The 126,993-nt window shown below is 56.6% G+C and overlaps 3 protein-coding genes across 8 annotated transcripts; all 3 read right to left on the bottom strand.

The window, feature by feature from the left end:
* Positions 1–12,437: 12,437 nt before the first annotated feature.
* EFNA2 (ephrin A2) lies at positions 12,438–82,279 on the bottom strand. The gene is made up of 4 exons (XM_064175274.1): positions 82,136–82,279; positions 25,547–25,836; positions 23,592–23,657; positions 12,438–22,892 (listed from the first exon to the last, which is right to left on the bottom strand). The coding sequence occupies exons 1-4, from the start codon at positions 82,255–82,257 to the stop codon at positions 22,768–22,770; spliced, it is 603 nt and encodes a 200-aa protein (XP_064031344.1). The 5' UTR covers positions 82,258–82,279; the 3' UTR covers positions 12,438–22,767.
* A 28,307-nt stretch (positions 82,280–110,586) lies between these two features.
* FAM174C (family with sequence similarity 174 member C) lies at positions 110,587–113,877 on the bottom strand. 2 transcript variants are annotated; one of them, XM_064174800.1, is made up of 3 exons: positions 113,507–113,877; positions 112,764–112,925; positions 110,587–111,831 (listed from the first exon to the last, which is right to left on the bottom strand). In XM_064174800.1, the coding sequence occupies exons 1-3, from the start codon at positions 113,809–113,811 to the stop codon at positions 111,828–111,830; spliced, it is 471 nt and encodes a 156-aa protein (XP_064030870.1). In that variant the 5' UTR covers positions 113,812–113,877; the 3' UTR covers positions 110,587–111,827. The 2 variants fall into 2 exon arrangements, with proteins under 2 accessions (XP_064030870.1, XP_064030871.1); XM_064174801.1 differs by having other exon boundaries at positions 112,764–112,880; positions 113,507–113,876.
* Positions 113,878–117,153: 3,276 nt separating this feature from the next.
* On the bottom strand, positions 117,154–125,062 carry CIRBP (cold inducible RNA binding protein). 5 transcript variants are annotated; one of them, XR_010308967.1, is made up of 8 exons: positions 124,958–125,062; positions 123,988–124,096; positions 123,791–123,897; positions 123,082–123,226; positions 122,904–122,988; positions 122,704–122,771; positions 119,124–119,223; positions 117,154–117,317 (listed from the first exon to the last, which is right to left on the bottom strand). XR_010308967.1 is itself a non-coding variant. In XM_064175398.1 (7 exons), exons 2-7 carry the CDS (start codon positions 124,088–124,090, stop codon positions 122,237–122,239), a joined length of 525 nt encoding a protein of 174 aa, XP_064031468.1. In that variant the 5' UTR covers positions 124,091–124,096; positions 124,958–125,062; the 3' UTR covers positions 121,303–122,236. The 5 variants fall into 5 exon arrangements, 2 of the variants coding, with proteins under 2 accessions (XP_064031468.1, XP_064031469.1); XR_010308968.1 differs by having other exon boundaries at positions 122,704–122,768; XM_064175398.1 differs by lacking the exons at positions 117,154–117,317; positions 119,124–119,223 and adding an exon at positions 121,303–122,253.
* Between the last annotated feature and the right edge of the window lie 1,931 nt (positions 125,063–126,993).

Genomic DNA, 126,993 nt, shown 5'->3' with positions numbered 1-126,993 from the left:
GAGGTTCTTCTTCCCCTCTGCCCTGCCCTGTTGAGATCACATCTGGAATGCTGTGCCCAGCTTGGGGCTGCCCAGTTCAAAAGGGACAGGGAACTGCTGGAAGGAGTCCAACAGAGGCTCTGAGGATGATGAAGGGACTGGAACATCTCTGCTGTGAGGACAGGCTGAGAGCCCTGGGGCTGGTTAGTGTGGAGAGGAGAAGGCTGAGAGGGGACCTGAGCAATGCCTGTAGATATCTGAGGGGTGGGTGCCAAGAAGGTGCCAGGCTCTGACTGGTGATGCCCAGTGATAGGAGAAGGAACAACAGGCAGAAGCTGGAACCCAGGAGGTGCCACCTCAACATGAACTGCTGGAGAGAGCCCACTGGAGGCTGGGAAGGTGCTGAGGAGCAAAGGCTGAGAGCTCTGGGGGTGAGAGCCTGCAGGAGAGCAGCCCCAGAGGGGATCTGAGCAATGCTCAGCCAGAGCTGAAGGAACTGTGGGGGGCAAGAGGCTGGGGCCAGACTCTGCTGAGTGGTGCCCAGTGCCAGGCCAAGGGGCAATGGGCACAAACTATAAGCCAGGAGGAGAAAGTTGTTTGGTGTGAGGGTGTTGAGGCCTGGAGCAGGCTGCCCAGAGAGGCTGTGGAGCCTCTTTCTGTGCAGAGCTTCTAACCTCCCTGGGCATTAGAAAGATAGAATCAACCTGGGCACTGCTGCCTCCTCTGCAGCTCCTCTCTGCCAGCACCCCCAGGGCCCTCTCTGCCTGCCTACTCTCAGCCACTCTGGCCCCAGCCTGGAGCTGCTTGGGGTTGTTGTGGCCAAAGTGCAGAACCTGCCCTTGGCCTTGTTCAGTCTCATCCCCTTGGCCTCTGCCCACCCATGCAGCCTGCCCAGGTCCCTCTGCAGGGCTCTGCTCCCCTCCAGCAGCTCCACACTGCCCCTAGCTTGGTGCCAGCTGCACACTCACTGCTGCTGGACTCAGTCCCCTGCTCCAGATCATCAGTAAAGAGATGAAGCAGGACTGTGCCCAGCGCTGACCCCTGGGGCATGGTGCTGCTGGGCAAGCTGCTGTGGGTACCCAGCGGGGTTGGGCTGGCGATGCCCAGAGGTCCCTCCCTGCAATTCCATGGGTTTAATTGTTTGGGGTTTTTGGGGGGTGGGAGTTTACCAACCCTGTGGGGGTTCAAAACTCTACCATTCCCTTGCCCGTTTGAGGCCACCCAGAGTTTGGATTTAGCCGGCAAAGCCCTTTACAGGCAGCTGCCAGGTTGGCACCTCCTGTGCCACCCTGCCGCGGCTGCGCCTCCGCCGCGCCGAGCTCGTTGTGGATTCAGGGCACTCCGCGGCACAAATGGGTTTAAACTACCTTAAGTGTTTCAGCAGGGAACTGGCGCTGGCGGTGTAACACTGTATTACCACAGCATTAGGAGTGAAGTATTGATCCTAATCCCCTGGTTCAAAAATAGGATTATCAGAAGGGGAGGGGAGGGAGGGGGTGAGGGAGGATCCCCAGCCCCAGCCCCAGCCCAGTCCCTCTGGCGGGTGAGGAGTTTGGGGCGGAGGTGCGGGAGGGGGAGCGGTGATGGGAGATGGATGCTCCCCGCTCGGCGTTGGTTGTGTCCTGCCAGGGCCAGCCCCGTGGGGCTTTGGCTGCCCCAGGGGAAGGGGCTGGAAGTGGTGGTTGCGTGGGGGGGGGGTGGGTGTGAGCTGTCACCGGGAGGGTTGGTGCGGCGCGGCTCAGGTCGGTGTCTGCTCGCAGCAGTGACCGTGGCATTAGCTGTTCCATTTGACTGTCTCCAGATGCTTATTTCCATTACCTGGCCCCTGCAAAGCCTTCTCCCCGATCGATGCCCACGCCTCGATTCCTGATTGATTGATTGACCGATAGAGCAGAGCGCCACCAGCTCAGCCTCCCCCCTTGGGCGGCGGGGGGGGGAGCGGGGGAAGCTTTGCTGGATTTCTGCTGCGGCTTTCTCCTTGCTCTTGCTTTGACCCTTTGCTGCCCGCTGAGGTGGGCAGCAGACCCTGCTGCGCTGTGCCAGCTCCTGAGCGGCTCGGCTGCCCTGTGCCACACGGAGATGGGGAGGGGTGGGGTGGAAAGCCTGGGAGAAACGGGGGTTGCACCAAGGGGCTGCTTACACCAAGGAGCAGGCTGCACCAGGAGTGGGTTACACCAAGGAGCAGGCTGCACCAGGAACTGATTACACCAAGGAGCAGGTTACACCAAGGAGCAGGCTGTACCAGGAACTGATTACACCAAGGAGCAGGCTGCACCAGGAGTGGGTTACACCAAGGAGCAGGCTATACCAGGAGCTGATTACACCAAGGAGCAGGCTATACCAGGAGCTGATTACACCAAGGAGCAGGCTGTACCAGGAGTGGGTTACACCAAGGAGCAGGCTGCACCAGGAGTGGGTTACATCAACAAGCAGGTTATAGCAAGGAAGAGGTTGTACCAGGAGAAGATTACACCAAGGAGCAGGTTGTGTGGAGTGGGTTGCACTGAGGAGCAGGTTGTACCAGCAGGTGGGTGGCACCAGGGAGCATGTTGCAATGGGAGTGGGTTACACTAGGAGTGGGTTGCACCAAGGAGCAGATGAAACTGAGGAGTGAGTTGCAGCAGCAGTGAGTTGCACTGAGGAGTGGGTTACACCAAGGAGCAGGTTGCACCAGGAGTGGGTTACACCAAGGAGCAGGTTGCATGAAGTAGGCTACACCAAGGAGGAGGTTTCATGGAGTGGGCTGAACCAAGGAGGAGGCTACATCAAATTGCTGGTTGTAGCAAGGAGCAGGTTGCATGAAGTAGGTTACACCAAGGAGGAGGCTGCATGGAATGGGCTGAACCAAGAAGGAGGTTGCACAAAGTTTCTGGTCGTACCAAGGAGCAAGTTGCACTGAGGAATGAGTTACACCAAAGAGGAGGTTGCATGGAATGGGTTGCACCAAGGAGCAGATTACACCAAGGAGCAGGTTGCACCAGGAATGGGTTTCACCAGGGAACTGTCACTGTGCCCTGGCTCTACTCACCATGACCCCAGGAGCCCCCTTAGGAGCCCCCAGACCCATGACAATGGTTGGTCCATCAGAGAGGGGCAATAGATTCACTCTGGGGGGGGGTCTGACTGCGGGAGCCACCCACTGGGCTCGTTGCTGGGGGCTGAGGCTGGGGGTGGGTTCGGGGTTGGTCTCTTCTCCCTGGCAGCAGGAGAGGAAATGGCCTGAAAATGTGCCAGGGGAGGGTTAGGTTGGAGAGGAGGAACAATTTCTTTGCTGCCAGAGTGATCAGGGATTGGCAGAGGCTGCCCTGGGAGGTGGTGGAGTGCCCATGGCTGGAAGTGTCCCAGAACCCTGTGCCCATGGCACTCGGGGAGAGGCTTTGGTGCCCGTGGTGGGGTTGAGTTGCTGCTTGCACTGGATGAGCTTGAAGAGCTTTTCCACCCTAAACAACTCTCTGATTCCACGAAGAGAAGAGGTGGGTGGGGAGGGGAAGGGGGTGTGGGTGCGTCTCCAAATCCCTCCCCACCCCCTCCCCCACCTCCTCCATCCCAACCCTGAAAGCCTTCTCCTGCCACCTTGCCCCACGACGGCGGTGCCAATCCCCCAGCGGCCCCAACCCATCCCCTCCCTGGCTATTTGCTTCTCCCTGCCTGGCTGCCTCTGAATACAGCTCGCATTTCACTCCTAATCTCCTCTCCTTAGTTTTTAATCCCCTCTCTCCTCCCCGGGCTGCTCTTCCTCTCCATCCTTCTCTCCCTTTCTCCCTCTCCCCCCCCCCCCCCCCCCCCCCCCCCCGCCCCTTTCTCTCCTCTCCCAAAGTCCCCCACCAGACAAATTACCCTTAATGATATGCTGAAGGCCATGACACCCATGTTGGCTCTTTGTCATCCTCGGCGGTGCGGCGTGAAAAGATAATACAAGCGGCGGCACTTATCTGCCATTGAGCGCCAGGACGAGTCGCTAATCCCTTAATAACGGCGCTGCCAGGGCCCCAGCGCCTGCCGCCTGCCGCCGCATGCCAAACCGCCGCCGCCGCTGCCAACGCGCCCGGCCGTGCCCGCCGCTACCACCCTGCCGCCCGCAGCGCCGCTGCCCGCGGGACAGAGCTGAGGGAGAGTGGGGTTGGGGCTGGGGAAGAGCTTTGAGGTTATCACTGGGTGGTGTCACAGAAGGGTCTCTGCTCCACTCCCGATGACTTCTTCTCCCCATGGCTAACAGTAGGAGAAGAGGAAATGGCCTCAAGTTGTGCCAGGTTGGATGTTGGGAGGAAGTTCTTTCCTGAACGGGAGGTCAGGCACTGGCACAGGCTGCCCAGGGAGGTGGTGGAGTTGCCATCCCTGGAGGTGTTAAAAAGCAGAGTGGATGTGGTGCTTGAGGCCATGGTCTGGTGATGAAGGATGCTGGGATGAAGGCTGGACGGGATGACCCTGGTGGTCCCTTCCAACCGCAGCGATTCAGAGTGATGAGATGTTGTGCTGAGGGGTTTGGGGTAGTCAAGGACTTGTCAGTGTGAGGCTAATGATTGGACTCAATGCTCTTGAAAGGCTTTCCCAGTCTAAGGAATTCTGTGTGATTCTGTGGTTTAGTTTGGAAGGGACCACAAAGACCTCTGTGACCTTGGAGGTCTTACCCAATCCAACCCAACCCAACCCATACCACCTTTAGGATGCATTCTAATCCAACTCTTAGAGCCACCAGGATAATGAAGGGAATGGAACATCTCTCTTACAAGGAGAGCCTGAAGGAGCTGGGGCTGGGAGATTGGAGAAGAGGAGGCTGAGAGGTGACTTCATCAGTGGTTATCAACATGTGCAGGGTGAGTGGCAGGAGGCTGGAGAAGGCTCTGCTGGGTGATGCCCATGCCAGGACAAGGGGCAATAGGTGGAAGCTGAGGCATAGGAAGTTTCATTTAAACAAGAGGAGGATTTTCTTCACCATGAGGGTGACAGAACCCTGGAACAGGCTGCCCAGGGAGGTTGTGGAGTCTCCACCTTTGGGGATGCTCAAACCCTGCCTGGATGTGTTCCTGTGTGATCTGCTCTGCGTGATCCTGCTCTGGCAGAGGGGTTGGACTGGCTGAGCTTTGGAGCTCCCTTCCAGCCCCTGACTTTCTGTGATTCATTCCACTATCATAGAATGGTTTAGGTTGGAAAGGACCTCAAAGACCTCTGTGATCTTGGAGGTCTTTCCCTTCCCAACCAGTTCCACCTTTAAGATGCATTCTAACCCACTCCACCAGGCAACCTCTGCCAATCCCTGCTGCCTCTTGCAGCAAAGACATTTTTCCTCATCTCCAACCTGGACCAATCCTGGCACAATTTCAGGCCATGTCCTGTTGTCCTGTTGCTTGTTCCCAGGCAGAAGAGGCCAATCCCCACCTCCCTCCAACCTCTTTTCGGGGAGCTGCAGAGAGCAATGAGGTCTCCCTCAGCCTCCTCTGCTCCACACTAAACACCCCCAGCTCCCTCAGCTGCTTCTCCCCAGCCCTCTTCTCCAGACCCTTCCCCAGCTTTGTTGCCCTTCTCTGGACCTTCTCCCGTCCCTCAATGTCCTCCTCGGAGTGAGGGATCCGAAGCTAAGCCCAGGATTTGAAGTGCAGCCTCGCCAGTTTGTTTGTTTATGGATCTGAACACTTTGACATTCAATAGATGGATCCGAAATGAGGAATGGCTTTGAGCTGGGAGAAGGGAGATTGAGAGTGGAGATGAGGAAGAAATTCTCTAGATGGAGGGTGGGGAGGCGCCGGCACAGGTTGCCCGGGGGGGTTATGGATGCCTCATTGCTGGCAGTGTTCAAGACCAGGCTGCATGAGGCTGTGAGCAACCTGTGCTGGTGGGAGGTGCCCCTGGTGATGACAGAGGTGGTGGTGGGGAGGGGGGGGGGGGGGGTTTGGAACTGGATGATCCTGAAGGTCCCTTCCAACTTCAACCATTCCACCATCCTCTGCTTCTATAATTCCACCTTTTTTTTTTGCCCTGATCCCAGAGGGGCTCCCATCCTAATCCTACCCTTGGGGCAAGGAGGAACAAGCATTATAAAGCATCACTTCACCCACCCCATACCCCCCCCCGGAACGGCAACACGAGGACCTCTCCACCCTCCATCCCCCTGCCCTGCTCCATGGTGACGGCCAGAAATTGCCACTTAATTTCCGGCTTCCTTTCCCCCTTTCCCACCCCCACTGTGATTTACCTCTCCCTGGAGGAGCCCAAAAGCTGTAAACACACTTTTATTTGTCAGTCGTCTCCCTGCAGCCGGCGAGGCTGTTGCAAGGGTAATAAATGATTCCAGTCCTCTTTTGCTTGATGATGTCGGGATTAGGAGCCCTACATATTTTATAGGAACCTCTCCATGATCTTCCTTTATAAATCATTTAAATAGGAGTGTCTTTTCTTGGGGTGTAATATAAAATATTTACCGGGGTGGATGAAGGCTGCTCAGCCGTGTTTATCCTCCTTGCTTCCCCCTCTCCCTCCCCTGCTCAGCTGCATTTACAAACAGCTCAGCCCCGCCGCAGCCCTTTGCGGGCGGCAGCGGCAGAGGCGGCGGCGGCGGCAGCGAGGTTGTGGCACAGAGATGGGGGCAGCTGGGAGGAGTCCCCTGGGGATTGAAGCTCTCCCTTCAAGACAGAGGTGGTTTGGGGCAGGTGGTGGATTTCCTTCCAGAGGTGTTTTTAGGGAGGTGGTGGATTTCTTCCCAGAAGTGGCTTTGGGCAGGTGGTGGATTTCTTCCCAGAGGTGGTTTTGTTCAGGTAATGGATTTCCTTCCAGAGGAGGTTTTGGGCAGGTGATGGATTTCTTCCCGGTTGTGTTTTGGGGCAATAAGAAAGGATTTTGTAGAGTGGTGGAATGATGGAATTAGAGAATTATGGAATCAGGGAATTAGAGAATTATGGAATCAGAGAATTATGGGATTATGGAACCACAGAGTCACACAACAATGGAATGATGGAAGTATAAACTTGTGGGATTGTTTAATCGTGGAGTAATGGAATCATAGGACCATGGAATTATGGACTCATGGAACCATAGAATCATGGAATCAGAACCATTGAGTTCTGGGATAATATAAACCATGGAATTGTGGAACCACAGAACTGTGGAATCACAGAATTACAGAGTAGTAGAGGTTGGAAGGGACCTCTACAGATCACTGAGTCCAACACCACCACCCCACCACCCCCAAGGTCACAGGGAAACACATCCAGGTGGGGTTTGAATGCCTCCAGCAGCATCCCAAAGCATTATCCCTGTGCCTTGTTACTATCCTTCGGGTGGCCAGCTCCAGGCTGCCAAACTGAGCTTAGAATCATAGAATCAGTCAGGGTTGGAAGGGACCACAAGGATCAGTCAGTGCCAACTCCCCTGCCATGCCCAGGGACACTCTACCCTAGAGCAGCCACATCCAGCCTGGCCCCAAACACCTCCAGGGATGGGGCCTCAGCCACCTCCCTGAGCAACCCCTGCCAGGCTCTCACCACTCTCCTGCTCAACATCTTCCTCCTCACCTCCAGGCTGACTCTCCCCATCTCCAGCTTTGCTCCATTCCCCCCAGTCCTGGCACTCCCCGAGAGACTAAAAACTCCCTCCCCATCGCCAGGGCTGCACTGCCAGGGCGGCACTGCCAAGGTTGCATCGCCAGGGCAGCACTGCCAGGGCTGCATCACCAGGACTGCATTCCCCTCTCCCGATCCCCACCCAGCCCCGGTCTCAGCCAGCCCCGGCAGCCTCCGCAGCCTCCCTCTGCCCATCCCATTAGCATTCATTGCAACTCTTTTCATCTGTTACCTGGCAGGGGAACGCAAACACCTTGTTCCCCCCAGCGGGGTGTTTCCTACGGCGAGCCCCAACTTTTCAATCATTTCTTGGCACCGTCGTGGCCACCACCTCCCCCCTCCCCCCTTCCCAACCCCCACCTCCCCCCGGGGTAGGAGCCATTGCTATTAAAAGGCTCACCCAGGGGCATGTATTTTACATAAGACGTCGCCTTCCTGCTGGGCAGCATTCGGCAGGATCATGCTGGAGCAATTGGGCCGGAGATAATTCCCCTTACCTCGGGAGAGAGGAGCCGGCCGAGGGGAATGGATGCTCACTCCCTGCCTCCGGGGAGAAATCACGCCCTGGAAAAGTGCTCAGGGATGGGATGCAGATGCTCGGTGCCTCTCTGGCTCCTTGGAGATGGAGGGATTGGGACGGGGGAAGAAGGGGCCGGGAAGTTGTGCCTGGTTGGGTTTGTCCTATTTGGCTTTTCTTTTTCCTGATGGATACATTGAGCTTGGGATGGGGGAAAGGAGGTTGGGAAGTGGTACCTAGGTTGTATTATTCTTGATGGATACACACAGCTTGGGATGAGGGAAAGGAGGCTGGGAAGTGGTAGCAGGTTGGGTTTGTCCTATTTGGCTTTATTTGGGATGGAGGAAAGGAGGCTTGGAAGTGGCACCTAGTTGGTTTTTTCCTGGTGGATACATTGGGATTGGGATGGGGATAAAGGGGCTGGGAGGTGATGCCTCTGACGGTGGTGGGGGTGCTGCACAAAACCCCCTCCTCCACCACCTTCCTTTTGAAGGCCACCCCCAGCCTCCTCCTCTGCCCAGGGTGGGGGTGGGCAGTCACCATCCCAGCCAAACTCTGTGCCCAGTGGGCTGAGAAGTTCCATTTGCTGGTGCAGGGCCCCGCGGGCAGGAGGCTGCCAGCGCTGAGCACAATTACACAGCTGAATGCCTCGGCACAGGCAGATCGATGGCACCGAAGGGGCAGCATGGGAGGGGCTCCAGCAACACCCCCACACCTTCCCCAGCCCGGCCCAGCCACCTGCCAGCACTGGGCACAGCTCCGCATCCCGAGCAGGTACTGAGCATGCTGGGGGAGGAGCTGGTGGCAGTCACAGGGTGGTGGAGTAATTTGAGTTGGAAAAGTCCTCTAGGGGCATCCAGGCCAACCTTCAAGCCAGCCCCACCACGGGCACCAAAGCATGGCCCCAAGTGCCATGGGCACAGCTTTGTTGGACACCTCCAGGCATGGAGACTCCAGCACCTCCCTGGGCAGCCTCTGCCAGTCCCTGACCGCTCTGGCAGCAAAGAAATCGATCCTGAGCTCCAACCTAGCCCTCCCCTGGCACAGTTTCAGGTCATGTCCTCTTTCAGCCAACTCTGCCCCTAGCCTGGATCACTGCATGGCATTGTTGTGACCCAAGTGCAGGACCAGGTTCATTAAGCCAACATCTCTCCTGCCTTCTCCCAGGCTCAGCAAACCACCTCCACCTCCTCTCTCCTTCTGTTTGCATCACTGCCCCCCACCCAGATTCAACCTTCCCTTGGGTGCCCAGCAGCTGGCAGCTCCCTACAGGAACGTTCCTGCCAGTACCTCTGGTACCTGTCAGAGATACCAGGAGATAAGGCTGGGAGATGTGAGACACCCAATGGGCAATGCCCAAGAGGAGACACCTGGTGGGTGATACACAATGGATGACATCTGATGGGTGATACCAAAAGGGGAATACCCAAGGGGAGATGCCCAAGAGGAGATACATGATGGGTGATACCCAGTGGGCAATATCCAATGGGCAATACACAGTGGGTGGTGCCCAAGAGGAGATATCTGATGTGAGATACCCAATGGGCAATATCCAATGGGCAATACCCAATGAGTGATGCCCCAAAGGAGATACCTGATGGGTGATACCCAATGGGCAATACCCAAAGGGTGACACCCAACAGGCAATACTCAAAGGGTGACACCTGATGGGTGATACCCAATGGGCAACACCCAAAGGGTGACACCTGATGGGTGATACCCAACAGACAATACTCAAAGGGTGACACCTGATGGGTGATACCCAATGGGCAACACCCAAAGGGTGACACCTGATGGGTGATACCCAATGGGCAACACCCAAAGGGTGACACCTGATGGGTGATGCTCCACAGCTGCTACCCAATGGGTGACCCATCTGGTGCCTGCAGCAGAACTGGCAGCAGCAAGGATCCAGTGCCAGGAGCACCCAGGGCTGGCCCAGCTCTCCATCACCACCAGTCACATCAAACCTAAATGATCCCCTTCGGGCCCTGCAGCTCCAGGACTCCATTCATTAATCACTAACAATGAATTTGTCTCAGCCTCACGCCTGCCACTTTGCTATTTTTAACTCCATCTTTCCAACCCCCAGTGTTAAAAAAATCATGAGTCAGGCCTCAAAAAACTCTATGAGGGCCTAAAAAATTCCTTCTCTCTCTCTCTCTCTCTCTCTTCTTTTCCTCTCTGGCAAGCTCCCACCAGGCTCCTTCCCCAGCCCTTTCTGCTGCCCAGAGCTGGCAGTGACTGCCGAGCTCAACCCAGCACCCACCTCCCCAGCTGTGGGTGCTGGGATCTCCCCCTGCTCCTGGCTCTCATTAAAAAGCAAAATGAAGCTTTCAACCTCCTGTGGCAAACTTCAGAGCCTGGGCTGGGCTGAACAAGCCTGAATCAATTAACAGCATGTTGGTTTATTCTGCTAATTAGGGGGGAAATTGGCATCAAAAGCCAGGAAGGGGCACAGGCCACAGGCAGAAGTTGTTTGGTACTTGAGTAGCAAGAAGAGTGTGGGCAGCAGGTTGGGGCAGGGTCTCCTGACCCTCTACTCTGAGCTGGTGAGGCCACAGATGGAGTCCTGGGGCCAGCTCTGGGCTCCCCAGTTCAGGCAGGGCAGGGAGAGGCTGCAGAGGGCAGAGCAAAGGGCTGCAGAGATGCTGAGGGGCACTGGAACAGCTCTGCTGGGGCCAGGCTGAGGGAGTTTGGGCTCTGTAGGCTGGAGGAGAGCAGCCTGAGGGGGTCTGAGCAGTGCTGAGCAGTGCTTCGAGGGTGAGTATCAGCAGGCTGGCACCAGGCTGTGTTCAGTGGTGCCCAGTGCCAGGATAAGGGGCAATGGGCACAACTTTGCCCATCAGCAGCTCCACCTGAGCACGAGGAGGAAGTTCTGTAGCTGAAGGGTGGTGGAGGCCTGGAGCAGGCTGCCCAGAGAGGTGCAGGAGTCTCCATCCCTGGGGGCAGCCAAAGCCCACCTGGAGGTGTTCCTGTGTGACCTTCTGGGGGTGCCCCTCCCTTGGCAGGGCCTTGGGCTGAGTGACCCCCAGAGGTCCCTTCCAATCCCTACTGTTCTGTGACGCTGTGAGGGGGGGGCAAAGGCAGGTCCAGGGTGGGGAGAGCCTGGGTCTGCTCTGTAGGGGACAGGAGTTGCAATAGGATTAGCCAAGGGCTGTGTGCCCCTGGCTTTGGTGGGGGCACCCCAGGATGTCACCTGTTGGTGACCTGAAGCCATCCCAGTGCTGGGGAAACCGAGGCAGAGGAAGGTGAGGAGCAGCAGCAGCACCCCAGGAGACACCAGAAGATGCCAGCCCTGAGCACCCACCTGCCAGGCTGTGTTGGCTCTGATAATTAAGTACTATCAACAACTGCCTATTAATTAATTTAATATCCATTATTATTCATTAAGGTGGTAATTAAATCCTTCCTGTAATTAAGAACACAGCACCCAGCAGAGCAGCCCTGGCTGCACCAGGGCAAAGGGCTGCACAGGGAGCTGAGAGTGGCCAACGTGGTGCCAGGGTGCTGGAGCTCACCCAGTGTTGGCTTTTGCCCTGCCCAGCTCACCCAGAGCCAGGGCTGGACCCTCTGGCTCAGCTGGGGCTGGTGTTAGACCCCTCTGGCTCATCCAGTGCCAGGGCTGGATGCTCCTGGCTCTCCTGCTGCCAGGGCACTGGATACCTTGGCACACTCAGTGCTGGCACTGAACTCTCTGCCTCACACAGTGCCAGTGCTGGACTCTTTGTCTCACCCAGTTCCAGTGTTGGACCCTCTGGCTCACCTGATGCCAGGGAACTGGATCTCTTGGCTTACCCAGGGCCAGTGTTGGACCTCCCCTGGCTTACTCAGTGCTGGTGTTGGACCTTCCCTGGTTCACCTGGTGCCCGGGAACAGATTCACTTAGTGCCAGTATCAGACCTCCCTTGGCTTCCCCACTGCCAGCACTGGACCCTTTGTCTCACCCAGTGCCAGGGAATTGGATCTCCTGACTCAGCTTGTGCTGGACCTCCTCTGGCACACCCAGTGCTGATGCTGGACCCTTTGGCTCACGCAGTGCCAGCGCTGGACCCTCTGGCTCATACAGTGCCAGTGCTGGATCCTCTGGCTCATGTAGTGCCAGGGAATTGGATCTCGTGGCTCACCCAGTGCCAGTGAGGCCGGGAGGCAGAGGTGCCTGGCACAGCTGTGCCCTGGGGCATGGAGGGCACAGTGAGGCCGGGAGGCAGAGGTGCCTGGCACAGCTGTGCCCTGGGGCATGGAGGGCACAGTGAGGCCGGGAGGCAGAGGTGCCTGGCACAGCTGTGCCCTGGGGCGTGGAGGGCACAGTGAGGCCGGGAGGCAGAGGTGCCTGGCACAGCTGTGCCCTGGGGCATGGAGGGCACAGTGAGGCCGGGAGGCAGAGGTGCCTGGCACGACATTTATTTGGATTTTCTTATAAAAAAATACAGAATCCAAAGGGGACAGAACCGGGACCGGACGGGACCGGACGGGACAGAACTGGACCGGACGGGACGAGGGGAGGTGATCCGGGAACCATCAGCACGACGTCGAGGGACGGAAGCGGCGCTGCCTACGGACGAAGCTAAGGCGGAACGGAGACCAACACGCAGAGACCCAGCACCGAGCTGCTCCCCCCGCCGGGGACAGCCCAGTCAACAGCAAAGCCCCCCCGAGCCCCCCCACCCCACGCACCCCTTTCACCCCTACCCCCCCAAAAAACCAACAACCACCAAACCCCAGCCCCTCCCCACCCCCCCCGCCCCCGGCTGCCGCTGTCGCTTGGCCGCTGTCCCACACAACAACGGGGAGGGAAAACAGCCCCCCCAAAACCAGGAGGGGGTGGGGGGGGGGGGGGGTGGCATCATTGTCACCCAGCACCACTGTTCGGGGGGGAAACCCTGGGGGGTGCTCAGCGCCCGGGTGGGTGGCTGGGTGGGGGCCCTCATCCCACAACCCCTAACGAGCAGGGGGATGCTGCTGCTCTGCTCCGGGGAATCATCAGCTGGGCTGGAGGGAGAGGGACGGGGGGGGATGGAGGGGGGGGGTGGAGAGTGGGGGCAGGGGATATGGGATGGAGGTGGTGAGACAGGGGATGGGGAAGGGGAGGCAAGGGATGGGGACAGGGGATGGAGGAGGACAGGAGATGGAGGAGCAGGGCAGGGGATGGAGTGGAGGCAAGTGATGGAGTGGAGATTGAGGGCAGAGAGGGGGAAAGGAGGTGGAGAGGGAGGAAAGGTGAAGGTGGAACAGGGGATGGAGAGAGGGGAAAGGGGATAGAAAAGTGGGAAAGGAGGTGGAGTGGGGAGAAAGGAGGTGGAGAGGAGACAGGGGATGGAGATGGGGGGAAAGAGGATGGAGAGGAGAAAAGGAGATGGAGAGGGGAGAAAGGAGGTGGAGGTGGAGTAAGGGGACGTGGGATGGATGGGAGGGGCAGGGGAGTGAGAGGGGAGAAAGGGAGATGGAGTGGGGGAGCAGGGGGTGGAGAAGGGGGAAAGAGGATGGAGTGGGGGGAAAAGGAGATGGAGAGGGGGAATGGAGATGGAGAGAGGAGAAAGGAGGTGGAGGAGAAACAAAAGGGATGGAGAGGTGAGACAGGATGGAGTGGGGGGGAAGAGGATGGAGAGAGGGAAAGGAGATGGAGAGGGAGAAAGGAGGTGGAGAGGGGAGAGGATATGGAGAGGGGGAACTGGAGATGGAGAGGGGGGAAGTGGACGGAGAGAGGGAAAGGAGATGGAGAGAAGGGACAGGGGACGGAGAAAGGGGAAAGATGATGGAGTGAGAGGAAAGGAGATGGAGAGGGGAGAAAGGAGATGGAGAGAGGGCAGTGGGGATGGAATGGGGAGAGAAGGAGAGGGGCAAAGGGGGCGGGGCCGGGGGGGTTCTTTGTTGCTTTTTGGGGAACTTTTTTGTTTGTTTGTTTGTTTTTTCCTAATTTTTTTTTCCCCTGTTGATTTTTTGGGGTAGGTTTTTGCCATCTCTTTTGTCATGTTTTTTTTTTTGGGGGGGGGGGAGCTGAGGATTTTTTTTTCCTGATTTTTTTTCTTGGGGGGGGGGGGGTTGGAATTTTTCTGGATTGTTGATTTTTGAAGGTGGATTTTGGGGGCAGTTGTGGATTTCTTTTTGTCTTTTCCCCCTGATGATTCTGGGGGAGCTTTGGGGGGGTTCTGAGTTTTGCTCTTGTAGGGTTCCCCCCCCCCACCCCCGTTTTGGGGTGGAGTTTTGGGATGCATTTTGAGGCTTTTTTCCTGATTTTTGGGTGGATTTTGGTGCTTTTTATTTTCCTGATTTTTGGGTGGATTTTGGTGCTTTTTATTTTCCTGATTTTTGGGTGGATTTTGGTGGTTTTTTTTCCTGATTTTGGGGTGGATTTTGGTGCTTTTTTTTTTTTTCCTGATTTTTGGGTGGATTTTGGTGGTTTTTTTTCCTGATTTTGGGGTGGATTTTGGTGCTTTTTTTTTTTTCCTGATTTTGGGGTGGATTTTGGTGCTTTTTTTTTTTTTCCTGATTTTTGGGTGGATTTTGGTGCTTTTTTTTTTCCTGATTTTTGGGTGGATTTTGGTGCTTTTTTTCCCCCCTAATTTTTGGGTGGATTTTGGTGCTTTTTATGCTGATTTTTGGGTGGATTTTGTTGTTTTATTTTCCTGATTTTGGTGCTTTTTTTTTTTTCTTTGCTGATTTTTGGGTGGATTTTGGTGCCTTTTTTCTTGATTTTTGGGTGGATTTTGGTACCTTTTTTCCTGCTTTTGGGATGGATTTTGGTGTGGGTTTTTTTTCCCCCTATATTTTTGACTGCATTTTGATGTTTTTTTCCTTACTTTTTTGAGAGGATTTTATTGCTTTATTTTCCTTATTTTGGGATGGACTTTGGTGCCTTTTTGCTGACTTTTGGGTGGATTTCGATGCTTTTTTCCCTGGTTTTTGGGTGGTTTTGTTGCTTTATGTCCCTGATTTTTGGCTGGATTTTGGTGATTTATTTTCCTGATTTTGGGTGGATTTTGGTGCCTTTTTGCTGGCTTTTGGGTGGATTTTGATGCTTTTTCCCCCTGATTTTTGTGTGGTTTTGTTGCTTTATTTTCCTGATGTTTTGCTGGATTTTGGTGTTTCTTTCCCTGATTTTGGGGAGGATTTGATTACTTTTATTTTTCCTGATTTTTGGCTGGATTTTGATGCTTCTTTCCCTGATTTTTGGCAGGATTTGGATGCTTTTCCCCTGATTTTTGGGTGGAATTTGGTGCTTTATTGTCCTGGTTCTTTGCTGGGTTTATTTTTTGCTTCTCTATTTTACTTAGGAATATTTTTTATGTGGATTTTTGAGGCGAATTTTCTTGTTCGATTTTTTTGGGGGGGCTGTTTGGGGAACATTTTTGTTCATTATTTCAGTGGATTTTTTTTCCTATCTTTTTTTTTGTTGCCTTTTATTTTTTTCCCATTGAGGTTTTTTTTGTCCTCATTTTGCTGCTGCCATTTTTTGTTATTGTTCTTTTGGGTTTCTGTTTCTTTTTGGTTGATTTTTGTCATCTCATTTTATGTGTTGAATTTTTTTGGGGGTTGATTTTCTTCTTTATTATTTTTTGGGGAGGTTAATTTTGATCTTTTGATGTTTTGTCACTGCCTTTTTTGTTTGTTTGGTTGTTTTGAGTTGATTTTTCCCTTAATCTTTTTGTTGATTTTTTTTTCTGTGTTGATTTTTTTTTGGTGTTAATTTTTTTTTCTGTGTTAATTTTTTTTTCTGTATTGATTTTTTTAGGTGATTTTTTTTAGGTGACTTTTTTCTGGTTTGATTTTTACTGTGTTGATTTTTTTCTCTGTTGATTTTTTTCTCTGTTGATTTTTTTCTCTGTTGATTTTTTTTCTCTGTTGATTTTTTTTAGGTGATTTTTTTTAGGTGATTTTTTTCTGTGTTGATTTTTTTCCTGTGTCTATTTTTTTTCTGTGTTGATTTTCTTTTGCTGATTTATTTGCATTGATTTTTCCCCCCCCTTTTTTTTTTTGTTGTTGCTTTTTTGGGAGTTGATTTTTTTTCCTTGATTTTTTTTTCTTGTTGCTTTTTTGGGAGTTGATTTTTTTTTCCTTGATTTTTTTTTGGGGGTATTTTTTTCTGTGCTGATTTTTTTTGTGGTTGTTTTTTTTTTTGCAGTCGATTTTTGTGTTGAATTTTTTTGTGTTCTTTTTTTTTGCATTGATTTTTTTGCAGCTGATTTTTGTGTTGATTTTTTTTTTTCCTGTGTTGAATTTGATTGTGTTGAATTTTTTTTGGTGGTGAATCTGTTTGTGTTGGGCTTTTGGGGTTGATTGGTTTTTAGTTGTTGTTTTTTTCTGTCAATTTTTTGGTGTTAATTTTTTGTGTTAATATTTTTGTGTGAATTTTTTGTGTGAATTTTTTTTGTGTGAATTTTTTTTGTGTGAATTTTTTTTGTGTGATTTTTTTTGTGTGATTTTTTTTGTGTGAATTTTTTGTGTGAATTTTTTTTGTGTGGTTTTTTTTGTGTTGATTTGTTTTGTGTTGGGTTTTCTGAGTTGTTATTTTTAGTTGATTTTTGTGTTAATTTTTTGGGGTTAATTTTTTTTTTTAGTTGATTTTTGTGATTAATTTTTTTGTTTTGAATTTTTTTGTGTTGATTTTTTTAATTGAATTTTTTTTTTGGTTGATTTTTTAGATTTTTTTTTGGTGTTGATTTTTTTTAATTGACTTTTTTTTGTATTGAATTTTTGTGTATAGAATTTTTTTGTGTTCAATTTTTGTGCTGATTTTTTGTGTGGTTTTTTTTTTTTCCTGTGGTTTTATTTTAGTTGATTTTTGTGTTGGATTTTTTTGTGTTGAATTTTTTTGTGTTGAACTTTTTTGTGTTGAACTTTTTGGTGTTTTTTTTGTGTTGGAATTTTTGGAGTTGATTTTTGTGTTGGTTTTTTTTTTGTGTGTGTTGAATTTTGTGTTAAATTTTTTTTGCATTGATTTTTGTGTTGATTTTTTATTTATTGAATTTTTTATGTTGATTTTTTTTTGTGGTTGAATATTTTGGAATTGATTTTTGCATTGAATTTTTTTTGTGTTGATTTTTCTGTATTGAATTTTTTTGCATTGAATTTTTTTGCATTGAATTTTTTTTTGTGGGGGTTTTTTTGTGTTGAATTTTTTTGTGTTGAATTTTTTGGCACTGAATTTTTTTGCATTGAACTTTTTTGTGCTGAATTTTTCTGCATTGATTTTTTTTGCATAGAATTTTTTGTGTTGAGTTTTTTTGTGTTGAATTTTTTTTGTGTTGAGTTTTTTTGTGTTGAGTTTTTTTGTGTTGAATTTTTTTGTGTTGAATTTTTTTGTGTTGAATTTTTTTGTGTTGATTTTTTTTGCATTGAATTTTTTGTGTTGAGGTTTTTTGTGTTGAATTTTTTTGGTGCTAATTTTTTTTTGTTTAATTTTTTGGTGTTGATTTTTTTCATGTTGATTTTTTTTTTTTGGAGTTACTTTTCCTATTGGATTTTTTATGCAGTATTTTTTGGGGGGGTTGATTTTTTTTGCCCTTGATTTTCCTGTTAGATCTTTTATATTGTTTAGGGTTTTTTTGTGTTGATTTTCCTGTTCGATTTTTTCTTTCTTTCTTTTTTTAATGTGTGTTGATTTTTTTTTTTCTTGGTGTTGAATTTTTTCTGTTGGAATTTTTTGTTGGGTTTTTTGGTGTCACTTTTTATATCCATTTTTTTCTTTTCAGTGTTTTTTTGTGTGTTGAATTTTTTGTTGCTTTGTCTTTTTTTTTTATGTGTTCATTTTTCTGCCAAATTTTTGTCCTGTGTTGATTTTTGTGTCCTTTTTTTGGGGGGAATGTGTTGCTTTTTAGGTCATTTTTTGTTGTTTTTCCTGTCCATTTTTTTCTGGCTGTTCATTTTTGTGTCCATTTTTTTGTGTGTCTTCATTTTTATGTCTCTTTTTTTTTTGGTGTATTGATTTTGGTGTTGATTTTTGTGCCAATTTTTATTGGGTGTGTTGATTTTTGTGTCCATTTTTTTGTGTATCTTAATTTTTGTGCCAATTTCTTTTGGTGTGTTCATTTTGGTGCCAATTTTGTGCCTGTGTCTTGATTTCTATGTCCTTTTTTTTTGGTGTGTGCTGCTTTTTGTGTCAATTTTTTGGTGTGTCTTCACTTTTGTGTCAATTCCTTTTGTTATCTTCATTTTTGTGTCAATTCCTTTTGTTATCTTCATTTTTGTGTCAATTTCTTTTGCTGTGCTCATTTTTTGTGTCAGTTTTTTGTGTCCATTTTTTGGGTGTGTGTTCATTTTGGTGCCAATTTCTTTTGCTGTGTTCATTTTGGGGTCAATTTTGTGCCTGTGTCTTGATTTTTGTGTCATTTTTTGGCCTGTGTTCATTTTCTGTGTCATTTTTTTGGTGTGTGTTGAATTTTGTGTCAATTTTTTTCCACGAGTGTTCATTTTTTTTGTGTCAGTTTTTGGTGTGTGTTGATTTTTGTGTCAATTTCTTTAGGTGTATTCATTTCTGTGTCCATTTTTTTTGTGTGTCTTGATTTCTATGTCCATTTTTTTCCCATGTGTGTGGATTTTTGTGCCAATTTCTTTTGTTGTGTTCATTTTTGTGCCAATTTCTTTTGTTGTGTTCATTTTTGTGTCATTTTTTTTTCATGTGTCTCCCTTTTTGTGTCAATTCTTTTGCTGTGTTCATTTTTTGAGTCATTTTTTTGTGTGTCTTGATTTTTATGTCCATTTTTTTTCCCACGTGTGTTGATTTTTATCTCAGTTTCTTTTGCTGTGTTCCTTTTGGTGTCAATTTTGTGCCTGTGTCTTGATTTCTATGTCCATTTTTTTTGGTGTGTGTTGCTTTTTGTGTCAATTTTTTTGTGTGTGTTAATTTTTTGTGTCAATTTCTTTTGCTGTGTTCATTTTTTGTGTCCTTTTTTCGTGTGTGTTCATTTTGGTGCCAATTTCTTTTGCTGTGTTCATTTTTGGGGTCAATTTTGTGCCTGTGCCTTGATTTTTGTGTCAATTTTTTGGTGTGTGTTAATTTTTTGTGTCGATTTTTTGGGGTGTGTTGATTTTTGTGTCAATTTTTTGGTGTGTGTTAATTTTTTGTGTCGATTTTTTGGGGTGTGTTGATTTTTGTGTCAATTTCTTTTGCTGTATTCATTTCTGTGTCAATTTTTTTGTGTGTCTGGATTTCTATGTCCATTTTTTTTCCATCTGGGTTGATTTTTGTGTCAATTTTTTGGGTGTGTTCATGGTTTGTGTCAATTTTTTGTGTCAATTCTTTTGTGTGTCTTCATTTTTATGTCAATTTCTTTTGGTGTGTTGATTTTTGTGTCCATTTTTTCCCCCACATGTGTTGATTTTTGTGTCAATTTCTTCAGCTGTGTTCAATTTTGTGTCAATTCTTTTTCTGTGTCTTGATTTTTGTGTCAGGAATTTTTTTGTGTGTTCAATTTTGTGTCAATTTTTTTTTCTGTGTCTTGATTTTTGTGTCAATTTTTTTTGTTGTTGTGCCTTGATTTTTTTTTAGGTCAATTTTTTTCCCAGGTGTGTTCATTTCTGTGTCATTTTTTTTTTGGTGTATGTCTTGATTTTTTTTGTGTCCATTTCTTTTGTATCTTATTTTTTTTGTGTCCATTTATTTTGTGTCTTATTTTTTTATGTCCATTTATTTTGTGTCTTATTTTTTTGTGTCCATTTCTTTTGTATCTTATTTTTTTTATGTCAATTTCTTTTGTATCTTATTTTTTCTGTGTCCATTTCTTTTGTGTCTTGATTTTTTTGGGTCCATTTCTTTTGTATCTTATTTTTTTTGTGTCCATTTCTTTTGTATCTTATTTTTTTATGTCCATTTCTTTTGTGTCTTATTTTTTTTATGCCCATTTATTTTGTGTCTTATTTTTTTTATGTCCATTTCTTTTGTATCTTATTTTTTTGTGTGTCCATTTCTTTTCTGCTTTGATTTTTTTGTGTCCACTTCTTTTGTGTCTTATTTTTTTGTGTCCATTTCTTTTGTATCTTTTTTTAATGTCCATTTCTTTTGTATCTTATTTTTTATGTCCATTTCTTTTGTATCTTATATTTTTTTGTGTCCATTTATTTTGTATCTTATTTTTTCCTGTGTCCATTTCTTTTGTGTCTTGATTTTTTTGTGTCCATTTCTTTTGTATCTTATATTTTTTTGTGTCCATTTCTTTTGTATCTTATTTTTTTTTATGTCCATTTCTTTTGTATCTTATATTTTTTTGTGTCCATTTATTTTGTATCTTATTTTTTCCTGTGTCCATTTCTTTTGTGTCTTGATTTTTTTGTGTCCATTTCTTTTGTATCTCATTTTTTTTGTGTCCATTTCTTTTGTATCTTATTTTTTTTGTGTCCATTTCTTTTGTATCTCATTTTTTTTGTGTCCATTTCTTTTGTATCTTATATTTTTTTGTGTCCATTTCTTTTGTGCCTTGATTTTTGTGGCCGTTTTTGTTTGGGTTTTTTCCTCTCCTTGCTGCTTTCTGTTGGGTTTTTGTTGCTGGGTTGGGGTTTTTTTTTAACTGTTATTCTTCCTTTGTGATTTATTCTTATTATTGTTATTATTATCACTATTAATCTGAGGGGGGGGGGGAGGGGGGAGGGGAGGGAGGGGGGGAGGGGTGGGGGTGGTGCAGATGAGTTTTATTGCGAGATTTCAGCTTCCTACTCTAGAAAAGAAAAATAAAAATCAGCTTAAACCCTTCCATAAAATTCATTCTCAACAATACATAAAAAAAACTGCTCACAGTTTAGCTCTCTATGTACAGGGACAGACTCCCCCCCCCCCCTCCCCTCCCCCTGGGTGCCCCCCACCTCACCATGGCGGGGGGAGGACGGGAGGGGGGTGGGGTGTTTGGTGGTCCCAAAGGTGCCCACAGGAGAGGCTTTAAGCCAGGTCCAAGCCCATTTGCCATCTCCCCTCCCAGGACCACACCAGCCCCCAACCAGCCTGGGTTGGGCAGTCCCCAGATTTAAGGCGAGGAGGGGGGGTGGGGGGTGTCAGGTCCCAGGGTTGAGGGGTGGGAGTTGGGGGGGGGGGGTGGGGATGATGCCCTCCTTGGGGACCTGCCGCTCACCCTAGGGTCAGGGACACCCTCGGGGAGGGGGGGGCTGGGGGTTTGTTGGGGGTTTTTTGGGGGAGTTTTGTTCTCATTTAATGCAAAGAAGGAAACAAAATCCCAAGCGCAGCCCTGGCAGAGGAGCAGCAGCTGGGGGGGGGGGTGGCCGTGGGGAGCGACGGTGCCACACGGACCCACTGGCCCCGCCGGGGGGGGCTGGCACCCCCAAGGTGCTGGGGACACACACGGTGCTGAGCAGGAAGGCGTGGAGGAGGGAATCTGCCGTCTGGCAACCCGGGGCTGGCATAGCACGGCATGGCACGGCATGGCATGGCATGGCACGGCACGGCATGGCATGGCATGGCACAGCACGCTGCTCCTGCCCAGGGGAGACCAAGCCCACCGTGGGCAAGGCTCCAGCCCTGGCTTTGGCCAAATGCCCTCGGAACAAGCCCTGCTGCTGGGTGAGCCTGGCCTGCCAGCTCCCAGCGCCCGGCGGTGCTCCCCAGGCTGGCATCAGCCATCTCCGGCGCTCTCTGTGCCAACCAGCTGCCCCTGGTGCTCCTGGCACTGGCCATCCACGGTGCCTTCTGTGCCAGTGATCCATCCCTGGTGCTCCTGGCATTGGCTGTCTCCAGTGCCTTCTGTGTCAGTGATCCATCCCCGGTGCTCTCTGTGCCAGTTAACCATCCCTGGTGCTCCTGGCACTGGCCACCCTCGCTGCTCTCCACGCTGGCCATTCCCAGTGCCACACGTCCTGGTTGGCCACCCCTGCTGCTCTGCGTTGCCATCTTGGTGCCCGCTGTGCCAGCCATTCATCCCTGCTGCTCTCCATGCTCACTGCTCCTCCTCAGTGCTCCACATGCCAGCCATGCCCGGTGCCCCCTGTGCCAACCATCCCCAGTGCTCCCCTCGGGTGCATCCAGTTCGCCGCTCGCGGAGCTGTCCCAGGGTCCCAGCGGTGACAATTGTGGCACAAGTGGTGGGCATGAGGTCACCTCACCAGGAGCTCAGCGAGGGCTTGTATCCACCTGGGGTCCCCGTGGCCCCGTGGCAGGGGGGTGGCAGGAGCTGGCACCGTGACGTCCTGCTGCCAGAGCAACGGCCAGGCCTGGAAAGAGTCTGTGCCAACGCAGCCATTGGCACCACCGCTGGCATCCATCTCGCCCAACGTCCCTGGGCAGGGTGAGGACCCCAGCGAGGGGCTGAGCGGGAGGGGGCAGTGCCCGGCCCCGCGCGGGTCCGTCTGGCACGGGGTGGGGGTGGGCAGGAGCCTGGCAGGAGCCTGGGCAGGGCCGAGCCCAGAAGTGGCAATAAAAAATCTTCTCCTCTTTGTCCTTCCCTTAAGAGCAAACAGAGCAGAAGGCAGAGGAACCAACCCGGCCCCGGCGAGGCTCTGCCAAGGTAGAAAGTGGCACCTGCTGGGCAGCTCTCAGTGGGCACAAGCAAGGGACAGCCCTTCACCGGTGCCAGCGCCGTGCCCGTGCCGTGCCGAGGGCCCCCGGGAGGCGGCAGGACGAGGGCGAGCTTCTGGCTGGCAGCACCAAACCTCCCCGCGGGCGATCTCCGCGGGCATCCTCCTGCCGCCGCCGCCGCTCGGGGCGGGCACGACCTGGATTTGTCCCCTCCCGCTCGCTCCTTTGCCGCAGAGCCTCTTCCTGGCACGGCGGTGTGGGTGCTACGATGCCAGGAGCGTCCAGACAACTGGCACCACCACGAGCACGGCGGCGTGGGGGACCCTGAGGCTGCAGCAGGAGTTGTTGCTGGTGAAAATGGGCTCCGGGGACTCGTAGAGGGAATCGTCTGCGGGAAGAGGAGGAAGAGAGGGAGGGGAGAGCTGGGTGGCAGAGCTGAGCTGGGTGGCACAGCTGAGCTGGGTGGCAGAGCTGAGCTGGGTGGCACAGCTGAGCTGGGTGGCAGAGCTCGGTGGGGTGGTAGGGCCGAGCAGAGTGGCAGATCTGTGCGGAGTGGCACAGCTGTGTGGGGTGGTAGAGCTGAGCAGGGTGGCAGAGCTGTGTGCGGTGCTAGAGCTGTGTGGGGTGGCAGAGCTGCGTGGGCTGGCAGAGCCATGCAGGGTGGCAGGGCTGAGCAGGGTGGCAGAGCTGCGTGGGCTGTGGTCCTGCTTTGGCAGGAGGGGGCTTGGCCTTGAAGGGGCAGGGGCAGGGACGGATCCGCGCAGCCCCCCGGGGCAGTGCCGCTGCTGTTTGCTCAGCGCAGAAGCAAACGATCCCCTGGGGGGGTTTGGGGGCTGCTTTGAGGCTTTCCTCGCTGGAGCAGACACCACAAATATTAGCAATCGATCCCCCGCCCAGCCCTCCCCTACCTCCTGCCCACTCCCAATTTGAACTTCACCCCCAAACGTCTCAGCCATCTCCCACCCGTGCCAGGGCTGGGGGCACCCACAAGGGTCCTGTGCCCCTCACTGGCACCTGCCTGGTGCCCACTCACTTAGGGACCACCAAAATAAGCCCCCAGGGTTCCTTCCCCCTCCCAAGCACTTACTTGTTGGTCGAACATAAACCTTCAGCTTCAGGCAGTGCTTGTCCACCAGGTTCGGGGGGGATGCAGCTGTGAAGAGGCACAAAGGGGGAGAAGAAAGGGTTAAGACTGGGGGAGGGCACACACACGGGGGCTGGGTACCCACCATGGCCCGATTTGGGCCCCCCCACAAAGCCTGGGGCCATGAGGTGACCTCTGTGGTGCCAGCAAGAGGGTGGGGAAGAGGCTGGTGGCAGCCAATGGTACAGCTCCAGACTGGGGTTTGGGGGGGGAGGGGTCCAAGCTAGGTGGGTGTGTGGGTTTCAGCCCCACTCTGAGTTTGTCCAGCTCACGGTGGCACCAAACCTTAAAAGCCACCACACATCATGCTGTGCCATGTCATGCCATGCAACACCAGCTTGTGCCATGCCATGCCACGCCAGATCACATTGTGCCACACCATATCATACTGTGTCATGCCGTGGCCATGCCACATCACACTGTGCCATGCCACATCACAGTGTCACCACATGCCATCCCGTGCCACACCACACATACTGTGCCGTGCCACACCGTGCCACGCTGTGCCATGCCACCCTGTGCCCACTCACCCCCCTCAGCACCCCCATTCCCCATCTCCATCCTCAAGCCCTTCTCCCATCTCCATCCTCAGGCCTCTCCAGTGCCCTCGACCCAGCAGTGGGCACCACCCAGCAGCCATGCCAGGGAGGCTGAGGTTGTTCCATGCCTCAGGCTGGCACTGGAGGTGATTTCTGTGCTCAAGAGGGCTCCTCACAGAGGCTAACTTCCAATGTTCCACATGAGAGGAATTCTAAGGGCATCAGCAGCCTCCCCCCCGGACCCCCTCAGTCTGCTGCCAGCTCCTGACGACCACACTAAAACCAAATCCAAACTAAACAAACCAGAGCAGAGCTGGAAGGGAAGGGGGGGGGAGGGGGAGAGGAGAGTTGGAAGGGAGCAAAGTGATGTCTGCAGCCACTCACCAGTGACACTGAAGAGGGGGAGAGGGAGGAGAGGGGAGGGTCGGGATGGTAATTCAATAGAGATAAAAGGAACAAATGGAGTGGGCTACAAACAGCTGCTTGAGGAAAGGGAGGAGGGGAAGAAACAAAGGGAGAGAAGTAAGAAGGGGAAGATAAGCCCAGGGCTGGCTGCAGAGGCTGTTGAGGTGTCAGAGGGACTCAGAACTGCTGGGGTTGGAAAAGCCTTCTAAGAGCATCCAGCCCAAGCAGCAGCCCAGAACCTCCATGGACACCAAACCATGGCCCCAAGTGCCACTTTTGGACCACTTTACTTTGAGGACCAGAGAATTGCTTGGCTTAGAAAAGGTCTCCAAGGTGATCCAGTCCAACCTTCAGCCCAGAACCCCCATGATCACCAAAGCATGGCCTCAAGTGCCACTTTTGGACCACTTTACTTTGAGGATCAGAGATCATTAAGGTTGGAGAAGGTCTCCAAGATGACTCAGTGCAACCAGCACCTCTAAGGTTCTTGCCAGGGAAGGCTGCACTCAATCACCTCTGAAGTTCCCTTCCAGCCCCTAAGGTTCTTGTCAGGGAAGGTTGCACTCAGTCACCTCTGAACTCCCCTTCCACCCTCTAAGCTCCTGCCAGGGAGGGTTGCACTCAGTCACCTCTGAACTCCCCTTCCACCCTCTAAGCTCCTGCCAGGGAAGGTTGCACTCAGTCACCTCTGAACTCCCCTTCCACCTTCTAAGCTCCTGCTAGGGAAGGTTGCACTCAGTCACCTCTGAACTCCCCTTCCACCCTCTAAGCTCCTGCCAGGGAAGGCTGCACTCAGTCACCTCTGAACTCCCCTTCCACCCTCTAAGCTCCTGCCAGGGAAGGCTGCACTCAATCACCTCCGACCTCCCCTTCCACCCTCTAAGCTCCTGCCACCGACTCTGCGCGGAACCTGCCCTGGTGGGGGGAGGGGAGGCCCTGGGGCCGACGACTCACAGATGTAGTAGTACTCGTGGCCGGGTCTGAACTCGAAGCCCAGCGAGAAGGGGGTGAAGAGCTGGAACTTCTCGGAGAACTTGAGGGGGCCGCTGGGCGCGTCGGGGCGGTTGCACTCCCAGCGCTTGAAGCCGCGCTGCCGGTGGTCGCAGGAGGAGTGCCCCTCGAAGTTGACCATGTAGAGGATGTAGCGCTCCATGCGCTCGGGCAGCGGCTCCTCGTAGTGCGGGCAGTAGATGTCCAGGTAGTCGTTGATGCTCACCTCCACCGTGTAGTCCCCGCGGTGAAACCTGCCAGCAGAGGGGGAGGGGTTCAGGAATCAGTCAGGGCTGGGAGGAGGCCACAAGGGTTCGGTGAATGGTTGAGACATTGAGACACTGAGACACTGAGTCATGGAGTTATTGAGACATTGAGTCATGGAGTCATTGAGACATCGAGTCATTGAGACATTGGATCATTGGATCATTGAGTCATTGAGTCATGGAGTCATTGAGACATCGAGTCATGGAGTCATTGAGACATTGAGTCACTGAGTCACTGAGTCATTGAATCATTGGATCATGGAGTCATTGAGACACTGAGTCATGGAGTCATTGAGACATCGAGTCATGGAGTCATTGAGACATTGAGTCATTGAGACATTGGATCATTGGATCATTGAGTCATTGAGTCATGGAGTCATTGAGATATCGAGTCATGGAGTCATTGAGACATTGAGTCACTGAGTCACTGAGTCACTGAGTCATTGAATCATTGGATCATGGAGTCATTGAGACACTGAGTCATGGAGTCATTGAGACATTGAGTCATTGAGTCATTGAGACATTGGATCATTGAGCCATTGAGACATTGAGTCATTGAGTCATTGAGACATTGAATCATTGGATCATTGAGTCATTGAGACATTGAGTCATTGGATCATTGAGTCATGGAGTCATTGAGTCATTGAGTCATTGAGTCATTGAGACATTGGATCATTGAGTCATGGAGTCATTGAGACATTGAGACATTGAGTCATTGAGTCATTGAGACATTGAGTCACTGAGACATTGGATCATTGAGTCATGGAGTCATTGAGACATTGAGTCATTGAGACATTGAATCATTGGATCATTGAGCCATTGAGACATTGAGTCATTGAGACATTGAATCATTGGATCATTGAGTCATTGAGCCATCGAGTCATTGAGACATTGAGTTATTGAGACATTGAATCATTGAGTCATTGAATCACTGAATCATTGGATCATTGAGTCATTGAGACATTGAGTCACTCAGTCACTGAGTCATTGGATCACTGAGTCATTGAGCCACTGAGTCATTGAGCCACTTAGTCATTGAGTCACTGAGTCATTGAATCTTTGAGTCATTGAATGATTGAATGATTGAATTATTGAGTCATTGAGTCATTGAATCATTGAATTATTGAGTCATTGAGTCATTGAATCATAGAATCATTGGATCATTGAATCAGCCAGGGTGGGAAGAATTCATTGAATCATTGAGTCATTGAATTATTGAATCATTGAGTTATTGAATCCTAGAATCAGCCAGGGTGGGAAGGGACCAAAAGGATTCAGTGGATCATAGAACCATTGCATCAGTCAGGGCTGGAAGGGACCAAAAGGATTCAGTGGATCATAGAACCATTGCATCAGTCAGGGCTGGAAGGAGGCCACAAGGATTCATCAAATCATAGAATGGTTTAGGTTCAAAGGGACCTCAAAGCTCAGCCAGTTCCAACCACACACACACCCCCACCCCCATAGGCAGGGACACCTCCTGCTGAAGACATCACACAAGGCCTCATCCAACCTGGTCCTGAGCATCTCCAGGGAGGCTGTGGAGCACAGAAGCTCCCATTCTGTGCTCCACAACCTCCCTGGGCAACCTGTGCCAGTGTCTCACCACCCTCACAGCAAACAACTTCTTCCTAACATCCACTTTCAGTCTCTCCTCTGCCACTTCAAACCCATTCCCCCTCCTCCTCCTCTCATTCCAAGACCTTCTCAATAGTCCCTCCCCAGCCCTCCTGCAGCCCCTTCAAACACTGGAAGGTCACGAGGTTGAAAGGTCCATGTAGGAAAAGTCCTCCCAGGTCATGCAGGCCAAGCAGCAACCCAGCCTAGCCCCTGCCTACGAAAGCTGCCCAAGTGCCAAGTGCCCACCTTGGCTGCCCAAGTGCCAAGGCCACACCTTTCTTGAGCATCTCCACCACCTCCCTGGGCAGCCTCTGCCCATCCCTGACCACCCTTCAAAACCAGCAAGGCTGCAAATCCTCACATGCCATCATGGCAATGCCAACAGCCCTTGGCACACCAAAATCTTGCCTTGATCTGGCCCAGCACAGCCTGGCACCCCAGTTCCCTGCCCAGTTACCCCAGTTCCCTGCCCACCCCACCCCAGCACCTCCAGCAGCCAAGAGGGTGCCAGTGCCTCTCTGATTTACATCCAACAAACAGCACCACTTGGCAGTGAGCCCCACAAAGATCACTGTTGGCATTGGCAGCTCTGGCATTGCCCCAGCCCCTGGCTGCCACCCTGGTGTCACTTCCCTTTCTGGCACTGCTTATCTGAGAGATTAAAGGATTAGTGGCTCTGGAGAACCCTGGCACATGCCAGCAGATCCCACCTGGCAGCCACCCCAAGGCCAGCCCCTCGGGAAGCCCCCTGCAGCCCACCCCCAGCACCAAGGTGCACCCCACTGGGGCACGTTGGCACAACCACAGCCCCCTCACTGGGGCACGCTGCAGACCCCAGCTCTGCTGGTCCTGCCATCACCAGAGCTCACCAGGAAATGCCAGCAGCTGCTCCAGGAGCCAGCCTGGCAGCTTGGCCTCCTCCCCCCACCCCAGCACATTCCTTTTGCTGATGAATTTGAGGCTCCTGTGGCAGGACCCCACCCCCCATGGGCCCCCTGACCTTGGCATGATGTGGGGTGGGCAGTGCCACACAGCTCCTGCACCCCCAGACCCTGAGGAGCAGCTCAAGTGTCCCTGTGGCATGGCTCTGGAGTGGCACTTGGGAGGGGTCTGTGTAGGACTGAGTGAGATGGGCACAGGGACCCAGGACCACCTCAGCCACCCCAAAGCAGCATCTCTGTGGGCTCCCCAGCACCCTCTGTGCCCACCTGAGTCCCCAGCAGTAACACAGACAGGCTGAGACTGGCACAAACTCATCACATGAAGTGCCCCAAGATCCATCCCTACAACAGCTGAGGTCTGAAGCTGAAAGGTGCCCCAGAAGGTGCCCAAACACCCCAAAAAAAGAAGATGGGAGGCAACTGGGGGTGGGCAAAGCTGATCTTGCAGCCTCTCTGGAGCAGCCAAGGGGTGGCAGCCACACCCCCACCCCCCAGCCCCCTCCCCCCCTCCCCCCCGCAGCTCATTACCTGCTTCATAAGCAACTCTGATCACACAGGGACCAGCACTAATTAAGGAGCAGAGTTTGCCTCTCTCTTTCTCTCTCTCTTTCTTTCTCCTTCCCTTGCCTTGTGCCAACCCTGCCCCTGGCAAGGTAACAGCCCAAAAAAATGTACAATTCATGCAAAGGGTTGAGGTTTATTGGGGGGGGGGGGGGGGGGGGGAGGGAAATAACTTTCAAAGGTAGAGAAAACAAGAACAATCGGCAATAAAACCATTCAAAAACCTCTTCCACCCCCCCGAAAGTAAAACGAACACCCAACACCCCCCCCGCCCCCTCCCTCTCCTTCTCTGCCTTTCATCTGGAAATGAAGTATTTATTTTAATGATGGGTTTTAAAGGGGCAGGAAAGGTGAAGGGAGCAGGAGGGCTCCGGGGAGTTAGAACACATCTGTTTGGGGATAATGAAAGTGGTGATAAGGGGGAGAGGGAGAAGGGAGGAGGGAGGAAGGAGGAGGGAAGAGGGAGAGGGAGAGGGAGGAAGGAGGAAGGAGGAGGGAGGAAGAGGGAGGAAGAGGGAGGAAGGAAGAAGGAGGAGGGAGAGGGAGGAGGGAGAGGGAAAAGGGAAGAGGGAGGAAGGAGGGAGGAGGAGGGAGGAGGGAGGAAGAAGGAGAGAGGTGGAGGGAGGAAGGAGGAGGGAGGAGGGAGAGGGTAAAGGGAGGAGGGAGGAAGGAGGAGGGAGGAGGGAGGAAGTAAATGGCAGGAGCTGAGGAATGGGCTGCTGGGAAGGGTTGCCTCGGTCTCGGGAGGGGCTGTAGGGATGGTGCCCAGGTCTGTGGTGGGTTCTGGGCTCACTGGAGAGATGCCAGCAGTGGTGCCAATGGGCTGATGCCTTCACCAAGCATAATGCCATGGGAAAGGGCTGATGCCATCACTGGGACCAATGCCATGGCAATGGGCTGATGCCTTCACCAGAGACGATGCCATGGCATGGGGCTGATGCCACAGGAATGGGCTGATGCCATTACCAAGGCTGATGCCAAGGGATCATAGAACCATAGAATAAGAGAATGGTTTGAGTTGGAAATGCCCTCAAACCCAACCAGCAACCCAACCCCACCCTGGGCACCAAGCCATGGCCCCAAGTGCCATGGCCACACCTTTCTTGACCACCTCCAGGGCTGGGCACTCCACCACCTCCCTGGGCAGCCTCTGCCAAGACCTGAAGCAGCAATGGGCTGATGCCTTCACCAGGCACCATGCCACGGGATGGGGCTGATACCATCGCTGAGGCTGATGCCAGCGCCCACCACGGCCAGCAGCGCCCCGCTGAAGGGGCACGGATCCCGGGCACCACCAAAGGGGGCGAGGTGGGCACAGCGCTTTTTCCCTGACAGAGACGGATGGCAGCGGCGCCAGCCTCGCCCCGCCGGGATGCTCCACTTGACAACTGACTGCCCGCAGCTCGCAGCTCTGTCAGCTACCATTAGCGCCGGGATCCTGCCTAATTGGGTGCTTCATTAGGGGCATTCGTTACCGTTAGCGCTGCCTGACAGCCCCCGCGGCCGCTCCGCTCGGGGCCGGGCACTCCGCAGCCTGCTCGGTGCCTTCGCTCGCCCCCAAGGCTTGTGCAGGGACTGTGCCCCTAACCCTGCCCTGCCGCAGCTCAAATCCTGGGGTCAGATTTGTGCCACTCGCTACAAGAAGGGCATGGAGGGGGTGGAGCAGGTCCAGAGAAGGACAACGAAGCTGGGGAGGGGTCAGGAGCAGAGGGCTGGGGAGGTGCTGCTGGGGAGAGGGTCAGGAGCAGAGGGCTGGGGAGGTGCTGCTGGGGAGAGGGTCAGGAGCAGAGGGCTGGGGAGGTGCTGCTGGGGGAGGGGTCAGGAGCAGAGGGCTGGGGAGGTGCTGCTGGGGAGAGGGTCAGGAGCAGAGGGCTGGGGAGGTGCTGCTGGAGGAGGCTCTGGAGCAGAGGGCTGGGGAGGTGCTGCTGGGGGAGCAGGGGTGAGCAGTGTAGAGAAGTGATTGTGTTAGGCACTGGTGAGGCCACACCTCGAATCCTGGGTTCAGTTTTGGGCTCCTCACTCCAACAAGGGCACTGGGGGGCTGGAGAAGGGCAACAAAGCTGGGTAAGGGTCTGGAGAACAGAGCTGGGGAGGAGCAGCTGAGGGAGCTGGGGTGAGTAGTGTGGAGAAGAGGAGGCTGAGACCTCATTGCTCTCTGCAGGTCTGAGAGGAGGCTGGAGGGAGGTTGGGGTTGGGCTCCTCTGCCTAAGAACAAGCAACAGGACAAGGGGAAGCAACCTCCAGTTACCCCAGGGGAGGTTTAGGTTGGACCTGAGGAACAATTTCTTCTCCTTGAGGGTTCTCAAGACCTGGCTCAGCCTGCCCAGGGCAGTGATGGAGTCCTCATCCCTAGAGGGCTCTCAAGGCAGTCCAGATGTGGTGCTGAGGGCCAGGGGTTGGTAGTGCCCTGGCACTGCTGGGGTTGGACTTGTTGACCTTAATGCTCCCTTCCAACCAAAACAGTTCTGTCATTCTACAGTCCCTCCCCTGCCCCCTCCACGTGGGGGCTCTCATGGTGGAAACCCCCCAGGGACAAACCATGGCCTTGCCAGGATACCCTCCTTGGGTGGGCACCTTCTAGAACCATGCACTTGTTTGGGCTGGAGTCCTCTAAGCTCATCCAGTCTGATCATCAGCCCAACCCCACCGTGGCCACCAAACCATGGCCCCAAGTGCCAGGGCCACACCCTTCTTGCCCACCTCCAGGGATGGACACTCCACCACCCCCCTGGGCAGCCTCTGCCAGTGCCTGTTGGCTTCCAAAGTTCTCACCTCCTGGAGAAAAACCACAGCCCCAGAGCCCATCCTGCAAACCTGGAGCCATCCTCACCTGGGGAACCACATCCCCTGTGGGGCAGAGCCAACCCTGCCATGCCCAAGCCCCAGCCCCTGGGGGTCAGCAGGCCCCAACTCTTATCACAGAATGGGTTGGGGTGGAAGGGAGCTTCAAGATCAGCCAAGCCCCTGCCACGGGCAGGGACACCTCCCACCAGCAACTCCTCCAACCTGGCCTTGAAGACCTCCAGGCAGGGAACATCCACAGCCTCCCTGGGCAACCTGTTCCCTTACTCCCAAGGCTGTGCCTCAGTTTCCCCTTTGTGTCTTGCTCCTCCAGCCCTCCCCACAAAAGAGCATCAACCCAGAACAATGCCTGCTTGTGTCTCTCTCCCCCCTGCAGGACCAGGCAGTGTCCCAAGGGTTAAACAATTCAGCTTTTTTCTTTCCTGAACAGCTTGAAAAGAGATATGATTGCTGAAATAGAGGAGGGGGGGGCTGGGGGGAGAGATATTATGGATGGAAAAGAGCTATTTAAGCTGAAGAACACTGTTGGCACATAAACAAATGGGTCTAAACTGGCCATGAATAAATTGAGACTGGAAATTAGGAGCTTTGGAACCACTGGAAGGGGTTGGAAAAGGCTTTGGGGTGGGGGGGGGGGTGAAGGGGGCAGGGTGGAGGAAGTGAGGTGAGGAGGGAAATGTGGGCCAAGGTGCTGCTTGGAGATGAGGATGTGAGGATGGGGGTGGGGGGTGGGGGGAGGTCACCCAGCTCCAAGGGCACCTGGTCCTTGCAAGGGGCCAGGCGCTGAGATGCTTAAAATCTCCCTGAAGCTTTCATCTCCTCAAATCTCCTTCATTCAAATGGTCACAGCATGATCAGCAGTAATAAGCCTATTACAGAGCAAAATAAAACACAGCAGCCTCCTCCCCACCACAGCCACCACCACACCTCCCCCCCCCCCCACCCCAGCCCCCAACCTCACCCTCTAAAACACAACCTGATGAAAATTCAGCACCCCAGCGGGCAGTGCCAACACCACCTGCCAGCCCCTGCCAGCCCCTGCCAGCCCCTGCCAGCCCCTGTCAGCCCCTGCCAGGGAGGGGGGGGAAAGAGGCATGGAATAGGCACAAAAGCAGCTCCCTGGCGCTTGGGGGGGCTGGGGAGGAGGTGTAGTAGGGAATGGTCTCCCCACTGGAGAAACATCCCCCAGGGCTCCTTCCTGCAGCCTTCCAGGCTCTTTTCTCTGCAGTCCTGGTGCTCAGCTGGGGCCCAGCATGCCCCTAGCTGGTGATGGAGGTCACGCAGGGAATGGCTCAGCTGGGTGGCCCCAACTGCTTCTCAGACTCCTTGGAGAGCTGGCACCACCCTGGCACACAGACCAGAGCCAGCCTGTGGGGTGCCAAAGGCAGGAGTGGTGGGAGCTGGATGGGGGCTGTCAGGGCATGGGGGGCACCTGCTGGTCCCAGTGCCATAGAACCATGGAATCAGGCAGGCTGGGAGAGAGCTCCAAGCTCAAACAGCCCAACCCAGCCCCAGCCCTGCTCAATCACCACCCCATGGCACTCAGTGCCCAGCCAGGCTTGGCTGCAACACCCCCAGCCATGGGCACTCCACCACCTCCCTGGGCAGCCCATTCCAACGCCTATCACTCTCTCTGCCAACAACTTCCTCCCAACATCCAGCCTCACCCTGCCCTGGCACAGCTTGAGGCAGTGTCCCCTTCTTCTGCCCCTGGCTGCTCTCCAGCCAGTTCTTGACCAATATCAGAGTGAATCTGTCCAAGCCAGGAGCTGCCAGCTGTGCCAGGAGCTGCTTGTGGCAGAAGGTGCCAAAGGCTTTGCTGCAGTCCAGGCAGACTCTGTCCAGAGTCTGCCCCACATGCACCAGGCAGGAACCTGACCACAAAAGGAGCTCAGGTTGTTCAGGCAGGACCTGCCCTTCCTAAATCCCTGCTGGCTGGGCCTGAGCCCTTGGCCATCCTGTAGGTGCTGTGTGCTGGCACTGAAGACAACCTGCTCCATGCCCTTGCCTGGCACTGAGGTCAGGCTTGATGGCAGCACCAAAGAGTGGCTGTCAGTGGCTCCATGGCCAAGGGCAGGCCAGTGACAAGCAGAGTCCCTCAGGGATCAGTCCTGGGACCAGTCTTGGTCAACATCTCTGTGGGTGCCATGAGCAGAGGCACTGAGAGCAGCCTCAGCAGGTTTGCTGCCCACACCAAGCTGTGTGGTGCAGCAGCCAGGCTGGAGGGCAGGATCCAGCCAGAGGGAGCTGGGCAGGCTGCAGAGGTGGGCACAAGACGACCTCAGAAGGTTCAACAAGACCAAGGGCAAGGTTCTGCAACTGGCTGGAGGCAATGTCAAGCACCAATCCAGGCTGGGCAGTGCCAGGCTGGAGAGCAGCCCTGAGGAGAGGGACCTGCAGCCCAGAGAGCCAAGCAGAGCCTGGGCTGCAGCAGCAGCAGTGTGGCCAGCAGGGCCAGGGAGGTGATTCTCCTCTGCTCTGCTCTGCTCAGACCCCACCTGGAGTCCTGCATCCAGCTCTGGAGCCCCTGGGCCAAGAGGGCTGTGGAGATGCTGGAGAGTGTCCAGAGCAGGGCCAGGAGGATGCTCAGAGGCTGCAGCAGCTCTGCTGTGAGCACAGCCTGAAAGAGTTGGGGCTGTGCAGGCTGCAGCAGAGGAGGCTCCCAGGGGACCTTCTTGTGGCCTGCCAGGATCTGAAGGGGGCTCCAAAAAAGCTGGGGAGGGACTTTTGAGGCAGTCAGGGAGTGACAGGACTGGGGGGGTTGGAGCAAAGCTGGAGGTGGGGAGAGTGAGGCTGGAGGTGAGGAGGAAGTTGTTGAGCAGGAGAGTGGTGAGAGCCTGGCAGGGGTTGCCCAGGGAGGTGGTTGAGGCCCCATGGCTGGAGGTGTTTGAGGCCAGGCTGGCTGAGGCTGTGGGCAGCCTGCTCTAGGGTAGGGTGTCCCTGGGCATGGCAGGGGTTGGCACTGCCTGCTCCTTGTGCTCCCTTCCAACCCTGCCTGGTTCTACGATTCTATGACTTGTGAGGATCCGAATGGCTCAGCAGATCCCTGACTTCTAGATCCTTGTGGTCCTTCCCAGACCTGCCTGATGCTATGATTCTATTCCGGGATCCCCAGCGCGGCAGCGGCAGCAGCAGCGGCGGCGACAGCGGTCCCGGGGCAGAGCTGGGAGGAGGAAGAGGAGGAGGGCGGTGACGAGGCGGGGGGAAGCAGGGCTGGGGCTGCGGCTGACGGAGAGGCTGTAATGCGGTCCTGAGGGAGCAGCCGTACACACACCACCTAAATTATTTAATTTCTCCAAACTGCTGCACCTTTATAAATCATTAAAAGCTCCTTTTGATCTGTGTTAATGAGGTTTCCTGAGCGCGGCGGCCGCGAAGGCTCCTTCGGTGCCAGAGAGCGAATCAGCTAATTAAAAAAATAAAGAAGGAAGGAGCGGGAGGGGAGGGACTGGCACCGGGGAGGGACTGGCACCGGGGAGGGACTGGCACCACCGAGGGGGCTCCCAGCCGGGCACGGCGCCCGGAGGCGCAGGCTGCTTGCGGACGGTGCGAGAAGGGCTGCAGAAGCTCTGCCGGGAGGACAGGTTGGGGTCTGCAGCCTGGAGGAGAGAGAAGGCTTCGAGGAGACCCTGGAGGAGCTTTTCAGTGTTTGAAGGGAGCTACATGAGGGCTGGGGAGAGACTCAGCCTGGCCGGGAGGAGGAAGTTGTTGAGCAGGAGAGTGGTGAGAGCCTGGCAGGGGTTGCCCAGGGAGGTGGCTGAGGCCCCATGGCTGGAGGTGTTTGAGGCCAGGCTGGCTGAGGCTGTGGGCAGCCTGCTCTAGGGTAGGGTGTCCCTGGGCATGGCAGGGGGCTTGGCACTGGCTGCTCCTTGTGGTCTCTTCCAACCCTGCCTGATTCTGTGATTCTAACTCATCCAACCTGGCCTTGAAGACCTCCAGGCAGGGAACATCCACAGTCTCCCTGGGCAACCTCACTCCCGTGGCCATGCCTCAGTTTCCCCTTTGTATCTTCCTCCTCCAACTCCCCCACCCCAGAGGGCATCAACCCAGAACAATGCCTGCTTGTGTCTCTCTCCCCCTCGCAGGACCAGGCAGTGCCCCAAGGGTTACATAGCTCAGCACAGCTTTCCCCAACACCTCCAGGGCTAAAGACTCCACCACCTCCCCGGGGCAGCGGGTTCCAGTCTGTCTGGGGTCAGGGCAGACTCCCTGGTGCCAGCGGTGCCAGGCAGCGCCGCGTCCAGCCCTGGGAGCCGCTGGGTGACAGCAGCAGGGGAGGTGTCACTGTCACCTGGGCAGCCCTGACAGCTTTAATCTCAATATTTATCTCGACGACAAAGCTGGGAGCACAGCTCCATATTCAGCAGCTCGATTACAGTGATCGCAGTGACGGCGACAGCTCCCTCCGACCGCGGGTCGCGGTGGCCTTAATGCTGCCTGACAGCCCCGGTGCGGCCGGCAGCTGCGCGGCGCGAACGGGGCCGGCGGCGGGGAGGGGATGGGGATACAGAGGGGGAGAGGGAGAGGGACACAGACAGGGATATGGACAGGGATGGGGTCAGGAATGGGGATACAGAAAGGGATAGGTATAGGGATGGGGACAGAGATACAGACAGGGATAGGGACAGGGATGAGGACAGGGATAAAGATGGGGATATGGACAGGGATAGAGGTAGGAATGGGAGAGGGATGGTGACAGGGATATGGACAGAGATGGGGATACAGAAAGAGATAGGGAGTGGGATGGGGATAGGTATAAAGGCAGGGATATGGACAGGGATAGAGGTAGGAATGAGAGAGGGATGGTGACAGGGATATGTACAGAGATGGGGACACAGAAAGAGATAGAGATAGGGAGTGGGATGGGGATAGGTATAAAGGCAGGGATATGGACAGGGATAGAGACAGAGATGGGGATGCAGAAAGGGAGAGGGAGAGGGGAAAGTAATGGGGATAGGGATAAAGACAGGGATGGGGATAGGGATAAGGGCAGGCCTATGGACAGGAATAGGGATAAAGACAGGGATGGGGATAGGGATAAGGGCAGGCCTATGGACAGGAATAGGGATAAAGACAGGGATGGGGATAGGGATAAAGGCAGTGATATGGACAGGAATAGGGACAGGGATGCTAGAGAGGGTCACACAACTGCTTTAGCAAGGGGTGAGCCCTAAGGACCCCCAGCAGCCCACCAAGCCCCCATGGCACCAGCCGTGCCGAGCAGCAGCTGGCACAGAGCAGGCTGCACAAGCTGCCCAGCGCTGGCAGCTCTGACACACACTTGTTTCCTTTGTCCTAGGGCCAGCCTGGCACGCCCCAGCTTGACCTTGGCATCAACATCCCATCAGCCACATCACTGAGCAGCAGCTCCCTGGCACAGGCAGCTCCAGAGTGGGCACCATGCCCATGACACGAGGCCAGCTCTGCCATCAACCCCAAATTTGCTTCCTCTGAAAGCAGTTTTGTTTTCCCAGTGAGCTTTCTGGGGGTGCATCAGAAGCCCCCAGCTCTGCCACGCTGGCACCGTGCGGCTGCCCAGAGACAGGGCACGCGGCAGGAGCACAGGCTGGCACAGGCAGGACTGGGGGGTGCAGGACACTGGGTAATGTATGCAAATTCCCATGCAAAACCAGTTGGGGAGCTCCTCCCCCAGCACCAGCACCTGGCAGCTGGTCCTGCCACTGGTGATACCACTGGTCAGGGACTGGTATTGGCCCAACCAGGACCGGGGAGCAGCCTGGCAGAGGGAGAAAGGCAGCATCAAGGAAAATCCAGCAGGAATAAGCCAAAAGGCAAAGACAGCAGTGGCAGGATTCAGTTCACTCTGGAAATTCCCAGATGCTGGAGTGCTCTGCCCACTGTCCAATAATCTGGTGGGTGAGTTGGGCTCTAGGTGCCACTTCAAGGGCTCTGTCTGTCTCCCTGAGGGCTGCAGGTGCCACCTGAAGGGCTGTGAGTGCCACCCTGAGCACTGCAGGTGCTGTGTCAAGGGCTGCACCCTTGAAGTTGGGGATGGGGACAGGGACAGAGGTGGGGACAGGGATGGAGACAAGAAAAGGGACAGGGATGGAGACAAGGATGAGGAGAGGATTGGGACAGGGATAGGGACAGGAATGAGGACAAGAATAGGGACAGGGACAGGAAACAGGGATAGGGACAGGAATGAGGAGAGAACTGGGACAGGGATGGGGCAGGAATAAGGATAGGGATAGGAATAGGAATACAAATAGGGATAGGGGTGAGGATAAGAAACAAGGATAGGGACGGGGATGGGGACACCGATGGGGACAGGGATAGGGAAAGGGATGAACACCACCACCTGCCCTCATTGCCCCACCCGTGCCAACAGCTGCCATGCCCTCGGTGGGACACAACTGCCCTACTATGGGCTGAACCCTGAGGACCCTCCAGCAACCCACCGAGCCCTTATGCCAGGGACGCTGCAAGCCGCTCTCCCTCCCCCAAAAAAAACCCCAATCCTGGCTCAGTTTCTCCCTCCCCCCAGGGCTTGCTCCTCCATTTGTGACCATTTCCCCTTTAGGAGCACTGACAGCAGAAATCCCTCCGCGGCAGCGCGGAGCCGCGGGAGAGCGGCGCTAACCTGGTCCCTGCGCTGCCTCGGCCGCGCTCCCACCGGAGACAACAGCTCCTGTTACCTGGGGCAACGGCGGGGAAATTACGGCTGGCATCTAAATTGCCATCATTATGCTCCGCAGCTAACACTCCCCCATTTACACTTTATTGGCATCCTTTTTTTTCCCACCCCCACCCCCCCTTTGCTGTAGGGAGATGTGGGGAATATTACAGGCCCGGGTGACAGAGTGGGACGAGATGGGATGCACGACGAGCAGGGGGACGTGGAGATGAATGGGTACACCCCGAGCTATTATTTCAGCCTGTTTGGAGACGTAGATAAAGAGCAGCAGTTGCCACTTCATCTCCCCCCCAGGCCAAAGGAGGCTTTTATAAGGGAGAAGAAAACAAAATTTGGTTAAATGCAAGCTCCAGCCTGCAAAATACCTTTGCCAGTGGCAGCCGAGCTCAGGGAGGGGGCATACACCTTTGCCAGTGGCAGCCGAGCTCAGGGAGGGGGCATACACCTTTGCCAGTGCCTGCTGAGCTCAGGGAGGGGGCATACACCTTTGCCAGTGGCTGCCGAGCTCAGGGAGGGGGCATACACCTTTGCCAGTGGCTGCTGAGCTCAGGGAGGGGGCATACACCTTTGCCAGTGCCTGCTGAGCTCAGGGAGGGGGCATCTTGCCTCCAAATAGATCCATACCCACCCTGAGATGCTACCAAAGAGGAGCAGAGCCCCTGCCCAGAAGCTGCAGAGTGGATGCAGCAGAAGGTGCTGGGAGCCCTTCTGCCAGGCTGCCAGGCTTTGGCTTTGCCACCAAAGAGCAGTAGGTGCCACTTCATCTCCCCCTCCCCAGGCCAAGGGAAGCTTTAGAAGAAGAAAACCAAGTTTGGTTAAATGCAAGCTCCAACCTGCCCAGCCTGGCAGCAGAGCACCAGTGCCAGGGCCCACAGATGCCCCCTGGCATGTCCAAGGAGTTTCCCACCACACTGGTGCCATAAACGGTCCTATGGCACAGCCCATACGATGCCAGGGGTGCCCTTGCTGTTTGGTGGGGCAGACCCAGGCACTCACCCCCCAAAATGCTCTCCAGACCACAAGGTGTGCCCAGCTGATGAACGTGGGGGCAGAACCCATTTGGGGTGCACCAGGGAAGAGACAAAAGCACTTGGATGGAAGAGCTCTTCCCAAAGGCATTCATGGATGAATGGGACACCATGGGCAGCTGGCACCAGGCTGGGGCTGCTACCCCACTGCAGTGCCAGGGGTTCCACTGTGGGGCTGCTATCCCACTATGGGGCTGGCACCCCACTGCAGGGCTGGCTCCCCATTCTGGGGCAGGTACTCCAATGCACACCTGGCACCCCATTGCAGAGCTGGCACCTCATGTGGGGACTAGCACCCCATTTCAGGGCTGACACCCCACTGTAGAGCTGGGGTGCCCCTCTGGGGCCACTATCCCATTGCAGAGCTAGGGTGCCACTTTGGAGCCAGGACCCCATTGCAGGTCTGGCACCCCATTGCTGAGCTGGCATCTCACTGTAGAGCTGGCATCCCTTTCTGATGCCCTTAGCCCATGGCAGGGCTCACACATCTGCAGGGCTCCCCAAGAGGGCACCCATGGGCACCCCAAAGCTTTTGCAGGTTGAAAGCTCAGGCTCCATCTCTCCCCACCTCTAGCTCTGGGAAGCTGCACAAAGCAAAGGGAAAGCCAAACGTAGGCACCGCTCTGGCACCACGGAGTAAAAGGGGGGGGGGTGGGGGGGGGCGGGCGGGGGGAGGAGAGCAAGGGAGAGCTGCTGGGAAGGTGGAGGGGGGAGGGATGGAACCTTTCAAGTGTTTGCAAGGAAAGAAAAAGGGAAGTGGGAAAAAAACAAACCAGAGCCAAGAAGTTGAAAAAAAGCCTAAAAGCCTTTCAGGAAAGGACCAAAGCTGCTGAGCCTCGCAGGGCTCCAGGCTGCCCTCCAGGACCGGGAACATGCCGTGGATGTTGCCTCCTTGCTTTGGGAGATCCCTTCCCAGCCCTGCACCTGGTAGGAGGGAAGCTGCAGCGTGCAGCAGCAGCAGACGTGCCTGGGAGCGGCCCCGAGCAGAGGAGCAGAGCTTTTAACACCAGCGCTGAGGAGCTGGGAGCCGCTGATGACCCAGCGCAGCATGAAGGAGACAGGATCCGGCTGGATGGATCCCACAGGCTGCTCCTGCGGTGCCAGCACGGAGCAGACAGGATTATTCCTTGTGCTCACAAGGTTACTCACTTGTCTGGAAAATAGAATCAGAGGCTCGTTGAATTGGCTGGGTTGGAAAAGAGCTCTGAGAGCATCGAGTTCAACCTCCTACCCAACACCTCCATGGCAACTAAACCCTGCCCACGAGTGCCACAGCCGCGCAGGGTTCTTGAGCACCTCCAGGGGTGAGAACTCCACCACCTCGCTGGGCAGCCTCTGCCAAGCCTTGGCCACTCTCACAGCAAAGAATTTTTCCCTACAGGTGTCAGCTGGATTTGTTCTTGGGGGGGGCACAGGAATAGCCAAAGCTCGAAGTTGCTGTAAATAATAGGAACAATTTCTGGCCCCAAAGAGCTGTCCAGGCCTGGCCCAGGCTGCCCAGGGCAGTGGTGGAGTCCCCATGCCTGAAGGGGTCCCAAAGCCATGGAGATGTGCTGAGGGCAGTGGTTCAGTGGTGAGCAGGCAGTGTTGGGTCACTGCTTGGACTCAATGCCCTGAAAGGGCTCCCAAGGAACAAGTAGTAAGACAAGAGGGAATGACCTCAAATTGCCCCAGGGGAGGTTTAGGTTGTCCGTGAAGAACAACTTCTGCTCTTAAAGGGCTGTCAAGGCCTGGCCCAGGCTGCTCAGGGCAGTGGTGGGGTCCCCATCCCGGGAGGGGTTTCAAAGCCATGGAGGTGTGGTGCTGAGGGCCAGGGTCTGGTGGTGCCCCTGGCAGTGCTGGGCTCGGGGTTGGGGGATCTGAAAGGACTCTTCCAACCCAAACCATTCTGTGACTCTCTGATTTTCCACCTGCCAGAGCCCATCCCAGGCCGGGGGGAGGGGAGATCAACCCCCACTCCCCAGCCCATGCTCACAGCGACAGCCTCTTTTTGGGGTGCTCCTCCTGACCTCCTCCTCCCCAGCCCCAGCTCCTCAGACCGCATTGGCTGCCGCAATCCCCACCACTCACCCTCCCCTCATTAGCATGGATGCTCGTTAGCCCAGCACTGAGACTAATCAATAGTGCCATTAGCAGCCTGAATTAATGCCTCTTCACCTGGCAGGCCTGCCCAGCCCTGCCATTTCTCCACTTAACCTGCCAGGAGCAGCTTTGCCCTTTGCTGGTGTCTGGTGAGCGTGGTCAGAGCTCAGGGTGGGGGCACTTCACCCCCAGCCAGATCCATCTCCCCCCGGGAGGCTGCCAAAGAGGAGCAGGAGCCCTCCCCAGGAGCCTTGTAGTGGATGGAGTCTACCAGGCTGGGAGCCCTTCTGCCAGGCTGCCAGTTTTGGGCTCCACCATGAGCTTTTGGCTTTGCTACTAACCCTTGGCACTGCCACTAACCTTTGCCTTTGCCAATAGCCTCTGGCACTACCAGTAACCTTTGGCACTACCACTACCCTTTGGTTTGCCACTAGCCTTTGTTTTCACCACCAGATGGAGATGGGAATGGAGTGAAAATGGGAATGGGGATGGGTTGTAAATAGGAATGGGGAGGAAATAGGAATAGAGTGGAATGGGAGTGAGTTGCAAATAGGAATGGGGAGGGAATGGGAATGGAATGGAAATGGAATGGAAATGGGAATGGGATGGAAATGAGAATGGAGTGGAAATGTGATGGTATGGAAATGGGAAATGTGTGGGAATGGGAATGCAGTGGAAATGGGAATGGAGTGGAAATGGGAATGGGGTGAAAATGGGAATGGGGTGGGAATGAAAATGTGATGATGAACCCAACACAGAAACACAGAATCAGAGACTGCATCTGGCTGGAGGAGACCCTCAAAGGTCATCTTGTCCAACCTCCCTGCAGCTAGCAGGGACATCCCCAGCTAGATCATCACCACTGCCACAGGTGATGGGGCCCGGGTCCGCGTCCCCTATGCCCTCCCAGAGCCCCAGCAGCAGCAGCAGCAAGCAGGTCATCCTCCCCCTCTTCCCTGGCACCCCAGAGCCACCCTCCCCTGCTGCTCCCGCCCGCCTCGCAGCGCCTCTGGCTAACCAGAGATCAGAAATGTTAGATCTTTCTTAACATCTCCTGCCAGCACTGTCAGTGGCCCTCTCCAGAGTACCAGGGCCCTCTGTTATGTAAACACAGCACATTCTCTGTCAAAGATTAAAAAAAAAAAACCTCATTTGCACATAAAAGCAACTTCTGCACCAGCGCAGGGCACTGTGGCATGTAAGGAAGACTGGAGGTTAAACTCGATAATAAAGAGAGGGGATGCAGAGGTCCTCACTTCCCCCTCCTGCAACTCAGCCCTGCCTGGACTCTGCGGTCACCACCCAGCGGTGCCGGCCGGGAGGGAGCGGGGGACAGAGAATGGCAGAATCGCTTCAGTTGGAGAAGACCTCTGAGGTGCTCGAGTCCAACCTTCAACCCGACGCCACCACCGCGGCCATCAAACCCTGTCCCCCAGGTGCCGTGGCCACACAGTTCATAGAATCAAGCAGGTTGGAAGAGAGCTCCAAGCTCCTCCAGCCCAGCCTAGCACCCAGCCCTGGCCAATCAACCAGACCATGGCACTAAGTGCCCCAGCCAGGCTTGGCTGCAACACCTCCAGGGCACCTCCAGGGGTAGGGACTCCACCACCTCCCTGGGCAGCCTGGTCCGATGCCTGATGTGGCTACCGTGGGTCAGAGATTGGTGAAACACAGAGATGCTGAGGGTTAAGAGGTGAGTGAATGGTCCGAGGGCCACCCTGGGACCCCCAACCTGACCTCCCTGCCCTGATGCCTCCACCGATGCCAAACACTCACCCACAGCATCCCCAGATCCCACTGGATCCACAGCACCACAGCTTCACAGACTGCGTGGGGTTGGAAAGGACCCTCCCAGGTCACCATGGCCAACCCCCTGCTGGCAGCAAGGACACCTCCAGTTGGATCAGGCTGCCCAGTGCCACGTCCAGTCTGACCTCCAATGTCTCCGGGGAGGGACCCTCAGCCACATCCCTGGGCAGCCTGTTCCAGCATTTCACCCCTCACTTGGCATTCCAGCCAGAGCAGGGTACAGTGCCCTGCATCCCTTCTGGGCTGTGGCCACAAGCAAGACTGATCCCTGTTCTCCCACCCTGGCACAGCTCAGCTTGGCATGGGGCACACCACCGGGCGCCACTGGAGGAGCAACACCTGGGAACGAGGAATGCAGCAACATCCTTCAGTGCCAGCCCTCGGCATGGAGGCGAAGTGCTGCCTGCTCAGCTCCTCTCCGGGGGGATGGCACTCGGGCATGGGGGTGGGGGGTTGGGTGGGGGGGTGTCTCCAGCCACAGCTGCCCATCGCCCTCCCCAGGGATCAGGCAGCGCCCGTCGGGCTGCAGGGCTGGCGGCAGGCAGCCAGGTCGGCACAAATTGAATCAGCTCAGAAAATTCATTGCCGGAGAGAGACAGCGGCTGGGAAATGCAGCAGGAATTGCGTTAGCGCCGGCAGCGCCGCCGCAGCCCGGGCAGGGAGCCGCGGGAGGGGACGGACGGGCGCGGGGGGACGGCGCTGGCGGCACGGGAGTGGGGTAGTGGGAATGGTGGGACGGGCAGGGAGGGACGGGCAGGGAGGGACGGGCACGGTGGGATGGCAGTGGTGGGATGGGAATGGGGTAATAGGAATGGTGGGATGGGGAGGAAGGAATGGGCATGGTGGGATGAGAGTGGTAGGATGTAAATGGGGTAATGGGAATGGTGGGATGGGAATGGGGTAATGGGAATGGTGGGATGGCATTGATGGGATGGAAATAGTGGGAATTGTGTGATGGGCATGGTTGAATGGATTGACATGGCAGGACGGGCACAATGGGATGAGAGTGGTAGGATGGTAATGGCAGAATGGAAATGGCAGGACAGGAAAGATGGGATGGAAATGGAGGGATGTGAGTAGTGGGACGAGTGAGGGTGGGATGGGCACGGTGGGATGGGCACGGTGGGACGGGCATGGTGGGAAAGGCAGGGTGGGATGGGCAATGCTAGGGGTCCAGAGATCCCCAAGTGCCAGCAAAGAGAAAAGAGAGAGGACAAAAAGTCCTGGAGGGAGGGGGCAGGGAGAGGGGCAGGGGAGGGCGAGCGGAGCCGTGTGAAAGCAGGCGGCCAGATGGCTCCAGGGAGGGCAGAGCCGCGGTGGCAGAAGGTGTTTACAGTGCTGGCTGACAGCAAAGGTGAGAGGGGCACTGGGCTCCAGCAGGGAGGCAAGCAGAGGACAGGCCACCAGATCATTGCAGCCTGCCATGTTCCAGCGTGTGGGTACCCATCACGCCCGGCCCAGCCTGCAGCATCTATCATCACCACGCACCCACCCCAGGTCCCAGCATGGTAGGAGTTGGAGGTGACCTCTGGAAATCATCCAGTCCAACCCGATCCTGCTCCAGCAGGGCACCCACAGCAGCTTGCCCAGCAGCACAATGGCCAGGGTGGGGTTGAAAGCTCTCCAAGCAAGGAGACTCTCTGGGCAGCCTCCAGCACCCTCCCACCAAACAAATTTCTCCTTCTGGCTTCCAGTCCATGCCCACTGCCCCTTGGCCTGGCACTGGGCACCACAGACAAGAGTCTGGCCCCACTCTCTTGCTGCCCCAGCACCCTGTAGCTGCTACCCAGCGCTGAGAAGATCCCAGCCCCGCGCACACCCACGCCTGTGCCCCGCTCACGTCCCCAGCGCCGCCGGAGCCTGGCACGCCGCTGCCAGCCACGTGCCAGCCCGAGCACGAGGCCACACGTGCCCGCCCGTGCTGCGGCTGCTCCCGCTGGGGCCCTAATTAGCAGCTCCGGCCAGGCGGGCGGGCGCTGATAACGGGCACGGGACGGGAGCTGCTGGGGGTTATCTGCCGGCGGCAGCCAGGCCCCCCACTGCCCGCGCCGGCTCTGCGGCCGCAGCCCGCTGGGACAACCAGATCAAGGCGCCTGTTTGGGGGTCTCCCGCAGGGGAATGGGGGTAAAGAGCCCCCTCCCCCACACGCGGGCTGACCTCGTTAGCGCTGGTGAGCCCCGACACTCGTTAAGGCTGGTCCCGGCGTGCTGCGGGCAGAGCCTCAGGCTGCAGAGTCCCCAGCACCGGCGCTCAGCTCTATGGCACGAGTGGCGGCACCGTGCCAGCCTTTTGTGTCTCTTCAGGCTGGATAAATGATTTCTGTCATTGTCCCATCCGCTGTCACCTCCCCATCATCTCACAGCCCTGTGGCACAGGTGAGGGAAAGCTCTTCCTTGGGGTGCCCACTCTGCCCGCCCCGACATTGCCAGGCTGGAGGGAGGTGCTCAGAACGACCCCATTGGTCACCACCAGGTGACAGCCACCATCTTGCCTGTCCCCAAAGGGCAGCACTGTCCTCACCTGCAAGCATAACCTGACACAGCCCAGCCTGGTTGGTGATGTTTGTGCCATATGGGTCATGGACTGGTGGCTGGCATGAAGCTGGGAGTACCAAAGGCTGGGCATGGGCAGCAGCAGCAGCCTGAGGTGCCCAGCTGCCATGGGGAAACCACCATCACCTTTGGGTCTCTGAGCCAAACCATCACTGCCTCGGTAGGAGGGAGGGGATTCTTTACCTATGTTCTGCTCTCATGAGACACTGCCTGGAGCACTGTGTCCAGTTCTGGCGCCCCCAACAAGAGAAGGAGAGGGAAGTGCTGGAGCAGGTCCAGAGGAGGCCACCGAGGCGATCAGAGGGCTGCAGAACCTCCCCTAGGGGACAGGCTGGCAGAGCCGAGGCTGTTCAGCCTTGTGCAGCCCGTTCCAGTCCCTGCCCATGGCAGGGGTGGGGTTGGAACTGGATGATCCTCACGGTCCCTTCCAACCCACCCTGCGAATCTACGAACCCGCTGGCATCACCCCGGCACCATCACCGAGGCTTGGCGCGGACCTGCCATGACGCCACTGCTCCCATGCCTCAGTTTCCCTGCGCAAGGGCTGCACCGCCAGCAGGACCCTGCAGCACAAGCAACCACCCCAGCAAACCCTGCCCAGTCTGCCTGGCTCCAGAAACACAAATTAACAGGGATAAAACCGCAGCGCTGCAGGATTTCGCTCGTCGGCCACTTGATTTTCCATCAGCGTCTCGGTTGCCGGGGCCGGGGCTGGTAGGGAGGGGGTGGAGGGTTAGGCTTAGGGGGGGAAGGGGGGGAGGGGGTGGGCAGCAGGGGGCACAAGGCGACTCTTTAACCTTGCAACACTTTAATTTGCAGGAAATTTCACGCCGGCGGCGGGAGCCATTTCTCCGAGCGCGGTTTCGGCTGGCGAGCGCGGCCGCGGTAATTTGAGCGGCGGGAGCTGGGCAGAGCTGGCCCCGCAATCACGGCGAAAAATCGCCGACGAGGTGGAAATGGTCCTCTTGGCGCTCCGCTGGCTGCCCAGCGGGACGCCGGGGCCGGGGACAAGGTGGACAGAGGGACGTGGCTTGGAAGGAAGGACACAGCGGGCACCGCCGTGGCACAGGGCAGGGATAGGTTTGCCTTGCTCGTCCCCATCCCCATCCTCCACACACGCACACCCCCAGCCCCTCCGTGCTGCCAAGGGGATGCCAAGGGGGATGCAGCCCCGCGGTGACCCCCAATCAAAAGGACAGGGAGGGCCTTTTCCCCTGCCAGCCCTGCCGCTGAGGGGGCTGCGGAGCCGGCGGAGCCGTAATCTATCACGCCAGCCCCTGACAGCTGCCTTTGACGGGGTCCCCGGGGGGCCGAGCGATGCCTTTTGTCTGCCCAACAATTAATTATTTCCTGGCTAATGATGAACTCCGACTTGCAAAGCAGGTAGTGGCTTGAGTGCAGGAATGAGCTGCTCCCTTCGCTCCCCTCTCCCTCGCTCCAACATGCCCCAGGGGACCCTCAAACATGCTCCACGAGACCCTCACCGTGCCCTGCGGGAAACCCACCGTGTCTCAAGGCAACCTCACCGCACCCCGCACAACTCCCACCGTGCCCTACGGGACCCTCACCATGCCCCGTGGGACCACCATGCCCTATGGAACCCTTACCATGCTCGATGGGACCCTGACCGTGCCCCACAGGACTCTCACTATGCCACATAGGACCCCCACCATGCCCAGTGGGACCCTCACCATTGCCCCGCAGGACCTCCACCATGCCCATGAGACCACCACCATGCTCCACAAGACTCCTGCCATGCTTCCTGGGATCTCCACCGCACTGAGCTGAGGAGGAGGGGTGTTGGGATGCCCAGGGCTAATGCTGGGTTAAAAGGGCACTGAGGTGCCCAGGGCTGAGGCTGGGCTTTACAACCCCTCCCCTCTCATCCCACCATCCTTCCCATGGGGATGCCGTCCCCCAAAAAGGCCATCCCGAAACCTGCTTGCCCCATAAGGAGGAAGGTGCCTGTCCTGAGGCATGCAGGGAGCGGGGATGGCAGGATGGAGCCCACCTCGGCGGTGCCAGCGGGTGGGCGCTGCGCTGCGGCAGCAGCTCTTTGGCCGCGCCGGTGGAGAGCGCTTTAAGTGGCAGCGGCTGCGAGAGCAGCTCCGGAGCTGCTAACTGGTGGCTGCTGGGGCTGCCTTAATGGAGAAAATCCATTTAGGGTCACTCGATCCTCGCCCACGGCCTCCCATTACACACCAGGGGGCTGCAGAGCACCCGGAGCCCGAGCACCGCTCGGCCGTGCAGCTGCCTCGTGGCAGGGGCTCCGGAGGGATGCGGGCAGGGATGTGGGGAATGATGTGGGAACGAGGCATGGAGGAAGGATTCAAGGAGGGATGCAGGAAGGGATGTGGGGAGCGAGAGATGTGGGGAAGGGATTCAGAGAAGGATGCAGAGAGGGATGTAGGGAATGAGGGATATGGAGAAGGGACTCAGAGAAGGATGAGAAGAGGGATATAGGGAATGAGGGATATGGGGAAGGGATTCAGGGAAGGATGCAGGGAGGGATGTGGGGAATGAAGAGTATAGTGAAGGGATCCAGGAAAGGATTCAGGGAGGGATGTGGGGAATGAGGGATATGGAGAAGGGATTCAGGGAGAGATGCAGAGAGGGATGTCTGTAAGAGGGATATGGGAAGGGATGTAAGTATGAAGGATGCAGGGAGGGATGTAAGCATGAGTGATGTAGGGAACGAAATCAGGGAGGGATGCAGGGATGTAGGGAGGGATGCAGGAAAGGATGTTAGCATGAAGGATGCAGGGAAGGATGTGAGCACGAGGGATGCAAGGAGAGATGGGGAGGGATGTGTGCACAAGGAATGTGGGGACAGATGTGGACAGGGATGTGGGGGGGGCCTGCACATGGGTTGTGATGCTGGCACAGGGATATTTGCACAGCTGCTTCGTTCCCAAGCTGCCAGCCGCAGGTAGCAAGAGCATCATCAGCATTCCCCAGCCCAGTGACAGGCAGGGCCAAACTCCAGCCATGCAAAGATGACCCTGCCCTGGAGCAGCTCCTGTGGAGACCAGCCCAGCTCAGCACTGCAGCAGGGGCAGGCCAACGGGCACAGATGGGCACAGACAGGCACAGGGGAGGGATGCAGGGAGGGAGGGAGCACCACTCCTATGAACACAGGCTGAAAGAGTTGGGACTATTCAGCCTGGAGGAGGCTCCAGGGAAACCTTAGAGCTGCAGTTCAACATCAGAAGAGGACCTACAAGCAGGCTGGGGAGGGACTGCTCAGAAAGGCCTGTGAGGATGGGCCAAGGGCAATGGTTTGGAAGTGGAGCAGGGCAGAGTCAGGTTGGACACCAGGAGGGAGTTCTGCACAGTGAGGGTGGGCAGAGACTGGCACAGACTGCCCTGGGATGTGGTTGAGGTCCCATCCAAGTCCAGACTAGATGTGTCCCTGTGCAGCCTGCTCTAGTTGGAGGTGTCCCTGCTGCCTGTAGTGGGGTTGGACAAGATGAGCTTTGAGGGTCCCTTCCAAACCTGGATCTGTGGATGTAGGGAACGAGGGATGGGGAATGGATTCAGTGAAAGATTCAGGGAAGGATGCATTTGAGAGGGACACAGGAAAGGATGTGATAGGGATATGGGATGGAATGTGAGAGGGATACAGGAAGGGATGAGATGGATACATGAAGGGATATGAGAGTGATACAGGAGGGGATACGAGAGGGATACAGGAAGGGATGTGGGAGGGATACAAGGAGAGATGTTAGAGGGATATAGGAATAAGTATGAGAGGGATATGAGAAAGGATGCGAGAGAGAGATGAGATGGAATGTGAGTGGGATACAAGAAGGGATGTGAGAGGGATACAGGAAAGAATGTGAGAGGGATATGGGAAGAGCTGCGAGAAGGATACAAGAAGGGATATTAGAGGGATATGGGAAGGGCTGAGCGACACAGGAAGGGCTGTGAGAGTGATGCAGGAAGAGATGCTAACCTGGGGGCCTCTCAACCCCCCAGCGGCCAATCGCCCGCATCAGGGCGGGACCAAAAAACCCAACCCCACGGCGGAACCGTGAAAAGGAGTAAAATAATTATCAGGAGCTGGCAGCTCAGGCCTCCCTTGCCTGGTGCTTGCTGTTTAAGGCTAGTTAATAGCCAGTGTTCTCTGGTTAGGCCTGAATGACATTTCCAGAGTTATAATAACTGAGCTATTACTCGCCGTATTGATGCATTCCCCCTGCCGGCAGCCTGCTCATCCCGCGCCGCGCCGCCGGCCGCCGAAAGCTCCTTTAGTCAATAGCACTTCTATTTTTCATTACTCCCTGGAAATGTGGCTCTTGGAAGCTCATCCGTCATTCAATTACGCCCTGGTTCAGTCCTATCATACACGTGTCATAAAGTTCCTCAGATCTGAACTGCTGTTAATTTTCTGCGCCATCCCGAGGGAATGCCCAGGACGTGCCTGGAAAAGCAAGGGAGGCGCAGCGAGGGCATGCCGGGTACGGGCGCGCAGCGGCCGGGGAGCGGGGGGCTGCGGCAGCGGCCACGGCGAGGAGGGGCAAAAGGGAAGGGGAGTGAGGGAGAAGGGGTGCTTGGCTGGGGTAGGGGGGTTGTGGGCAGGAGATGGGCTGGTGGCATCCTTCTGCCCGGGCAGGAGTAGCCGCGGAGGTGGAGGTGGCAGCAGAGAGACTGGCAGCGGCACGACCTTGGCAGCGCAGGGAATTTGCTCCCCGGGCTGGGTTGGTTCTTTCTGGTTGGCTGTTGGGGCTGTTTTTTACCAGGTGTTGGTTTAAGGAGGTGAGCTCCAACCCCCCCCTCCCCCCCCCCACACACCTCCAACCACCACCACCTCCCCTCCTTCCTTTCCCCTTTAATCCTATCAGCATCTGTGCTGGGCACGTCCCTACACGGCATAATCACCTGCCTGGCAGATTTGTCACTTCACCAGATGTAATCAGGCAACTTTGCCTTCTTCTCCCCCCCCTCAACCCTCCTCATTTTCTCTTTCTTAGAAGCTGCAGCTCCTGGGCAGAAGCAGCTGTGGCAAAAAGAGACCTGCTCCAGGTCACTCCTCCCTTAACCCAAGGGTTTGCTTTGTTTGGCTTTGCTCTCCGGCTCTGCTTCGGCCAAGGGAAGCAAGGAGGAGTCATAGAATCATGGAATGGGTTGGGTTGGAAGGGACTTCAATGGTCACCCAGTGCCAAGTCCCCTCTGCCAGGGGCAGGGACACCTCATACTAGCCCCAGGGTGCTCAAAGGTTCTCATCCAGCCCGGCCCTGAACACCTCCAGGGAGGTTGTGGAGCACAGAAGCACAGAATGGGATCAAAGATTCCCCCCCACAACCTCCCTGGTCAACCTGTGCCAGCCTCTCCCCACCCTCCCTCTCAACAATTTCTTCCTCCTCTCCACTCTCTCTCTCCTCTCTCCCAGCTCAAAGCCATTGTCCCTCATCCTGGCACTCCCAGCCCTTGGCACAAGTCCCTTCCCAGCTTTCTCTCGGGTACTGGATGATGAGGCAGTGGCACCAGGGGTGGATGCCAAATGTTCTGTCTGCTTCTGCCTCCAGCTCCTGCTGCCTGCGAGCACCAACCTGGGAAAGCAGGGGGAGAAATGGGCATGGGGTAGGGCTGGGAGGTGGCTGGAGGAGAATGAGTCTAAGAGATGATTACTGGGGGGCAATGGGGGTGGAGGGTGATGTGTCTGGGGCATGATGGGGCTGGGGGCTGATGGGTGTGGGGCATGAAGGGAGTGGGGCATGATGGGTGTGGGGGGTGATGGGTGTGGGGCTGATGGGTCTGGGGGGTGATGGGTCTGGGGGTGATGGGATTGGGGCATGAAGGGTGTGGGGGGTGATGGGTGTAGGGGAGATTATGAGTCTGGGGGTTGATGGGTCTGGAGCACGAGGGGTGTGAGGGGTGATGGGTCTGGGGGGTGATGGATGTGGGAGGTGATGGGTCCAGGGGACAATGGGTCTGGGGATGATGGAGCTGGGGGGGGTGATGGGCCTGGGGCATGCTGAGTCTGGGGAGAGCCTGAGTCTAGGGCATGGCTGCTGGGGGGTGATGGTGGAGGCAGATGCTGGCTCACAACCACATGGGTGGCCTCAGCCCTGCTCGTTGCCTCCCTGCAGAGGGACAAGGACTTGGCCTCCCAGGGGCTGTTTGCCCAAAGCCAGGATGGCCTCGTGCCGGGGGCTGTGCAAACACCACACAGCCACTCCCCAGCTCCTGAGCTGGACACACTCCTGGGACCTCCAAAGGAGCCTCCAAAAGGCTCCAGAAACAAACATTCCCCACCAGGAGGATGCTGCAGCTGCACATCTGCTGCCCACGGAGTGCCACAAGGCTGCCATGGCCTCTGGGATCAGAACCAGCCCTTGGGGCCTGTTGGGAGAAGCCTCTGTCCCAGCTGCTAACCTGGGAAGCTGAGGTCTGTGCATGCTCAGGGTAGGATGTGTGTGCTGGGCACCAAAGCACCGAGGTGCCAGCAGACTGCCAGGGCATGGCCAGCAGGGTTGGTCTCCTCCCACTAGGATCAGACGATAGGACGAGAGGACATGGCCTGAAACTGTGCCAGGGGAGGCTTAGGTTGGAGATGAGGAACAATTTCTTTGCTGCAAGAGTGGTCAGGGATTGGCAGAGGCTGCCCAGGGAGCTGGTGGAGTACTCATCCCTGGAGGTGTCCCAGAAAGGTGTGCCCATGGCACTTGGGGCCAGGGTTTGGTGCCCATGGTGGGGTTGGGCTGCTGCTTGAACTGGATGACCTCAGAGAGCTTTTCCAACCCGACCAACTCCATGGTTCTGTGACATCCCTGCTCCTGCAGGGGGGACCCTCCTCGATGTCTTCAGTCCCACTCAGCAGCTCAAGGCAGTGGGTGGGCACCTCCTCCCAGCCTGGCATTCTCCCCTGCTCCGCTTCCAGCACAGCAGCCAGGCTCAGGCTTGGCTCTGGGGCACAGCTAATGAGTGGCCTAATTGATCTGCTCCTCGCGCTGCTCCTCACCAGGGAGATCGATGCTGGAACCTGCTCAAGGCTCTGCCAACAGCCATTTCTCCCCTCGTGCCTGCCCAGCCTGGCAGCGCTGCCCTGTGCCCGCAGGGAAGTGCCCATCGATCCAGGCAAGCATTGATCAGATGGAGAAGAGGCTGCAGGGGAGGGCAGACGCCCCCGGGAGGGGTCCTGAGGGGAGTGAAACCCTCAGGCAGTCTTTGCTGCCACTTAGTCCAACCTCTGAGCACCACAGGTGATGCCAGCGACAGTGCCAGGGACTGCTGTGACCCTCCCAGCCATGCCCACAGAGTCTCTGATCTTCCCAAGCCTCCTCCCAGCAGGATCTGCCACTGCTGATGGCATGGCCAGTGCCAGCTGTGCCAGCCTGTGGCACACACACAGTAACAGCCCATCCTGCAACACACCACACTGCCCTGGCTGTGCCCATCACAGCTCTGCTGTGTCACCCCTCAGAATGCCATCAAGAGCCAACCCTTGGGCACTGCTGGAGCAAAGCCATTGCCACACCACGACCCACCCAGGGCTTCTTCTGGCACTGGCACCACGGGAGGCACAGGGTGCCACATCCTGGCATGGCACAACCTGAGAGCAGAGTCTGGTCCAGCACAGCTCTGCCCAAGCCAGCAGCTGTGCCTAGCCACAGCCTGGCACCTCCACCCCACAGGTGCTGCCCCCATGGCACTGGAATGCCCAGTGAGCACCATGGGCTGTGCCTGGGCACTGCAGTGCCCCAGGAACAGAAGTGATGGATTCATGGTGACAGACACCTGGCAACTCACTGGCAGAACTCAGTTCTACCACCTCAGTGGCACCACAGTGACTGAGCTGCACTCAGTGGGCCAGGGGCTGCCACCAGCACTCTGCCACCCAGAGCTCCCAGCTTGGTGGCACCTGCTAGGTCCTGGGTGGGGGGCACAGGGAAGTCCTTTGTCCCCATCCAAGGAGCTGGGTGACTGTGGCACTCCTCCCTGGCACCTCCAACACCATGGGAGGCTGGAGGGGAGCAGAGAGACCCCAGCGCCCCCAGCAGGGGAGGGGGCAAGCAGCCGTGGCAGGGTGGGGGTCACCTCCACATGCCCAGGGGAGGGGCACAGAGCCAACAGAACCACCTTCACTTCTTCTCCTGCTTCTTCCTCCTCCTTTATCCTTCTCCTCCTCTTCTCTCAGCCAAGTTTGACCTAATTTGGTGAGATGAGCTCAGGTCTCCCCTTCTGGGGGCACAGCCCCTCCCCACTCCACCCCCCGGCCCCTCCTGGCTCCTTTCAGGCAGCTTTAAGCCTTTTCACTTTCTCCATTCACTCCAAAACTAATCAGATTAAAGCCTTGCCCAGGCTGCTCCCTCCCTCCTGCCCTGCTTCACCCCCGCAGCCCTCGACTGCCTGTTGGCACTTAAGGTCTGGGCACCACCATGCCAGGGTGGCAGCTGGCAGCTGAGATGCCCCCATGGGGAAGGTGGAGGGGTTAGGGGGTGAGGAAAAGGAGGCAGTGGGACGAAGGTGAAGGCAGCAGCTTCCTCTTTGGGGAATCCCTTCCCTTGCTCAGCGTTTCAAGGCAGGCTGAAGGAGCATCCACGAGCAGCAGAAATTCACACCAAAGATCCTTGCCTCCCTTTTCCCCTCCCTTTCCCCAGCAGCCAGCAGCTGCCCTTCACTCGTGCCTGAGGAGGGCATCAGCTGCCTGCCCACGGGCAGCAATCGACCAGGCTGGGACCGTGGCTTTGCCCTCAGAGCCCCCAGGACACACAGGAGACCTGGACCCAGCATCCAGGCACTGGGGACAGCCAGCAAGGAGCTCCTGTCCCCTGACACCCCTAACTCCACTATCAGCACCCATCCCTGCCCCCTGGCACCCCTAAACCCACCAGCAGCACCCATCCCTGCCCCCTGTCACCCCTCATTCCACCAGCAGCTGTGTCCTCTGCCATGCCTCACTCCCCAGCAGCATCCACCCCCGACCCCTGTCCCCTCTAACTCCCCTCATTGCCTCCCTGCTCCACCAGCAGCCCCTGCCACCATTCTCCATCTCCCCCCCCCACTCCTCCCCCAGCCTCACCCCACACCAGAGGACCCCCAGCACCACCCAGCTCCTTGGGTGGTTTCCTCTCAGGGAAGGTGGAGCAGCAGTGCAAGGGGAGGGATCCTCCACCAGAAACTTCCAGGTCTTATCCCACTCACTTCCCAAACATGCTCCAGCCTCCTCCCTAACCCCCAAATCACCCAATCCCCCCCCCCCCCCCCGTTCCCCTCCCCTGCCCCTTCACCCCCTGCTTAAAGCTGGAAAATTGATTTTGGCTTCACTTTGGCCCAGCTCTGCAGACAAATGCATTCGACACGGGGGCTCTCCCCCAGCCAGGATTGTATGCAAAGGCAGTTAGGGGTCAATGAATAATTCATCCTGCCCTGTCTTTCAGAATTAGACTGTGGAAAAATAAATCTGAGGCTATCTGGGGGGAAAAAAAGAAAGGGAGGAAGAAAAAGTGGAGGGGGGAAAGAGAGAGAGAAAGGAAAAAATAAGAGAGAGGGAAAAAAAGGGAAAGAAAAAAAAAGAGGGAAAAAAAGAAAAATAAATAAAGAAAAAAGAAAGGAAAAAAGGGAAAAGAAAAAGGAAAAAAGAGAACAAAAAAGAGAGGAAAAAAGGAAAAAGGAAAAATAAGAGAGGGGGGAAAGAAAAAAGGGAAAAAGGTAGAAAAAGAAAAAAGAAGAAGAGAGAAAGAGAACAAGAGGGAGAAAGGGAGAAGGAAAAGAGAATGAAAGAAATAGAGAGAAGGAGAAAGAGAGAAAGAGAAAGAGAGAAGGAGAGGAAGAGAGGAAGAGAGGAAGAGGGGAAGAGGGGAAGAGGGGAAGAGAAGAAGAAAGAAAGAAAGAAAGAAAGAAAGAAAGAAAGAAAGAAAGAAAGAAAGAAAGAAAGAAAGAAAGAAAGAGAAAGAAAGAAGAAAAAATAGAGAACAAAACAGAGAGGAAAGAAGGGGAAAGAAAAAATGAGAGAGGGGAAAAGGAAAAAAGGAAGAAAAAGAAAAAAGAGAAAAAAGAGAGAAAGGGAAAAGGAAAAAAGAGAGATGGGGAATAAAGGGGGGGGGGGGAAAGGCAGAAAATGGAAAAAGAGAGAGGAGAGGAAAGGGGGAAAAGAGAGGAAAAGAAGAAATAAAAAGTGAGGGAAAACCAAGTAAAGTAAAAGGGGAAAGGGAGAAAAAGAAAAGAGGGGGGGAAAAAAGAAAAAAAAAGAGAGGAAAAGGAGAAAAATAAATCAAAAGGAGAAAAATAAAACAGGAGAAATAAGAGGGAAAGTGGAGAGAAAAAAAGAGAGAAAGGAAAACAAAATGAGGAAAAAAGGAAAAAAGATAAAACATTTTAAAAGAGAGAAGAGAGAGAAAAGAAAAAGAGAAGGGGAAAGAGAGAGAAAAGAGAAAGAAGAAAGGAAAAATGAGAGAAATTTAAATTAAAGAAAAATATAGAAGAAAAAATAGAAAAAAGAGGGGGAAGGAAAGAAAGAAAAAAAGAGAGAAAGGAAAAAAGAAACAAAAAAAAAGAGGAAAAGATAAATAAAAGAGAAAAAATGAGGAAGAAAAGAGAAAGAAAAAACAAAATATTGAAAATGAGGGGAAAAGAGAAAGAGAAAAAGGAGGGGGGAGAAAAAAGGAGAGAAAGAAAAGAGGAAGAGAGAAAAAAGAAAAAGAAAGGAACACAAAAAGAGAAGAAAGGAAAAAAGATAAGAAAAGGAAAAGGAGAAGAAAAGAAAAAAAATAGAAGAAAGGGGAAAAAAGAAGAAAAATAAAAGAAAGGAAAAAAGAGAAGAGAAAAGGAAAAAAAGTGAAGAAGAAAGGGAAAAAAGAGAAGAAAGGGGGAAAAAGAAGAAATGAAAAATAATAGAAAGGAAAAAGAGAAAAGGAAAAAAGAGAAGAAGAAAGGGAAAGAAGAGAAGAAAAGGGGAAAAAGAAGAAAGGAGGAAAAAGAAGAAAGGAGAAAAAAGAAGAAAATAGGAAAAAAGAAAGAAAAAAGAGAAGATGAAAGGAAAAGAAGAGAAGAAAGGAAGAGAAGAAGGAAGGAAAAAAAGAAAGGGAAAAGTAGAAAAAATAATCCAAACATTTTAAAAAGTGAGAGCAAAAGAAGGGTGAGAGAGAGCCTGCAGGTGTGGGGGGGCAGAGGAGGGGAAGGGGGAAGAGAGAAAGAGAAAAGAGAAGAGAAAAGCCAAACCCAAGCCCAGGCCGGGGGGGGAGGTTGCAGCTCCGCGGCCCCGGGCCGAGCTCGGGCGCGGGGATGAAAGCGCCGCAGCGGCGCAGGCTCGGCGCTGCCATTGAGCCGCTGCGCATTCAGCGCTGGGAGGAAGCCACCTCCAGCCCTTCCTGCGCTTTGTTCCGCTGCCTTTTCACCCTCCCGGCAGGGAGAGCAGCGGGGAGGGGGCACGGGGGGCTGGGGTCCCTTTGAAGGAAGTCACTCAAGCGATCGGCTGCTCGAGTTCAAGGGGTCGCTGCGCTGAGCAGCAGCTGGCATGGCCCTGCTAGGGAGCAGCCCTGACCCTCCCCACACCCTGCCCCTGCACCCCTCCCTCTGCTCTGCCAGGGAGAGGGAAGGAGGTGCTGCAGGGTTGGAATGGGGTTTGGGGTGTTCACAACACCCCCATGCCCTGTGTGCCCAGGTCAGCTCTTGATGTGGGATCAGCTATGTCCATCATGGGACCAACTCGATCCCTCCTGGGACCACTTGTGTCCATCGTGGACCACTTGTGTCCATCGTGAGCCATGCCCGTTGTGGTATAACTTGTGCCCATCATGGACCAACTGTACCCACTGTGGACCAGCCATGCCCATTGTGGGACCACTTGTGCCCATCATGGACCAGCTGTACCCACCATATGAACCATCTGTGCCTACTGTGGATCAGCCATGCCTACAGTGGTACCAGCTGAGTCCATCATGGACCACTTGTACCCATCACTGGACCAGTCACATGCATCATGGGAGCAGTCATGCCCATCCTGAGACCCACCATACCCCCTGTGAAACCCACTGTGTCCATCCTGAGAGTCACCACACCCACTGCAAGCCTCACCATGCCCATCACAACATCTGCCATGCCCATCACAAGCCTCACCACGCCCATCACAAGCCCCCACCACACCCATCACAAGATCTGCCATGCCCATCATGACCCCCACCACACCCATTTTGAGCCCCACCACGAACCCCCACTGCCCACACCCCCCTGCAGCTGGCACTGGCAGGGCCCACGTGTGCTGGGGGCGGGGGTGAGGGGCACAGAGGACGCAGGAGTCACTTTAATTTGGCTATTTAAAACTAAAGAACTGAGGGAGGCTTTGAAAAGCCTGGAGGGGTCCCAGCGGAGGGACCTTCAGCTCCCCCTTCAAAGGCTGCCTCAGCTTTCCTCCCCCCCCCCCCCGTTAGTGGCACACAAAGGTGCTCCAGCACTTTGGTCTCTCTGGAAGGACCTTTTTAATTGCTTCCAGGCAGAAGGTTACCAAAAACTTATCTCTCCCCTTCCCCCTTACCTCTTCTGAGAGGGGAGCAGGGGGTGGGTGAAAAATAAAAGCCCCCCTCACCAGCAGCAGCAGTGAGGCAGAGGGCAGGAGGCTTTGTGCCAACATAAAGCAGCTTGGCTGGGGGTGGGGGGGTGGGGGAGTTGAGGGTAACCAAGGCTATGACATCCCCCACAGCATGGCCACCATGGGGGGCCAGGATGGCTGAGGGTGATGGAGGTCACTGGGGAGAGCAGAGCTGGCCAAGGGGGCAGCCACGGCTATGAAACCTCCCTGGCACAGTTGCCATGGGGGCCAGGATGGCTGAGGGTGATGGGGGTCAATGGGGAGAGCAGGGGTGGTCAAGGAGGCTGAGCTGGGGGCAATCAGGGCTATAACAACTCCCTCTACCATCACCTTGGGGCTCAGGAAGGCTGAGGATTGATGGGGATCCCTGAGGAGAGCAGAGGTGGCCAAGGAGGATGTGCTGGGGGCACTAAGAGGGTTGTGCCAGGCTCCGGAGCCTGGCACAGGGAGAAAGGAGCACAATAAGGCAGCTCTGCCGGGTGGGGGACAGCTGAGCTGGGGACAACCAGGGCTGTAACATCACCAGCACCGTGGGGGCCAGGATGGCTGAGGGTGATGTGGGTGATGAGTGAGAGCAGGGGCGGCCAAGGAGGCAGTGCTGGGGGCAGCAAGAGGGTTGTGCCAGGCTCCAGAGGAGATGTTCAGAGGGCCAAGGCAGACGTCGGGCACGAGGTGTGCAGATGCCAGGCGGGAGGCTGCTGGGCACCCCCCGAGGGAATGCAGCTCTCAAACCTCTCTGCAGAGCCTCCCTATAAGAGCAAGGCAGAGACTCCACCGCCCAGGGCACTGCTCTGACCTCCGCGGCCCACCCCGAGCCACACAACAGCCTTGGCACACATCCCCCACCCAGCAGCACCGCAGCTGCACCGGCCCCGCTCGGCGCTCCCTCAGCCGCCAGCGCTGCTCCATCCTCAGCCCTAGCTTCATCCTCACCCTACCGAGAGCCACCACCACCCATCCCATCCCTCCACCCTGCCGGCACTTGGGTTTCCTTTCACGGCAGGGGGAGCCGAGAAAAGCACATCAATTATTGAGCCGGGGCCGCCGCCAGCCCGACGCAGCCCCCTTGCTGATGCCGCTCAGGTAGAGGCGCTCCGAGCCGCAGTCAGACACCTCCTAACACGATTAGCTGCAGGGCTCTTCCAGCCAGCTTCAAGGTCAATTTCTTCTGAGGCTGTGACAAAAAAAAAGGCGTGGGGAGAGCCACCAGCTTCAACACCCCCACCCCCAAAAACCCTGCTGTGGAGAGGGGGTGAGGCAGTGGGCACTGGCAGCCCTGAGCGGGACCCAGGTGGCTTGAGAGGATGTCTAAGGGTGGAGAGAGGGTAAGAGGCATGGTGGGGGTTGTGAGGAGGTGGGGGGATCTTGGTGGGATGGGGGCACGGTGGGGCTCACAGTGGGATGGTGATATGGTGGGGATCTTGGTGAGATGGGGGCATGGGGGAGCCAGCAGTGGCATGGGGACACAGTGGAGCAAGCAGTGGGATAGGGACATGGTGGAGCTCTTGGTGGGATGGGGACCTGGTGGAGCCACCAGGGGGATGTGGTCATGGAGAGGCTCCCAGTGGAATGGGGACACAGCAGGAGGCTCACAGAATCACAGACTCAGTCAGGGTTGGAAGGGACCACAAGGATCATCCAGTCCCAACCCCCCTGCCATGCCCAGGGACACCTCACACTAGAGCAGGCTGCTCACAGCCTCATCCAGCCTGCCCTTAAACACCTCCAGGGATGAGGCTTCCACCACCTCCCTGGGCAACCCCTGCCAGGCTCTCACCACACTCATGCTGAAGAACTTCTTCCTAACATCCAGCCTGGACCTCCCCATTTCCAGCTTTGTCCCATGAGGGCACTGTGAGGCTCTCAGTGGCATGAGGACATGGAGGAGACTCCCAGGCACAGGACAGGAACCCAGCAGGTCACTCCAGGGCAAAGCAGCTGCCAGCCTGTGGCACAGGAGCAGGTCCCACATGTGGAGCAGCAGCAAATGGCTCCAGATGTTTCTGTCAGCAGCCAGAAATTGCCTCCCCCCATCCAGAAAGGGCTCAGCAGCTCCTTCCACCACCACCACTCCCCCCCCGTGCCAGCTTTGGTGGGAATGGGCAGCACTGGTGAGCCCTGCTGGTGCCAGAGAAAGGACTGAGCTGGTGTGGAGAAGCCAGGGGAGGGACAGACCAGCTTGGCAGGGCACTGGCACAGCAGCATCAGCTCTGCCATGGTGTTCCTGTGCTCCAGGACTGGGGACATGCAGTAATGGGATCCCCTGCTCTGGCTGCACATCCAGCCAGGCTGGCACAGGGGTGCCCACTGAGCTGCTGCACTTCACCCCATTGCTCATCCCCACCTCCCAGTGCCTTGTGAATGGAGGAGGGGAGAGGTGCTGCAGCAGGCAGAGAGGCCAAGGGAAAACAGGAGATGGGCAGCCAGGGCTCCTGAGGGCTCATGGAACGGGCAGGAGCCCACTGATAGCTGGCACAGGGGCTGGGGTGAAGCTGCATCCCTGCCCCAGAACTTCCTCCTCTGCAGACGTGGTGCTGCTGCAGCAGAAGTAGGGCTGGATGCCCACCAGGCTGCGTGCCCACTGTGCCAGGCAGATGGGAGCAAAGCCAAACCCTCCACGTCTCAGTCTAGGAGGACCCAGCTCCAGCACTCGGGTGCAAGTGGGCTGGGAAAGGGCTGGCAGAGAGCTCCAGGCACTGCTGGCTGCAGGTCACAGCCAAAGCTGTTCCCAAGAGATCTCCTGAAGGACACCGCAGCCCACAGGGTCCCTGTCCCCTCCCTGCCAGGTCACATCCTGCTCTGGGGAGGGTGCCCAGGGCAGCATGCCCCCCACGTGGCACAGGGACGTGGCTTTCTGGCCCTTCTGACCTCCGAGCAGAGTGAGGAGAACCACAGGGAGACCCCAGGGAGGTGTCTGAAGAGCCAGAGCTCAGCTTCGCTCCCTTGCGAGGTACTCAGAGCCCACCACAGCTCCAGCTCCTGCCACGACGCCAGAACCTCAGCTCCCATCAGAGCGTGGTCCTGCTCCCCACCTGGTGGAGACAGCCCCTGGGGGTCCAGCCCCCCCCGGAAAAGAAAGATTGGTTAAAAGAACTAAATCATCACACCCACAGCAGTGCAGAGCTGGCAGGGAGCAAACCAGTCCCTGCAACTGGAGGGAACTGGAGGTGTTCACACCTTGAGGAAGGCAGGGAGACAGCCAGGGTTGGAAGGCAGCATTCCAGCCCCATGGTCATGCAGTGCTCCCCAATCTCCACCCCACTCTGCACCCCACTCTGCAGCCCCCTCTGCCCCTCACTCTGCATTCCACTGCACCTCACTCTTCTCCCTGCTCTGGCCTCTATTCTGCCCCTCACCCTGCCCCTACTCTTCCCCCCAGCTCTGGCCTCCATTCTGCATCCATTCTGCTCCTCACTCTTCTCCCCACTCTGCACCCCACTGCACCCCACTCCTCTCCCTGCTCTGGCCCCCACTTTGCACTTGCTCTGCCCCCACTCTGTGCTCACTCTGCCCTGACTCTGACCCCACTCTACATTCCCTCTGCCCCAACTATGCCCCTGACTCTGCCCCCACTCTGCACTCACTCTGTGCCTGACTCTGCACTCACTCTGACCCCACTCTGCCCCTGACTTTGCCCCCACTCTGCACTCACTCTGCCCTGATTCTGCAGTCCTCCTTTCCATCGACTGGAGGGACCTGAGGTTATTCACACCTTGAGGAAGGCAGGGAGATAGCCAGGGCTGGAAGGCAGCATTCCAGCCCCATGGTCAGGCAAAGCCCAGTGCCCTCTACTCTGCCCTTCACTCTGCACCCCACTCTGCTCCCCACTCTGCCTCCCACTCCAGGATCCAGCTTGAACTGGGTTTGTAACAGCCCTGAGCTGGTGGGACACAGCACTGTGTTATTTTTATCCTTGCATCCGTTCCAGTTTCCTTGCCATGATGTCATTAACCAGGGTCTGGGCAGTGGGGACGCTGCTGTCACTCTGTCCTGCACCAATCTTCCACCCCCCCTCTCCCCCTCCCCCATCTCACTCCCACCATCCTCTCTTGGAAATTGAACTTTCCCAACACCACTTTGTGACTGGCCTCCTCTGGGTCACCAGGAGCACTGCCCTCAACTCTCACCTTGGTTGCAGGAAACCTCCCACCAGTGATCACCTGCAGATGCCCAATACCCTCCCCAGCTGAGCTGAGCTAATTCCAGTTTCATGGAATCACAGGATCACAGAGCTGCTGAGATTGGAAGAAACCTTGGAGATCATCACATCCAAACACTTGCCTGGAGCTCACAGCCCCACCACTGTGAGGTGTTCCCCACCCAGCACCTCACAATGTCCACAGGGAACACTCTGCCTTCACTAGGACCCCTCCAGTGTCTATCACAGGGACCTCTTCAATGTCCCTCTCCACCACCCCTCCAATATCCATCACCAAGATGCCTCCAATGTCCATCACCAGGACCCCTCCAATGTCCATCACCAGGACCCCTCCAGTGTCCATCACCAGAACCCCTCCAATGTTTATCACCAGGACTCCTCCAATTCCCACCACTGGAACCCCTCCAATGTCCATTGTTGAGACCCCTCTAGTGTCCCTCACCAAGACCTCTCCAGTGTCCATCCCTGGGACTTCTCTGATGTCCCTGTCCCCACGGCAGAGCAGGAGGGGGGCAGGAGAACACAGCACAGCAGAGCTGCTGCTGAGAGAACATCTCAGAGGAGCCCAAAGCTGCCAGCCAGGGATCTGATTCATGGCAGACAGGAACTGAGACACCAGCAGATGCCCTCCCACAGCTGCCAGCAGCTTCCCAGCCAGGAGGATGCTCCCAACAACTTCTTTCCACCGGGAAGGTTGGGTCTGTGCCTGTGTGGTGCTGACAACCTGAGCCCAGCACTCTGGCTCCTGCTGCTCCCACTCCAGCCATTCCCCAGCTGCTCTCCTAGTCAGTCCACACAGCCCCTGGAAGCTGGATGGGATCACAGCTGGGATGTGGGATTTGCTGGGAGCAGTTTCCCACAGCACCAGCAGGGACAGGAGCATCCAAGCAGGTCGAGCATGCCGGGGATGAGCGATGGCAGAGGTGCCCCAGCAGGCTGGGCAGGGTAGCAGAGTCACAGAGAGGTGACAGTGGCATAATCACAGCTTCACAGAATGGGTTGGGTTGGAAGGGACCTTAAAGATCAGCCAGTTCCAACCCCCTGCCATGGGCAGGGACACCTCTCACTAGCCCAGGCTGATCCTGGCTTTGAATGGCATCAGGGAGAGGGCATCCACAAGCTCCCTGGGCAACCTGTGCCAGTGTCTCCTCACCCTCACTCTCAACGACTTCTTCCTAATCTCCAGGCTCAATCTGCCCTCCTCAAGCTTCCATCCATTCCCTCTCATCCTACCATCCCAGCTGCTTCCAGCTGGAAAAACCTGGCAAAGGAGAAGGTTCAGGCTCAGGAGGCTGCACTGGGGAGCCAGGAGCAGGGACAGCCCCCACGGAGGACAGCAAGGGGACATCCAGCTCAGCCCCACCCTCCTTCTGCAACCAGTGGCCTCCCAGTTTAGCACTGGGGAGGACTGATGCCTGCTAAGGACGGGGCCACCCAAGCAGCTCCTGCAGAGGCTGCTGACGTCCCCAGGTGGATTTTCTTGGGAGGGTCAGGGAGGAAGGCAGCAGCACAGAGAAGCTTAAGCAGCGTTTTACCATCGGGGGAGAAGGGAAAAAAATTAGAGTCACAATATTAATTAATCCTCAAAGCACTTTAGGAACATTAACTAATTAAGCCTCCCAAGCCCTCTGCGAGGTGGGGAAGGTATCATTGTCCTCCTTTCGCTGCCGCAGAAAAGCCAAGCACGCCAGAGGTGAGCTGTGACTCACCCAAGGTCGCTGCCAGCTGGGTGAAGGTGGGAAGGGGACCCCAAAAATCGCCCTGAGCAGGACAGCAGGCAGCACCCCAGTATGTCCCAGCTCCCTGCTCCCCACCCGAGGCAAACAGAGAGCCTAAGGAGCAGGAGATGGAGTGGGGCACAAGGGATGAGCCAGGATGAGCCGGGATGAGCTGCGCGTCCCAGTAGCCACCACAGCAGGCAGAGCCCTTCCTCCCCAACCCCACCCCGGGGGGAAAACCCATCAGAGCCTGGAGCAGGGAATGGGAAAAGGAAATGGGGAGGGGTGGGGGTGTTGGTTTCTGGAAAGCACAAAGGACCCTGAGTGGTTTGAAGGCGATGAGAGGCCCCGGCTGGGTTTTCAACCGGTGTCTCCATCACGCCGCATCGATCCGGATAATAGCCGGCAATTGTTCAGATACGATATCATAAAGTCACTTTAACCACAGCCATAAAGCTTCCCCCGCCTGCAGCACCGCCGGGCGCCCCCGCGCCGTGCCAGCCACGCACCGGGGCTGGCTGCGAAGGAGGGACACACAGACACGGCAAAGCCTCGCCCCCTCCCCCCCCCCCCCGCCCCCCAGCAGCACGGCAGAAGATGCCAAGGGCCATGGCCAGCTCGCACCAGGGGGGTAAGGGAGAGGCTGTCCCTGGATCATGGACTCAGAGAATGGTTTAGGTTGGAAAAGATCTCCAAGATCATCCAGTCCAGCCAGCAACCCAACCCCCACCATGGGCACCAAACTATGGCCCCGATTGCCACGGCCACACAGGGTTCTCGACACCTCCGGGCATGAGGACTCCAGCACCAGCTTGGGCAGCCTGTGCCAGCCCCTGAGCACTCTTGCAGCAAAGGAATTCTTCCTCATCTCCAACTTAAAACCTCTCCTGGTGCAACTTGAGGCCATTTCCTCTTGTCTTATCTCTTGTTCCCCGGGAGAAGAGACCAACCCCCACCGGGCTCCAACCTCCCTTCAGGCAGCTGTAGAGAGCCAGAAAGTCTCTCCTCAGCCTGAGGCCTTCTGAGAGATGAGGCCATCACCCCACGGTATTGTTCTCCCTGCCCCTGCTGCTCTCCTGGGAGCGCAGGGGACTGGGATGGGACAGGGAGGGGACTGGGATGGGATGCCAAGCCCCTCCAGTACTCTCCCAATCACCACACACACAACCTCCCCACACACACACACCGAGAACCAGCAGCGCCAAGGTTAGGGCAGCTCAAAAGCAGTGGCTGAGATTCGTCATTCCCAAGTTTTAATCCGTGGGATTTAGGATAGTTAGGAAAAAATCCCCCAGTGGCAGCCCCAACCCCCGCCACAAAGCAGCTGTGACCCCCCCCAGCTCTGCTCCTACCCCCAGCAAACACAGGACTGGGACCCAGCTCCTCCGCTGACCGCCGCACGCCGGCTTGTGGGGGGCTTCCCGTTCGCAGCCCCTCGAATCCCAGCCTGTCCCCCTGCCAGCTGGCAAGCACCAGCTCCACTTTCCAGTTGGAAGTCGGCAGGGCTTTGGGTTTGCTTGGCAGCCCCCGGGGGACACCGGCGGCAGCCCCTGCCCGTGCTGGAGAAGGCAGCTCCCTTCTCCCGCCTGCTTCCCACTGCTTAATGAGCACAAAATATTTCCATGTTGCCAATTACTTGGTTCGTTTGTGCTGCTGCGGGCAGCGCTGGCGCAGGGAAAATCCCTTCGGAGCTGCCCTGGCCCTCGGGGAGCTGGGGGGATCCCTCCCCTCCCCCTTTCCTTCCAGCCTTGCCAGACTTGTGTCCCCCATCCTCACCACGCACCCCCAAAACGCTCCCCGCCACCCCCCTGCTCCAGTCCCTGAGCTGCCGTCGTTAGCAGCCGGCTAACAGCTTTCCCACGTCCCCCCTGTGACACCGATGCGGCTGCGGTGGGAAAATGAAACCTTCTCGAGATTTAACTCGGCCTTGGAGGGTCGTGGTGACGCTTCCCACCCCCACCCCCCCCCCTTCAACACCCCCCAAGTTTGCAGCCGCTGTGAGTCCCAGCTTGCGCCCCTCGAGTGTCCCCACGCGGTCACCCGCGTTCTTGGGGACCGGGCTGAGGTGCCAGAGCAAAGTGGGTGGGATGAAACGCACCTAAAATGCTCAGCTTGCGCCTGGGGGGATGGCACAGCTGCTTACCCTGGGGGTGCTGATGCCCCCAAAGCATCACAGCAGGACCTGGCCCCACCAGCCCCTGGAGAGGGTGTGAGAGAGGGTCCCAGCCGGTGGCACCCAGCGGCACCTCGCACGGCTCCATCCCTCTGCTGGGAACAGCTCAACGCCGCCGAGGGACCCACATCCACCCCCAGGCTTCCAAAAACCTCCTTTTTGGCTCACTTCCTAAATTCCTCTCCACCGATACCCACCAGCAGATGACCTTTAAGCAGAAAATCATCTCCAAGGTCCCTTCCAAGCCAAACCCATTCTATAACTCGATGCTTTAGGGACCCAGGCCAGCCCCGTGCCAACCCCTTCCAGCGCAGATTAAAAGTCCCTCAGCAGCACCACGGCCGTGTGCCAGATTTCTCACCATCCTAACTGGGTTCATCCCACCCTGGGGACCAACCAACACCTCCCATCCCGGGCAGGATTTATAGCCAGGGGGGACCTCTCCCCTCGGCGAGATCGCCGCTGCACCGTCATTAGACAAACATTAAAGCAGGTCGGTCCCGGCATCGGCGTTCCCGGCGCCGCGGCTACACCTGCGGCCATAAATCCTCCTCTGGAGGCAGCTCAGCGGTGGTGATTTATAAGGTGAAACAAATATTACAATGTTTAAGAGGGGAAAAGGAGAAGGGGAAAAAAAAAATCCACCCGAACGCATCCATCTGGGCTCCCCTCACGCTAGGAACGGGACTGTCGGCGTGCACCGGGGCGCGCTCGGTGCCGCCGGCGTTGTTTTAGGGGGCACCGTGGGACCTGCCAGCAAAAGGGCCACATAGAACCAGAGAATGGTTTGGCTTGGAAGGGATCTTAAAAGATCATCCAGCTCTCACCTCCCCCCACCATGAGCAGGGACATCCGCAAGAAGCCACTACCAAGCTGGGCTGCGGCGCCGCCGAACGTACCGGGCCGGGCGGGAGGGCAGCTTTGAGCCACCACCACCCTGCTGCAGCCTCATCTCAGCCCGAAAGGAGCCTTGGGATAGGATGGGGGTGGGCTGCAGCCCCTCCTGGTGCTTTACGGCCGTGGAGGAGAAGAGACTTCGCAGGCAGTGATGCTCCAGCTCCCAGCTGGAATTCCCAGCCCCGGCTGCGCGGACACGCTGCGCCGCGCCGGGAGAGCCGCGTCCTTCTCCAGCTCTCCATTGCACTCTACAAATATTAATTGCTTAATTTAGCCCCTGGCAGCAAATCCTCACCTTAACCCAGGCTGGGAGGTGGAGTGGGGGTTGGAGGGGGGCGGGGGGAGAAGCCATTTGTCTCCGTGTAACGAGCTGGAACGCGGCTCCCGAGCTCACACCCAGCTCGCTGCCCTAACGACAGAGTCCCTCCACCTCTGCCAAAAGCCTTCTCTCTCAGCAGACGCCACCGTGATTTATGGGCGCTCATCAGCTTTGAAATGTTTTCTGGAGCTCAAATTCCTGCCGCCCTATACCCAAGCCAGGCCTCGGCATCCTCCCTCTGCTGCTCCGCATCCCAGCGCCGCTGAGAGCTCCGGGAAGGAGCCAAGGTGGAAAACGAACAACTGCGGATCGTGGTGGGGATGAGCCCGGCTGGAGCCGTGGTGGTTGGGTTGGGTTGGCTGCACCTGAGACAGCAACCCCAGGAACTGGCATGGATAAGGACTGCAGGCAGGGAAATTTGGGAGCGGCAGGAAGGGAAATTTGGGATCCACAGGCAGGGAAATTTGGGATCTGAAGGAAAGGAAATGTGAGGTTTGCTGAGAGGTGAAGATAATCCGCGGAGGTGAAAGTTAGGCACAGAGCCGCCTCCAGAGCACAGTCCCACCGCACAGTGATGCTCACTTCCCATCCCCATCCCTCGGTTTAGTCCTTAATTGCCCATCAGGGTGCAGGGCTGGCCCGGAGCGATGCAGGGGCCATGGTGCAGGGGGCTCCTGGGGTTCCACAGACTCGGCACCGTGCCTGGCTCCAGCCAAACCCAGACCTGTGAAGAAGCCAACGGCGATGACGATGGACAGGGACTGGAGCCAAAAGTCATTGTCAAAGCCACGGCCAAAAGTCTGTCCTTGGCTGATCGTTTGGATTCTCTGTTGGAAACCAAACTGGGAGCACCATTTTGCCCAGGAGCTGGTGCCAGGGCTGCCACGCGCTGGTGCCACATCCAACAGCGGTTGTACGGCAGTGACACGGCGCCGGCGGCAGCAGAACATTGCCCTCATAGCCCCAGGGACGTGGCACGGCACAGCTCGGCCGAGCCACAGCTCCGTCCCGGGTGCCACAGTGCTGCTGGAGCTGGGAGGCTGTGGAACAGCAGGTCCTGACCACCCTGTGTGAAAGACCTTGGGATATCCAAGGAAGGATTGGGAGGATCTGCAGGATGGACACCATGGACTGCAGCATGAGGCTGTCCCACAGAGAAGAACCTGGTTGGGTTCAAGACAATCCTCATTTTCCTGAATAAAGGTTTTTGGAGCCTACCCTGTCCTCACTGCTCTCCCAAACACTCTGTCACGAGGAGAGGATGGAGGATGGTGCCCACCTCAAAACGGGGACCTCAAGGTGAGCACCCAGCAGCTGGACAAAGACCCTATGGGGTAGAAGGAAACAGAGATATGAGGTTTGTGCAGCTGCTTGAAATGAAGGACAAAAAAAATCCAGGGAAATAGGGGGGAAAAAAATCCAGGGGGAAAAAAGTTCCAAGGAAAAAGGGGGAAAATTCCAGGGCAAAGGGAAAAAAAAATCCAGGGGAAAAAAAATCCAAGGAAAAAGAGGGAAAATTCCAGCGCAAAGGGGGAAAAAAAATCCAGGAATAAAGGGGGGAAAATCCAGGGGAAAGGGGAAAAAAAAATCCAGGGAAAAGGGGAAAAAAAAATCAGGGCAAAACAAAAAAAAATCCAGAGGTAAAGGAAAAAAAAAAAAAAAAAACAGGACAAAAGAGGAAAAAAAAACAGGGAAAAAGGGAACAAATTCCAGAGCTAAAGGGAAAAAAAAATCAGGGCAAAAGGAAAAAAAAATTCAGAGCAAAAGGAAAAAAATTCCAGAGCTAAAGGAAAAAATTCCAGGGCAAAAGGAAAATGGTGACTCTTTTAACCTCCCACCCATTTCCACACCACTCTGCAATCCAAGCACTGGCATCATGCCAGCACAGAATCCCCAGGGATGCTCCAGGAGGGATGGACAGAGGGACAGAACCCAGCCACTGGCACCCCCAACCCGACGCCGGGCACAGAGCAGCTCCACTGCGGCCTCGCTCCCCTGTCCCAGCATCATGCAGGGCTGGACCAGTATCCATGGGGCACTTCCACCACCACCACCACCTCCCCACACCCGCCCCACTGTCCCGGGGGGGGGCTCTGCCCCACGTTTTTCCACTCAATTTGCTTCCCGAGCCTGCAGGAGATAAATCCCAGAGCCGAGGCAGGCGGCCGGAACGGCAGAGCCAGCGGTGCCAAGTTTAATAAGCAACCCTGATGGAGAAACCAGATAATAATTGGGATTATCGAGCTGGCTGGGAAAGAGCTGCTCCTGCAGCTCCTGCTGGCCCCAGCAGCCACTCCAGCACCTGGCACGGGGGTGCCAATGACACCCACAGGGTCACCAGAGGGACTGGGATGACTCCTGGGCATGGCCAGGCCGGGATGCAGCCAGAGAGAAGAATCATCTCCTCGGTAATTAAAGAGAAGTCTGACATTAAATCCCTTTTGGGATGCATCACTCTCACCCCCCAAATCCCATGGGAACAGTCACTCCCTGCCCAGGTTCCTAAGCCTATCCCTGCATCCAGGCACAGTGTGGGGAGGTTGTCCCCAAGCCAGTGCCCACCAAAAGCTCTGTCACTGCAATAATCCCATCCCAGTTGGACTTGGCATGGGGCATGAAGTTCAGGCACTTCTTTATCTCCTGAGCAGCCACTCCAGCACCTGGCACGGGGGTGCCAATGACACCCACAGGGTCACCAGTGGGACTGGGATGACTTCTGGGCACGGCCAGGCCAGGATGCAGGCAGGGAGCAGAATTAGCTAAGGGAAGGGAAAGGGAGGGGAAAGGGAAAGGGAAAGGGAAAGGGAAAGGGAAAGGGAAAGGGAAAGGGAAAGGGAAAGGGAAAGGGAAAGGGAAAGGGAAAGGGAAAGGGAAAGGGAAAGGGAAAGGGAAAGGAAAGGAAAGGAAAGGAAAGGAAAGGAAAGGAAAGGAAAGGAAAGGAAAGGAAAGGAAAGGAAAGGAAAGGAAAGGAAAGGAAAGGAAAGGAAAGGAAAGGAAAGGAAAGGAGGAAAGGAAGGAAAACTGAGGTAAATAATTTTCTCCTTTTCCACAGGGGTAAAGAAGATAAGAAAGTGAAATAAAAAGAAGTAAAACAAAACAGAACAAACCAAAGTAAAACAAAATAAAGTAAAATAAATTGAAAGAAAATAAAGTAAAATAAATTAAACCAAAATAAAGTAAAATAAAGTAAAACAAAACAAAGTAAAATAAAGCAAAATAAAATAAAGTGAAATGAAACAAAATAAAACAAAGTAAAATAAAGCAAAATAAAACAAAGTGAAATGAAACAAAATAAAACAAGGTAAAATAAACCAAAATAAAACAAAGTAAAATGAAAGAAAATAAAACAAAGTAAAATAAACCAAAGTAAAATAAACCAAAATAAAACAAAGCAAAATGAAACTAAATAAAACAAAAAGTAAAATGAAACAAAGTAAAATAAAGCAAAATAAGATAAACAAAGTAAACCAAAAAGTGAACCAAAATAAACTAAACCAAAATAGAACAAAATAAAGAAAAAAAAACAAAAGGCAAAGCAAAATTGACCAAAATAAAATAAAGCAAAGCAAAAAAGCAGAACAAAAGGATACAAAATTGAACGAAGCGAAACCAAAGAGAAGGAAACAAAATAAAGCAGACATAAAATAAACCAGAACAAATAAAACCGAGCGAAATAAACCCAAACAAAACGAAACGAAGCAAAATGAAATCAAACTAAAACAATCAAATCAAATGAACCCTACAGAACTTAGCTGCGAACACTCCAGGAGTAAAGAGTCCAAACATTGGCCCACAAAACGAGAGCGAAGGCGACGCTGAGGTGGAGATGATCCTGCTGCCTCGGGGGGAGGAATGGGATGGGACAGGATGAGGAAGGGGGGATCCAAATGGCTCTTTCCCTCCTGCTCCCCCCAAGTTATTCCAACCCCTGCCCTGGGCACTTTCTCTAAGCCTTTTTTGGCAAAGCCGCCGGCAGAGGGAATGGTCCTGAGGGAGATTTGGGTCGTGCAAAAGAGCCAAAATACAAAGTCGAATTTGGGGCTTGGAGGGGGCTGTGTGGAGAAGAAGTTTCATCCCCAGCCATCTTCTCCTGGTTGAGAGTGTGGAGCACTGGTTTGAACTGGGCGGATGCCGGTAGAGCACTGGGAACGCCGGCGGTGCCGAAGCGATGCCTGTGGGACCTGCTCCTGCATCACAGGGGATCGGCAGCACAGCAGCACCGAGCTCCAGCATGGTAGGAGTTAGAAAGGGACCTCTGGAGATCATCCAGTCCAACACCCTGCCCCCCCCCCAGCTAAAGCGGGGAGTACCCACAGCAGGGTCCAGCACCAGGCTGGATGTTCGGTGAGGTGGACTCGGCCCCGGCGGCATTGGCGAGGAGCCGCTGGGTGCGCAGGGAGGTGATGGCAGCAGGGAAAACGCCAAAAGCTGGGGATGGAAACCAGGGGGAAACGCCAAAATAAAGCAGCAAGCTGGCAGGTGAGGAAGAGCTCAGGGTGTGGAGCTTCATCCCACCACAGCTGTCCCCGTTGGGAGGCAGTTGGGCATCACCTGCTGCTCCTCCACCACGGTACCAACCACTCGGGAAGCAAAATGTGGGATGAGAGGAAAAATCAGGAGAAAGAAGAAGAACAAACGAAAGAAGAGGGAAGAAAACCAAACCATCCCAGTCCGAGAGGCTGTTCCTCTGCATCGCTGCCCTCCAGTAATGACCCAGAGGAAAAGCTCTGATGGATCCGAGCAGGGCTGGGAAGCAGCAGCGCAGGGGTCCCGCCCGCCCCGCCGCTGCCTGACTTCAGCGGCGTCGATAGCTGCGCCTTGGTGGCATTTAAACCACTGCCAGGGATCGATAGGGCAGAGAGCTGCCAGCCCCCACCAGCAGCACCGGCTTCAGCGGGCAAGCTGTGGGCAAAGTGGGAAGCTGGGGGTTCCTCCAAACAGCATGGGAGGCCCAGCTGAAACCCCTCTGTGCCTTGACTTCCCCAGTCCAGCCCAGTGCAGAGCTCCAGCTGAAACCCCTCTGCATCAGGACCTCCCCATTCCAGCCCCGTCCAGAGTCCCAATTGAACCTCCTCTGTGCTAGGATCCCCTCAGTCCAACCCAATCTGGAGCCACAGTTGAACCTGCTCTGCATCCAGACCTCCCCCAGTCCAGCCCAGTCTGGAGCCCCAGCTGAACCCACTCTGAGCCACGATCCCCACAGTCCAACCCAATCTGGAGCCCCATTTGCACCCTTTCTGCACCAGGGCTCTTCCAGTCCAGTCCAGCCCACTCTAGTCCCCACCAAGGCACTAGCTGGGTAGGACCCATCAATGCCTCCACAAAACCAGTCCCTTCACCCAGCGCCAGCCTCAGCCCCAGCTGGCAGCCCTGTAGGGCCGGCCAGGACGAAGGGGACAATCCCAAAGCTTCCTCCAGGCCAAGCTGGGGCTCGTGTCCAGCATCTCCAGTGCCTCTGAACCACCTTCAGCTCCAACTGGCTCAATCTCCAAGCGCCAGCTGGGTCAGAACCCTCCCTGTCCCGGGCACCGCCAAGGGCACAAGGGAAGGGGGAGGTCATTCCTCATCTTCATTATTATTCCAGGGAGTCAATTTTCCTCCTTTGTTTCATTTTTGCTCCCCGCCGTTGGTGCTTTCACCGCCTCTGAAGTTTGGGATCCTCCCACCCACCCCCGGGCACCGAGGGTGCGGACAAAGCCCAGTCTCCATTAGAGCGGGGTGGCGGAGCAGGGCGGGGGCGGGTGGCTCTCCCAATCCCTTTGGAGAAGGATCCCATATCCCCTTTTCTTCCCACCCACCCCCGCTCCCCTCACGTCCGCGGTGTCGCCATCCGGCACACGGCAGAGCCGCCGCAGCCCACGGTTGCGGGTCCAGCCCCAGCAGCTCCAGGGCCATGCCCCAGGGGCCATGCCCATCGCCCGCAACTGGAGGCCAAGCTCCTGCTCTTTGCCCCGGGGTGGGCGAGGAACCTCCACCCGCATCCCATCGGCGGTGAGGGCTCACACCGGCCGCTCTCTGGGGAGATAAGGCCAGGAGGGGATGAGCGAAGCGGAGCAGAATCCGTCCCAGCAAGGGTGCGGACACGCAGGGGCCGAGCTCAGAGGAGCCCTGATTGAAACTCCTCTCGCCGAAGTGAAAGCCGTGCCCTGAAGGTCGCCCTGGTGCCCGCAGGCAGGGCAGGGGAGGAGGTGTCCCACCGGAGGAGACCTCAGGAGCCTACTCTTGGCCAGAGCCCCCTCAGCAATCCCCAGCAGGTCTCCATTTCTCCAGCTCTGGGGCTCACCAGGAGACCCCCCAGCAACGCCATCTCCCAGCCACCCTTTGGCCCCACCTTGGCGCCTCCATCACCGCAGCTCTCCCCACGGCCAACCAAAGGAACCCAAACTCCAGGGCGCTGGTGCGGCAGAGCCAAGCGCTGGTGCGGCAGAGCCAAGCCCTGGCCCTGGCAGGTGCAGTGACGACCCCCGCCCCCAGTTTTGCCGGTGCCCTATTAGGCAGGCTGCCCTCGCCCCCCGAACAGCAGCCCACCCCACAGCCTTTCTGCTGGGCTTTTGAGCCAGGAGCCTCATTAAGAGGTAATTAGCTGGCGAACAATGGGAAGCTATTTAGCAGCCCAGCCACAGCAGCAGCAACAAGCAAAAGGGGGAGACGAAGGAGGAGAAATAACAGGAAATAAATAAATAAATAAAGAATTAGCAGCACTTTGACCGCCCAGGAGCAAAGCGGCACCGAGCTGGGTGCCAGCGCCCTGCACCATGGCACGGTGACAGCTGAACAGGAAACTGGAGAGCAGGACAGCCAGGAGGAAGCATCTATTCCCAGTTTTCCTACCCAACTGCATCACTCCGTGGGGTGGTGCCATCCCCGACACGGCTCCCACTCAGCCTGGTGGGGATGGATGGAAAGAGGCACCCCACGCCCGGTGGCTGGCAGGAAAGGGCTCATCAGGCTGTTGGCAAAGCGTTGGCACCCACACGAAGGCCTCAGCACAACAGCAGCCCTGGTTTTGGGATGTCCCTGGCTTTGGTGGTGCCTCCTGGATTCCTTTGGCAACGACCAAAGTGTGGCTGCCAGTGGCAGCGGCGTGGGCGCTGCTGGCTGTGCCACCACCCCTGCACGCAGAACCCAAACCGGGGCTGCTCCTGGTGCCACGGTGAGGATGCTCCCAGCGCAGGGAGCTCTGAGGGATCGCATTGTGAGGGGACACACACAAAAGAATTCCAACTCCTCTTCCGGGGGCCGAAGGTATCGACGCCCAAATCCTTTGGCCTTCCATCAATCCCATTAAATCCAACGGAGCGAGGCAGGAGCTCTGCCCTGAGTGAGGGTTGGGAAGGGGGGAGGGGATCGGGGGAGGGGGGGTGTGGGGGGGGAAATAACCACATCTTGGCTGAAAATGAAACCTCTTAAAATCCTGATTAATATCTAACACAAAAGCAGTGAGATTTTCCCCCTTCAGGAAGGAGGAAGCTATTTAAAGAACAATTGCTGCAATTTTCCAGCTGAACCTTGTCAGCCCCAACGCAGGTATGGAGAATGTGTGGCCACAGCACGTGGGATGGACCAGCACAGACAGACAGACAGACAGAGAACACCTGAGTGTTGAGGTCTGTGTTTGGAGCCCAGAGTGGTTTATCTAGCAAAGCAGCAAAGGTTTGTGAAGTGCAGATGACAGAATCACAGAAGGTTAGAGGTTGGAAGGGACCTCCTGAGCTCATCGACTCCAACCCTCCTGCCAAAGCAGCATCACCCAGGGGAGTCCACACAGGAATGCATCCAAAAGGGTTTTGAAAGTCTCCAGGGAAGGAGATGGTCACAGGCATGTGGCTGGTGGGTCTGGGGGCATCTGGAGGGTTTGCTGGGGTGTGTGAAGTGAATTGGTTTCGTAGAACCAGAGACCTGTTTGGGTTGCAGAAGGCCTCTAAGATCATCAAGTCAGCACTGCCATGGCCACTAAACCACATCCTGGGTTTAGGTGTGGAAATTCAATCCCTGGCTGCAGCTCCACATCACACACACAGGACCACTTTAACTCCAAGATCCTCCAGTCCAACCATCAGCTCAGCACCACCACGGCCACCAAACTCTGTGTGTGTCCCCAGCTGCCACATCCACATGAGGTTCTTTAACGAGACCAAGCTGGATGAGACCTTGAGCAACCTATGCCAGTGGGAGGTGTCTCTGCCCACGGCAGGGGGTTGGGACTGGATCACCTTTAAGGTTCCTTCCAACCTGACCCATTCTACGAACGAACACAAAAGTCCAGCAGAGCACTTTTAAAGCTCTCCAGTGGCTACCTGTAGGCCTCTCACTCTCCTTTCACCTCATCCTCACTCCCATCCCCTTTGTGCCTCTCCCCACACCCAGGAGCAAGCCGGGGAGCCACCGGGGTGGCTGCCAAGCCAGCAGCAGTGCCGCTTGCCCCCAGCCCGTCCCCGCATTAGGATGCGACTCATGGCTAACATTTGGATACCAAATGTGTGACCAGCAGGGAATGTAATTGCTGTCCCTGGGAAAGAAAAAAAAGAGAAAGAAAGAAAGGGACAGGCAGAGAGACAGAGACGAGCAGGGAGAGAAAATCTTGTCAGAGACGCTGGACCTGTTTGTATCTGCTCTCCATTAACCGCGCTCGCCGCAGACCTGGGCTGGTGGAGAATAGCTAACGCGGCTTAACGGGCTGGAAAAGCAGGGTGGGAAGGGCTGCAAACGATCTCAGCACAAAGGGAAAAGGGAACAGATCACAACTAAACCAAAACTAATAAAGAAACACATTTCAAAAGAGCAGGAATTGTGCAGGGTGATGCAGGAGGTGGCCAAGCATCGGCATCGCCAAAACCAATCCGGTACCGCAGCCAGTAGCCCCACAGCCTGGTTGTGCCCGGCGAGGGGACTGGACCTGCTGCTCCATCCTGGAACCATCTGAGTGGCTGAGCTCAGTTTTGTGTTAAAATCACCCCAGGGGGGCTGGGGTTTTTTGCAGAGAATGGTGCAGACCCCAGCATGGTACCTGCAGGAGAGCAGCGCCGGGGATGGAGGGCTGGGAATTGGCTCCCCCAAAGGTCTCGACTCCGGATGGAGCTCGGAGATGAAGGTTTGGGGTGGGATATGGAAGGTTTGGGTGGGACACGGAGGTTTTGGGGCCCAGCCCCACAGCAACTGAACTGCCCCAGTAGAGAGGTGTGGATGGACACATCCAGCACCATGCATGCTCCCCCCGAGGTCAAGCTCTCTAACTCAACCACCCACTCCAGCACCAAGATCTCCTGGACAAAAGCCCAAACGTGGGTTGTCTTCACTCTCTCAAAGAAGCCAGCACAGGCAGGATGCCAGCAGCCTGGCACAAGCCCTTGTGACCCGCTGGTGGGCACATTGCTCAGACATGGGCAGTCACCAAGGCACAGCCCCAGCACCCAGGGCTTTGCCATCACTCTCCTAACCCTCGGCTCCCGCACAAAGCACAGGGAACGCGGCTCCAGGAGACGGCAACACAGGGAGAAAGGGGCACAAAAGCCAAAAGCCTGGGAAGCACAATCCAGACCTCCCCCCACTGCATCCCCATCACCCCAACTCCTCCACCCCTGCAGCACAGACTCCTCTCACCCAACTCCCAAAGGACAGGGTGCACAAAGAGACCCCCTGAAAGTCCTGCTCTGCCTTCAGCGGAGCATCGCTCGCCAGCCGTGGTAAATCCTCCTGCTAGAATCCATTTCTCCAGCTTCTCCATCCCGGGATTGGGGAGTGCAGAGGAGCAGAACAGAAATCCCAGCTGTGCTCACAAAACCAGAGAGGGAAGGGGGAGGAAAAGAGAAAAAAAAAACACCACCAAAAAACCCAAGAAATAAAATAAAGAAGGGAAAGAGGGGGAAAAAAAAAAAGACTCAGGGAAATAAGCTTCGCGAGGCGGAGAAATGACCTCACAGTTAAATATAGGCCACGGGTAAAATCTAGACCATTTACAGCATTTTGTAGCTGTACTGTAAACAGGGAGAGGAAAATCCCAAACACTTTGCCTATTCCCTCTCCGTGGATAACAAAACCCTCGGCAGCACGTCCAGGGATCGCGTTTGGCTTGCAGGAACAACATCCCTGGCGTCACCGTAACCTGCCCAGCGCAGAGCTGTGGCTGGAGCAGGAGGTGAGAACGCAGCCGAAACCCTTCAGCCTTCCCTCAGCCTTTCCAGAGCTTTCCATTCACAGCTCCCCCCAGCCAGAGTCGGGGGGTCCCAGGATGGGGGTCCCCTCTGAGGCCGGGCTGCTCCTTCCCGCGGAGCTTTTCCGCGGTGCTTTCCCACAGCTCCCATTTTTGCCGCACCGTAGCGAGCCCAAGACACTCGTTCTGAACCCTGCTGCAGCACGGGGGGTTGTATGAGGGTGGGGGGCTGAAGCTGGAGCCCACTCCCTCCCCAACCCACCCAGGTGATGCCATCCTGCTGGTGGGTATCAGGATGAGTCTCTCATAGGGTCTCGAGGCTGTGAATCCATGTGGGAACCCCACGGGGAGAGCAGCTCCCGGAGACATTGGCTGGACAACGGTGACCCCACAGCCCCCCCGGACCCTATGGAGGGAAGAGCTTTGTCCTGGTTAGACCTCTGCCTACAGTACCAGACCCCTGTGCCAACCAGATCCCTGCCCACCATGCCAGATGCCTGCTCTTGATGCTCTGGTCAGATTCCCTACCCGCAGTGCAAGATCCTTGACCAGGCCAGATCCCTGCTCACAATACCAGACCCCCACCCAGGATGCTGGATCTTTGTCCTGGCCAGATTCCTGCTCACAATACCAGATCCCTGCCCGTGATGCTGGATCCCTGTCCTGGCCAGAGCCCTGCTCACGATGCCAGACCCCCACCCAGGATGCCAGATTCTTGCCCTGGACAGAGCCTTGCCCACAATCCTGCCCATGATGTGGGATCCCTGCCTCAGCCAGACCCCTGCCCAGGATGCCAGACCCACCAAGAGCCCCACTAAGCTCTTGCCCTCCACACTCCCACCCGCAGGCATCTCACCCTGGACAGGGCTAACCCACACCACTCCCTAGCCCTGCTGGGGCACAACCACACACCCGGGAGGATCCCAGCAAGTCAACACATCCAGGGAGCAAACCTACAGGGAACAGTGTCAGGAGAGGAAGACTTCTTCTTCCTCCTTCAGCTCTTCCCAGGCTGACCCAGGAACCAGAACCAATTCCACCCCTGGGTCCTTCTCCACTCACACACTTGAAAACCAAACCCAAACCAAACCCAAACCCAACCCCCCCCCCCAAAGAATCTGCAAATCCACTGCGAGTGGCTCAAGATCTCCCTAGAGCAGGCAGAAAGCAGCATCCCAAGGAGCCACTTCTGGATCGTTTAGCCCCAATTCTGCAATCCAGAATTATTCTAACCTGGGTAAATCAGATGGAGCAGGAGATTTATTACCACCCTTGATAAAAATATGGATCCTACCAGAAACCTGGAAGGAAAAATATTCCTCCACCAGGGCAGGGTCTACCAAGCACCGAGGAGTGGTTTAAACTGGGGATGGGTTAGGGTGGGTTTGGGGCTGGGGTGGGTTTTTTTTTATCCCCCCCCCTTTTTGTTTTTTTTTTTTGGGGGGTGGTTTTAAATGGGGAGGGGGGGAAATAAAAGACCAACCAACGACACCACCACCAAAAAAGCACAAACCAAAGGAAGCAAAAAAAAAAAAAAAAAAGAAAAGCAGAGCTTGGAATTTTAAAGGATGAGATTTGTCTTCGAGTCACTCCGAAAGCAGACAGAACAAACCCATGGCCGGGCTTGGAAAGGGGAAAAAGGAGAGGGGGGGGGGGGGGGAAGGGATGAAGAAGGAGGAGAGAAAAGCAAAAAAAAAAACCAACAACCAACAAGGGAGTCAAAAACTCGTTGGCAATTTCCCTGTTGAAGGAAATCTCCTGGAAGCCAGCCCCGAGCGCACGGAGCCAGCGCAGTGCCCGCTGCGACAGGGGCGCTCCCAGATTGGGCAAATTTGGGTCACAGCCCCGGCGCTGCGGACGTGTCTGCTGAACCCTCCAAGCCATTGTCTGCTCTTCCCCTCCTCTGCCCCCTTTTGCACTTCCTCTGCCCTATTTTATCTTCTTCCACACACCCCCAACAGACCCACGAATTATTTCCCCCACACACACACCTTTGCCAGTGTCAGACGGGAGGAAATCTGTTGGGGTTTCTGTGCCATGCTCAAATGCCACCCTCCTATTGAGGGGCAATTCCACCCAGCCTGGCATCTGCCAGGAGGGATGGAGGGGTTGAGGTTTAGCCACCAGCAAAGCCACCACCAGCAGCAGCCTGTCCCATGCTGGCCCCTGGGACACCTATCACCCAAAGGTCACCGATGGCCATTGGCACAACCTTCGGGTGCCAAGTGGCAGCGTCGGCTCCGCTGGCTGGGCGACGCCGCCCTCGCCTCCCGCCACCGGGATGCCGGAGTTGGACCCGGGGAGGTGGAGGGGTTGCAGAGTGGGGGTGTACGTAATGGGGGAGGGGGGGAAAAAAAAACCTTGCACATGGTTGGTATTTTGGGAGAACAAAAGAAAAAGAGCCCAAAGTGTGGGGAGCCAGGGGGAGGACCAGGAACTGTAACCCAAAACTTTGCAATGGGCAGGGAAGAAAAGAAGGAAAGAGAAGGGGGGGGCGGGGGGGGGAACCAAAAAGGCAAAAAAAAAAGAAGGCAAAAATTCTCTGCCTCTTCCAATCCCCCACAAAAATGTGAGGGAGATAATAAAATCCATATGCACCGCGGGCGGCCCGCGGCGGAGGCACCGCCGCGCACAAAGAGGGCAGGCCAGCCCCCGCTGCTCGGGGTGAGGGTCTGGGAAGATGGCACCAGGCTGCTCACCCCCTGAGGGGGACTGGACGCGGCGAGACGGACGGACTCATGGACGGACGGATGGACGGACGCATGGACGGACGCATGGACGGACGCATGGACGCCGAAGCTCCGAGGTCCTCGGCCCCGCTGGGGCTGCCCGCGGCCAACCCCCGCCGAAGGGCGGCCGGGAAGTTTAATAAGCTGCGTCGGTGTCACCGGGACGCGGCTGAGAGAGGAGCTGATGACACCAAGGGTCCCTCTGCCAACCGGGGGACAAAGAACCACTCGCTTCACCCCCCCCCCCCCAAAACCAGACAGAACGCTCCAACTGCGAGGGCCGCGGGCACAGTGGTGCCCACCGCAGGAGAGGGCATCGCCCTGTGACCCCCGGCTCGGTAGGGGGACACTGTGGGGACAACTTGGATGAAGTGTGTGGGGGAAATGAGGCTTTGGTCTGAGGTTTTTGGGGGGGGGGGGGGGATTACAGGAGGTAGCATAACTGGGCCCATTCAGACCCCTTGGGGGTGTACTGAGGGGTGGAAGGAGGTTGGAGGGAGGTGGTCCTGAGGGGTCACAGATACCTGAAGTGGCTACAGAAGGCAACTTCACCTCCAGCTCCCCAACAGGTTTTTTTTGGGGGGAGGTGGGGGGGGCCCTCAAAATTCTGAACAAAAGAAATGAAAACTCCGACTGGGAAAAGGGGAAGGGGGGGGGGGGGAAAAAAAGTGAGGAAAAAAAAACGGATGCTTGGGGAAAAAAAAAAAAACTAACAAAAAATTAAAAAGAAAAAAAAGGTAAAAAAGAAAAAAAAAAAGAGAAAAAAGGACAAAAAAAAAAAAACAAAGGATAAAAAAAAAAATCAATGAAATTTAAAATGTAAAGGCAAAGAGAGAGCAGAAAACGGAAAACGGAACCAGGCTGCGAGTTCTTTACCAGCAGGGAGAAGAAAACGGGCAGCAAAACGGGGCCCCGAGCTCCCGGGCACCCCCGTACCCCAACTGGGCACCCCACATCCCGCCCCCCCCGAACCGGCTCGTTTCGCCCCTCTCCTCCTCCCCCGATCGTTACTTTAAAGCCTCCCGTGGCCGCCTCCCGCCGCTCCCCCCCCCAGCCCCCGGCGCCTTTTACCGTATGTCGTTGATTTCTTTTTTCCGCGGGATCTTCGCCGACAGCCCCCGGGAGAGGGACCGGGAACGGGGAGTTGGGGGGTGGGGGGGTAAGAACTTGAACTTGCCCGAAGTTGGTTGTAGAGGGACTCGGCGAGGGAGGGAGCCCCCCAGACACACACACCGCCAACCCCGGCGCTGCCTCCCGAGCAACGCGACCCGCCCGCCGGTGATGCTCCCGGGGCTGCCGCAGCCCCCGGGGACGGCTCCCACTGGAGAACTTTGAGGAGGGGGAGGGCAGCCGGGGGTTGCCCAGCTCCGTTTACCGGAATGAGCCGGGGGCTGAAGCGAGACCCGAGCCACAACGGAGGGCAGCAGCCGCCTGTCACCGGCGGAACGGGGGCTGCGGGCGCTCCGGGGAGGGGGATAACGACTGTAGCGACTAAAACTTGGGGGCCCACCGGTCCCGATCCCCGGTCCCGATCCCCGCCGCTTCCCCCCCCCCGGGCCTCACCTGGGATTGCTCCGGTTCCAGTAGACAGCATACCGATCCGAGATAACTTTCCCAGTCTCGTCGGTCCAGACGCAGACACCGACGAGGGCGGCGAGCAACGCGGCCGCCTCCCAGCGCAACATCGTCCCGGCCAGCGGCGGGCGCGGCTCCGGCCGCTTCAGGGGGCGGCGGGGCGGCGGCGGCGGCGGCGACGGCGGCGGCGGGCGGCGGAGCCCTGGGGCCGGCCGGGGGCGGCGGGCGGGCGGCGGGCGGCGGCGGGAGGGCGGCCAGCCCTCACCATCGCCCGCGGCCCCGGGCGCCGTCAGCGGGGAAAGTTGGGGGCGGCCGCGGCGCGGCGGAACCGGGGCAGCCGCATCCCGTTACCCCGGGGGCGGCGGGGACCAAATCGGTTCCCGCTAAATCCTGGGATGGCGGCCCCGGAACCGGGAACCTTCCCCCTTTTCCCAACCAACCGCCACCCCGCACCGAAACTTCAGCCAAGTTCCTCCGAGCCCCGTTCCGCCGCCGCCGCCCGGTACCGAGCTCCCGGTGCTATCTCCGCAGGTGCGGCCTCAGCTTCTTCCTTTCCCCCCCCGCTTCGCCTCTTCCCTGCCCGAGGCTCCTCCGCTCCGGTAGCACCGGAGAGACAAAGGCCGGGCCGGGGAGGCCGCTGCTCCCTCAGTGCCGCCGCGCCATGCTGCGCCCGCCGCCCGCGCCCCCCGCCCCGGGACACGCCCCGGGACACGCCCCGAGCGGGGACCCGCCCCCTGCCGCCGCCGCTGCCGCCGCTGCCGCCGCCGCCTCTGACACGTTGTTGCCGCCACCGGCCGCCGCGCGCGCCCCCGGCGCCGGTCCCAGGGTGGGGCCCCCGCGCGCGCCGCCTCCGTCATATCTCTGCGGAGAGAGGGGAGGGGAGAACCGGGAACCGGGAAGGGAGGGGGGAGAGGGCACCGGGAGAGGGAACGAGCACCGGCAGAGGGGAACCGGAATCGAGAGGGAGAGCGAGCACCGGGAAGGGGATCGGGAATCGGGAACCCGGGATCGAGAAAAGGGCACCGGGGGAGAGGAAACGACCACCGGAGGAGGAACACGGAACGGCAGGGGAAACGGGAACCGGGAGGGAAAAGGGGAATCAGAAGGGGGGAGGGGAATCGGGAGCTCGGGGTGGGGAAGGGGCACCGGGAGAGTGATCGAGAATCGGGAGGGAGAACTGGCACCGGCAGGGAGAAGGGGCACCGGGAGGGTGGAAAGGAAACCCGGCAGGGGAAAAGGGCATCGGGAGAGGGAACACGAATCGGGAGGGGGAACGGGCACCGGAGGGGCAGCAGGCAGCAGTGGGAGAAAGGATGCAGGGAGAGAGAAGCGGGGGGGGGGGGGGGGGGGGGGGGGAACCGGGCACTGGAGATCGGTAACAGGGGACAGCGGTGGGGGAGCCTGGCACCGAGGCGCTGGGGAGCTGGGCACTGGGGGCATGGAAAGGGAAATGAGATCAGGGGACTGGGTACTGGGGGTAGGGAACGGGCACCGAGGAGGAGAAAGGGAAACGGGGGGAAGAAATGGGCACCAGGGGTGGTCCCCCCGGCAGGGCTGGGGGAGGTCAAACCAGCAGCAGTGGCACCTTGGGCAGAGCCAGCCACGGCCTTCTGTCCTTGCCAGCCGTGGGCACCATGTGCCACAGCCCTTGCCCCACCCCGTGGGCACCACGGTCTGCCAGGGCACTGGCACAGCTGCAGGGCTGTGTCTGGCACCTACAAGGGCAGACCTCAACCATATGGGAAAATCCAGTGGGATTGTTTTCAGTGGTGGGTGTGATACCCACCCAGCCTGGCACAGGAAGCCACACTCCCGGGAGAGGAAACCCTGCTTGGGCTTCTCTGGACCCAGGACCTCAAGTCCCCAGGTCACCCCTCAAACCCTCAGAGCATCCCCACCTGGTCCCCAGTTCACCCCCTCAGGACCCCAGGTCATCCTTTCAGATCTCCCTGTCAGGTCCCCACATCCCTCCCCAGGTCCCCTGATCAACCCCATCAGGTCTCCAGTTCAGGTCTCCAGATCCTTCCTTTGGATTCCCAGATCTCCCTATCAGATCCCCAAATCCTGCTCCCAGCTCTCCTCCAAACCCAGGGAACTCCACTTCCAGGTGGCACTTGCTGCAGAGGGACCCCGAACCCTCCCTCCCGGGGACCCTGCTCAGCCCTCCTTGGAGTGGGTTCAGAGCCCATCCCCTGAGCCCCTTGGAGCTCCTCAGGTGCCTCCAGATGCCAAGCCCCACCCGGATGGATTCCCAAAAGCCACAAAGTGCCTGCTGAGACCCCAGGGGAGCAGGCAGCCACAGGTACACAGCACAGCTTTGTGCTTCAGCATCTCAAGGCCCTCTCCCCCTTTTGCCTCCCCACCAAAACCTGCCCTCATCCGAGGGGCTTTAGGTCTGCAGTCAGTTGGCTTCCAGCTGAGGAAGGGGCCGGAGGGAGAAGCCCCTCCCGTGCGGCAGGGGAGAGAGGTGGGACATAAATAAAAGATGGATCTTGGTCATTATTTATTTAGTGGATCTGTTTTGCAAACCTCGGGGCTCTGGCAGCCCTCACAGCCCCCGCCCCCCCTCCACCCCCCCACCCCCACCCCCCACCAAAAAGCAGAACAAATAAAGGTGGGATTATTTTGGGCTAAGGCTGACAGGATGTCCTCCAGAGGAGCTGCTCCTCATCCTCCCCCCACCAAGGTTAGACGTCTCTCAAGCCTGCTTCCAGCAAGGAATTTCTCCACCCTGGAAGCTCCCCTGAAGCCCTTCTGGAGCTCTCTCCTTGTCCATCACCTTTATCTCTTTTCATTTATCAGCCCAAGCCACTCAAAGCCTCTCCCCGGGCACACCGAGGGCTGGCAGTGGTGGCCCCTCCCCAGCGTGGGGGATGGTGAAGGAAGCCCCAGCAGAGCCTGGCCGCAGAGCACAGCCCCCAGTGAGGACCTTTTTTTGGGGGGAATCTCCCAGGGAAACCCTTGGGGGTGACCTCCAGAGGGGACCTGCAGCTTGGCAATATCTGCAGCTGGCACTGCCCACGGAGGAGATGGTCTGGGGGTTGAAGCTCCTGAAGCTGGACCACCAGGAGATGGCTGCAGGCAGTGGAAAAACCTTCCCAGAGAGGCTGGAAAGAGCTTTTTAGGGGTGGAAGAGGTAGACCTTGACCCAGCCTATCTATGATGGGGCTCTGCGAGCTTCAGCTGCCCTCAACCCCAGGTGAGCTCCCTCAGAGCCCTGCTTGAGGTGCTCCTTAGCCCCAGAGCTCTCTGGCCACTTGTGGAGGTCCAGCACTGGGTGCAGTGTAAGAAAGACTGAAATAAACCCAGACCAAAATAAACCCAGCCCAGTGCAGCCCAGTTTAGCCCAGTCCAGTGTAGCCCAGCTCAAACCAGCCCAGTGCAGCCCAGTTTAGCCCAGCCCAGTGTAGCCCAGCTCAACCCAGCCCAGTGCAGCCCAGTTTAGCCCAGCCCAATGCAGCCCAACTCAACCCAGACCAAAATAAACCCAGACCAGTCCAGCCCAGTGCAGCCCAGCCCAGTGTAGCCCAGCTCAACCCAGCCCAGTGCAGCCCAGTTTAGCCCAGCCCAGTGTAGCCCAGTTTAGCCCAGCCCAGTGCAGCCCAGTTTAGCCCAGCCCAATGCAGCCCAACTCAACCCAGACCAAAATAAACCCAGACCAGTCCAGCCCAGTGCAGCCCAACTCAACCCAGCCCAGTGCTGGGCACCAGTGGAGGGATCTCGACAGTGGAGGGACTGTTCTCAGGGTGCTGAGGGGGTGCCCAGTGCCCACCACCACAAGTGCCACCAGGCCCAGCAGCAGAGGCAAAGCAGATGTCCTGCATTGCCAAACCAGTGTGGGAGCTGCTGGGGAACTGGGTCCTGCTCCCCAACACACAGCACCGTGAGGTGGGCTGGTGGCTGCTGGTGGCAGACTCACAGGTGCCAGCCAGGAGCAGAGATCCTCCAGCTCTGAGCATAAGAAAGCCAGAAAGCAGCAGAGAGAGGGCAGCTGCCATGTGTGTGCCAGCAGGAGGCTGAGCCCCAACCAGCCCTGCTTGAGCCCTTGCAAATGAGAACTTCCACTGGAAAAGCCACGGCCAGAGCTGGCAGAACCCAGGAGAGCTCAGGAGGGGGAAAACTGATCTGGATTTCTGTTACCTCCAAGCTCCATAACTCCAAAGTCTGGGCTGGGGTCAGGAGATTCCTTTTCCTGCCCGGGAATGCCCCCAGGAGCTCAGGGCTGGGCGCTCCCAGGCTCCAGATTTTGGCTCCAGCCTTGTTTAGTCTCTGCCGGCAGCAGCAGCTCCTCTGGCCACGAAGCCTGAGGGCCACCTCAGTGCCCTCCCAGCTCCTCTGCCGAGCTCTGGCTTGGTTTGGGCTCGCAGCAGGACCACAGGGCCAGCAGCTGGCGGGGAGGTGGCACCACTCCATGCCAGCCTCTGTCTGCGTCTCCTCTCCAGCTTTTGATGGAAAAGGTCAGTGGAATATTTTAACAGAGTTAACAAAAAATTAAAATGTCTTCTTCTGCAGCCTGGTTCTTGGAAACAGCTAAACAGATTTGGCTGAAATGACCTCAAAAGCCTCCTGGACTCAGCAATGCAGCTCTAGGAGCAGCTCAAGCATCAGCTGCCCGACAGCTGCCTCCACCCCAGCCCTAAACCACCTCAGGCAAGGTTTGCTGGAGAGGCAGAGCCTTCACCAGCCCAGCTGATAGGGCTGGAGGAAGCAGAGCACTGGAGGTGGTCCTCGGGGAATGCTGGAGCTCAGCATTTAGGGGCTCAGGTTGCTGGTGGAGTCCTCACCCCTGGTGGGGTCCAAGAAGTGTGTGGTGCTTGGGAACGTGGTTTAGTGCCCATGGAGGTGTGGGGTTGGTGGTTGGACTGGGTGATCTCAGAGGGCATTTCCACCCCAAACAGTTCTAGGATTCTACAGGCACCTCCCCTGCACTGCAAGGGCCTGTGCTGCCCCATGGCCCCCTGTGCCCCACTGCCCTCAGCCCAGTGCAGCCCAGCTCAACCCAGACCAGCTCAACCCAGACCACTGCAGCCCAGCCCAATTCAGCCCAGCCCAACCCAAACCAACTCAACCCAGCCCAATTCAGCCCAGCCCAACCCAAACCAACTCAACCCAGACCAGTGCAACTCAGCTCAAGCCAGATCAGTTCAGGTCAGCCCTAGCCTGACCAATCCAGCCCAGTTCAGCCCAGCCCAGTGCAGCCCAGCTCAAGCCAGCCCAGTTCAGCCCAGACCACTGCAGCCCAGCTCAATCCAGACCAATTCAGCCCAGTTCAACCCAGCTCAAGCCAGCCCAGTTCAGCCCAGTTCAACCCAGCCCAGTGCAGCCCAGCTCAAGCCAGCCCAGCTCAAGCCAGCCCAGTTCAAGCCAGCCCAACCAATCTCATGCAGCACAGCCCAGCTCAAGCCCAGCTCAATGCAGCACAGCTCATACAGTGCAGCACAGCTCGACTCAATGCAAGCCTGGATGAGCTCAGGGCAAGCCTGGATCAGCTCGGTCCAGCCCAGCTCAGCCCAGCACAATGCAGTGCACCACCTCCTGCTCCAGGGGAGCTGTGCAAGGTCACGGATCAGACTCGCTGGAAAATGAGGGGCAGAGAAGGAAGCATCCCAGTCAATCCCCCCCCACACCCTGCTCCCCAGAGGGTGTTCCCTTCCCAGTCCTCTCCTGGTCTTGCTCCCACACATCCCTACCTGGAGCAGGGCCCAGCCCCAGCTCTGCAGCTAACGACTTTCCCTTCCCTTTGCTTGGAAGGAAAACATTCCCCAGCCTTGGCCAACAGCTTCCCCAGCCACCTGCAGGAAGGCACAGAGTGGACCCTCAGCCAGTTTGCTGAGGGTACCAAACTGGGAGCTGTGGCTGGCATCCCCTCAGGCTGTGCAGCCACTCACTGAGCCCTGGCCAGAGAAGAACCTCCTCAGGTTCAACAGGGACGAGTGTAAGGTCCTGCCCCTGGGGAGGAACAAGGCCCTGGAGGGGTGACCTGCTGGAAAGCAGCTCTGTGGAGCAGGACCTGAGTGTGCTGAGGGACAAGAAGTTCATCATGAGCCAGCAAGGTGCCCTCCTGGCCAGAAGGTTGGTGGTCTCCTGGGATGCATGCAGAAGACTGTGGCCAGCAGGGCAAAGGAGAGTTTCCTCCTGCTCTGTTCTGCCCTGGTGAGGCTACAGCTGGAGGACTGGGGCCAGTTCTGGGCTCCCCAGAGACAGGGAACTGCTGGAGAGAGTCCAGAGCAGGCTGGGGAGATGCTGAGGGGCCTGGAGCAGCTCTGTGAGGAACAAAGGCTGAGAGCCCTGGGGCTGAGAGGCTGCAGAGGAGCAGCCCCAGGGGGCATCTGGTCAAGGGTTACAAATACCTTCAGGGTGGGTGGAAGGTGCCAACCTCTTCTCACTGATGCCCAGCGATGGGACGTGGGGCAAAGGATACAAATGGAGCCCAGGAAGCTTCACTTGAACTTAAGTCTCCTGGAGCAGGCTGCCCAGAGAGGTTGTGGAGTCTCCTTCTCTGCAGAGCTTCCAACCCCACCTGGATATTGTGCTCCTGGGCAAGCTGCTGTGGGTGCCCTGCTTGAGCAGGGTGGGGGCTGGTCTGGATGCTCTCCAGAGGTCCCTCCCAACCCCACCGCGAAGGGATTCAGGGTTTCATGCCTCTTCTTGCCTCCTTTCCAGCAGCACCAGGTTGGTTTTCTTACCCAGCAAAAGAAAAACCCAACCACTATTTGCTTTAATTACTCTAAATCCTCCTCCTCGCAGCCCCCAGCTGCTCCTGGGGGAGGGGTGGGCGAGGCTGGTTGCAGGAGGAATCATTTACAAACACCCCTCCCCCCCCCCCTTCCTTATTTCACAACCTCCCCTCACCCTTCTGTAGTTTTCAGTTGTTTCAGCCTAGAAATTATGGGGGGGGGGGGGGAGAGGAAGTTGCTACTGAAAGGAGAATAAAGAACAAAACCAAACCCCCAAACTTCTGATTTTAAAGGTGAGCAGAAACACCCAGGAAGAGTCAGGGAGGCTGAGCTGCTGCCAAGGCTGAGCTGCTGCCTCCCTTCTGAGGCTTGGCTGCTGCCTCCCTTCCCAGGCTGGTTATAATTTAGCTGAAACAGGCAAAAAATAAAACCAAGTCGGGGGGAGGGAGGGCCCAGGAAGGTCCCTTGAAGCTTTCAGGGGTCTAAACACAACCTCTGGTGCAGCCACAGGGTCAGAGCACAGAGGAGGGAGCCCATCGATGCCCCAGCAGCTCTTGGCATCCACCAGTGTGGACTGGGGAGGGGGAGAGCTGGGCTGGGGGTGAGCTGGGCTGGGGGGGGTGTGGGGCTAGTTTAGTTCTTTTGCTCTTTAAGTAAAGACACATGTCAGAAATTTGGGTCTAGTATACAGCTGGTCCTGGGCAGCCACCAGTGGAGGAGGGGTGGGAGGAAAATGTGGGGAGGGGAAGAGACAAATCCATTAAGGGAGCTCTGAGTGTCAGAAACCCTGAAGTAATGAAGAGTCACCAGCACTTGGCTGCTGCCTCATTAGTGGCTGCTGTCAGCTCAGGTCTCTCTGCTCCCCGGAGCTGTGCCGGTGCTGATGGCAAAGCTGCTGACCGTCGGCAGCCCTGCCTGAGCCGGGGCTGAGGGCTGGCAGCTGCTGCCCGTGGTGCCTCCAGCTCCTGGGGTGGCTGGAGCTAAGCGGGAGAGTGGTCAGGCGCTGGGAAGTGCTGCCCGGGGAGGAGCTGCAGTCCCCATCCTTACAGCCAGGGAGCCGCGGAGGTGGGAAGAGACCCTTTGAGCTCACCGAGCCCAGCTGCTGGCCTGGAGCTCACGATGCCATCGCTGCTGCTAAGCACTGAACCACATCCCCTGGACCTGGAAAAGGCTTCCAGGACCATCAAGTCCAACTGCTGACTCAGCACCAACGTGGCCATTAAACCACGTGCCCACGAGCCAGGGCTGCCTGGGGCTCGAACACCTCCGGGGATCCATGGCAGGGGTCTGGAACCGGCTGAGCTTTGAGCTCCCTTCCAACCTAACCCATTCTATGACCCTGTGCTGCAGCCTGGGTGGGCCCTGCCCCTGCCTCCCATGAGGGCCACCCCCACCTGACCTTGGCAGGCATCCCCTCCCCTGCCTCAGTTTCCCCACGCTGCGCTGGGATGGTTTCTGCTGGGTGGAGTTTTCAGGGTGGCAGCTGCAGTTGGCATCCAGGTGACATCCTGCATCGCTTCCCCCCCCACACACCCCCTCCTCGGTGAAGGGGCTGTGGTTTAATTACTGTTGGCAAATTGCTTCCAGGCCCTTGGCTGCTGTGGGAGGCTGTGTGGAGGCTCTGCCATGCCCACGCCTGCCAGCCGAGCGCTGGCATCTCGCAGGGTGCCTGTGGCAGGTGCCAATTACACAGACTCACAGAATGGGAGGGGTTGGAAGGGGACCTCTGGAGATCGAGTCCAACCCCTCCCAAACCCACCCCACCCCCACCCCCTGCCAAGGCAGGGCCACCTAGAGAAGGTCACAGAGGAACACATCCAGGTGGGTGTTGAATGCCCCCAGAGATGGAGACTTTGTCACCTCTCTGGGTGATTGCCACCGAGCTGGGCTGTGGGGCAGCTCAGCAGCCAGGTGAAAGCTTTGCCTGCAGCTGGGGTTTGGAGCTGGATGTTTTAATAAGCATCAGATGGGGCAGCAGGACATGCCCAGCGCTGCTCTGGCAGCGCCCAGCACAGCCCCGGGCACAGCCTGTTGTGCGTGGAGGGTGCAGGAGGGGTTTGGGTGTTGCCCTCCTCTGGGTTCTCACCCTGAGCTGTGGTCTGGGGCTGTGCCACCCTTCCTGCTGGAGAGGAGGTGGTGCCTGAGCAACCAGGGGAGGTCTGAGCTCTGGTTTGGGTTGGAATTGGAGAGGTTTGATCTAGAGAGGAGTTCCTAAATGAAGCTGGAGCTCAGGCAGCCCAGGACAGGGTCTCCAGGGACCTCTTCTGGCTGCCCAAACCTGGCTGCTGGAGCCACTGGAACAGGTTGCTCAAGGCCTCATCCTGTCTGATCCTGAACACCTCCAGGGAAGATGTAGATCACAGAAGCACAGAATGTGATCAAAGATGGCATGGGCACTGCACCACCTCCCTGGGCAGCCCATTCCAGTGCCAATCACTCTCTCTGCCAGGAACTTCCTAACAACATCCAGTCTGACCCTGCCCTGGCACAGCTTGAGCCTGGGTCCCCTCCTTCTGTCCCTGGCTGCCTGGCAGCAGAGCCCAACCCCACCTGGCCACAGCCTCCCTGCAGGCAGCTGCAGGCAGCAATGAGCTCTGCCCTGAGCCTGCTCTGTGCCAGGCTGCACCCCTCCAGCTCCCTCAGCCTCTCCTCACAGGGCTCTGTGCCCCCTCCCCAGCCTTGCTGCCCTTCTCTGGGCACCTTCCAGCACCTCAACATCTCTCTTGAATGGAGGAGCCCAGGCCCCTGCAGGGCGCCAGGGGACAGACAGACTGCCAGCCATGCCCTCCAGCAGGCAACCAGCAGGCAGACAGACGGACGAGGCGGCAGTGGGCAGCCAAGCGAGGAACAGCTTGTGCCCATCATGGCCACGGGCACCACGGCTGTGCCCTGTTAGCCAGCAACACGCCTGGTCCTCGGGAGCTGCTGCTCTGCCCGTGCCATGGTGGGGAGAGCTCCTGTACCAGCCTGTGCCTGGCACTGCCATGGCACTGCCAGCGCTGGTGACACCGTGGGGCAGCAGCTCCAGCGCAGGGCAGTGCCAAAGCCTCCAGCCTGGCTCCAGCAGAGGTCTGTGGAGGTCTAAGCTTTATTTTCCCTTTGTATCAACAATTTTCTCCCCCCAGCCGGGGTCAGACCCACGCAGGACTCCCGCGGCAGGAGGAAGTCTCTTGGCTGGGAGGGCTTTCGAACCCTGGCGCAGGCTCCGCGGGGAGGGGATTGGATTCTCCCTCCCTGGAGGCGCTTCCCAAGCCGCGGGGATGTTGGTGCCGAGGCTCAGCCCCAGCCTGGGCAGGGTCGGGGGGCGGTTGGAGCGCAGGGGCTGAAAGGGCTTTCCCAACCCAGACCATTCTGCGTTCCTGAGTGGGGAGGCTTCGGGTGCGGTGTCCCCCCCAGAAAACAACCCTGCGGGCAGTGGAGATGCAGCCCACAGCCCACAGCACACCGCAGCCAGCCCCCCGAGGTCCGCAAAGCCAAACGCTGGAGGCTCGCACCCAAAGCTGGGGCAGGCTGAGCCGCAGCAGCGGCAGCGGAGCCGAGCGGGGCCGAGCGGGGCCGAGCGGGGCCGAGCGGGGCCGAGCGGGGCCGAGCGGGGCCGAGCGGGGCCGAGCGGGGCCGAGCGGAGCCGAGCGGAGCCGAGCGGAGCCGAGCGGAGCCGAGCGGAGCCGAGCGGGACCGAGCGGAGCCGAGCGGGACCGAGCGCGGCCGAGCGGTACCTCATGGCTTAGCCAATACCCCCCCCTAGTGCCAGTGCCCCTCCGCCGGCTGCTCGGGCCGGGGGCCGCATCCTGCCCGTGCCCAGGGTCATGGACACACACACACCCCCCCACACCCCCCAGCGCCCCCGGATCCCCCCCAGGGCAGGGGATGCTGCAGCCAGCACCCTGGACTCGGCTCTGCGCCGCCCTGGCCCTTCCCGGGGGGTGGGGGAAGCTTTATCAGCTGGGAAAACAAGCGAAGACCCCCAGACACCAGCCCCACGCTGCTCAGCCCCACAGCCTCCAACTCCACACACCCACAGTCCACCAGCTCCACACCCACAGCCCCACAGCTCCACAGACTCCCAGCCCCACAGGCCCCCAGCATCATAACCCCAAAGTCCCAGAGTCCCCCAGCCCCACAGCTCTGCAGCTCCACAACCCCCAAGCCCCTCCTAGCCCTATAGCCTCACACTCCACAGTCCCAGCCCCCACAGGTTCGCTGCCCCCAGCCCCATAACCTCACACACAGCCCCCCAGCCCTGCACTCAGCTGGCAACAAGCAGCAGCAGTTCAGATAAAGAACCTGGGGTGTGGGGGGGGGCACATCCCTACAGCTCTCTTGGACAGCAGGGACCCTGCACCCCCGCACAGAGCACTCCATGGTGTGGTGCCACTGCAGCCCAGGCTTGTGCTCCCCCTCCCACCACCACCACTAACACCACACCAGATCCAAATCCTCCTGCTCCCCCTCCCACCATCACCACTGACCCCACACCACATCCCAACCCCCTGCTCCCCCTCCCACCATCACCACTGACCCCACACCACATCCCAACCCCCTGCTCCCTCTCCTACCATCATCACTTATCCCACACCATATCCCAACCCTCTGCTCCCTCTCCCACCCCACATTCCAATGCCCTACTCCCTCTCCCACCACCACCACCGACCCCACACCAGATCCCAACCCCCCCTGCTCCCCCTGACCCCACACCTCCTCCCGACCCCCTCCTCTGCTTGGCACCGAGGCGCCCAGAGCTTGGTGCATCCACAGCTGCCATCTCCTCGAGCAGAACCACCCCACGGGCACAGGCTGAGCTCCAGGAGCTTTTGAATATGGAAAGCACAGGGGAAAAAGCATTTTTCTGTTTGGCCTGAACCCACCCAAGTGGAATGGGAAAGGGGAGGAGGGGGAGGGCAAGCCCAAAGAGTTAATCCACTTTGAATTGCAGGGTGGCTTCAGCCAAGGCGCCAACGCATCAGCGCTGACAGCTTGACAGAGAAGGATTGGCAGCTCCCGAGGTGAAACATCCCGGCCCGAGCCACGGAGCCGTGCTGGAGCCCGTCTGGACGCGGGGCAGGTTTCATTAGGTTGTTTTCCACAGAGGGAAACATGAATTAAATAAATAAAGGTGAAGAGGAGAGGAAGAGCAAAGAGCTGGAACGGGAGCCAGCGGGGGGTTGGCTCCTGGGGACTCCCCTCCCCCCTCCCCGCAGGGTGACTCCCCCTCCAAAGCTGCCCTCGGCTTTGGCAGGGCTCACCCCCACCCCCTCCACACAGCACAGACCCTGGGAAAACCACAGCAGCGTCTCTGCCCACAGCAGTGCCCCTCGAAGGTGCCCACAGCAGTGCCCCTCGAAGGTGCCCACAGCAGTGGCCCCAGGGAGGAGCTGTCCCCACTCTGAGTGGGGCAATGGGTTCGGTTGGCAAAGATCTTTCAGTTCATCAGCCCAGCACTGCCAGGGCACCACTCAGCCATGGCACTCAGCACCACCATCTCCACAGCTTTGAAACCCCTCCAGGGATGAGGACTCCATCACCACCCTGTGGAGCCTGAGCCAGGCCTGGACAACTCTTTAGGGGAAGAAATTGTGCCTCACGTCCAACCCAAACCTCCTCTGCTGCAACCTGAGGCTGTTTCCTTTTGTCCCATCAAGATTTGCCCCTGAAGCTGAGCTGCCCCCAAGGGTAGTGTGAAGCCAAACCCTACTCTGCCCCCAGCAGGACTCAGGGCAGGGTCTTTACATCCACAGGACCCTCCCGAGAGGTGCTGGAGTGCAGCTCGATGACAAAGGAAGGCACAAGGGGAGCAGGCACCGCAGAGTGGTGCCTCAGGCAGGCCCACAAGCCTGCTCCTGTGGGTGACACAGGTAGACACAGCCCTGAGCAAGGTGACAAAGCCCTTCCTTTGTCACTGGCTGTCACTGAACATGAGCCAGCAACGGTCACTGGCAGCCCAGAGGCCAACCATGTCCTGGGCTGCATCAGGAGAAGACAAGGGAGGGGATTCTGCCCTTCTGCTCTGCTCTACCCTGCTCTGCCCTGCCCTGCTCAGACCTCACCTGCAGCACTGCCTCCAGCTCTGGACCCTCCCAGCACAAGGAAGACCTGGAAATGCTGGAGAGGATCCAGAGGAGGGCACAAAGATGCTCAGAGGGCTGGAGAAGCTCTGCTGTGGGCACAGGCTGGCAGAGTTGGAGAAAAGAAGGCTCCTGAGAGACCTCAGTGCAACCTTCCAGTGGCTGAAAGGAGAGTTGGGGAGAGCTGGGGTGAGATTTTTGGCAAGGGCTGGGAGTACCAAGCTGAGTGGAATGGGTTGGAGCTGGGAGAGGAGGAAGAAATTGATGAGAGGGAGGGTGAGGAGAGGCTGGCACAGGTTGAGGGTGGTGAGAGACTGGCACAGGTTTGCCCAGGGAGGTCGTGGAGCACAGAAGCACCCAATGTGATCGAAGATCACATTGGGTGCTTCTGTGCTCCACAACCTCCCTGGAGGTGTTCAAGGCCAGGCAGGATGAGAACCTTGAGCACCTTGGTGCTGGTGGGAGCTGTCCCTACCCCCCACGGCAGGAGCAAGGGGTTGGAGCTGACTGATCTCGAAGGATTCTTGCTCCTAGGATTCTTTGGGCAGAAAAGGCATTTTCCAGGAAGGAAAGGAAGAAGCTAAGGGAAAGCAAAGCCAGTTCCACCCCTCCCCAGGGCCTCCTGCCTGTCAGGCATTCAGGGAATCACTGATCTACAACGGACGTCTCCGAGGGATGATAGGGCAGCGACCCTCGCATTTTCTGCGGCAAGCGCTGCTGTAAGCTACCTTTGTGCCAGGATGATGAGAATTCATTACAGACCACCCCCCGCCGAGCTGGGGGGCTCCCAAGGGAGGAATCTGCCAGCTCTTTCCAAGCCTAAATGGGATTAGGTTATCTCCCGGTGCTGAAACCGAGCCCATGCGCAGAGCGGCCGCGGGCGCGCCGCAGCCGGAGCCGCACCGCCGGTAGGGTCCCATTCTGTGCTTCTGTGCTCCACAACCTCCCTGGGCAAACCTGTGCCAGCCTCTCCCCACCCTCACTGTGAAGAACTTCTTCCTAACACCCAGCTTCAACCTCCCCTCTGCCAATTCAAACCCATTCCTCCTCCTCCTCCTCCTCCTCCTCCTCTCATTCCAAGTCCCTCCCCAGCCTTCCTTTAAGCCCCCTTCAGATACCGGAAGGCTCTGATGGCTCCCTTGGAGCTCTCCCAGCACCTTCCCAACCCTCAGCACAGCTCCAGCTGCCTGCTTTTGGGTCGAAGCACCTCTGCATTTGCAAACCCTCCTCCCTGCAGCTCTCCATCATGTCAAACAAACCCAGAGTGGAAAAAAAAACACAACCCATGTTTGACTGCATCAAAGTTCAAACCTCCACCTGCCTGTGTCCCCAAGCAGAGGCCCTTTAATGCTGCAGAGATGTAAACTCCCCCAGGTCTTCATTATGTCTTACAGGCCCCCATATTATATCAGATTATGGAATCCTTAAACAACAAGGTGGGGAGAGAAGTGTGGGGGGAGGGGGGTGTGGGGAAACCATCCTCCTCCTCCTCCTCCTCGCTGTCCGGAGGGGCCTCCAGTTACCTTGTCTAAATATAACAGCATCATTTTCAACCAAGGAAGCTGCTGCAGTCCCTTGAGCCTTCATTATATTTCATGGGCCTGGCTTTGGAGCAGCATCCCTCACTCACTGCCGGGCACGGAGGAACTCATCCTGCACTCGTGCTGAGGCCAGGACCACCCCAAGCACGGGCAGAGCGCAGCCGCCGGTCAGGGGTCGCCGCCTCGGAATGGAGAAGAGGAGCCAGGGCAGGGAGGTGTGTGATGGGCTGCCGAGGTGGAACAAAGGGAGATGAAGAGAGGAAGGCAGTGGGGGTGGGGGGGCTGGAATCAGAGCAAGGTATGCACCCAATTATTTTAATTGCCTTGTAGTTGCCGTTTAGGGCTCGCTGATGCATCTCACATCATTGTTTACTGCTCCAGAGCAGAACCAATTATGTTTGAACATCGAGGGGCTGAGAGATGGCAAATAAACAAGCAGGCGTGGGGTGGGATCTGCTGGAGGTAGCTTTGCGCCCATCCATCAGCGAGCAGCCAGGCGTGGATTGGAGAGAACAAGGAGTGGGGAGGTGTGCGTGGCCGGGGGGGGGGGGGTGTTAGTGAGGGGCAGCTCTCCCCCTCCCAGCACGGAGGCGTGGGGCTGGGGGAGCCCCGCGGCGTGGCACGGCTGGGAAGCAGCAGCCAGAGGGGGAGAGCAAATAGATCTGTTTGGGAGGGAAAGGGGAAAGGAATGAAGACGTAAAGATGGAGTTTGCGGTGGGGTTTTGACACCAGCTGTCGGAGCCGGCGGTGCCTCTGCTGCTGTCCTCACAGTAAATAACTGTCAGCAATTAGGAAGTGGAGGTGCGCGGGGAGGGGGCAGGCAGGCAGCTCCCGAGCATCAATCACCCAGCGCAGGGAGGGGTGACAGGGAGGAGCTGGGGCCACCAGCAGCAGCCCTGGGGCCACGTCTGCGGGATCGGAGATGCCTTTGGACCGTGGCTCGCCCAGGGCGCAGCTGCCGTCCAGGCTCGGCGTCCCCCAAGGCTGCTGGAATCACTGAGTCATTAAGGCTGGAAAAGACATCTAAGGTCATCAGGCCCAACCAACATCTGGCCGCTAAAGCGTGTCCCCAGGAGCCATGCCTTACACATGTCTTGAGCACTTCCAGGGGTGGTGACTCCCTGGGCAGCCTCTCCCAGCCCTTCAGCGAAGAAATTTTGCCCTCATCTCCAGCCTGGTCCTCCCCTGGGGCAACCTGAGGCCGCCGAATGCCCAGAGGGACCCACTGCTGCCGACAGCTGCAGCTGGAGCTGCCACCGAGCAGTGCCTGAGAGCTACCTGCTGGGAAGCAGCACCCAGAGGTTGCCTGTTTTGGGGAGGGAGGGCAAGGTCCCTGTCCCCCACTGCTCAGCCAGCAGCAGCGCAGGGCGGCCGGAGCTGGGACACAGGTAGGAAGTCCCTCGAGCAGCAGCTCTCAGGCCATTTCCACTCCTGACCCTAGGGAGCAGAGCCCAACCCCCACCCTCCCTGCAACCTCCCATCGAGGAGCTGCAGAGAGCAAAGAGGTCTCCCCTCAGCCCCCTCTTCTCCAGACTAAAGCACCCCAGCGCCCTCAGCCTGCTCTGCACTCACCGGCTCCCAGCCTGCCCCTTCCTGCCTCCCTTCCACAGCTCTCCCCATCCCTCCTCCTGCTTTTCAACTCCCCTCTGCTAACAGCACTGTAATAGCAGTTTAGCCTCCCCATCTGCAAGTTCTTTGACACCAATAACCTCTGCCTTTGTGCTGCCTGCCTCAGACAAAAACTCTCCCTTTCAGGTTAGCAGCAGCCTGCCGGCCTTGGGGGCCGTGTAGCCCAGCCTTGATAAACCCAACTTCAGAGGCTCATTAGAGCTCAGCCCCAGGAGCTGAGCCCCGGGGGAGGGGGGCGCAGGGGAGCCCCCATCTCCCGTTCCTATGGCGACGGAGGATGCCGATGTTGCAGCCCGAGGCGCTACTTTTGGTACTTAGAGATCAAACGGGCAGGGCAAGCGGTGCCGGGGAGGAATACACAGAGAGCAGGAGACTTAACGGCTTGCATTAGCAACAGCATCAGCCGCGGCTCCCCTCGCTGCTGCTCGGGAGGAGACCCAAACTTTGCCACCTTGGCTTGGAAAGTTTGCATCTCTCTCTCTCTGCTTCCTCGTCCCTGCCCTTCTCATAGCTTCCTCGAATGGGTTGGGTTGGGAACTTCAAGATCAGCCAGTTCCAAGATCAGCCAGTTCCAAGATCAGCCAGTTCCAACCCCCTGCTACAGGCAAGGACACCTCCCACCCACCCAGGCTGCTGAAGGCTCCATAGAATCAGTCAGGGTTGGAAAGGGACCACAAGGATCATCCAGTCCCAACCTCACTGCCACGGGCAGGGACACCTCCCACCCCCCCAGGCTGCCCAAGGCTCAAGTCACTCAGCACAAGGCAGGCAAGGGCTGTGCTGCAGAGCTAGGGCTGGATCCCAGAGCAGAGCCAGAAGGGGAGGGTGTAGGAGCCTCTGGCTGGGGCATCAGCAGACCCTTGGGTCTAGCCATGGGCTGCTATGAAGCTGTGCTCTTGGCCAGTCAAAGCTGTTGGTGCTCTCTTCAAGTTGCATGTCCCACAGACACTGAACATCTCTCTTCAAGAAGGAACCTTCCTGTGGCCTGCCAGGATCTGAAGTGGGCTACAAAAAAGATGAGGAAGGACTTTTGAGGCTATCAGGTAGTGACAGGACTGGGAGGAATGGAGCAAAGCTGGAGGTGAGGAGAGTGAGGCTGGAGGTGAGGAGAAAGTTGTTGAGCAGGAGAGTGGTGAGAGCCTGGCAGGGGCTGCCCAGGGAGGTGTTTGAGGCCAGGCTGGCTGAGGCTGTGTGCAGCCTGCTCTAGGGTAGGGTGTCCCTGGACATGGCAGGGGTTGGCACTGCCTGCTCCTTGTGGTCCCTTCCAACCTGACTGATTCTATGATTCTATGATCCTAAGGCATCATCCAAGCTGGCTTTGAGCACCTCCAGGGAGGGGGCAGCCAAGCCCTTGTTCCAGTGCCTCCCCAGCACTGTCAAGAGTTTCATCCTAATCTCCAGCCTCACTCTTCCAGCTTCAATCCATTCCCTCTCATCCCATCACAAGCCCTTGTCCTTTCCCAGCTCTCACAGCACCACAGAATGGTTAGGTTGAAAGGGAGCTCAGAGATGATCTCGTTCCAACCCCCTGCCAGAAGCTTTTTGCAGCCCCACTTTGTCCTCTCCCTTGGTTTAGCTTCCCTTTGGGAAGCACAAAGCCAAGCCAAGACCAGCAAGCTGGGACCCACCTCAGTGCCCACCCAGAGGATGTTTGCCCCATGGTGCACACCAGGGACAGTGATGGAGGGCAGGGAAAGGGCTGAAAAAGCTCAGATACCACAGAATGCTTTGTGTTGGGAGGGATCTTAAGGATCATCCAGCTCCAGTCCCCCTGCCACTGGCAGGGACACCTCCCACTGGCCCAGGGACACCTCCCACTAGCCCAGGCTGCTCAAGGCCCCTCAGCATCCCCTCCCAGGGGCCAAAGCAGAGCCATGGCTCACACCTTGCTGCAGCAGCCCTGGGATCATCTTCTCCCCTTCCAACATGCCCCTCAAACTGTGGGACAGAGCCTGGGGAGAGTGGGGAGACAGTGAAGGGAGCTGAGAGTCCTCTCCCCTTCCAACATGCCCCTCAAACTGCGGGACAGAGCTTGGGAAGGGCTGGGGAATGGTGAGGGAAGCTGAGGATCCACTTGGGAAGGGCTGGGGGATGGTGAGGGAAGCCAAGAGGGGACCCTCAGCAGCCAGCTGCCTTCACAGCAGCAAGGACTTGGTAAGTGCAGAGAGACAAAAAGGAGGAGGGGGGGAAATGACTTCTCTTTGGTTTTGTGTCTCCTCACAGCCTCTTTTCTTCTCCTTTCCCATCTCCCTCGCATGCTCTTTCCGCTCTGGAGCATTCTGTGCTTTGCTGGGGCATTAAGAGGCAGCATCTCAGACTGTTTAGTGAAGCATTAAAGGGGCATGAAAATACTCACATTGCATCTGAGCACTGAAAGCCCTGAAGCATCCTCAGGAAAAAAAAAAAAAAGAAAGAAAGAGAGAGAGAGAGAGGGGAGAAAACAACCTCCCAATTGTGTGAAATAAGACATAAAACCTGCACACAGCAAACCTGCTGCAGTCCCAGCAGCAGCCACATCGCAGCCAGCGCCCAGCTCCCCAGCCCCGCTCCCAGCCCGGACACTGGGCACGGCACAGCTCCTGAGGCTGATTCCTGTCCCCTCCCGGCTGGGTCACTCAGGAAGGTGTCACAGAGTCGTTAAGGTTAAGGAAAAGGCTTTGAGGATCATCGAGTTCAACCATCAAGGCAATGTCGAAGCCATCAAGGCAATATCAAGGCCATCGAGGCAGCATCAAGGCCATCGAACTGTGGCTCCAGGACCGTTGAGTTCAACCCTCAAGGCAACACCACCACAGCCGTCAAACTGTGGCTCCCAGTGCCGTGGCCACACAGGGATCTTGATGGGGACTCCACCACCTCCCCGGGCAGCCTGTGCCAATCCCTGATCGTTCTTGCAGCAAAGGAGTCTTTCCTCCTCTCCAACCTAACCCTCTCCTGGCACAGTTTCAGTCCCTTTCCTCTCCTCCCATCACCTGATCCCAGGGAGAGTAAGTTGGGAAAGCCCTCTGAGGTCATCCAATCCAACCCAGGATTTTGGGGTTGTAGGACTCTGAGATTTGGGGATTCTGGGTTCTGGGATTTGGGGATTGTAGGATTCTGAGAGTCTAGGATTTGGGGGTTCTGGGATTTGGGGGTTCTGGGATTCCATGAGAGACAGGAGGCAGGACTGGGGCCATTCTCAGACCCTTTTCCCCCCATCCGCCTCCAACCTCACTCCCTTCTTCCCCCGGATTTGCCTCTCTCTCTCTCTCTCCGGGCAGCTCCCATTCCCAGCACAGAGAGAGCTCTGTTCAGGTCTTTCCCTCACCCCTCCTTTCCCAGCAATTGTTATGTTAAAATCCCCAGGACCTGTTCCTGCGAAGAATGAAAAGAGGGCGAGGAAGAGAATTGTTTGCGTCGGTGTCTCACTAAGTCTCTGACCTTGAGCGTGAATGGAAAACAAGAAGGGGGGTGGGGGGTGGGGGGGGAAAGGGACTTTATGCTAATATCACTCACTGAGCACAAGGGGAGGGGGAAATAATAACGGCAAATGAAGATTATGAATGCAAATCAACTCCGTAAAGAGGCAGAGGCTGCGCAGGAGTCTTGTTGTCGCTCTCGGAGAGGCGACCTGCATTGTCTGCTGGAGCTGCACCCCAGGTCTAATCGTTACAAATTACATCAAGGGGGGGGGAGAAGAATGGAGCAGGAAAGGTTTAATTCTCTAATTATGACATTGTTGGTTCCTTATCTTCCTCCTCCCCTCCCTCCCCTCCTCTTTAAGAGGTCCTCTCACACCAGCCCCTCTCACACCAGTCCCTCTCACACCAGCCCCTCTCACACCATCCCCTCTCACACCATCCCCTCTCACACCAGCCCCTCTCACACCAGCCCCTCTCACACCAGTCCCTCTCACACCAGCCCCTCTCACACCAGCCCCTCTCACACCAGCCCCTCTCACACCATCCCCTCTCACATCAGCCCCTCTCACACCAGCCCCTCTCACACCAGCCCCCTCCTAAAGCAGCTCCAAACTTGCCTCCCAGAGATGGATCCTTGGCCATGTAGGTCCTGCAGAGCCAAGAGCAGCATCTCAGGCTTCAAGATCCCAGAGTCTCATCAGCCCAAGCTGAGGAATTCTTCAGGTTGAGAGCTGGGGAAGGACTTTTGGTAAGGGCTGGGAGTGCCTGGAGGAGGGATGGTGGCTTTGAGGTGAGAGAGGGGAGAGGGAGAGTGGAGAGGAGGGAGAAATTTGTGAGAGGGAGAGTGGAGAGGAGGGAGAAATTTGTGAGAGGGAGAGTGGTGAGAGGCTGGCACAGATTGAGGGTGGTGAGACACTGGCACAGGTTTGCTCAGGGAGGTTGTGGAGCACAGAAGCACCCAATGTGATCAAAGATCACATTGGGTGCTTCTGTGCTCCACAACCTCCCTGGAGGTGATTCAAGGCCAGGTTGGATGAGGTCTTGAGGCAACCCGGTGAGAGCTGTCCCTGCCCCCATACCAGGGAGGTTGGCACTGACCCATCTCGAAGCTCCCTTCCAACCCAACCCCATTCTGTGCTCCCAGCTCCAACAACTCCAGCAGGGACCAAGACCACATAACAACCACATCCAAACCGGATCCAAAACCCACCCCAAGACCACCCTGCTCTCCTACCCACCCCCTTCCAGCAAGCAGCCTCTTTGCCTCCTCACGCTTCTCTTTGACTTCCTCCCCTCTCCCCATTCTCTCAAGCAGCCTTTTCAGGCGAAGCTGCCAGGGTTGGGCGTGGGGAACCCAAGCTCTCAGCATCCCTGAGCCGAGCATCCAGCGTAACAAAGCCCTGCTGCTGGCAGGGATCTCAGGCACTATCACAACAGCATCAGAATAGCTGGAGAGCAGCGACAGCCCTCACAAAGAACACAGCCACGCCAGGCTCGGCCGCATTCAGATCAAGAGCGGCAGCAGGGCGCCCGCTGGGCTGCTTTGGAGTGGGGATTTTGTTTACATGCAGGGAAAGTTGCAATGGAAATGGTTGGGGCTGGTCCTCAGCGTGGCGTTTCCAAGGCTGGCCGGGTCCAGCTGCCTCTTTTCCGCTCTCTTAAATGCACCTCCGCGGCGGGCAGGAGGCTCCGAGACAATGCTCTGCTTTGCCAGAAGTGGAGGAGGTTGGGGGGGAGAAAAACAACAGCGAAACAAAACCAAAGCCCAAGCTCAGCCCCAGGTGCGTTAAGAAAGGTCAGTGGCTTGCGGGGAGAGGCTGAACGAGGCTGGTCCGCGGGAGAAGGTGATGCCAGCGCTGCTGTTGTGCCCTTCCCAGACCTGTTCAATCTGTGCCCGCCGGGGCAAGGAGGCTGCTGCCCGGCTGGAGGCTGGGAATGGTTTTCCTCTCTTCCACAGTACAAAACTCAAGGTCAGGTCTGTTCAAATGAGCCTTGCACTGGCCTGGGAGATCAAATCAGGGCTCGGTTTGATTTAGAACTGATCCCCTGCTCCCTACAGATCTCACTGGGCTCGTGGAAACCCAGGCAGAATGAATTCCTGAGCTGCATCCCAGCCCAGGTCCTCTCCAGGGACCCAGCTCTAGCTCAGACCAGAACCAGACCAGGATCATTCCCCCCACTCCTCTCCAGGGACTCCAGCTTAGACCAGACCAAGAGAGTTCCCTCAAGCCCTGCTCCTCTCCACCAGCTCATACCAGGGGGGTTCATTTCCCCATCCTCACTCTCCTCCAGAGGCACCAACTCAGACCAGTCCAGGATGATTCCCACATCCTCACTCTCCTCCAGAGACACCAACTCAGACTGGTTCAGGATGGTTTCCCCAGCCCTGTTCCCCTGCAGGGTCTCCACCTCAGCCCAGCCCAGGATAGTTCCCCCATCCTCACTCCTTGCCAGAGCCTCCACCTCAGCCCAGCCCAGGATGGCTTCCCCCAGCCCTGCACTGCCATTCCAGCCTACCAGCAGCCCCCCTCCAGGTTGCTGCTTCCCTCAGGGTTCACCTTTCAACTCAGCCTAAAAGCTCTCGAGGGTCTCTGAAGCGTTTAAAGCAAGAGCAAACCCTCCCAAAGTGCCCCAAGCCAGGGAGCTGACCCAGCTCTGATCAGCATCCCTGCAGCTCTGGGGGTCACAGGCTCAGAGCATGTCAGGGGTTGGGAGGGACCCAGAGAGCTCATCCAGTCCAACCCCTGCCAGAGCAGGACCACACAATCCAGCTCAGGGCACACAGAACACATCCAGACAGGCCTGCAAAGGCTCCACACAAGGAGACTCCACAACCTCTCTGGGCAGCCTGTGCCAGGCTCTGGGACCCTTCCAGGCAAGAAGTTGCTCCTTGTGCTGAGCTGCAACCTCCTGTGCTGCAGCTTCCGTCCACTGCTGCTTGTCCTATCCCAGGGAGCAGTGAGCAGAGCCTGTGCCCCCCTCCTGACCCCCAGAGCCTGTCCCCCACTCCTGACCCCCAGAGCCTGTCCCCCAGCCCTCAGCTATTGATAAGCTTTGATCCAGTCCCCTCTCAGTCTTCTCCTCTCCAGACTCTCAGCCCCAGGGCCCTCAGCCTCTCCTCACCAGGCACTGCTCCAGTGCCCTCCTCATCCTCACAGGCCTCCCCTGGACTCTCCCCAGCAGCTCCTGCCCCTCTGCAGCTGGGGAGCCCCAAAGCTGAAGGCTCTCACACTGCTCCATCGCTGGCAGGGCAGCAGCGAGGCGCTGCCGGTGCTATCCACAAACACACCCCACACCCACAGCCTCCCCCACTCCCTCCCCTTCCAAACAACATCCACAAGAGAGTTTAGGCTGGGAACGCAGCTCTTTAATCTCCGGCAAGCCTTTGACAACCTGTCTCGTCCTGGCTTTTAGCTGCGCCGGAGCTGTTCGTTAATGGAGCATTAACCTTGGAGAGCTTCGGCAATTACTGCGACACTAATTCTGACAGGGTTTGGTGTATCTGTTTGTTCTTCTGACAGGCGAAAGGAATTTCTTTTTAAAAGCTGTTTGATACATTTGAGACCTTCTGTCCACATCTTTTTTTCTCCCCCCACCCCCTTCCTTTCCCTCCCTCCCCTCCCTTCTCCTTCTGCTGGAGATGGGAAGGTGGAGGGCAGCGACGTTCGCCTCCCTTGCAGACACCTCGGCGCAGGCACCAGGCAGGGTATTTTCCCCTCCCCACACACACACTTCCAAGGCTTTCCCACCCCTTGCTTTAAGTCACAGAAGCGTTTGGTCTCTCCTGACCTCATTAGGGTAATTAGTAAACCTTTTGAAGCTGGGAGAATGGCTCTAAGCTGTGGGAAAGTGAGGAGAGCAAAGAGCCTCTGAAGGGATGGAGAAGAGGGGGAGGGAAAAGAAAAAGCCCTCTCCAGCCAAGGAGAGAGGACCTGCAGCAAGGCTGAGAGGTGGCTCAAGAGCAGGTTGGCAGCTCTGCTCCCCTGGAAATCTCCTTAAAGTGCCTCTCTGAGGAGGGTGGAAATCCAAGTCCTGCTTATCCCATAAGATGCTGCAGGCGGCCAGAGGGAGGGGAAGCAAAGCAGTGGTGAGGCTGTGAGCTGGGGCTGAGCTCTGCTCTGCCACTGCTTCCCTGGCTGCCCCCTGGCAAAGCAGCTCTGGCTGCACCTTAATCCTCCGTTTAAACACCCACAAAGGCCAAAGGAAAAGGATTCCCTGCGTGGAAAAGGCAGGCGTGGGAGGGGCAGGGAAGCCTGGCTGCATGCCTGCTGTGGCTGCCAGGGCAGCCCAGCTGAGCCCCGGGGAGTGGTGGCAGCAAACACCTCCACCTGGGCTCTGCTGAGAGGTCTAGAACTGATCTGCAGTCTGACAGGAACCAGGGACTGGTTCTGGGGGAGCAATGGGGACCTGCCGTGGGTGGCCCTGCTGGAGCAGTGGGGCTGGGCTCCAGAGCTGCCTTCCTCCACAGGTCCCTTCCAACACCCCCCCCTCAACCATGCTGGGATCCTGGGGATTAGAACTGAGAAAGGACCTTGCTGCCAGCCTCAGGTGGAAGGAGAACCCCAAGGATTCCTGGAATGAGTTGGGTTAGAAGGGATCCTGAAGACCATCGAGGTCCAACCCCCTGCTGCCACGGGCAGGGACACCTCCCACCAGCACAGGCTTCATCCAGCCTGGCCCTGAGCAGCTCCAGGGGCTGAAGATTGCTTTCCAAGGCAGCCTGAGCCAGCAGGTGTGTGGGGAAGGAATGGCAGCATTCCAGTGCCAAGTGGAGCAGGCTCAGGGCAGAGCTCATTGCTGCCTGTAGCTGCCTGCAGGGAGGCTGTAGCCAGGTGGGGTTGGGCTCTGCTGCCAGGCAGCCAGGGCCAGAAGGAGGGGACCCAGGCTCAAGCTGTGCCAGGGCAGGGTCAGGCTGGGTACTAGGAGGGAGTTGTTGGCAGAGAGAGTGATTGGCACTGGAATGGGCTGCCCAGGGAGGTGGTGCAGTGCCCATGGCTGGAGGTGTTGCAGCCAAGCCTGGCTGGGCACTGAGTGCCATGGGCTGGTGCCTGGGCAGGGCTGGGGGCTGGGTTGGGCTGTTTGAGCTTGGAGCTCTCTGCCAACCAGGCTGCTCCTGTGGTTCTGTGAGTCTGTGAAGAGCTTCCCCACTCCAGCAGGCAGCCAAGGGTTGGTCCCTCCCCACCCCGAGCCCTGTTGCAGAGGTTGTTCTGCTCTCCACGGCTGCTGGAATCAAAAAGAGCTTTGCCAGAGCTGGGCAAAGGGCCCACAGCCCCCAGCTGAGGGAAGGAAATTTGCATCCCAAGCGTCGAGAGCTTGAGGAGTTGAAAATGAATCCAGAGCAGATCCATGTCGCCAGCTTGTGTCTGTGCCTGGAATCCCAGCCTGAGCTGCTCCCCAGCTGGGGACCTCAGCCAGAGCAGGGGTGGAGGAGGCTCTGGGCTTGCAGAGTGGAGCAGGCAGAGTCCTGCAATGGGTTGGGTTAGAAGGACCTTAAAGATCCTCTTGTTCCACCTTCCTCTCCACCGGGTTCTGAGGCGACCTTCTTGTGGCCCTGCAGGGTCTGAAGGGGCTACAGGAGAGCTGGGGAGGGACTTTTTGGGCTGTCAGGGAGTGGTAGGACTGAGGAGGAATGGAACAAAGCTGGGAATGGGCAGAGTCAGCCTGGAGGTGAGGAGGAAGTTCTCCAGCATGAGGGTGGTGAGAGCCTGGCAGGGGCTGCCCAGGGAGGTGGTGGAAGCCTCATCCCTGGAGGTGTCTGAGGCCAGGCTGGGTGAGGCTGTGCACAGCCTGACCTGGTGTGAGATGTCCCTGGGCATGGCAGGGGGTTGGGCCTGGATGATCACATCTGATGACACAGCCTCAAGCTGTGCCAGGGCACGTTCAGGCTGGACACTGCTCTCCTGAGACCCCACCTGGAGTCCTGTATGCAGCTCTGCAGCCCCCAGCACAAGCAGGACATGGAAGTGCTGGAGCCAGCCCAGAGGAGGCCACCAGGATGCTGAGAGGGCTGCAGCAGCTCTGCTGTGAGCACAGGCTGAGAGAGTTGGGGCTGTGCAGGCTGGAGAGGAGAAGGCTTGGAGGGGACCTTGGAGTGGCCTTGCAGGAGCTGGAGGGGGCTGCAGGAGGGCTGGGGAGGGACTGTTGAGAAGGGCTTGGAATGAGAGGAGGAGGAGGAGGAGGAATGGGTTTGAAGTGGCAGAGGGGAGCTTGAAAGTGGATGTGAGGAAGAAGGGAGGGTGGTGAGAGCCTGGCAGAGGTTGCCCAGGGAGGAGGTGCAGTGCCCATGGCTGGAGGTGCTGCAGCCAAGCCTGGCTGGGCACTGAGTGCCATGGGCTGGTGCCTGGGCAGGGCTGGGTTGGGCTGTTGGAGCTTGGAGCTCTCTTCCATCCTGCTTCATTCTATGATTCTTTGCTCCTTAAGTGGCCTCAGGGGAGCTTCAGGTTAGAGGTGAGGAACAATTTCCTCCTCTCGAGGCTGCCCAGGGTGCCCCCAGCCCTGGAGGAGGTTCAGAGCCCTGGAGCTGTGGTGCTGAGGGCCATGGGCTGGTGTTGCCCTGGCACAGTTGGGTTCAGGGTTGGGCTGTTGGAGCTTGGAGCTCTCTTCCAGCCTGGCTGATTCCATGGCTCTGAGCCAGGCTTTAGTCCTGCTGGGGGCATGGGGAGGGAGGTTTGTGCCAAGCCTTGGACCAGCCCAAGCCAGCTCTGTGCCCTGCAGGGGCAAACCCTCCCTTGGCTGTGCTCAGCTCCTTGCAGCTTGTTCCAACCCAGCTCAGGTCATCTGCAAACCGTGGCTGGCCCCGGGGGGGATCAGAGGCTCCTGCAAACAGCTGCTGGCAGGGACTGGGTTCAACCCAGCTGAGCTGAAGCCAGGGCTGAGAGCAGCACCCACAGCTGGCAGTAACCCCAAATGAACCCCCAAACCTGCTGCTCCCCTACCCCACAGCTCCTCGGGGAGGGCAGCTCCACAGGCAGCTGCTCCAGGGCAGATTTTTGCCTCTCTTTAAGGCCTGCAGAATTCCTTTGCAGCTTGCCCAGGTGCTGCCAGGGCCCCACCAGCTGCATGTTTGGTCTGTGAGTGCCATCTACAGGGTTCCAGCCCCTCTCCTGCCAGCTGCCTGCCTTGGTCCCACCACTGCTGCTCTCTCCAGCACCCTGCCTAGTAAGGAGGTTAGACTGGGGCAGATGAAAGCTCCTCAGCTGTGCCATGCTCCAGGGGGGTGTGCAGCCACCTGCCTGCTGGGCATCAGCCCAGAAAGTGAGGTGGCAGAGAGGAGCACAGGGAATTTGGCTTCAACACCTCCAGGAACAGCAACTCCACCACCTCCTGGGCAGCCCATTCCAGTGCCAAGCACTCTCTCTGACAACAACTTCCTAACAACATCCAGCCTAGACCTGCCCTGGCACAGCTTCAGTCTGGGTCCCCTCCTTCTGTCCCTGGCTGCCTGGCAGCAGAGCCCAACCCCACCTGGCTACAGCCTCCCTGCAGGCAGCTGCAGGCAGCAATGAGCTCTGCCCTGAGCCTACTCTGTGCCAGGCTGCACCCCCCCAGCTCCCTCAGCCTCTCCTCACAGGGCTCTGCTCCAGGCCCCTCCCCAGCCTTGCTGCCCTTCTCCAAACACCTTCCAGCACCTCAGCATCTCTCTTGAGGAGCCCAGAACTGGACACAGCACTCAAGGTGTGGCCTGAGCAGTGCTGAGCACAGGGGCACAAGAACCTCCCTCACTCTGCTCTGCCCTGGGGAGAGCTCATCCTGAGCACTGCTTTCAGTTCTGGGCTCCCCAGCTGCAGAGGGGCAGGAGCTGTTGGAGAGTCCAAGGGAGGGCTGGGAGGATGAGGAGGGCACTGGAGCAGTGCCTGGTAAGGAGAGGCTGAGGGCCCTGGGGCTGAGTCTGGAGAGGAGAAGACTGAGAGGGGATTGGATCAAAGCTTATCAATAGCTGAGGGCTGGGGGTCAGGAGGGGGGGGACAGGCTCTGCTCACTGCTCCCTGGGATAGGACAAGCAGCAGTGGATGGAAGCTGCAGCACAGGAGGTTCCAGCTCAGCACAAGGGCAACTTCTTGCCTGGAAGGGTCCCAGAGCCTGGCACAGGCTGCCCAGAGGTTGTGGAGTCTCCTTGTGTGGAGCCTTTGCAGGCCTGTCTGGATGTGTTCTGTGTGCCCTGAGCTAGCTTGGATGGTGCTGCTCTGGCAGGGGTTGGACTGGATGAGCTCTTTGGGTCCCTCCCAACCCCTGACATGCTCTGATGCTCCTGCCACAGGCAGGCAGGGAGCAGCTGTGCAGAGGCAGCTGGGGCAGCTCTCAGCACAGGCACAGCCCTGCAGGACTGAAGCTAAGCCCCAGTGCAGATCTCTCTCTGCTCCCCCCGGGGGTGGCCACAGCCAGATTTAGCCATCGGTGAGACCCTCCCAGAGGAATGCAGCAAGAGAGCAAAAGCTTTTTCCATCTGCACAGCAGCTAAACAAGCAGGAAGGACCTCGGAGAGGCATGGGAAGGGCAGGGATGGTAGGAAACCAGGACACACCCGAGGGCTGCCCTGCTGAAAACAGAAACTCCTCAAAACCCCTCCCCTGCTGCACCTGTGCCAGAGGGAGCTGCTGGCACCTGGGGCCAGGGCCCACCAGGAAACCTGCCCCAGGCTGTGCTGGAGGTGGTCAGCAGCACCACAGCACTCCCCCAGCTGCCCCGGGAAGGGACTCGGGGAGCAGACCTGGGATCTGGGGGCAGACCTGGGATTGGGAACAGCCCCAGGACCTGGAGAGCAGCCCCAAGATCAGATGGCCCAGGCTGAGGCCCCATCCCTGCAGCTATTCCAGGTGAGCCTGGCTGGGGCTCTGAGCAGCCTGACCTGGCTGAGGCTGCCCCTGCTGGCTGCAGGGGGCTGGGCTGGGTGACCTTTGGAGGTCCCTTCTGTCCAGGGTGATTCTGTGGCCCTGATTTGGAGCACTTGGAGCAGACCTTGGATCTGGAGCAGTCCCCAAGCTCCCAAGTGCCCTGCAGCAAACCCCTCCTGTGTCCTTGCAGGGCGCTGAAGGCCTCCCCTTCTGCTCACCCTTTTTCTTGTGTCTCAGCCTTTGTGCCCTTCATCTGCAGAGGATTTGGGAAGCCAAAGAAAGGAGCCAGCAGCCCAACGACAATCTCCACCTTTATCTCAAGACAAGGTCGCTCAGGGGACACCCTGACCTGCAGGTTCTTCCCTGGTCCTCCTAACAAAGGCACTACCAGACTGGGGTGGAATTGGCACCACAAGATCCAGGCCTGCACTGCTCAGTGGTTCTGAGGAAGGGCTGTGGGCAAGAGGAGCACTTTGGAAGCTGTTTTAGCAGCAGATCCACTCAACAGTGACCTTCTCACACGTTCACATTTGGTCCTAGACAAGGAGCTCCCAAAGACCAAGACAGGAACATGCCAGTTCCCAGGGCTGGCACTGGGCCATAGCTTTGAGCACCAGCAGCTGGAGCCCAACTCCAGCAGTCTCCAACCTGAGCTGACTTCTGAGGCAGGGCTGGCTGAAGGGGTTGGGTTCTCCATTTCCAGGTGGTCACTCATCACCCCAGCAGTGAAGGTTCTCTGCCTCTCCCTCAGGTGGTCTCAGACCAAGCCAACAGCTCAAGACCCAGCAGCTTGGCAGCTGTCAGTGGTGGGCACACCCCTGGAGCTGGGCAGCCCTGCAACCTCCCGAGCCAGAGCTCCCTTGGCAGGAGGAAATGCTCCTCTGGGCTCCCTCCCACCTGTGAACACATCTTTGTAAAGCCAGGGAATGACCTGGTTAACTGCTGAGCCTGCAGCCAGAGGGCAATGGACCAGCTGAACCCATTCCCAAAGCTATTCCCTATCCAAACCACCCCAGCTCCACCCACGCCCACCAGCAGCCTACCACAGAGCCCCCCCAGACCCCACCAGCTCAGAGCTGACCACAGAGACCTACCCTAAAAGCAGCAACCTTGATGTGGCATGAAGGAAAGCCAAAGGAATCCACTTGCCCCACACTCCCAACAGCCACAGGCAGGCACAGGGATGTGAGCACCTCAAAACCACCTGGGGGCCAGCAGCCCCCACTGCATTTTGAGTCCAGAGAGGTTAAGACTTCAACTGCTGAGTCTTCATCCCAGGCAGTCACTTCCTCAGCCTCTCCCCGTGCAGTTAGCAGCCAGAGCAGCAGCATTTAGCTCCCAGTTCCACCCCCCCCAACCTCCCTCCCCACCAACAGGAAACAGGTTTGGTCCTCTCTTCCCTTGCCCCAGCTATGGAACACTTTGTCCTGTTCATTAAAGAGTCACAAGCAAAGAAAACTTCAGCACTGTGCCAGGAGGCTCCACAGGACTTGCACCCCCCGGGGCCAGTTGGTGCAGTTGGTGTGGCCAAGTCCCAGATCACCTGGAAAGAAAAGAAGGGAGCCACAGTCAGAGGGCAGGCAGGGAACAAAGTGAGAGCATCAACAACTTGAGCAGGGCTGGGGGAGCTGAGGGATGGATGTGCTGCTGATGAGCTGACAGCACTGAGAGAGCAGCATGAGCTGCTCCCAGGGCAGCAGTGGGTGGAAACAAGCACAGGAAGCTTCATACAATCACAGAATCAGGCAGGTTGGAAGAGAGCTCCAGGCTCCAACAGCCCAACCCAGCCCCCAGCCCCATCCAGTCACCCAGACCATGGCACTCAGTGCCCCAGCCAGGCTTGGCTGCAACACCTCCAGGCACAGCCACTCCACCACCTCCCTGGGCAGCCCATTCCAGTGCCAATCACTCTCTCTGCCAGCAACTTCCTAACAACATCCAGCCTTGACCTGCCCTGGCACACCTTGAGGCTGTGTCCCCTTGTTCTGTTGCTGGCTGCCTGGCAGCAGAGCCCAACCCCACCTGGCTACAGCCTCCCTGCAGGCAGCAATCAGCTCTGCCCTGAGCCTCCTCTGCTGCAGGCTGCACCCCCCCAGCTCCCTCAGCCTCTCCTCACAGGTTTCAGTTAAGGAGGAAGCACAGAAGGGTTTAGGCTGGGAAGGGACCTCCAGGATCATGCACCTCGTCCAAGCTGGTTCTTCAGCAAAGGAGCCTCAGCCCCCCCCGCGGCGAAGGGGAGGACACAAAGCAGCTGCTCGAAGGGGAGGACACAAAGCAGCTGCTCGAAGGGGAGGACACAAAGCAGCTGCTCGAAGGGGAGGACACAAAGCAGCTGCTCGAAGGGGAGGACACAAAGCAGCTGCTCGAAGGGGAGGACACAAAGCAGCTGCTCGAAGGGGAGGACACAAAGCAGCTGCTCGAAGGGGAGGACACAAAGCAGCTGCTCGAAGGGGAGGACACAAAGCAGCTGCTCACCGCCTCAGGCTCCTGGTCTCGAACACAGTCTCCTCGTCGCTGTCCAGCGAGGCCATCTCCAGCTGCTGCTCGTAGCTGCTCAGCAGTCCATACTTCCTCCGCTGCGGCTTCTTCAACCTGGAACGAGTTTTGCGCTCAGGTCTGGGTCCCTCCGACCTAGGGCTGAGGGACAGGGAGAGGGCAGAGTGAGCCCCGAGCCGCGGCAGAGCTCCGCAGCCAGCCCCGGCAGCGCGGAACGAACGGCGCCGGGAGAGGGAAGGGAAGGGAAGGGAAGGGAAGGGAAGGGAAGGGAAGGGAAGGGAAGGGAAGGGAAGGGAAGGGAAGGGAAGGGAAGGGAAGGGAAGGGAAGGGAAGGGAAGGGAAGGGAAGGGAAGGGAAGGGAAGGGAAGGGAAGGGAAGGGAAGGGAAGGGAAGGGAAGGGAAGGGAAGGGAAGGGAAGGGAAGGGAAGGGAAGGGAAGGGAAGGGAAGGGAAGGGAAGGGAAGGGAAGGGAAGGGAAGGGAAGGGAAGGGAAGGGAAGGGAAGGGAAGGGAAGGGAAGGGAAGGGAAGGGAAGGGAAGGGAAGGGAAGGGAGCAGGATCCGGAGCACAGCCGCGGGGCTCGGGGCAAAGGGGAGCCAGGACAAGCAGGGACACAGACCGCAGCGCGGGAGCGAACGGGAGGCGCAGGGGCACGGCTCCGGGCCGGCAGCGGGGAACCGGCAGCAGCCCCACGCCGGCACGCACCGGGCGGGCCCGCACTCACCGGAACGCCCGCAGGAGGAAATAGAGAGCGGCCAGCAAGGAGAGGGCGCTCAGCACGTACACCGCCCGCTTCAGCACCGGCAGCCCGGACCCCGGCAGCAGCCCCGACGCCGGCGGCCGCCGCGATGCCGGCACCAGCAGCGGGTCCTGCCGCGTCCCGTTACCCGCGGCGCCCCGCGGCGCCTCCGTGCTGTTGAGCGGGCTCGGGGTGGCCGCAGGAGCAGGGGCGTCGGCCCGGCAGCCGTGCAGCAGCAGCAGCGGCAGCAGGAGGAGGAGGAGGAGGCAGAGAGGCCGCGGGCGCAGCATGGCCGGAGCGGGGCCGGGGCCGAGCGCGGCGGGCGCAGGAAGGCGGCGGGACGGTGCCGCCCGTGCAGGAGCCGGCCGGGCCCTGCGGAGCCGCACGCCGCGTTCCGGGGCAGCGCCGTTCCGGGGCAGCGCTTCCCCCTTCCCCTTCCCCCTCACAGCGAGAGTCTGCCGCAGGAGCGCCGCTCCCCCCCCGGGCTGCCTTCCTCCCCCCGGGGCATTGCCCCCTCGCAGCAGGACTCTGCCCGGGCCCTGCGCAGCACAGAGCCGCCGGAGAGCTGCTGGAGAGCTGCTGCAGCCCTGCCCTGCCCTGGCACCAGCCCATGGCACTCAGTGCCCAGCCAGGCTTGGCACCAACACCTCCAGCCATGGGCACTGCACCACCTCCCTGGGCAGCCCATTCCAGTGCCAATCACTCTCTCTGACAACAACTTCCTAACAACATCCAGCCTCAACCTGCCCTGGCACAGCTTCAGCCTGGGTCCCCCTCTTCTGCCCCTGGCTGCCTGGCAGCAGAGCCCAACCCCACCTGGCCACAGCCTCCCTGCAGGCAGCTGCAGGCAGCAATGAGCTCTGCCCTGAGCCTCCTCTGCTGCAGGCTGCACACCCCCAGCTCCCTCAGCCTCTGTTCTCCGAGCCCTGGAGCAGGCTGCCCAGAGGCTGTGGAGCCTCCTCTGGAGCCTTTCCAGACCCTGTGCCTGGATCTGTTCCTGGGCGCTGCTGTTTGCAGAGGTTGGAGCTGGCTGAGCTCTGAGCTCCCTCCCAGCCTAACCCATTCCATGTCTCTCTCCCTGCCCTCCCCATCACACCTGTCTGGAGAGCTGAGCCCAAGCCCAGGAGCAGCAGCAAGCAGAGAAGCTTCCAGTGGCTGCCTTCAGAAAACCGGAGCAGAGGAGCAGGCAGTCAGACCTGCAGCAGGCTCTGGCCGGGCACAGTGCCCACACAACTGCTCCAAAGAGCCTCTTTGGGTGGGTGTTGCATAATCCACTGCTCTCAGAGCCCTGCCCTTGCAGCGAGGCACAGCAGACACCCAGGGAGTTAACCTGGGAAAGGAGGAGAAAGAAAAGGCAACAGAAAGGAATCGCCTTAAAAAGAGGTGGGCAGGGACCACCAGAAGCCTTTTTGCTGCCTCCTGCCCCAGGCTCTTCAAAGCTGTCAGAAACAGACTCCCAGCTGCCAGCCTCTCTGCCATCACTGTCCCCAGCCTCGCCCAGCTGCCACCTTGGCAGGGCTTGGCCAAGAGCCAGCCCTGGCTGCTGCTAGCACCAGGCAGAGGAGCCAGAGGAGCTCAGTGCCAGCTCAGAGACTGCTGCCAGCCCGGGCAGAGAGGGAGCCACAGAGGGGAAGGGGTTGGAAGGGACCTCTGGAGGTCAGAGTCCAACCCCCCCTGCTGAACAGCAGCGCTCAGGAACAGATCCAGGCACAGGGTCTGGAAAGGCTCCGGAGGAGGCTCCACAGCCTGCTCCAGGGCTTGGAGGAGGGAGGCTGAGGGAGCTGGGGGGGTGCAGCCTGGCACAGAGCAGGCTCAGGGCAGAGCTGATTGCTGCCTGCAGGGAGGCTGTAGCCAGGTGGGGTTGGGCTCTGCTGCCAGGCAGCCAGGGATAGAAGAAGGGGACCCAGGCTCAAGCTGTGCCAGGGCAGGCTCAGGCTGGGTGTTAGGAGGAAGCTGTTGGCAGAGAGAGTGATTGGCACTGGAATGGGCTGCCCAGGGAGGTGGTGCAGTGCCCATGGCTGGAGGTGCTGCAGCCAAGCCTGGCTGGGCACTGAGTGCCATGGGCTGATGCCTGGGCAGGGCTGGGTTGGGCTGCAGGAGCTTGGAGCTCTCTGCCAGCCTGGCTGACTCCATGCTCCAAGCTGCTTCCCCTCAGCAGCAAGGAGAGTTTGAAGGAAACCTCCACCACTAATTAGAGTTCTGACAATTCACAGCAACTAAGAGATGAAGCCAACGACCAGTTGGAGGAATTGAGCCACCAGCACCCATCTGACTTCACTCCAAGCCATGGACTCAGCAGCAGGTGAATAAAAAGAGCAAATATTCTAGAGGAGGGGTTGGGGGGGGAAAGAGCAGTTTGGCTGCTGTCACTTTTTGATGGTCTGTTTTGAGGCCAGGACAAAACTGGGGAGGAGAAAGCACCACCAAGAGCTGGGGTTGGAAGGTTTGAGCTCTGTGGTTGAGCCTCAACTAACCCAAAAGGCTGAAATTCTCTCATTAACTTCAGAGGTGAAGAGACCAGAGCAAAATATTAACAGCAGAATGCAAACCTCCTGCAAGGAAACTCAGATCTGCTTCTCTGTGCCCTGCCTGCCCTTCTAGAGCCACCTCTGGTGCCCAAACACCAGCCCACAGCTGGTGAAAGCCCAGCAGGACTCACACCTGACAAGCCAGGAGCTGTTTGTATCACAGGCAGGGCAAAGCAGGGTAACAAAACAGCAATCAAGAACCTTAATTAAACACCCAAGCACTTGAGCCTGCTCATTAAGGAGTCTGCAGAAGAAAATGGGCATGGCAATTAGAAGTCTCCATCTCCTAATGAGATGGCATCTTAGGACCCCTGCTGGCCCAGAGCCAGAGGATGACTATCACAGCACTGCAGCCTCAGCAGCTGCTGGCTTTCGCCGTGGGCTGAGCCTCTCCTTCGCACCCAGCAGCAGCTGTGGCTCTACAGCTCCTTTTCGGGCCCAGGGAAAGTGCTTACAAGGGGTAAGAATGCAGCAGGTTGCCAGAGCTGTGCTCAACACTCACAGCCTGGCAGCTCAGGGCACCCTCCCAGCACTGAGTAGATGCTGAAACCAGTTACTGTCCTGCTGGGGACCTTCACTGGTACTCTTAACCAGCCCGAGTGTGGATGCCTGCATCTCTGCAGCCAACTGCTGCTCGGCTCAGTGCTGCTTTGCTCTCACCCCCGAGCTTCCCCTCCTGCTCCACTCCCCTCCAGGCTTCCCCTCTTGCTCCACTCCCCTCCAGGCTTCCCTCCTCTTGCTCCACTCCCCTCCAGGCTTCCCTTCCTCTCCTCACTCACACCCAAGCTTCCCCTCCCTTCCAATCTTCCCTTGCCCTCCTCTCCACAGCTTTAAAATTCCACCCACAGATGAATTCTTTTTCTAAGACCCCAAGTATGAAGTCTGAGACACAAATAACCTCACCCAGGTGGAAAACTGCAGCTGCAGGACAGCTGAAGCTCTTCATGCCCCACCTAAGCCCTCACAACCTTGCAGGTTACCCTCTCTCCTCCTGAGCAGCAATGAATCCTCACTTCCACACCAGGTGATTGGGTTCCAGTTGCACACCCTGACCACCACCTTGATATTCTGCTGGAGCCCCACAAAGTACTGCAAAGATTCAGGTTTTTTGTCCCTCCATATTCCAGTATTTTATTCAAGCTTCACTGACTTTTTTCCCTGTTCAGCTGAACTACACAAAACCAGTAACATCACTGCTCAAAGCTCTTCCATCTCCACCACTCCAGTCAATGGCTGTGTCCTTCTGTCTTCTCTGATGCATTTCATTGCTGAAATGGAAGTAAGACAAATTTATCTCAAGGCAGAGAATGGCCATGAAGAATTTCAACTGTAAATTATTGGACAGAGAAACAGAGAAACAGAGAAACAGAGAAACAGAGAAACAGAGAAACAGAGAAACAGAGAAACAGAGAAACAGAGAAACAGAGAAACAGAGAAACAGAGAAACAGAGAAACAGAGAAACAGAGAAACAGAGAAACAGAGAAACAGAGAAACAGAGAAACAGAGAAACAGAGAAACAGAGAAACAGAGAAACAGAGAAACAGAGAAACAGAGAAACAGAGAAACAGAGAAACAGAGAAACAGAGAAACAGAGAAACAGAGAAACAGAGAAACAGAGAAACAGAGAAACAGAGAAACGAGGTTGGAAGTGGCCTCTAAGACTGCATCCTACCAAACCAGAGTCACCCACAGCAGGCCACACAAGAAGGCATCCAAATGGCTCTTGAAAGTCTCCAGAAGAGACTCCATCACATCTCTGGGCAGCACTGCCAACAGTGAAGTTTTCTCCTCATGTTAAGGGGGAACCTCCTGGGTTCCAGTTTGTGCCTGTTGCTGCTTGTCCTATCAAACAGGCACCACCCAAGAGCCTGGCACCTCCATCCTGACACCAACTCCTCACTCAGGTATTTATGGCCGTGGGTTAAGATCCCCTCGTGGCCTTCAGGACACCTACACTTCAGCTATTTATAGACACTAGTAAGATCCTTTCTTAGCCTTGACACCCACCCCTAAGATACTGATATTGACAAGCTCTCCTCTCATGCTTAACCCACCCCTATTTATAGAGACTGATAAGAGCCTCTCTCAACCCTCAAGACACCAATCTCTTAATTACAGACATTGCTAAGATACTCTCTCAGCTTTCTCAAGACATCACTTATAGATATGGATGTGTGGAAGGTGTCCAGAGAAGGGCCATGAGGATGAGCAGAGGGCTGAGGCTGCTCTGCTGTGAGGAGAGACAGGGAGTTGAGGCTGTTCAGCCTGGAGAGAAGGCTCCCAGGTGAACTTATTGTGGCTTTTCAGTATCTTAAGGAGGCTAAAGTAAAGCTGGGGAGGGACTTTTTAGGCTGCCAGGAAGTGACAGGACTGGGGGGGAACTATTTATAAGGTCTTGTAATAACAAGACAAGGTTGTTCAGGGAGGTGTTCAGCACCAGGCTGGATGAGAACTTTTCTAGTGGGAGGTGTCCCTGCCTTTGGCAGGGGGGTTTGGAACTGGCTGAACTTTGAGGTCCATTCCAACCTAAACCACTCTACAAATGGAACAAAGCTGGAAATGGGCAGAGTCAGCCTGGAGGTTAGGACGAAGTTGTTCAGCATGAGGGTGGGGAGAGCCTGGCAAGGATTGCCCAGGGAGCTAGGGGAAGCCTCATCCCTGGAGGTGTTTAAGGCCAGGCTCGATGAAGCTCTGAACAGCCTGATCTAGTGTGAGGTGTCTCTGCCTATGGCAGGGGAGTTGGAACTGGATGATCACATCTCATGGCACAGCCTCAAGCTGTGCCAGGGCAGGTTCAGGCTGGACACTGCTCTCCTCAGACCCCACCTGGAGTCCTGTGTGCAGTTCTAGAGCCCCCAACACAAGCAGGGGGCCCACGGCAGGGGGTGTGGAACAGGAAGATCCTTGACTGATTCTACCAGATCCTCTCTCAGCCTTCATGAGACAATTCCTCATTTACAGATGCTGCTCAAACCCTCTCTCCTCCTCCTCCAGACAGCACCCCTCACTCATGGATATTGCTAGGATTCCCCTCTCAGCCTCCTCAAGAGAAGGGCTAAGGGTCAGTTGTTACCTGTTTGGCAAACCCACGCCTTGGTCCTGCCTTCCTTGGGACTTTTCTCCCTCAGCATCCCTGCTCAGCTCCCACGGTGAGCGTCCCTCTTCCCTTCAGCCTGCCAAAGCAGATGTGCATTAATACAGACATCGAGAGGAGAGGTTTCAGACATTGCCACCCACCTCCCCCCCAACCTCAGCACAAGTCACATATCAGGTTAACGAGGGTTTCACAAAGCCATTCTCTGAACCCAGCACACCACAGAAGCACAGTCTGGGAAAAAAAAATAACTGTTCCAGGGCTGGCTGAGGCCTTGATTAGTTTGGTTGTTCGTTTTGCTTGAGCCAACCAAAAAGTTATCATTTGGTGTCCCTAAGCAGAGAGGAGTTAACCACTTTTTGACTTGGCTGCTTAGGCAGCTCGGGCTATGGGGAAAAAGTTAATGGCAACAAAGTAGGATGGCAAAGAAAAGCTACATTTAAAAGTGAGCAACTTTGTTTTTAAATGAAGTCTAGCAAGAAGTCTCCAATAGATGAACACACAGAGAGTCAGGGAAGTCAGCTTCCCCCCCCAGCTTGCTTCCATACCTACTTCAGCAAGACCACGGCTGCAACGCCCAGCTCTGATCTGTGGAACCCCAAAGTCGTGCCACAAGCCAAAAGGGTTGGCATGGCTTAAAAGCATTCAGGCTTATTTATGTATTTTAAAATCCAGCAGTTGTGACCAGAATTGTGGAAAAAAATAATAACAATTAAAAAAAAAAAAAAAGAGAAATAAGAAAATAAAAAGGACTAAATTGTCACAAGGTACATTAAGACTTTTCAAATGAGCTCTCGACAAGAGGAAGGATGCGGACATGAGCAAAAGGAGTTACCTCGAATTACAGGACTATTTTCCACATATGAACTAGCCAAGAGAGCAGCTTTCGTCTCAGAGGTTTCTGTTGGAGGCACAACACTTCTTTTTCTCTCCAAGGACACTGCAGTTTCCATATGCTAGCAAAGAATTCTTAGAACTTTGTAAGGCAATGACAGAGCTAAGCTAATCATGGCAATGCGCCTACCGTCCACACCGCACCTAGGGCTAAAAGCTCTCCCTCTTGCTACTGCTCTTGTCCCTTTTGGTCCAGTGTAGGTGGGGGGGGTGCAGTCTTTTTAAAAGGACACATCCAGCCAGCCTGACCTAACCAATTCTGGCCCTGGCATCATCCCAAACACTTTGGAGTCCTCTGCCTCTAGAGCCAAGTGTGCAAGCACCCGGGAGGAATTCGCCGTTGTCAAGAGCGAGTTCAGATTGGAGTCTACCAAGTGAGGCTCTGAAGCTACTTGGGCTGAGTCTTCTCTGACATTCCTGTCCTTGGGGCTTAACCAACTGGAAATCTCCTGGAACTGGAACCCTCTGGCTTAAATCAACTCGAGTCTCCTATCGACTAGAATCTCCTGGGTTAAATCAACTGGAGTCTCCTAGAACTGGCAATCTCCTGGATTAAATCAAATGGAATCAATTAGTACTGGAATCTCCTCAGTTCATCAACTGGAATCTCCTAGCACTGGAACTTCCTGGGTTAAATCAAATGGTATCAATTAGAACTGGAATCTCCTGAGTTAAAATCAACTGGAATCTGAGTTAATCAACTGGAGTCTCCTAGAACTGGAATCTCTTGAGTTAAATCAATTAGAATCTCCTAGAACTGGAATCTCCTGAGTTAGAGCAACTGGAATCAATTAGAAGTGGAATATCCTGGGTTAAAATCAACTGGAACCTGAGTTAATCAACTAGAATCTCCTAGAACTGTTACTTCCTGGGTTAAATCAACTGGAATCAATTAGAACTGGAATATCCTGGGTTAAAATCAACTGGAATCTGAGTTAATCAACTAGAATCTCCTAGAACTGTTACTTCCTAGGTTTAATCAAATGGTATCAATTAGAACTGGAATATCCTGGGTTAAAATCAACTGGAATCAGTTAATCAACTACTATCTCCTAGAACTAGAATCTCCTGGCTTACATCAGCTGCCCTCTGCTGCGTTAAATCCACTGGCATCTCCTGGGCTAATTTAATCATCAAGTGAATCTCTCCTAACTTTTATCTACTAACTTTAGACCTCTTCCTTTTTTTTTTTCCCTCCTCCTCCTCCTCTTCATCTTCCAAGGCTTTGTGTTGTGCAATGAAATGTAAAATGTCAGGAGCAGAGTTCATTTCAGAACGGTCTTTTAATAGGCTTCGTAAAGCCAAAGGAAAGAAAGAAAAAGAACTGTATACAAGAATCCTTTACCACTTTCAAATACAATAGCAATGGAATATGCATATTTTCTTCCAGTAAAAAAGGACAATATAAATAAACATTTTCCAGAACCTCTTTTGTGGGTTTTTTTTTTGCCTTTTTTTCTGTTTTTTTTTTCCTGTTTTTTTTTTTTCTTCCCCCAAGTCTATTTTTTGCTCTGTTTTTTTTCTCCTCTGGGTAATTTACATCATTACAACAGTAAAAATATTGTGATGCAAGGTTCAGAACATACAAGCAAAAAAAAAAAAAAGGAAGGGTTGGTTGAGTTTTTTTTCTCTTTAGATATATCAAGGTGGCTTTTTGCCTTCCAATTTTGTACCCAAGGCTGCATTCCTACCTTGCTACACTAAAGGAATGTTACAAAAGACGAAGGTAATGCACTTAAAAAAAATAAAGGAAAAAAAAAAAGAGTCCACAGCTTGTTCAGCTTCCAGTGAACACTGAATCCAAAAGGTCCTTTCCATCTCAAAAGGAAAAACTAAATCGGGAAGGGGCCCCCAAAACTTAATATAAAAACACCATGGCTCATCGTGAAGGAGGAAATAAAATCTGAAGTGCTTCCAGACAGGGGAAACAAAAAAAAACCAAGGTTAAAATCCCCTCCCTCCTCCAAAGCCAAAAGCTTTCAGAGAGGAGAAAGAGAGAGAGAGAAAACAAAAAGTCTTTAAATCAGAGCCATCAGAAGCTGTCAGGCTGTGTTTTGTTGACAAGATTAAGAACTGATAATACTACAAAAGTGGCAATACAAGGAGATGTTTACTACAACAATAACCATGTCAGCGAAGCTCCAAAAATCTTTATAAATACAGCCATTGGAAGGACGATCTTGAGGCAGGAAGGATTTTTACTCGTTGTGTGTAGCTGAGGACAAGAAGCAGGCACAATTGTAAAGGCACTGAAGCATAGACAAGTTCCAGCATTTCACTCCCTTTCCATTATCATCCTTTTTTTTTGGGGCTTTTGTTTGCTACACCATAGAGAAAGCTTCCCCCACCCTTGATTCAAAGGTTTTTTTTTTTTGGGGTTAGGTTCTTTCTTTTTTGCTTTTCAGTTGTCTTTTAAGTCTCGAGGAAAATTGGATTTTTAAAGCTTGCTCTGCCTTAGATCCAAGCAACTCCTACACATGCATTACAAATTAGCACCACCACGTCCAAAGGCTGGCAGATTTGGTTCTTAAAAGGGCAAGAACAGCACAAAATAGCAACAGTCCCGAGCCTTACAGTGCGCTTCCAGACTCAGAGGAAGAGGGTGAGGAGGTTCAGAGAGTTCCTACAGCCATACAAACTCATTCCCAGTTGACCCAAGACTTACCATAACTGTCATAGCTGTCTCTGTAGGATCCTCCTGAAGACCTGTCACCATAGCCACCTTGACTCCTGCTGTGCAGAAAGGAAACAACACGTTTAGGCGCCTTGAGGTTTGCTCAACAGCTCCTGGTAGCCTGTCGGGAGGTTTAATCAAGGCTTGAGAAGAGCTCCACCACCACCCACTGGCACTCAGGATGCCTTTACCTGCTATTATAGTAGTCTCTGGAGCCATTGTACCCTCCACTTCTGGAATCGAATCTGCTTCCACCGTAGCCTCTGTCTCCACCTCCTAAGAGAGAGAGCAGCTCAGGATGAGTTTTTGCTCGTTGTGAGGAGCAGCCCCAGGGACTTTAAACGGTGAACAAAAAGCTGACTCACTCACCCTCGCCTCTGGAGAAGCCACGGCCCCGACCTCTGCCCCCACGGAAAAAGCCTCTGCCCCCAGAAGCTCCCCCCCTGTAACCACGAGATCTGTTCTCTGATGACTTTCCAGCCTGGTCGACTCTGATCTGACGTCCATCTACAGACTGAGAGCACACAGAACACCACAACTTGCTGTTAAACTGTTCAGATGGGTGAGGCACATCTCCACCTTCACCCACACAGCCCCTCTGCTGTCACCACTTGACCTAAAGGAGACTCTTGGGGGACCTTACAGCTGCTTTCCAATACCTGCAACGATCCTACAGGGAGGCTGGAGAGGGACTTCTCTTAAGAGTGTCTAGCAATAGGGTAAAGGGAAGTGGTTTTAAGCTGGTTTAAGACTTATTAAGAAGTTCTTCAGTAAAAGGGGGGTGAGACACTGGAACAGGCTGCCCAGTGAGCCTGTGGAGGCCTTCTCCCTGGTTGGATGAGGCCTGGAGAAGCTAAGTCTAGTTGAGAAGTGTCTTTGCTCAATGCAGAGGGGGTGTGGAGTAGATGATCTCTGAGGTCCCTTCAATCTATGCCTCCTTGGATACTCATATTTAAGGAACCTTCTTTTAAGACACTATCACCCACCCATTTTTCTCGACAGCACTGAGCAGCAATCCCTGTTTCATGCTTCTCTGACTACACTGAAGACCTGCAGAGCAAGCCCAAAGCCTCCTTACCTTCCCGTTCATGGCCATCATCGCATCTTTAGCATCGTCTATGTTTTCAAATGTGACAAAACCAAAACCTCTGGATCTCTGAGTCTCTCTGTCTTTCACCACCACGACTATAAAGGGAAGAAAAAGCATCCAACATCAGCACCTGTGTGATCTCAAACCCACAGAAATGACCCTAGCCTGGGGCTGGCAAATCTTACCTTCCGAGATCTGCCCGTATTTAGAGAAGACCTGTTCCAATGACTGCTCATTGGTGTCAAAACTCAGTCCACCGACAAAGAGTTTTCCTTCATCTGATGCCATTTTGACCTGGAAGGAAAAAGATAACGAAAATGAGGCTCCCTAAATCCACATTCCCGCAAGGGGCTGCGAGATTAAAGGGCTCCGACCGTGACCTAGAATCTCAGATGACGCAGACGCCACACCCATGCCGAGCTCCGCATTACAGAGGATCAGCCTCGGGGCTGGCCGCGGGCCAAGCGCCCGCCCGAGGGAGCGGAGCCGCAGCCCCGATCACGGCGAGCGGCAGGACGGCGGCAGAGCGGCCCCAGCCGCACGCAGCCCGGGGCCGCAGCTCACACTGCGGGCGTGCAAACGCTCCAGCCCGGTACGAGCCTCACGGCTCCATGGGGCAACCCGGCCGTAGACAAGAGCTTGCAGTTCAGCTGCAACTGCCGGCCCCCAATCCGGTAGGAGCCTGTGGCCCGGCGGAGGCTCCGAGCCCGCGGCTCGGTACGGGCGCACGGCCCCGGCGGCGCGGGGGGGGGAGGGCCCAAAGCGCATGCGCGGCGCACGGCCCCGCCCGCTGCCCATGGCGCGATGCTGGCTCCGCCCTCCCGCCCCGCCCCCCGGAGCCGCCGCCCCGCCCCCCGCCCGCCGCCATTTTGCACGGCGGCGCCCGGGCGCCATTTTGTCTGCGAGAGAGCAGTGTCCCCCTCCCCCTGCCCGTTCCCACGCACACAGCGCGAACACGCGGGACAACTCCTCCGGACTCCACTCCACTGCGGAGCTCACCCCGGCCCGCCGGACAAACGCTCCGCTCCGACCTCCCCCGCTTAACGATTCCTACGACTCTGGAGACATATTCCCTTCAACTCCGGCCCACAAAGCGTTCTCCGGCGCCGCTCCGCCTAGCTGGGCCTGACCCAGTGCAGCCTGCCCAGTACTCACCGGTGCCTGGAGGCGCAGACTCCACACAACACTTCAAAGCTGCAGCGCGATATACGCCGAGGCTGCCGGGGAGGCGGCTTATAAAGGCCCGCGCTGCGCCCCGCCCATCTCATGGATATGCAAATTAACTCCCGAGGAAGGCGGGGCGAAAACGTCACCAAAGCGCTGCCGCCGCCGCGCCACCGGATTGGGCAGAATGTGATTAATATTCATGAGCCCCCCACCGGGAGGCGAGGGGAGGGGGGAGGGAAAGCAGAGCGCTCAGGGGCGGGGCGCAGCAGGCGGCGCGGATTGGCCGGGAGCGCCCCTGTGAGAAGGAAGGAAGTGGAGGCAGCTGATTGGCTGGGGCCCGAATCCGCCCCGCCCTGATTGGCGGCCGGCACGCTGGGGGGCGTGGCCACGCTGCCCCAGTTTCGCGCCCTCCTCGGCACTGCGGCGGCGGCAGACAAAGGGGACGCCCGCGGGGCCGCCGCCATCTTGGGTGGCGAACGCTGCCCGCAGCCCGTCCCGGTCCGCGCCGCCGCCTCCGGGCCTCTGCCTGCCCGTTCCTTCGGGGCTGTTCGGCTCTCCCGCCGTCTGCCGTTCTCATCGGGCTGCCCGACACTGTGTGCTCTCGCACCGCGTTCCCCCTGCCTTCAAGTTGCAGCCTGCCTGTGCGCAGGGACTCGCCGCGGTGTCCCATCCCGTCCCGTCCCGTCCCTTCCCTCCCCTGCGGGGGACGGCGAGGAGCAGTTTATCCCCAGCCCCTCAGGGCCGCACCCTGCGGAGGCCTCGCTTGTCCCCGCGGCTCCTCGGGCCTGGGCGCTGCTTGGCTCCGTGAGCAGATCTCATTTTCCTGCTCACGTCTCCATCGCCCCCAGGCTTGCGCGGCCGCGGCAGAGCCTCCCGGGGAGCCCTCCCCGCCCTGCGCCGCAGGCTAAGCAGCGAGCCTGCCTTGCACCTCTGCTGCGGCAGCGCCGGCCGAAGCGGCCCCGCAGCCTGCTCTGCCGCGGTCCTGCTGCCTCCGCACCCCCGCACACGCTCCGAGGGCACCGAGAGAGGCAGCAGCAGCCCTGGCGCTGGTTCCGCAGCGGCAAACAGCGAATAAAGCCTTTGCCCAGCCCGTTTGCCGCTGAGAGCTTTAGAAACCCACCCCGCGGTTTGTTTTCTGAGGTGTCTCCAGCATTTGGGACTTCCTTATCGAAAGAGGAAATTCTGTAGCAAAACAGAGAGGAGATCGCTGGGGGGGGAGGGGGCTACGCTGGTTTCAACAGCCCTGAAAGTTAATATTCCCCTCCCCCGCTCTGGTTTTCGTGTGCTAATTACAATCTCGTCCCGAAAGTAATCATTTATAGCGTCCGGGAGGAAAGAGAGGCACGGGAGGGAAACGGCAGCCTGGAGCCGCAAGCTGGAAGGAAAGGATGGAAGAAACTCAAGACGAGGAGATCAAAGTCCGCCGGAGGTCACCTCGTGGGGAGGCAGGACCGAGCCACAGCGGCGCTGCCGCCGGGAACCACTCGTCCGTTCCCTGCGCGGCTTTGCAGCAGGAGGAGGAGAGTACAAACCCTGTCTGGATGCGTTCCTCTGCGACCTGTGCTAGATTGTGTGCTCCTGTGAGCTCTGGCAAGGGGGGGGGGTTGGACTCGCTGACCTCCTTGGGTCCTTTCCAACCCCTAATATCCTGTGATCTTATCAGCCTGCGAATGCCACCACCCTTGGAAAGCTCAGAGCATTCCTGGCGGGGAGTTGGGCTGCGCAGATCAACTGTCAGGGCTCAGAGATCATCCAGTCCCAACCCCCCCCTTGCCATGAGCACCTCACAGCCCCGGAGTTAGCTGAGTGGGGGCTGCTCGGTCGCAGATAAAGCCATTGAATGCCTCACTGAGCGCTGAAAAGGAGCGGAGGGGAGGGGGGGAAAAAAAGAAGCTGCAGCGAAATGCAAAGAGATTTTTCTGCCCACTTTTGTTCTGTGCCTCATTCTCTGCCCGGCCGAGTAAGGAGGTTCATCTTTTCCTCCCTGATTTGGTTCTTTTGCCTTTTGGGATCTGCGGCGAAGG

The sequence above is a fragment of the Pogoniulus pusillus genome, chromosome 41, assembly GCF_015220805.1.
Source record: "Pogoniulus pusillus isolate bPogPus1 chromosome 41, bPogPus1.pri, whole genome shotgun sequence".
Taxonomy (NCBI): domain Eukaryota; kingdom Metazoa; phylum Chordata; class Aves; order Piciformes; family Lybiidae; genus Pogoniulus; species Pogoniulus pusillus.
Note: the sequence above shows the minus strand (reverse complement) of the source record. Positions and strands in the feature narration are given on the sequence as shown.

Excerpts from the sequence above, each read along its gene's own strand:
- EFNA2 (XM_064175274.1), bottom strand. The coding sequence starts at position 82,257 with ATGTTGCGCTGGGAGGCGGCCGCGTTGCTCGCCGCCCTCGTCGGTGTC. Across the intron at positions 25,837-82,135 it reads TGGAACCGGAGCAATCCCAG|GTTTCACCGCGGGGACTACA; the intron begins GTGAGGCCCGGG and ends CTCTGCTGGCAG. Across the intron at positions 23,658-25,546 it reads CCACGAGTACTACTACATCT|CTGCATCCCCCCCGAACCTG; the intron begins GTGAGTCGTCGG and ends GCCTCTTCACAG.
- CIRBP (XM_064175398.1), bottom strand. The coding sequence starts at position 124,090 with ATGGCATCAGATGAAGGAAAACTCTTTGTCGGTGGACTGAGTTTTGAC. Across the intron at positions 122,989-123,081 it reads TGGCTTCTCCAGAGGCGAGG|GAGGTGGAGACAGAGGCTAC; the intron begins GTGAGTGAGTCA and ends TCTCTCTCTTAG. Across the intron at positions 122,772-122,903 it reads AGAGACTACTATAATAGCAG|CAGGAGTCAAGGTGGCTATG; the intron begins GTAAAGGCATCC and ends CTTTCTGCACAG.
- FAM174C (XM_064174800.1), bottom strand. The coding sequence starts at position 113,811 with ATGCTGCGCCCGCGGCCTCTCTGCCTCCTCCTCCTCCTCCTGCTGCCG. Across the intron at positions 112,926-113,506 it reads TTCCTCCTGCGGGCGTTCCG|CCCTAGGTCGGAGGGACCCA; the intron begins GTGAGTGCGGGC and ends CCTGTCCCTCAG.